Source organism: Eptatretus burgeri, chromosome 1 (assembly GCF_056783735.1).
Source record: "Eptatretus burgeri isolate ZD-2024b chromosome 1, Ebu_testis_v1, whole genome shotgun sequence".
Classification (NCBI taxonomy): Eukaryota; Metazoa; Chordata; class Myxini; order Myxiniformes; family Myxinidae; genus Eptatretus; species Eptatretus burgeri.
The window spans coordinates 16,366,368-16,467,702 of NC_140961.1; the positions used below are offsets into that span (position 1 = coordinate 16,366,368).

A 101,335-nucleotide genomic window follows, 5' to 3' on the forward strand; every position below is an offset into this window, starting at 1 on the left:
GACGAGCAATGTTTATCGATTAAAAAATTGTCATTAATGTTCATGGAAATAAACTGTACAATGTCCAGTATTTGGGTCCAAGGTTTTCCATGGGACAGCAAACAAAGGTATATATATATATATATATATATATATATATATATATATATATATATATATATATATATATATATATATATATATATATATATATATATATATATATATTGTTGCGGGGCCGGGTATCGGCTCCGAGCACGACCACCAGATGGAGCTGCAGGGTCGACTCCGCCGATCACCCGGAATGTATAGATCGTCACCCCAGATAACTCTGGAGCCAACGGGTCCCTTATCGGACAGAAGTTCGCCAATATTTCGATGGCGTGAGGTAGGGTTCACTTGTCTAACTCCAATTTACCGAAGTACTCACGCCGTCCAACTACCAGGGAAATTCACCCTCGACGATGCTTATAGGGAACGAGCCACGAGCGTACACGAACCGTGTGCGACCCCAGTGGATGGTCACCGAGCTTTCGTCGGTCCAAATGTCACTTTTACAGTGGCAACAGCCTGGCTAATTCGCAACACGCACCTGGCAACAGCCTGGCTAATTTTATTGGTTTATTGTTAAACCAATAAAAGAAACACAAAAACGAACTGATACATTTGACACATGGGTTTATTTATAATAGGTGGGGAAGGAGGGGAGCACGTAAGAAGCAGAGTTATCACGACTAATAGAAATGAAATGCAAATAATGTACAAGGCACTTAACAGTTTTACTGAGAGACGGGCCCACACACACACACACACACACACACACACACACACACACACACACACACACACACACACACACACACACACACACACACACACACACACACACACACACACACACACACACACACACACACACACACACACACACGTGGACCCCAATGGTTTTTATTGAAGTCTTCCAGCTTGAGGAAAGGGGGCTGGAGACCAGAGCCTGCACTTGGACCTGTCCACCTCGTGTGGTCTTTGACGATCCGGCTCAACGGGACTCGAACCCGCAACAGGATGCCACTCCAAGTAGCAGGGACGGAGGAAAAGCGTCGGACGCCAGGCACTGCCAAGCCGACCAGACCAGACGAGTCGATCTCCGGCACCTCAAACCTGATCACTGCCAAGCCGACCCTGACGCCCAACCCTGACGCTGACGCCCAACACTGACGCTGACGTTCACACTGACCTGCTTTCCAAGTCCTGGCGTTTCTTGTATGGCATTTCTCCTGCGGGAGGGGGTGTCATGGGAAAGATCACCGTCTGAGATGTCTCGCCTCCCATTGGTCCGGGGTTCATGAGAAAGTCGGTGTCTGAGGTGTCTCACGCCTCCCATTGGTCGAGGGCTCATGAGAAAGTCGGTCTGCAGTGTCTCACGCCTCCCATTGGTCGAGGGTTCGTGAGAAATTCGATGTCTGAGACGTCTCACCTCTCAATGGTTGCGGGGAACATTCCATCTCTCTGGGGCAGAGTCGGGGCTCTCGTGGCCGTGGAAACACCACCCACGTACGAGGACGAACGCACATAGAGAATGGCGTCAGTGTGAGGAAGCGAGGTGAAGGTGTGTTGTTGTTTTTATAAGGGGTGTAAAAAATCCTAACTGTTAAAACAACGCACAGTGCACTTACATTTAATTTCCATCAGACAAGGGAAAAGGGAGCTATCTATCCACATTTACTTATCGATATAACTGATCTATAGGACCTGTATGTTGTGTGCTCATGGCTTCCAGATAAGCAACAATATATATATATATATATATATATATATATATATATATATATATATATATATATATATATGTATATGTATGTTTATATATATATATATATATATATATATATATATATATATATATATATATGTATATGTATGTTTATATATATGTATATATACCTATCAATATACATATATGTATATATATATACCTATAAAGATACATATATATATATACATATATATACACATACCTATCAAGATACATACAGTAGACTAGGTGTAAGTTGGCAGCGTGTAACTCGTCACTTCGCCTAAGTCGGCAGCGTCAAAAAGTCCCGAATTTATCTCATGTAAAATCCCTTTGAATAAAGGGTCATCCCTCTGGAAGTCGTCATCTTTAAGTCGTCACTTCGTCTAAGTCGTCAGATGTTGTCCATTCCCATGTAATGGAAACTCAAGTAAATTACCACTCCTAACTCGTCACACGGAACTGCTGCCTCGTGAAAAGCCCGATTTCATGGAATCGTGATGCTCGCTCATTGGTTTACACCGCCAGTGATAGGCTATTTAATACTGCGTACACACGTTGATCGCACTGCAGGCAGGACAATGGCGACTAAGCGTAAGCTTACAACTAAAACCTACCAAGAAAAATACGACATTATCCAGTTTTGCGAGGCAAATCCACTGATGAAGAAAACAGACATAGCTGAGAAGTTGGACATCAAACGGCAGACATTGAACGATATCTTGAAGAATAAGGGCAAGATATTTGGACAAGTGGAGAAGATCGCGAGGCCGGTGGGAAGTGTGAAATGCGTGAAATGTGTGTCCTTTGAAGATGTCGATGACGCGCTCATCATCTGGTTTCGGCAAATGTCGGCTCAGCCAAATATTCGGTTTCGGCCGATTCGGCCGATTCGGCCAAATATTCGGCCGATACTGTGTTTCGGTGGAGGATTGCCCAGCCAACATGATGGAATACAATGACCGGTTTGAATCCTTTCCCATGCACCAGATGCCCAAGAGTTTGAGGCAGTCAAACATAACGGATTACTTCGCGAAGCAGTAAAGGATCGATCGAGCTTAGTGTTGAAGTCCGATCATGGTTTTATCTTGGCTTGTTTTGTACATTACCGCACTCACTTACACATCGGCATTGAGTGGTAATCATCACCACGATGACTGTGTGTCACGTAATTTGTCACCATACCATCACCCATGGTATACGAGTTGTCTTGCAGAGTTGTTTATAATATTTACTTTTGATAAACTAATTCATGAATTCCATCTTTGCTTGATCACTTTCCAACTCACCAACTCACCCCCACCTATGCCCCGAGGATTGTGTTTTCCTTTTGGTACAATAGCCGGCTCTCACACATATGTGTCCAGGCCACACGCGATTTCATCCTTCACCCCACAGTCATCATGAATGTTCGCATATGCGTAAGTCGTCACATTTCTAAGTCGTCACTTTTTTCTCGGTCCCGATGGTGACGACTTACGCCTAGTCTACTGTATATGTATGTTTGTATGTATATATATATATATATATATATATATATATATATATATATATATATATATATATATATATATATATATATATATATATATATATATATATATATATATATATATATATATATACATTGTTGCAGATTTCCGTCGGCGTTCGCACGACCGCTTCAGTCCAATCGCAGTTGCGCGCCCACCGAAGGCTGGAATCCAGGCGTAGCTTTCCGGACAACCCCAGAAACCAGCTACGGGTGCCTTTTAACGCACCATAAACTTGTCAATTACTTTGTCCACGCGCTACAGGGTTAATCGCCGAATTGTCGATATACCTAACTATTCGCGCGGACAGAAGTACTGAGAGTTTATACCTCGATGAGAACTTGTACGGAACGAGCCATTAGGCGTGCTCGTCCCGTGTGCGTTTTGCCGAGCGGTTTTAAATCGCCAACTTCCGTTGGACCAGATTATCACTTTTATCGGCTTTAATAGCCAGTTAATTCGCCGAATGCGTAGTGGCAGTCAATGTAAGGAAAATGACGAAATGAGCAGATCGACATTTAAACAATAGGGCATTTATTCACAATAAGCACGTAATCAATGGGGGGGATGGGGACAAGACACGAGCAAAAAGCCTACAGCTGTGGTCTATGCGATAATGTACACGCAATCATGCACTTAACCAGCAATTCTACTTAATGAGACAAGGCGCAACAGACTTCCATACAAAACCTAAGGAAAAGAAATAGGGATCGTGAGCCTTTAATGGTACTCAGAGCCGGGATGACCGAAGGACTCCAAGTGACCGGGATGGTTACCTGGTCGCCCCTTGGTGGTGACTCGAAGGTTTTCGGGTCGGCGACCCGTATCTCTGTTCCACCTGGGGCATCGTGAAACATGCCAGTCGCTTGAGCGGCTTGAGCAGCTTGGCGGATGGCTTTCCTCGGTCGCTTGGCCTTCCCCACAGCCTGGTCGATCGGGCCTGGCCGATGACACTTCAGAGGAGCGAATGGGCCTTGCTCTCTTAGAGTTGATGCTCTTTTAGGGCTCGTTCACTCCTCAGCGCCGCTCGAAGCTCTCTGGGCTGTCTGCCTGGACCACGACGCAGCTTTGATGCGCCTTTCTCTTCAGTGACTCCAAACTCCGTCCTTCTGCCATTGTGTCTCGATCCCGGCCAACTCCTGACGCCCCTCACCAACTCCACTCCAACTCCACTCCAACTCCAACTCCAACTCCAACTCCAACTGGCTCTGGCGACGCGACTCCACCCTTTTTATCGGGTGGGGGTGCCCGCCCATCGAACCTTCACCCGAGGCTGGCTCCACCTACTTTTACCTCTGCCATTTCACCCCTGGTGGAAACCCCATTTCGGATTGGGTGGCTTTTTCCGAGGCAGAGCCCATTTTGATCCGAATATGCAAATGAGCCGTTTCACGGCTGTTTGCACACGGATGTTCTGATTGGCCAGTCCTTTCCGAGGCAGAGTTCATCCTGATCCGAATATGCAAATCAGCCGCTTCGCGGCTTGTTTGCACACAGACGGTGGAATGTGGCCTCCAATGTGACGCGGCGTGTCCGTGTCAACAGCATTTTGCCGCTGTTGCTGAGGAAGGCGTGATGGTGTCACGATGTTGATGGCGGTGTTGTGGAGTTGAAAGCGTTGTTGAGATGTTGTTGAAAATAAAAGACAGAAAATGAATAACGGCTACCTCAAAGATTCACAGCCTGGCACACGAACAAGACCCGTTATACATCGGTGGGGGAATCAAACCTAAAACACGTACTTATCGAAATAACTGATCTCTGGGGAGCCTGAATGGTGTTCTGTGAATTTCCACCATCGTAACAATATACATATATATATATATATATATATATATATATATATATATATATATATATATATGTATATTGTTTTGTGTCAATAAGTATATTTATAGATATATTACATACACCACTGGTTAAAGTTTTAGAAAACCCCCATTTTTCTAGTTTTTACTGAAATTTTAGCAGTTCATGTCCAGTGAATAACCTGAAATGGTACAAAGCTAAGCAGTAAACTGCTCGAGGTTAAAAAAAAGTTTAACTCACCAAAAACTGAAAAATAATGTAAATTTCAGAGTTGTTAAAAAGGCCCTTTTCAGGGAACAAGTAATGGGTTAGCAACAGCAGCTGTTCTGCAGCAATGGAAGTAGATTAAGCCTGGAAAGTTGATGCAAACAATTCCTACAGGTGTTCCAACTTTTGTGATTAGTTACAAACCCTCTGTCTGCGTGAAAGCAGTGTTGAAACAGACTGTGTTGCTACATCCTCTGAAACATTATTTGGAGAATATTGAACATGAGAAAAAGACAATTAAGGCCTAAGTCACATTTGCTCTACGGCGAGGATACAGCGGCCGTACGCCCTCTGAATTGACAAACGTGCAGTGGCCGCAGAGTTTCTTGGGTGGCCTCAGGGTGGCCCTACGCCATATGGCTATCTTTTACAGGCCGTAGGGGTCGCCGTGGAATTATAGCGTGGAGTTATAACTTTTTTTCATTTCTACGTTCGCCGTAGAAATTCGACAAGCCGAAACAAAAGAACTGGTAAAAAAAATTTAACCCATTCGTTACCGTCCGTTTGGCTGCACGTTCCCCTTAGGGTCCCCTGCGGGCCCCTGCGGTCGCCTTGCGGGCACCTTACGTCTGCCTTGAAAATTCTATGGCCGCAGCAGGAACGCCCTAAGGTCACCGTGCGACATCAAATCAAAGACCGTATGGCACCCCCACGTTTTCGGTGTCCACAATTTATAAATACGCCGTGCGGCTACCCGAAAAATAAAAACATTTGTGACTGCTACATTGTGTGACCGTGGAAATACTGCGGCCGCCATATAATTGCTAGTGTCTGTGTCCACCGTGGCAAATGTGACTTAGGCCTTACAAAGGAAGACAGACAGACCATTATAACTCTTAAAAGTGTAGGTCTTTCCTTTCGAGAAATTGCAAAGAAGCCAAGGTGTCAGTGAGTACAGTTTCCTGCACCATCAAAAGGCACTTGGAAACTGGAGGAAACTCTGACAGGAAGAGGTCTGGCACACCCAATGCCACAAAACAATCAGAAGACAAGTTTCTGAGAGTCAACAGCTTGCATGATAGGCGGCTCATAGGACAGCAGCTTCAAGCACAGCTTAACACTGGTCGAAGTGAGGAAGTCTCAGTTTCAACTGTGAAGAGAATACTTCGAGCTGCAGGTTTGGCAAGTCGAGTGGCAGTAAGAAAGCCATTGCTAAGATGGCAAAATATAAAAAAGAGGCTTGCCTGAGCCATGAAGCATGGCCAGTGGACTACTGAAAACTGGAAGGTCTTCTGGACCGATGAATCAAAATTTGAAATCTTCAGTTCATCACGCAGGGTTTTTGTACGCCGTCGAGTCGGCGAAAGGATGATTCCTCAGTGTGCAACACCAACTGTCAAACATGGAGGAGGAAGCGTGATGATCTTTGGCTCTTTTGCTGGATCCAGAGTCGGCAACTTGCACAGAATGACTGGCACCCTGAACCAAAAGGGCGACCACAGCATTTTGCAGCGCCATGCAATACCCTCTGGTCTACGCCAAGTTAGTCAGGGTTTCATCCCACAGCAAGATAACGACCGAAAACATACCTCCAGGCTATATTAGAACTGCCTTAAAGAAAATAACAAGACGGTCGGCTTTAAATCATGGAATGGCCAGCAGAGTCTCCAGACTTCAACCCCATTGAGCTGGTTTGGTATGAACTGTTCAGAAGGGTGAAAGCAAAGCAACCTACAAGTGCAACACATTTGTGGGAACTTCTGCAACAGTGTTGGCAAGAACTTTACGAACAATATTTGATTTCCATTGCAGAAAGAATGGAGCGAGTATGTTTGGCTGTTATATCTGCAAAAGCTGGCTACTTTGAGTCAAAAATTTTGATTAAATTTTGTTCAACAAAACGATTCCATGATTTATTTTTAGATCCTCGTGGAGGATCTCTAAGTCTGACTCGCGTTGTTGTTCTTATGGAATTTTTTGTTTCACAGCCAACAGTTTTCATCGAAACTTCCTGAAACTTGGCGTACATATGTAAATATACCCTGCACAGACAGTAATGATATCCGATTTTTAAAATTCCTCCCAGAAAAAAAGTTATGACGTCAAAATATCTCCGCTAATGGAAATCGCCGAAAAAATTATCCCCGAAACTCGGCAAGCTTTTTGAATTCTGTTTGCAGGAATCGAACAGGGAATTAGCAGAGATGAATTACCGCACATATGATACATCACTATGACGTCGTATCACTTTTTATGACGTCATTCCTATTTTTTGACATTTTTTGTTTTTTGTTTAATTTGTTTCACAGCCTACAGTTTTCATTGAAACTTCCTGAAACTTGGCATATATATGTACAAATAACCTGCGCAGACAGTAACCATCTCCGATTTTGAAAATTCCTCCGATAAAAAGTTATGACGTCAAAATATCTCCGCTAATGGAAATCGCCTAAAAAATTATCTCAAACTAGGCAAGCTTTTTGAATTCTGTTTGCGGGAATCGAACAGGGCATTAGCAGAGATGAATTACCGCACATATTCACAGTGTTCACATCACATATTCACATCACTATGACGTCGTATCAATTTTTATGACGTCATTCCTATTTTTTGACTTTTTGTTTCACAACCCAGAGTTTTCATCAAATCTTCGTGAAACTTGCAATGTATATGCACAAAGCTCAAGCGCAGACAGCAACCATGTACGATTTTGAAAATTCCTCCTAGAAAAAAAAGTTATGACATCAAAATATCTCTGCTAATGGAAATCACCTAAAAAAATTATATCCGAAACTAGGCAAGCTTTTTGAATTCTATTTGCGGGAATCAAACATGGTATAAGCAGAGATTAATTACCGAACATATGATACAACACTATTACGTCATATCAATTTTTATGACATCATTCCTATTTTTTGACATTTTTTTGTTTCACAACCCAGAGTATTCATCGGATCTTCATGAAACTTGCCAGGTATATGCAGAAAGCCCATGCGCAGGCAGTAACCATCTCCAATTTTGGAAATTCTTCCTTGAAAAAAGTTGACGTCATGACATCGCCGCTAATGGAAATCGCCTATACCATTATCTCCGAAACTAGGCAAGCTGTTTGAATTTTATTTGCGGGAGTCAAGCCGGGCATTAGCATAGATAATTTTCGCAAACCTGATACATCACAATGACGTCATATTCGTTTTTATGACGTCATCATTAAGAGGATGAGGATCTTAGCTCATTTGAGCTTGTTATCTGCAATTGTTTATTTGTTCTATGCTTTAATTTCAGAGTACATTGAAACATTAAACTGCTTAAATTTAAGGAAAAAGTGGAAAAATGGTAGTCTTAAAACTTTTGACCGGTATTACATATATATATATATATATATATATATATATATATATATATATATATATATATATATATATATATGCATAAAAAAAGAGAGAAAGGTGAGGGGTGGAGGAGCGGTTACAAAAGAGAATTATATGTTATGCTTAAGGACCAAAAACACACACACACACACACACACACACACACACACACACACACACACACACACACAAACTCATGTCAGAACAACTGTACACATAATGACAAAACAGTGTTTGTAATGTAATCCACTTGCACATCTGCAAAAACTTTGATGTCCCAGTTCCATAGAATTTGTGGGAACATGAACCAAAAGTAATCACTGAAAACATGGAAGTACCGACCGCTCATTTACGAACGATTGATCCAATCGAGCATGAACATCAAAAACAAAGCATTGCATCCAGATATCACACTTAGGTACAAAAAAAATGAGAAGAAGGCCTTGCTTTTTGAGGTGTGAATTGCAGTGATTTTGGACTAAATGATGCAGAAATCAAGAAAATGACCAAACAACAAGACCTCAAGAATGAAGTGAGAAGATCCTGGAAGCTGAAGAATGCCAAAGTTGTACCAGTGATAAGCTGGACATACAGGAATGATAACAAAGAACCTCACAGAGATATTAAACATCGGGGCAATACCCCTGGGTGCTCACCTGGTAGTGGCTGGATAAGATAATCAGGCAACCACTGGAAAGCATGGATGACCCACAAAATATATAATGGAGAAGCAAGTAAATACCTATGGATGTTTTTTTTAATGCCATAAACAAACCTTGGCACATGATGGGTGATAAAGGTTGTGGTCAAGTTTCATCGAAATTGTGTTTGTGGTTTCAGAAAAGAAAGCAAATACATATTTTGGGGGGCAATCACACAGCATCACAGCATCGCCAAGCTTTACACAAAATTTGATGCAGTGGTGTTGTTGAAGTTTTTCAGCCATTTTGTCAAAAACGAAAATTCGACGGCGCTCACTTACACTTCCTCACTCATCGGCGGTCTGTCGGCGACTGACAGCTTCTGCAGGCGGGAAAATATTCACGGATACGAATTAGGATCGCCTACATATGTGCACCAAACCACGCCTCCATAGTTTCATTTGTTTATGCACGAAAAATTAAGGTTGGATACTTTTTGAACACACTTCGTATATATTGTTGTGGTTGACGAAATTCACAAACCACCATTCAGGTCCCTTAGGTGAGATATCTCGGTAAGTATATGTGTAGTTAGGCCCAAACCCGTTGTCTAGAGGGAATAAATGTCATTCACTCGGGCTGCGACTCTTCAGGATAGCCGTTTTTCTTTTACTATCTTTATTTTGGACCAGCCGCCATTACTACCACCACCAACCACGTCTCAACAGCCATCACACAACAACCACCAACCACAACGCCGCTTCACAACAACAACCACCAACCACAACGCCGCTTCACAACAACAACCACCAACCACAACGCCGCTTCACAACAACAGCCACGACCTTTACCGTCACAACTCGCCACCATCGCATCACCACCATTCTTGCGCCACTTGTGGGCACCGATACTGGACTCGTGCAGGGCACGCACCGAGCAGCGTGTTCAGAAACATCACAGACTTTCCGAGAAAAACGGATCAAAAACGACTCACGCCCACTTCTGTTCCGTCCTATCGGCGAGCTGGGGTGATTTGGCCCCGCCTCCAGGGCATTGGAGTGAGGACGCTATATGCAAATTTATGGATCAAAAAGCATTCACGCCCACTTTTCCTCGGTCCAATGGGGAGCCAGTTAGAGAGGTGAAGGGTCGGAGGCAGAGGGTCAAAGGTGAAGGAGCGAAGCCACGGGGGATATAAACGGCCGCGCTCGCCAAACAGGGGAGTTGTGAGTTCGGAGGGGAGAAGTCAAGACTGAAGAGTTGGGACGAGCCAAGAGAGGAGACGGAGAGGTTGATTAGACGGAGCTGTGGAGAGGTGGCGGCGGCGAAGGCGGACGAGGGGGTGCTCGCGTCGGTGCCGGGAGCTGCAGAGGGAGAGGCCAGCAACGCGACCGAGGTCGAGGAGGAGACGCTCGTCGCGGGACCCGAGACAGGGTGATATCCTCCATCCCCCGAGCATCAACAACCCCCTCATGTTTCCCCCCACGCTGAGATAGTGCGACAAGGGGGCCCCTTTCCTACCCCCTACCAGACACTGTCCGCGAGGCCCGCAGAGTTGAGGCACCACCGCCGCTCCGCGTCTCATCATCAGACGGGTAGGCCCGACACGGTCTCGGCCCCAGGCCTGCCTACCCCCCTCATCCTTGAGGGTGGTTCTTTTCTTTTGCTTTGGGAATATGTGTTGTCGGCGCCGTCTGTGAAGTAAAATTGTATAAGTGTTGCCGTGTGCTCGGTAGTCGGATAGCTCTGCATTGTGTTTCTCTTTTATATTTGCTTTTTGTGTAATATTGTGTTTCTTCTCCTTTTACATGTGCTTTTGGTGTAATTGTATATGTGTGCTTCCCGTTCATCGCGAAATAAATGTGAGTTATGTTGAACTGTTTTCCCGCTTCGCTTCGTCTTTTCTTTCATTGAATCTCCATCTTGCTTCACGTAAAGGGTTGGTCGTGGGCTAAAACGCCCGATAATTAATCGAACCGTCGAGGCCGACGAATAACACCGCTCGGTTATCCCGATAGTACGGAACGGGTCGCTTAAAGTGGCCCGTGTCCGAAGTCGACCTGCGGCGAGGTGCGATCGCCCGGTCTACCCTCCGTGTGGGTACTTAGGTAGGTCGAATTTGGCGAGCAACCCTATCCCACGCGGGGGCCAATTGGCACGATCGTGGTGAGACCGAAAGGTCCACCCGTGACTAGTTCCCGGCGATAGTCCGAGAGGGTCACGACTGGATTGTCCGTCCGGTGGGCGACGTGCCGCGATTCGAGTTACGTGGCCGTCCGCACGCCGGCGGGCGCGAATCTGCAACAATATACATATATATATATATATATATATATATATATATATATATATATATATATATATATATATATATATATATATATATATATATATATATATATATATATATATATATGTATGTTCGAGGTCCGTCTAAAAAGTAATGGGACTGACTTCACAGAAATTTTATTCCAAAAAATATATTGAAATCACAGCTTGTCCCCTTCAAAATAGATTCCCTCTAGTCTCACACAATTGTCCATCGTCTTCTTCCACGCTTCGATGAACCCCCGGAAAGCTTCTTCTGGAATCCTCCAGAGCTCCGTCGTCATGGCCCTTGATGGCTTCCACATCAGGAAAGCGGGTCCCCTTCATCACCCCCTTGAGCTTGAGGAATAGGAAAAAATCACAAGGGGCCAAGTCTGGCAAATGCGGGGGTTGCTCCAGAGTTGGCATGTTCCTCTCCACCAGAAACTATTGGATGTTCAGGGCACTGTGAGCAGGGGCGTTGTCATGGTGGAGCACCCAGGCGTTGTTCTCCCACAGATCCCTCCTCTTGTCCCGGATTGATCTCATGAGGCGCCGGAGGATCTCCTTGTGCACGTATTGATTCACTGTTTGACCCTGTGGTAGAAACTCGAAGTGGACAATGCCCTTGATGTCAAAAAACATGATGAGCATCACCTTGACCTTCGACTTCGACATCCTTGCTTTCTTTGGTCTTGGTGATGCCGGACTTTTCCACTGACGACTCTGCCGTTTGGTCTCGGGATCGTTTTCGAATATCCACGATTCATCGCCAGCAATGACTCCCGAGCAGGTCTGGATTGTCGAGGCGCTTGATAATGTCTTGACAGACAGTGACTCTTTGCTGTTTCCGGTCCTCGGACAACAGCTTGGGGAACATATTTGCGCACACCTTCCGCATTTCGAGATTTTCAGTGATGATGCTCCAGACAGTGTCCTTGTTTATGGAACGTTCCTCAGCAATCATCTGCACCATGAGTTAACGATCTGCGCGCACCATCTGCGTCACACGCTCGATGTTGTCCGCCGTTCTGCTCGTTGGAGGTCTTCCAGACCGTAGATCATCTTCAAACTCATCCCGTCCCTCTTTGAACCTCTTGTGCCTTTCAAATACACATGTACGTGACATCGTTTCTTCCCTGTAGACTTGCTGCAGCGTTGCGAAGGATTCAGAAGGTGTTTTGCCAAGCTTGGCAAGAAACTTCAGATTGCCTCTCTGCTCACGACTCAGCGTGATGACTCGGACTTGACAACGTGTAAAGCACGACCTGTAAAAAAATCACACAATGAGCGCAGTCAACAATCACCAATCATATATATTGCTAGAATGTTGCGAAAGACTGTGATGCAACCTATTCATTCAAGTTTTGTAAGTGGAGCACACAGCAGGCGCAGTCCCGTTAATTTTTAGATGGACCTCATATATATATATATATTATAATGGAACAGCCAACCAAAATGCGAAAACTCGACCAAACTCGCGTATATTTTGATGCAAATGGGCGAGGGCTGATGAAGTCTCAGGCGATGTTTTGTACTTAACCCAATAACTTCTTCCAAGACGAGTCCGAGTGAACAAATAGTGCATGTGGACCATCTTTTGTCTGCCGTGTGTCAATCCTCTTCTGGTCCAACACACCAATGTTTTGAGTGGTAAACAAGAAATTGTTTTTTTCTCTTTATTGCCCATGCCAGGCATTCTTGATTGATCGTCTGCTCCCTCCACATTTCCTGCGTGATCTCGTAAAATATGGATGTGCATTTTAAGTTCTTAATTTTATTGGTTATAATGATATAGATCTGAGTTGAGACTCTTCCATCCTTTGGAGCACTTTTAGACCCTTTACACCCCTTTAGAATCTAAAAGGGTTTATGGGTCCTATCATTGGACAAAAACTCATGGAACATTTGAACAATTCAGGACCCGCTAATCCTACATATTTTTTTATTGCACGAATAAAATCAAGTTATCTATCAGACCTTTCAACCCCCACAGTGCGCTAATTTTATCGAATCAACCTGAAAATAAACTTTATCCCCTAATGCGCGTCAACTACGACCACTCTCCATGGGGAGAGGGGCGTCTGTACCACTTAGGAATATTCCTAATCCCATGTGCATGCAAAGGAAAAAGTGGGGTTAAGCAATTGGTTCACTTCTGTCTGTCTGTCGCCTGTCCTTCTATCCTCACACGTCGGTGAATGATTAAGGAATAACATAATTTTTAACATTGTTATTATTATGCACCATGCCCTATACATTGCGTCAGTTCTGCTGAACCAATTTCTTTGGTGAGGGTTACGACGCTGGACAAGTCATCAGTTCTTTGCAAGACACTGACCGATGATGCAGGTATTTGTAATTTGTTCAGGATGCTGATGATAACTCACGTACTATTCACGAAGGACACCTTGGGATGTTAAATATCCATCAACTGATGTCAGCGGGTAGGACACTGAAATTACTGACCATCCGAGGGACGACATGCATTGATGAAAACTCCCATCCTTGTGCATGTGAAACACCAGGATGGGAGTTTATAGCTGGGACGGGATTCAATTCAAACACAGGCCAGACAGCTCAGAGGCTCAGAGATATATATATATATATATATATATATATATATATATATATATATATATATATATATATATATATATATATATATATATATATATATATATATATCAACGCAATATCATGATATGGTTTGTGACTTTGTGTTTGTGGTATTACACTTTATGAAATATGATGCAATCATGTAAATGAAATATACTTATTCAGGCAACAGGGATGTACACAAATTAAAGTTTATGCTCAAGATGGGACAGTGTCAAGAGTGCCTGAAACTAACCCAATTCATTGATAATCAAGTTCAAATGGTGCATTTCCCTTCATCAGCACTGCTCGAAGAACTTATTCGTTTTCAACAACTCAGCACAAGTTTACCTGTTGTGATAGGTTGTAATGTACAATATACAAGGAATACTTACTTCAAACATGTGTGACTTTAATCAACCCAACATTGTGCGCAGGGTAATAATAAGAGCTGGTGTCTTCCTATAAGCACAATCAATGTAAATGACGGACCTTGAAGAATCATTCAAAGTACACAGCATTGGCAACCCAACCACCAACCCTGTCCTCCAAATTTATTCCATAGAGAAATTACATTGCCCCATCTTGGGCAACATTCCCTGTATATTTGTATTCCCCGTGTAAGAGTATATTACATTTGGAAGGCAAAGGTTTGAAACAAAATGGAAAAGCCCAAGGCAATGTTGTTTGAAAGAGAAAAACAGAATGGAAAGCAATGCCAGCAATGTAGGAGGAAAAAGGTTTGAAAAGAAAAATATAATAAATAAAGCATACAGAAGACCTTGGGGTAGGGTGTATTAGCATCCATGATTTAGGAACTGCATGTGAAAAATGTGTCCTGCAAACCCTGCTATCGCAGCTACTTATCACAAAATTACGGCACAAAATAAATCTCCAAACCTCGGGATGGCCAGCCCGTTTGAGATCTGTAAGTTGATGGTTGTGATGTTTAAATTTGTGTCGGGGGTGGGGGAGCAGCTGGACAGAAATAACAACGATACAGTCAATTGAATGCAGTTCCTCTTTCGTCAATGGAGCAGCAGGGGTCTGAAAATGGCCATATTTGTCAAGGTACCCAAACCAGCAGTTGTACATTTTCTAATGTGATTCCTACTGAAGCCCAACCCTTACTTTATGAGAAAATGCATGATGACATTTCAGGAGGTAATTGCATTTTGAGAAAATGCTTCTTTCTACCCTCTACCTCATGGCAATTCATGTGCTGGATGATGAATATCTGATTTGGGAATATAATTCGAACTATATCAGCTAACAGCATTCATCACATTCACCCATCAGCAATAAATAATATTGAACACTACTGGTAAGTTATTAGTGTCTGTAAGCTCCAATGAGAGGGCACACTTGGCTAAATAACAGTAATTATGGTCAATTTACAAGTGCTAGTGCGTGCAATTTCTGATGCCAGTGCTTACACAATATATTTTGGAATGTTTCACTAATTTGCAAGTTTCATTTCATTTATTATTTTTCAGGTACTGTACATCAAGACATGTGTTGCACCCCAGCCGGATTGCTAAAAAGTGAACCGAATCACTACCGAGTAGCTCTCTTGGCGCTAAACAAGCAAAACAAAACCAACAACAAAAAAAACACAAGAAAAAGAGCAATCAGAGATTGCAAACCCTCACCAGGACTTCTTTTGAGTGATGTATTTTTTAGAAGTTTTCAGGTGAATCCAATATGGCTGCCAAACCATGTGTCCTATGACATCATATTACCTGGTCATGCAGTACCTCGTAATGATCCATGCAGTGTTAAGCACCGCACACATCGACCTAGTCAAAGGTGGGAACTTTGATTGACAGTCATCCTGACTCTGACAACATGTACACTAACATTCTGGAAAGAGCAAAGATTCGACAGGATGATGTCATGTTGACAAGCCTTCATGGTGTTCCAAATTGGGGACCTTGTTGCCATTGAAGCCAGAAACCTCACGAAAAAGAGGGCGTTACATCAGAAATGTGAGCCCACGGAGTGTCTCCTCAAAGGATAAGCAATCAAAACAGTTTTCTGCTTACACTAGATCAATCAAAAGATTGATTGCTGAATACCCGTCGGTTGTCACCGGTCAAAACCAAGTTCTCATAACTTAGTTTTCTTCCAATCTACTCTGAGAAACCATTTCCATGAGATCCCGTTCAATGAAGGTGTTGATAAGCCAGACTCGTATACCTCTCAGCATCTCAAAAGACAGCTTCTCAAAGAGTGGTTCAATGTAGCTTTCTTTCCACAGTCAGGTGGTACTGATTTGGTAAGACATAACATTGGGAGATGCTTTATGCAAAACAAATAAAATGAGCTTTCACAGGTGCTGAGAGAACTTGATGATGATGAGAGGCAAGCCAATGCAGATGAATCATCTACTCCATCTTTAATGACAAAGGACAACATCATTCACCAGGCTTGTCCTCCTGATCCACTCCCATCCTGCAATTAAAGCAAAAGAAGTCTACTTTCTGACAGGACATGATGGTCATGCCATCTTTGATGACATGATGGTCATGCCATCTTTGATCGACTCAACTTTGAGCAGCAGAACACCTTGTTGCCAGTTTACTGCCTGTCAGGGTGTGATGGTGTCAGCTGTTTCTATGGGCATGGAAAACGCATTGTCTTTCAGTGTCTTTTGCAGAATTCCAATCAGTTTCAGCCTCTTGGGTTTCTTGGTTCCCAGAAGTACCTCTCCAAAGAGGGAGAGATATCCACCATGACGTTTGTGGGAACAGTGAACTGTGACAAAACGTAATGTGCTTTAAGCCGGTGCTGATAATGATTCTGTAGCTTGTTTTAAATACTGTATCTGTATATGATAACCAATGGCTGGTGTTGGCTTCGTGGTTAGGGTGTTGGGCTTGGGCTCCCAGTATTCTGAGTTCAAATCCCACTTATCAATTGAATTAATACCAGGTGGGGTTGACTCTGCCTGTCATCCTTCCGAGGTCGGCAAAAATGAGTGTCAGCTTGTTGGTATCCTGTGTCGGAGTGGCGACCCGTCCAGGATTGTACCCAATAGCCAAGGAGACTGCTTAAGCAGCACCAACGCTCTGCACAGGGTATGAGCCCGATGGATGGATGTAATGAAAGGCAGGCAGCACTCCACTGAATACTCTGCATTGCGAAAAGGCAGGCAAGAATCCCCATATCGAAAGGATACAACATTCCAGGCACCCACCCGAAGGGACAGTCTTAGGTTAACCCGAGGGGACCACCGTCTGGTGGATGACACCTCAGTACCATCTCACCACACACCTCAGTGTGTTTTGCTAAATGAAGTGTTTTGTGGTGGTCAGAGTGCAAATCCTGCACCAACCTCCGAGGGAATGTAACTGACTGCAGGAGGACATCCTCAGACACAGTTGGCACGAGACATGGATGGCCGTTAACTCACATGGAGCTCCTCTGTCCTTTGGCAGGTTTTGTATTTAATCCTGTTGGGTGTCCATCTCCATACACCCCAGGGGCGGATCCAGGAATTTCAAAACGGGGTGGGGGGTACACCAGGCCATACTGTTTAAGGGGAGGTGGGGCTTGGGGTTTGGGGGTCTTTTCGCAGGAAATTTTGAGAAATTGATCGTCGGAAACGGCATTTCCTGCGTTCTTGGAAGTTTTCTGCAGTTCGTTGCATTCTTCCCTGGCCCAATAGTTCAGCAGATTTGCAATGACTAATGGGCCAAAGTGGTAAACTTTCCCAGCTGATCCTTTGTTAAAAAAGGCCTGTGCAAACCTGAAGTGTGAAATTATGATGTTGACAGTCTGTGTGCTGGGCGAAGCCCGGCACTGCCACCCGCTGAAGTTGTGAAGCTTCGGGCAAGGGTCTCCCCACAAAAGAGATCAGATAGGATGGCGGAATGTGAATTATTTTATTACTCGTAAATGATGCGATATTGGAAAAGATGTCGCTTGTGTTTCCGAATGATAATGTCACACACATCATGTGGGGATATGGAGAAGTCATGGTGTATGTTCATGAGGGCCAGAGATGCCATCCGACTTTCTCCCACGGAATCTCTTAGGTAAGTCTTCAGGCACTGCAGACAAGAAAATGAGCATTCAGCATCAAAAGAGCCCGCAGGGAGGGTGCATTCAATATGGAGTAGGACTTTGATTGATGGGAATTCGTCTCCATATTATACCATAGGAAAACAATCCTGCAGGTCTAACCTGTTGTGCCTCATCTGTGTATATTTTACAAGCCAATCCACACACGTCACACCTTGTTACTGTACAATGATTGGCACGTGCAAAAGACAAACATTCCTGGTTATACTTCAGCTGAAGGGGCCCAAACCATCCGACATCCATAGGTTGTAAGATATGGGAACAGTGTTGAGGAATAATGAACAGCACAATATTGTTTTCCTTACCCAGTTGATAAGGTCAATAGCTACGTGGCTTCTGGGACCATCACACAGGATATGTATTGTGTCTGAATCATCCGAACCTTGTACATATCTAATAAAATGGTCCTGCATGTAGTCTCACAAAACATGGGAATTTGACCATCCCGTCTGTGTCAGGATTCCATCAACGCCAACAGTTTTTCCCCTGCATCAAGTCTGGCACCATTCAGTGTCTGGGAAAAAGAAAGGAAGGTGGTATCTGATTTTCCCTGTACATAGACCACTCCACCAATGGTAACAGTCTCACTTCTTTCAGCCATTACAGCTGGTGGTTGATATTCTAGACCTGAAATAGGTGGTTTGTTTTCTGTATCGATGCCCTTCTCATCTCCATTACAAATAAGCTGTGATTTGTCCATTAGATTGCATTTTGGTTAGAAGATGGTCTCGTTCTTTGAAATAGTTTCTCACTGATTCTTCTGATGCACAACGTGCTCTAAGAGCTCAGATAAACTGGACTATTTTAGCATGCACAGCTCAGATAAACTTGATGGTTTTACCACACCCAGCTCAGATAAACTTGATGGATTTACCACACACATCTCAGATAAACTTGATGGTTTTACCACACCCAGCTCAGATAAACTTGATGGATTTACCACACACAGCTCAGATAAACTTGATGGTTTTACCATGCACAGCTCAGATAAACTTGATGGTTTTACCACACCCAGCTCAGATAAACTTGATGGTTTACCATGCACAGCTCAGAAAAACTGTATGATTTTACCACACACAGTTCAGATAAACTTGATGGTTTTACCACGAACAGCTCAAATAAACTTGATGGTTTTACCACACCCAGCTCAGATAAACTTGATGGTTTACCATGCACAGCTCATAAAAACTGGATGATTTACCACGCACAGCTCAGATAAACTTGATGGTTTTACCACACACAGCTCAGATAAACTTGATGGTTTTACCACACACAGCTCAGATAAACTTGATGGTTTTACCACGCACAGCTCAGATAAACTTGATGGTTTTACCATGCCCAGCTCAGATAAACTTGATGGATTTACCACACACAGCTCAGATAAACTTGATGGTTTTACCATGCACAGCGCAGATAAACTTGATGGTTTTACCACACCCAGCTCAGATAAACTTAATGGTTTTACCATGCACAGCTCAGATAAACTTGATGGATTTACCATGCACAGCTCAGATAAACTTGATGGTTTTACCATGCAAAGCTCAGATAAACTTGATGGTTTTACCACGCACACCTCAGATAAACTTGATGGTTTTACCACGCACAGCTCAGATAAACTCGATGGATTTACCACGCACAGCTTAGATAAACTGGATGGATGTACCACGCACAGCTCAGATAAACTTGATGGTTTTACCATGCAAAGCTCAGATAAACTTGATGGTTTTACCATGCACAGCTCAGATAAACTTGATGGCTTTACAAATGCACAGCTCAGATAAACTGGATGGATTTACCACGCACAGCTCAGAATAACTTGATGGTTTTACCACGCACAGCTCAGATAAACTCGATGGATTTACCACGCACAGCTCAGATAAACTCGATGGATTTACCACGCACAGCTCAGATAAACTGGATGGATGTACCATGCACAGCTCAGATAAACTTGATGGATTTACCATGCACAGCTCAGGTAAACTTGATGGTTTTACCATGAACAGCTCAGATAAACTTGATGGATTTACCATGCACAGCTCAGATAAACTTGATGGATTTACCATGCAAAGCTCAGAGAAACTTGATGGATTTACCATGCACAGCTCAGATAAACTTGATGGTTTTACCATGCATGTCACACAGCTCAGATCAACTTGATGGTTTTACAATGCAAAGCTCAGATAAACTTGATGGTTTTACAATGCAAAGCTCAGATAAACTTGATGGTTTTACCACACAGCTCAGATAAACTTGCTGGCTTGACGATGTCCAGCTCAGATAAACTTGATGGTTTTAACATGCCCAGCTCAGATAAACTTGATGGTTTTACCATGCACAGCTCAGATAAACTTTATGGATTTACCATGCAAAGCTCAGATAAAGTTGATGGATTTACCATGCACAGCTCAGATAAACTTGATGGTTTTACCACGTACAGCTCAGATAAACTTGATGGTTTTACCATGCAAAGCTCAGATCAACTTGATGGTTTTACCATGCAAAGCTCAGATAAACTCGATGGATTTACCATGCACAGCTCAGATAAACTGGATGGATTTACCACGCACAGCTCAGATAAACTTGAGGGATTTACCACGCACAGCTCAGATAAACTGGATGGATTTACCATGCACAGCTCAGATAAACTTGATGGTTTTAACATGCCCAGCTCAGATAAACTTCATGGATTTACCATGCACAGCTCAGATAAACTTGATGGTTTTACCATGCACAGCTCAGATAAACTTGATGGTTTTACCATGCACAGCTCAGATAAACTTGATGGTTTTACCATGCAAAGCTCGGATAAACTTGATGGTTTTGCCATGCACAGCTCAGATAAACTTGATGGTTTTACCATGCACAGCTCAGATAAACTTGATGGCTTGACTGTGTCCAGCTCAGATAAACTTGATGGTTTTAACATGCCCAGCTCAGATAAACTTGATGGATTTACCACGCACAGCTCAGATAAACTTGATGGATTTACCATGCACAGCTCAGATAAACTTGATGGTTTTAACATGCCCAGCTCAGATAAACTTCATGGATTTACCACGAACAGCTCAGATAAACTTGATGGTTTTACCACGCACAGCTCAGATAAACTTGATGGTTTTACCACGCACAGCTCAGATAAACTTGATGGCTTGACTGTGTCCAGCTCAGATAAACTTGATGGATTTACCACGCACAGCTCAGATAAACTTGATGGATTTACCATGCACAGCTCAGATAAACTTGATGGTTTTAACATGCCCAGCTCAGATAAACTTCATGGATTTACCACGAACAGCTCAGATAAACTTGATGGTTTTACCACGCACAGCTCAGATAAACTTGATGGTTTTACCATGCACAGCTCAGATAAACTTGATGGTTTTACCATTCCCAGCTCAGATAAACTTGATGGCTTGACCATGTCCAGCTCAGATAAACTTGATGGTTTTACCATGCACAGCTCAGATAAACTTGATGGCTTGACTGTGTCCAGCTCAGATAAACTTGATGGTTTTAACATGCCCAGCTCAGATAAACTTGATGGATTTACCACGCACAGCTCAGATAAACTTGATGGATTTACCATGCACAGCTCAGATAAACTTGATGGTTTTAACATGCCCAGCTCAGATAAACTTCATGGATTTACCACGAACAGCTCAGATAAACTTGATGGTTTTACCACGCACAGCTCAGATAAACTTGATGGTTTTACCACGCACAGCTCAGATAAACTTGATGGCTTGACTGTGTCCAGCTCAGATAAACTTGATGGATTTACCACGCACAGCTCAGATAAACTTGATGGATTTACCATGCACAGCTCAGATAAACTTGATGGTTTTAACATGCCCAGCTCAGATAAACTTCATGGATTTACCACGAACAGCTCAGATAAACTTGATGGTTTTACCACGCACAGCTCAGATAAACTTGATGGTTTTACCATGCACAGCTCAGATAAACTTGATGGTTTTACCATTCCCAGCTCAGATAAACTTGATGGCTTGACCATGTCCAGCTCAGATAAACTTGATGGTTTTACCACACACAGCTCAGGTCCTCTGTCCATGAAGTTGCAAAACCACTGCATGACACTTGTCATCTTTCTGACGCTTCCTGACGTGAGCAGCATGATCTGTCGCCGTGGTCAATTCCTCAGTCCTTGTGTAGCCATACCGTACTGACCGAATGCAGTAACAAATTTAGCATGTGCTGCCTTCTCAGACTCTCTCAGCTGTGATAGAATATGTTCAGGACCAGATATGGTACAATCAACAGAAACTCTACAACCATCTTGAAGGGCAGTCAATGGTGCTGCATCGTGTCTAACAGCAACACCATCTTCCATCACTACACGGGTGCGCTCTTATAAGTACAGTAGGTGAGTTCGAGCATCTTGGTACCTGTTTCGAGGATGGGGTAAACTGAAAATACAAATATAACAAACAACGGTTACATTAAATTCAGGTTTATATCGATGTGGCACTTTTGGTAATCCTCCTCTTTTTTCGGACATTCAATGACACTCACTCGTTTTGTCTTGAAGAAAAGTTAGTGATACGATGATAAAATCGAGACGATTGATCCCGACGGAGACGGTATTGACCACGTTTGGAGGCTCACCAAGCAGATCGGGTGGACGAGTCCACGAACGCGATCTACGAGGTCTACCCCCCCTCCCCCCGTTAGTGGACTCGTCCACCCGAGTGTGGAGCTCCTGATGTTGCAGCTTCTTCCTAAACACAACCAGTCAGGCTGACGCCCTGCATCAATTGAGGTACTGTATATGCTGGAAAAATGGAAATAAGAGTTGTATCGCTCCATAATTTGTGGATAACAAGCTCGAATGAGCTAAGATCCTCGTCCTCTTAATGATGACGTCATAAAAACGAATATGACGTCATTGTGATGTATCAGGTTTGCGATAAATAATTATCTGTGCTCACTGCTAATGCCCGGCTTGATTCCCGCAAACAAAATTCAAACAGCTTGCCTTGTTTCGGAGATGATGGTACAGGCGATTTCCATTAGCAGCGATATTATGACGTCAACTTATTTTCTCGGAAGAATTTCCAAAATCGGAGATGGTTACTGCCTGCGCGTGGGCTTTCTGCATATACATGGCAAGTTTCATGAAGATCCGATGAAAACTCTGGGTTGTGAAGCAAAAAATGTCAAAAAATAGAAATGGCGTCATAAAAATTGAGATGACGTCATAGTGATGTATCATATGTGCGGTAATTCATCTCTGCTAATGCCCTGTTCGATTCCCGCAAACAGAATTCAAAAAGCTTGCCAAGTTTCGGAGATAATTTTTTCGGCGATTTCCATTAGCGGAAATATTTTGACGTCATAACTTTTTTTTCTCGGAGGAATTTTCAAAATCGGAGATGGTTACTGTCTGCGCAGGGAATTTTTACACATAAATGCCAAGTTTCAGGAAGTTTCGATGAAAACTGTAGGCTGTGAAACAAAAAAGTCCACAAGAAGAAGATGAAGAACAACAACGTGAGTAAGACTTAGAGATCCTCCACGAGGAACTAAAAATTTGGAATGAAAATATCAGTTTGTGTGAAAGTGAAACCAAAACATATGCAAAGTCTGGGGGGGTCTCACCCCCTGCACCCCCCTTCTGGATCCACCCTTGCACCCTCTACACCAGCAGGACCAGGTTGGGGGAAGCCAGTTTAGTCACCATGCTGAATCATGTTGACTGTGGCATCCATGCTGAACTTCTCAAGGCTGGTGGAAATGCTGCACTCGTGTCGTTGCATGCAGTTCTGTGCTCTGCCTGGAACACAGGCATCATCCCAACTGACTGGAAGAGGGGCCTTGTTGTCCCTCTCTGGAAAGGGAAGGGTGATCGCCAAGACTGCAACAACTACCGAGGGGTGACGCTGCTCTCAGTGCAGGGTAAGGTCTTTGCTCAGATAATTCTTGATCGGGTTCGCCACCATCGGCTTAATAAGCACCAGCGTCCAGTCCAGAGAAGTCAGGCTTTACACCAAAGAGGTCAACGATTGACCGTATCCTTGCTCTTTAGGTTCTCACTGAATGCAGGAGAGTTTCAGCAGGGGCTGTTTGCAGCCTATGTTTATCTCTGTAAAGCGTTCGATTCGGTGAATCGGGATGTCCTCTGGAGGATTCTTGGTCTTCGTGGGGTGCCACCAAAACTGATCGATCTGATGTCTGAACTCTACTCTCTGGTACTCTCTACTACTCTGGTACTGAGAGTGCTGTGAAATTTGGTGGTAGCATCTCTGACTTATTTCTAGTTGCTACTGGAGTTCGTCAGGGATGTGTTCTGGCCCCCACACATTTCAGCACTTGTGTGGACTGGATTACAGGGAGGATGTCAGAGAGATCAAGCTGCAGTGCATCGTTAAGGAATGTCAAGATCTCTGACCTTGATTTCGCAGATGATGCAGTCATCTTTGCGGAGACTTTAGATATCCTTTTGGGGGCCCTCGAGGTGCTGAATGAGGAGTCGGAGCCGCTGGGATTACAGGTTTCCTGGGTCAAAACTAACATCCAGGGTTTCAATGACATCTTGGATGCTGCTATCCTGTCGGTACCTGTTTGTGGCGAGGATGTTGAGGTCACGGAGAAATTTACTTACCTTGGCAGTGATATTCATGTCTCTGCCGGCTGTGAGTCAGAGGTCAATAGACGTCTGGGTCGGGCCTGGGGAGTCATGGATTCACTGGATAATGGGGTGCGGCGCTGCTGGCACCTGTGCGGGAGGACGAAAGTCTGAGTCTTCAGGTCCTTGGTGCTTCCAGTCTTGCTCTATGGATGTGAGACTTGGACTCTGACCAGGGATCTGAGACGGAGACTTAATTCCTTTGGTACCAGTTCTCTTCAGAGAATCCTTGGCTATCGCTGGTTGGACTTTGTGTCCAACGAATGGTTGTTGAGAGAGACTGAAATGAGATTTGTTAAGTGCATAGTCCGTGAGCATCAGCTACATCTGTATGGATATGTGGCTCATTTTCCTGATGCTGATCCTGCTCACCAGATTCTCTCAGCGAGGGAGCCTCGTGAGTGGAGGAGGCGAATGGGCTGACCACGTTCCTCGTGATTGCAGCAGGTTGATCGGCATCTGAAGGAGATGGGGATGGACCAGGCATCTGCCTGGGGATGGTCAGACGGAGGCCCTTGGAGTTCTGGTGGAAAGTGGACGGATCGACTCGCTGCTCCGGTGCATGTTACGGCGCATGTTCTCATACCTGACCTGACCATACATATTCACACTGTGGTTATGATATGCATGATTTATAGCCACATGGCAAAATGTAGTACTGTTTGCTTGAGGACTGCCCTCCAGAGTGGGCCCTGCTGCTTAATTGCGTATGCAGCACAAGGCTGCGGGGTAGCATCATTGGCTGAGGGTGTGGCTGTGCCGCTGATGCACTGCCCCCTGCGGTTTAGAGCACGAACTTGGAATTTGTTTATGGTGCCGGCGATAGCTCGCCTACTCTTTGTGAAGGACATCGTAGGATCTTTAACGTCAATCAACTAATGCTGCAAGACAGGACACCAATTGAATGTCCATCCGAGGGACGTCACATACATTAATGCATCAGCCTGCATGAAACATCAGGGTTACAGTTTATAGCTGGGTCTCGATTTGAAAGCAGGAGAGACAGCTGAGTGGTGAGTGCCCTTACCTCTCGGGCCTTGGCTATCCTGCTAGCCCTTTGAATATGGTCTATTTGAGACATAAAGTGCAATTCACCCTTAAAATAATTGGAAGAGACTTTGGTCCAGAGTGATATCAGACGAAGAAAGGAAAAAAAACAGCACTCTACAGTACTTGTTGGCTATCAGCGCTATCAGCAGTATTCACTTTTATTGTAAGATAAGTGTATTACATGTCTCAAAGGCAGGGCCCACAGGCATTCTTGTGGAGATAGCTGTCTCACATGGTACACAAGCAAATCTGGAAACCTAAATTAAGGATTGCACTTCTCATAATCAAAGGAGTTTCATTTAGAAAGCAAATCATAACCAAACTCATATGCGTCATATTGAACGAACAAAGAAATAGTTGATCTTCCATGCAATGGAATCAACATGACCTTGAGCGAAGTATGAAAACCACCATGGGAAACAAGGGAAAGCTTATGTTTCTGCCATTAATTATTTGCCGACTTTTGCTCTGACGAAGGGTTGACAGTTGACACCCTGAAACGTCAGCTTCTCGCTGCATACCATGGCGGTCAGCTATACGCCCAATCAACATCTATCGTTGTACCTGTCTGCCGACGCAGATCAGCACTAACCTTCAACTCCAAGGCGAGTCTTCATTATCCTTCCAAGGCAAGCTTTACCTATAATCAAAGCTTCCAACCATAAACACTTGGGTTTGCACTTCATCAGATCGGCGAGGATGTCACTTTGTGTCAAGAGTACAGTCGCTCCTTGTTAGCAGAGTGTAGGTCTAACTGCCAGTTGCAGATATATCTATTGATACTGGCCAAGATTGTGCAATTAGAAAACGTCACTGCTCCACATTTCACTGAATTGTCTTACTTTGACACAACTCTTTGCTACTTTTACTGCTCTCCTCCCTACCCTTTGCTGCCCCCACAACCTCGCAACCAACTATCCCCCTCTCTGACACATCTTTTTGCTCCTTTCTTCCCATTCCTTCACCCATTTGCAATCACTGCCCCCACCACCACCTTCACCCCAACCATGTGCAAGATTAACCTATGCCACAGCACGCTGATTGTACATACAGTTCTCCGATGAAGGTAAGTCTGTTTGTGGTTGAGACTCGAGACACTATCAGAAGATTCAGGCCGGAACTCTCAGCGTGAGCCTTCTGATAAAATGATGTTGGTTACAACTCCATATAAATTACTCCTCAAAAGTATATTCCCACTTCCTACCTGTCCTGTATTGATTAATTCACTCATCAGTTTTGAGCTTTCATGCAAACCTCCCCCGTGTCCTTCCTTCTCAGTGTCTTCCCCCACTATCACGATCACCATCAGCAGCACATGCCACAAAGGTTATATGTCACCGCTTGGTAATCAAGACCATTGGGAGAGGAATTTGCACAGGTAAGATTGGCTGAAAAGTTAAATTTTCCTATGCTTGGTTTCCTGTACAGCTGTTGATGATCAAGGAAGGTAATCAAGAGATCCAGTTTTAAAGTGGTAATTGTAAGTTTACTCACAGCAGAAGTTTGAGTTTATATTTTATTCAATGACGATATTAAATAATGTTTCCATTCTCCATTCTAGGTCCAAGAAGTGGACAACTGTACTTCTTAAAAACCAGCGTGATCGTTGCGGAACAGACTAACGAGAGTCACCTTCCAGGTTGTTATTTGTGAAATGTATATTCATAAAGTTATCCGAGCAAAATCTGACTTCTGCTTCATGAGAAATGTTACTCTAAATATATTTGAGGGTGACGATGTGATCAGCACACACAACTTTAAATTGAAACAAGTCTGAAGACGACGATGGTTTACGAGCGGTATTTGATGATGTAGATTGTTTCAGAAGTCAAGGATGAGACAATATGACAATGTTTGACCAAGTTATAAAAATGTTCAACATGATGTGGTACGCGTGACGGGTTATTAGCTGCAAAATGTCGAAAACCCGGTTTCGTTCAACAACTTTAAAAATTTGACCTTTGCATAACCTTTAAAGGTCACAAAACAATATTGTGGACATTAAAATAAGGACACAGGATACGTGCTATAGCTTATTGGAGTTAGTTCGTCGAAGAAGGTCGAAAACCCTGTTCGATTCCCACAAATTTGAAAATTTGACCTTTGTGAACTTTAAAGGTCAAAGGTCAAGGATTATGACCTTTGGTGCAAAACTTCCTCTGGAACATTCCAGGAACAATATAACGTCATATAGGCTATATGGCATTTCACACTCCTCGGATTATCCATACTTTGATGAAATCAGCGTAAAAACAAACTTGAAGAGTGCGCCACGGGCAAGGTGTTTGAGATCGAGCAAAATGGTTTCAAGACTTTAGGTGGGGAATGACCTCAAGATTATGCATAAAAAATATTGTCATCCTAGCTCTCAAAGTTTGGGCGGTCGTATGATTTTTATGTCAAAATTCGCAATTTTCTAAGTTTGTGACCTTGTGACCTTAACCTTGGGACGAAAATGAAAAATCGAGCTCTGTGGGGCTATGCAGGTGCCATTGGGCTAACCAAATACCGAAACCCCTGCCAGATTTGACAAAGCCTTCGGAGAAGATGGATTTTTATGTCAAAATTCGCAATTTTCTAAGTTTGTGACCTTGGGACGAAAATGAAAAATCGAGCTCCGTGGGGCTATGCAGGTGCTATTGGGCTGACCAAATACCGAAACCCCATCCAGATTCGACAAACCCCTCGGAGAAGATAATTTTTTTATGTCAAAATTCACAATTTTCTAAGGGTTCCTGCTCGCCCCATTGAATATGGTCTATTTGAGACTTAAGGTGCAATTCACCCTTAAAATAATTGTTAGAGACATTGGTCCAGAGTGATGTCAGATGAAAAACAGAAAAAAAAAACAGCACTCTACAGTACTTGTTGGCTGTGAGTGTTACTGCCATCAGCGGTATTCACTTTTATTGTAAGGTAAGTGTATTACATGTCTTATCGTGACCTTGTGACCTTGACCTTGGGACGAAAATGAAAAATCGAGCGATGTGGGGCTATGCGGGTGCCATTGGGCTAACCAAATACCGAAACCCCTGCCAGATTCCACAAACCCCCTAGGAGAAGATGCAAATTGAAATTGGCTACCCCCTAAAAACACGTTTTTTGGGCATGGCTCTGACCATAATGGGCGCACCACGCCCATTTTCAGGAAAACACAACTACATCATGATATAAACCTCCCACCAAATTTTATCAGGATCGGATCAAAACCCACGGAGCTATGTTCGGGACAGACAGACATACAGACAGACAGACATACAGACAGACAGACAACAATAACGAATATAGTGGTCATTTATTTTTTTCGTGAAAATATTTTTTTCCTGAACCAATAAACAGTAAGGTGGAACTATCATTGCATCTTGCATTACATTTGAGAGGTAATCATCATGGGTGACTTTTGTAATTGAAAATGGCTGTTCACTTGTCATACCTGAACCCCTGGGTGCATGAATTTGTTAAAAGAGTAGGACCTGCTGCTCACACAGCAATCACACTACGAGATGGCGAACTACAGTAAGTATCAAGGAACATCTGAGAAGACCAGACCACTTGCTTATCCACACTTGCAGAACCATGACCACACTACACAACTGATCTTCTTATTGACGAACAATCAGGTTCCTTCCTTCCTGGTACAACAGGGAAAACAGGCATTTGGAGTAAGGAAACTTGCCCTGGTTTTATTCTGCCCAGGAATTGAACCTGGGTCCTCTCACTTGTGAGGCGTGCAAGACACAGCACAAGTATCATAAGGCTGGTGACAGAAAACCCACTCTCTTTTATTTTTTACAAACTCCACACTTATTCAAATTACTTTAAAGTTTAAGCCGATCCTTGATGACACATAAACTGCTCCAGACAGTGAAGAAGGATTGCGAAAAAGCCGGTCTCGATGTAAACCTAAAAAAAAACACTAAAATCTTCTCAAATGAGAAGATCGATGTGTTCACATTTGGAGACGATCACGAGGAAATAGTGCAAAGTTTCATCTTCCTGGGATGTAGGATTGAAGTGAGTAGAGAATGCAGAGGAAGAATTAATAGATTGTCAGCATTGGGGAGAACAGCCATGTCACGATTGACAAAGTTCTGGCAAGACAAATATTTGTCTTGGCAAGGCTCACCAACTGCCGTGCGACTTCTTCGCATCAAACTAAATCAAACTAAACTGTGCAACTGTTGAATGCGGTTGCAAGTATAAGTATTCAGCCCCTTCGGTCTGCTTGGTGGAAGCACCTTTTGCAGCAATGGCTGCTATGAGTGGTTTTGTGCCGGTCTCCACCAGGTTTGCACACTGAGATGGTGAAATTTTTTTTTTTTTTTGTATACCTTGGTCGAGGCTCGTATGAGAGCTAACACACAACTCACAGCAAGGAGGCATGAGACAAGAGGGGCGGGAGTGGAAGGGACAAAACAGTGGGGAACAGACACATTAGGTGAACTGTGGAAGGGAGAGGGATGGGGATGGGACGGGGAACATGGCGAAGAGAAGATGGACATTTCAGGGACTTTCAGGAAGGAAAGTAGGAGAAATGAAGGAAGTGGGCTTGGGTGGATTATCGGGGGTAGAAAAGATCGAGGATTTGGATGGGGGAAGATAAGAGGTGGTGGTGAACAGCTGTTTTGAAAGCCTGGAGGGAAGAATGGGAAAGAATAGAGTGAGGAAGTTTATTCCAAAGGCGGGAAAAAAGAGGAATGAAAGAGTGAAGATGAGCAGTGATTCGTGATTTTGGTAGTTTTACCAGAAGGGGGTTGTTGGCGGACCTTGAGCGCCCTGTGGAAATGTGGTGGGGACAAATCGCAGAGAGAGCAGGGGGGCAAGGCTGGAGAGGAGTCGGTAGAAGACAGAAAGACCACCGACCAACCTGCGGTGATTGAGTGAGAGGCCCAAAGACTCAGCTTCATTGCGGGAGATGCCGATGATCTTAAATGCCCTGGTTTCGACAGCGTGAAGCCGAGAAAGGTGGGAGGCAGGAGCACCAGCCCAGAGGGGAGAGCAGTACTCCATCAGGCTACGGATAAAAGCTTTGTAAGTGGTCAGGAGCTCAAGAGGGCCGAGGAAGGACTTAGCACGACGGAGGATTCCCAGTCGGCGACTGGCTTTTGAGGCGAGGTTGGAAATGTGACTTTCCCAGGAAAGGTCATGGCAGATAGTGAGACCTAGAAGCTTGAAAGAAAAGACTTCTTCCAGAGGATTGTTGAGAAAGTGGATGGGGGGGTTTTGTAAACGGTCCTTTCGAAGAGACATAGTGAGAGTGTGAGATTTGTGTGGATTGAAAGACATGTTCCACGTGTTGGACCAGTTTGTGATTTTATCCAGATCTGCAGTGAGTGAAGAAGCTGCTGCTTGCCGGTCTGAGGGATGACAGATGGTACGGCAGAGGGTGGAGTCGTCGGCAAAGAGAAATAGAGGATTTTCCAGAGAGTCCGAGAGATCATTGATGAAAACCAGAAAAAGAACAGGGCCCAGAACGCTACCTTGAGGAACTCCAGCCTGCACAGGAAGAGGGGATGAAAGAACTCCATTTAGGGCCACACGTTGACTGCGACAGGAGAGGAAATCTGCGAGCCATGAGTGGAGATGGCCTTGAATACCATGGGAAGAGAGTTTGGTGAGTAGGGCAGGGTGCCAGACTGTGTCAAAAGCACGTGATATGTCCAGGGATACGGCTCGGATTTCCTGTCTGGCATTGAGGACCTCCATCCATTGATGGGAGAGCAGAAGCAGCATATCCAGGGTAGAGTGACCTGGTCTGAAACCAAATTGATGATTGGAAATCAAGCCATTGGAGAAGAGGAAGGATTTCATATCTGAGGCGATGATGGATTCCATCACCTTGCTGATGATTGGGAGAAGGCTGATTGGTCTGTAGTTATAGGGATCTGTTTTTGCACCTTTTTTATGCAGGGCAGTGATGTTAGCAGATTTCCAAGCAGATGGCAGATGACCTTGGGCAAATGAGAGGGTGAATAGAACAGAGAGAGGGTGAGCAAGAGCAGAAGAGCAGGCTTTGAGGACACGTGGGCTGATGCCGTCTGGACCGGTTGCAGAATCTGACTCGAGGTTTGAAAGCAAGCTCTCCACCTTGTCAGGAGAAAAGGATACAGAGTCCAGGGACAGTTGGGTGCGACTGGGTAAAGTGGGTAGAGATAGTGATGGGTTTAGGACACAAGATTTAGCTGCAAACACCGAGTTCAGACATTCAGCTTTATCACGTGTGGAATCAGCAGTGCGGCCATTTGAGGTAAGGGAGGGGATGGAGGGGGAACATACACCAGAAACAGATTTGATTAAACGCCACCAGGATTTTGAGGAGGGAGAGAGGTTTGAGAGTTCAGACTTGAGATGAGAAAGATGTTGTTTTCTGGCTCTCCTGAGGGTGGATACACACTTGTTCCGAGCTTTGTGGAAAGAACTGAGATTGCCCTCAGTTGGGTTTGCTTTCCATGAGGCAAAGGCAAGTTGTTTCAGGACAACTGCCTCGCCACAAGCTTCAGTAAACCAAGGGCGGGAGGAAGGGTAAGACAACTGAACACGAGAGGGGATAAATCTGTGCATGAGGGAGAGCAAGTTTCTTTGGAAGAATTCCCAGGATGAGTTGATGTTTGAGAAAGTAGTGATAGGAGACCAGTCTGTAAGTTTGATGGCTGCTCGGAGACCCTGCCAGTCGGCTTGAGTGAAATGCCAGACTCGACGGCGGTGAGGTGGTTCTCTGATAACATCCAGAAAGATGTCCACTTTGACAAGGACGTGGTCAGAAGAACCAATTGGAGCGAAGGAAGAGCAGCAGATATTGTCAGGGAAATTTGTCAAAATCAGATCCAGAAGAGATGGAGTACCATTGGTTGAGATCCGGGTCGGGAAGTTGACCGATTGAGTCAGTCCCAATGAGTCGCAGAAAGCTTTTGCTGAGGTGCCATGGCAGGTGAGAGAGGTACCCACACCTAGCCAACTGGCGTGATGACAATTGAAGTCACCACATAAGAGGAAGAGAGAGTTTGGATGAGAAGATAGAAGATGGTCCATGTTTTCGGATAGTGAGGTGTAGATGGAGTCATCACTGTTCGGTGGACGGTACAGTACACATATAAACATGAGGTGGGAGTGGAGGGGAAGCCGAAGCCAGAGGTATTCCTGGGGGTGTGGGGGAGTGAGAGCAGTGCATGGAGAGTGAGGAATAGAGTCTTTGATGAAGAGAGCAACACCTCCACCAGGACGAGGCTCAGGTCTGTCATACCGTAAGAGGGAGTAGCCAGGGAGAGATACTTGGGAGTCAGACACGTCTTGGGAGAGGAAAGTTTCTGTTAGGCAGATAATGTCTGGTTTGTCAGTGGCAACCTGTATGGAAAGATCTGAAAGGTTTGAGCGAAGGCCCCGGATATTTGAGGTCCACACTTTTAATGAAGAGGAAGGGGAGGAGGCTTTGGGTGCAGGAGGTGGAGGGGGAGGGGAGGGTAGGACAAGGGACGAGGGGGCAGGTAAGGAGGGTTGCTGAAGGAGTGTGGGGTATTGCAGAACAGCGAGGGGAGGGGGCCGAATGAGGAGGAGAAAAGGCTCTGTGGTGCTGGGGGAGAGGGGGGACAAGAGAGGGGGAAGAAGGCAGTTGAGGATTTGAGGAGGTGGAGTGAAGAGATGGAGGTGAGAGGGCAGTGGAGGGAGGCAGGTTGGTGGATGAGAGGGGGGGCAACTTTGAGAAGGAAGAGTGAGGGGGATGAAAGGTGGGAGAAAGGTGAGGGGGGGATTTTTGAGAGAGGTGAGAGGGAGGCTTGGAGGGAGAAGAGTGGGATGGTTGCTTTGAGAGTGAGAGTGAGGGGTGAGGAGGGTGATTTGGCACTGAATTTGGAAAAAAAGAATGGTTGATGGAAAGCGAGCATCCATGGCAAACTGTGGTTTTTAAAAGTTTTAGGTCAGATATGCGATTTAACACAATTCTTGATGGGTGCAATGAAGGCGAATTCAGAGCATGGAGAGAAGAAGCGCTGTAATAGTTGGATTTTTTAGGCAAGGAATGAAGGAGAACTCGAAATGAGAGCAGTCTGTTAAAATAGCAGAAGAGTAGTGCATTGTGAAACAGTAAAGAGTACCACATGTGTGAGAGAGGAAGATGAAGCATTATAAGATCGTTTTTGTTGTTACAAATAATGTATGAGAGAGTTTAACAGATTAGGTCATGGAAGTGTAAAGAAAAAAAAATCGAGGAAGAAGACGAGGAGGAAGTTAAGAGGAAGAAGAAGAAGCAGAATCGGGAGAAGGTGAGCGTGTTGTTGTTGTTGGGTATATATATGTATATATGTATATGTATATATATATATATATATTTTTTTTTTTTTGTTAATATTAATATATGAGAGAGTTCAACAGATTATGTCATGGAAGTGTAAAAAAAAAAAAAAAAAAAAAAATCGAGGAAGAAGACGAGGAGGAAGTTAAGAGGAAGAAGAAGAAGCAGAATCGGGAGAAGGTGAGCGTGTTGTTGTTTTAGGTTTTTTTTAATTTTTTTTATTTTTTATTTTTGAGATAAGAAAGAGATTAGTTGGGAGAATGGGGGATGTTTGGAAAGTGGGGAGGATCAAAATTGAAGGTAATGGGGAGGATAGAAAATGAAGGTAATGGGGAGAAAAAAAAACAAAAAAAAAACCATCGAACACCGAGTGGAACTGGTTGGCCTCAAGCCTACGCCTAGGCCTCAAGCACAGGTAAGAACGTCGACAAAAATACTCACAAAATAGCACGATTTTTGAAACAAAACCGAACTTGCAACACACAGTAACATGTAGGTGAGAAAAGTAAACAGTTAAAACGGGACAAATAACAACCGGAAACTTAGTGAAATGAGAGCGAGAGAAGAACCTTCAGAGTTTAGGCTTTATTCCATTTGATTGGAGCCGCTTCTACGGGCACACCGGGGAATACAGGTTCAGCTAGGAGTACATAAGCAGTAACGTATACATGTGCAATTAATCACCGCAGAATAAATCCGCGTAAGCACGGAGTTCGATATAATCTCCATTCTCACCAGTCAATGAGCACCTTCAGTCAATGAGCACCAAGTGAACAGCCGATGTAAATGGCAATGCCCCGGGGACAATCACCCCGTGCCGCGGAGACCTCCCCTTATACGCGAGACGCACAACATGTGATCCCGCGTCATGTCCCTCAATTCACCTCAATTCACCACATTCTCCCCACCTTTAAAATGCAACTAGGGGCCCAACTTACGCACCATGATTGCTTTAGCACTATAGGAGTATACATTTCAAGCAACGCGGACTAATAGATCTACAGAAGCATACATGCCAAGCAGTGATTATTTTGAGTTGTAGGAGCATGGTAATGAGCATCGATATATGATATAATGAGCATATAGGAGCATGAGCAGCGAGAATGCCGATAATCCCCTTTACAGATCGAGTCGTCGAGGGGGCCTTATTCGTCGACCTCTCCAGGAGTAAATGGCAGTTTCACTTGAGGGAGGCTTCTGATCCTCTTGGTGAGCCTCGACTTGTGCCGGGGATGACTCCTCGATCGCTCTCGGGTGGAACGCGGCAGCCCCGTCGCCCGGTGGAGTTCCTGGGGGGGGAACACCTGGGGAGGGGATGTCAGAAGGAGGAGTGCCAGAAGGTGGTGTACCTGCGGGAGGAGTACCTGAGGGAGCCAAATGGCGAACCGACACAGTGGTCTCCCTGCCATCCGGGAGCCTGACATGAGCATACTCTGGATTAGTGTCAATGAGTTCGACCCCCTCCACCAGGGGTTCATACTTGCTTTGTCGTACCGGGCGTTTCATGAACACTGTTCCGGGATGGATCAGCCAGTTGGGCACCGTTTGACCGTCAACATAACGTCGCTGGTGAGTAAACATTCATTCGTGAGGAGTTGCATTGGTGGACGTGCAGAGCAAAGAGCGTATGGAATTCAGAGCGTCGGGAAGGGCAACCTCCCACCGCTCGGGGCCCAGTCCTCTTGATTTCAACGCCAGAGTTACGGCTTTCCAAATAACCCCGTTATACCGTTCCACCTGCCCGTTACCCTGTGGGTTGTAACCCGTCGTTCGACTAGTTGCTATGCCGAGCTCTAGTAGGAATTGTTTTCGCCCGGCCGACATGAAACACGGCCCTCTGTCTGAATGTATGTACGAAGGTTTCCCAAACATAGTGAAGAGGTCAGAGAGACATCTCACGACAGTGCCCGAGGTCATATCCGAGCACGGAAATGCGAAAGGGAACCTTGAATATTCATCAACAACGGTGAATATGTATCTGTTGTCTGTCTCGGTCGGCAGGGGCCCTTTGAAGTCGATGTTTAGTCTCTCGAAGGGGGAAGTGGCCTTGATCAGTCTGCCAGATGCCGCGCCATAGAATCTGGGTTTTAGTTCAGCACAAACAGGGCATGAAGCATTCATTTGTTTAATATCTTCAACAGAATAGGGAAGATTTTGTCTGCGCACGAAATGTGCCATTCTGGTTACCCCTGGGTGGCAGAGAGACACGTGTAGGTCTTGCAAAGCCTGACTGATTGTCGCCGAGCAGTAGACCCGAGAGAAGGTATCTGCAGCAGGGTTTTCCTTCCCGGGCCGGTAAACAATGTCGTAACTGTAGCAAGCTAGGTCTATCCGCCATCTATTCACCACACTTAGCTTTGAGAACGTCAGCAGGGAGCCCCAAAGGAGACCTCTCGCTGCTCAAAACCGGAACCGGAAGTGATTATTGTCCATTATTCACGTGAAAATTGCTCTAATTCTGCCACTTTTGATGGGGATCTTCGATGGAATGTAATCTTTAACTCTCACCATAAATGTTCAATTGGGTTCAAGTCAGGACTTTGACTGGGCAACTCAAGAACATTTATTTTCTTTTTATTCATGCACTCCAGTATGGCTTTAGCTTTGTGCTTCAGATCAGTCCTTACTGAAATGTGAATCTCGTACACAGTTTCAGGTTCTCGGATACGGCTGACTCGAGCAGGTTTTCATCAAGGATTCTCCTGTACTTTGCACTGTCCATTGTCCCTTCTATTCTAACAAGCTTGCCAGTCCCTGCTGATGAAAACCAAACCCATAACATGATGCTGCCACCACCATGCTCGATATTAGGGATGGTGTTGACTGGGTGATGTGTAGTGTTCGGCCTACATCAGACGTAACACTTTGAATTTAGACCAAAAATTCAATTTTTGTCTTGTCTGACCACAAAACTTTTCTTCACATGACTGCAGTATCATTAGGATGCTATTTTTTGTTTTCAAACTCCATTCAACCTTTTAGATGAGTCTTTTTCAGTAATGGCTTCGTTCTTGCCACCTTTCCACCGATTCAGATATATATATATATATATATATATATATATATATATATATATATATATATATATATATATATATATATATATATATATATAAAGAGGCGTCGTAAGAGGCGACCAGGGTTGCGTCAGGAAGGGCATCCGGCGTAAAACATGTGCCAAATCACTATGCGGATCATACGGATGATCCGCTGTGGCGACCCCGAATGGGAGCAGCCGAAAGAAGAAGAAGATATACATATATCTGAATCAAGCCCCCTAAATTGATGAGGCAGCAGGGCACAAATCCAGTACCATCACAGCATTTGCTGCACAACCTGCCAGCAACAAGTGTCAGTTTCCCATGTTTTCTCTCTGGTGATTCGGATTCATCGCAATAGTTATGGTGTTCATGGTAATGGTGGCCGAGAGGGATAAATAACCTAATTATCGTCATTAATATTAATCATCAGAATAATTTCTCTGCCATGTAAAATGATTTATTTCATGCCTCTCCAAGGTTCAAGATTCTAACTTTAATATTGGACAATATGCTCGGTATGCTTATTTCCAATCCCTGAGATGGGTTGCAATTTTTATATTCTCCTCGTTATAATTTATTTATTCTTTATATATTTTCCTCGGCATTGATACAACAGAGATGGCACAGGTGCACACCAGCCATGGGCACTGCCAACTTTTGTGACGACCCTGGGGTGTGGGTCCAGTGGAGATAGAGATTCCTCATTTTGTGTACGTAATAAATGAATAGGTCTGTATAACAATATTTTTCGTGGGAATGCAAAACTTTTTATTTTTTTTTTGCAGACACTGTTGAAGCTCATATGAGAGCAAACACACATAATGTTCAACAACGGGAGCAGGAGACAGGAGGTGGGGGAGATGGAAGGAAAAAACAGTGTGGAACAGAGATGTGAGGAGATCTCTGGAATGGAGAGGGATGGGGCGAGGCACACAGGTTAAACTAGATGGACACTACAGGGACTTTCAGGTCCTTATACAACAGGAAATTTCAGGAAGGAAAGTAGGGAATTTGAAGGAGGTGGGTTTGGGGTGGATTAGCGGGGGGGGGGTAGAAAAGATCATTTTTTTGGATGGGGGAAGATAAGAGGTGGTGGTGAACAGCTGTATTGAAGACCTGGAGGGAAAAGTGGGATTGGAGAGAATGTGGGAGTTTGTTCCAAACACAGGAAAAATGAGGAATGAAAGAGTGAAGGTGAGCAGTGATTCGTGATTTTGATAGTTTTACCAGAAGGGGATTTTTGGGTGGTGAGAGAGTAAGAGACCAAAGACTCAGCCTCATTGTGGGAGATACCAATGATCCCAAATGCCTTGGTTTCTACAGCGTGAAGCCGAGAAAGGTGAGAGACAGGAGCACCAGCCCAGAGGGGAGAGCAGTACTCCATCAGGCTGTGGATGAAAGCTTTGCATGTGGTCAGGAGCTCAGGTATGCCGAGGAAGGACTTTGCGTGACCTTGGAGGCCAGCTTGGAAATGTGGCTTTCCCAGGAAAGATAATGGCAGATAGTGAGACCCTAAAAGCTTGAATGAAAGGACTTCATCAAGAGAATTGCTTAGAAAACAGATGGGGGAGGGGGGGTTCCAGATGGTCCTTCCAGAGAGACATAGTGAGAATGTGAGATTTGTCAGGGTTGAAAGACATGTTCCACGTGTTGGACCAGTTTGTGATTTTATCCAGATCTACAATGAGTGAAAAGTCTGCTGCTTGCCGGTCTGAGGGATGACAGATGGTACGTCAGAGGGTGTAGTCAGTCATCAGCAAAGAGATAAAGAGGATTTTCCAGAGAGTCGGAGAGGTCATTGATGAAAACCAGAAAAAGAACAAGGCCCAGAACACTGCCTTGAGGAACTCCAGCCTGGACAGGAAGGAACTCCAGCCTCCAGCCTGGACTCTCTCAACAGGTGGTCCTTAATGGAGTTCTCCACCTGTTGGCTGCAACAGGAGAGGAAGTCTGTGAGCCATGAGTGGAGATGGCCTTGGATACCATCGGAAGAGAGTTTGGTGAGCAGGGCAGGATGCCAGACTGTATCAAAGGCATGCAATATCTCGAGGGAGATGGCTCTGATTTTATGTCTGGCATTGATGATCTCAATCCATTGTTGGAAGAGCAGAAGCAGCATGTCTCGGGTATAGTGACCTAGTGTAAGTATAGTGAGTCATGTCCCAAAATAAAGAACAATAGTTTGAATTGTTAAGAGTTATCAAATAGTATACAGGTACCAACAGTTATGACGATTATTCTTTTATTACACCAAGACAGGTGGGATTTTGTATTTTAATCCAGAACCACAGGGTATCACATATAACGCCATTTTTTTTTAAAGTAAAAATAAAAACAGTGTCAAAACAACATTGAGTATCGAACTCGTATATTAAACTATTTCAACATCCATTGTACATGTTTTATGTGAAGCTTTACACGAGGAGTATTCAAGTCGTTCTACGAATGAGATACAACATTTGAAGATATCTGAATGCCATTATATTTTTCAATTTACAAATAAGTATGTATAATTACTGGGAGAATATTAAAATTTTTATTATTTTATTTATTTATACTGTATATTCTCCTCGTTGTAATTCTTTTTTTTGTTTAAGATTATTGAGAGCTTCTCGTTTGTAGAACTTTTGTTTCTTAATGCTCCACAGATCATAACAACACTCAACAAAACATGCTTGTGGAAATATGATGCAAAATATCTGTGCATCTTGATTTATAAACAATTAAACATCATTCATGTTTGAATGCTTTCAAAGTTTCCTTTGTGTACCTGTTTAACAGCAAGAAGTTCAAGCACCCCAAGAAACTTGACATTTGTACTGACAAATTACCGAAGCTAATAACAAATAAATAATATTGTTTGTAAGATAAATTAAGAAACACAATCAGTGCAACAAGTTAATGCAACACATGAACTCAAAAAAGAGAAACTTAAAATAAGGAAACAAGTGAAGAAAGATAAAATAGAAGTCAGCTATCATGTGGTAGCCTGTGGCTGCTGGTCCTATCATTTTCTGGGGCTACAGCTGTCCCACTGATGCAGTAGTCCCCTCTATTTCCAGTCCACTGGTACTTATTTTGCTGACCTCAGGATGACAGGTTGAGTCAACGCCACCTGGTGTTAATTGTAAACAGCCAACAGGGGCTTGATCTCAAGATCACTAAGATCACCCTCACTGTTAAGCCAACACCAGGCTTAAAATCGAAATAATATCTCGTAACGCGAAAGTGTTACAAATTAATGAAATAAAATATTCATAGCATCTTGCATCTGTTAGATTGAAATAAAAGTCATTGTTTCAGAATTTTTCATGAAATCAATCATGTTTGTGTGATTATAGAGGTATATATGCTGTTGAGTGCTGGCAGGATAGCCAAGAGGTACACACACTCACCTCTAAGCTGTCTAGCCTGGGTTTGATTCTCAACCCAGCTATCAACTGTCATCCCAGTGTTTTACAGGCATGGCGATTCATCAGTTTGTGTTCCGGCCATTGGATATATGTTAAACTGTTCATCAGTCAGCCGGCATTAGTTAGCGGATGTTCAAGATCCCACTGTGAAGTTGAGCTCAGAGGTGAGTGTGCACACTTCTAATTGAGAGGCACAAGTTGTCTTCAACAAAAGACTACCATGCCAGCACCCTGAACATTCACCTGAACAAATTACAAATTGATTTTCCCAAATCGGCTCCAGTCAAACATTAGGCCTGACCAGCCAGTTCGGTTCATGATAGCCTGGTGCCAAAAATGTTCCCACAAGATGGTGGGAATAATTGGGACTGTTCATATAAACTAGTAGTCATACTGTAAGACTTGATGCTAATCATAATCACAAAAATATTTGTTCCAGGAACTGAATGCATGAACATGTGGCGAAACAATTAACAAAAATCTTGCACAATGCTGTATAAAGTACAATCGCTTTTAATATTTCAATTATGGAAGCAGTACAAATGGTTATTTTATGATTTATTGTCACGGCAATGAAAATTGTTTCTAATGCGATTAGATTCTCCAAAGTGATCCGATGACGTCGTTGATTCAAATACACACAAAACAGATATCACGAAATGGAAATTGTATTCCTTAGGAAAATAGATTTATTGCACGATGCATATTCTATTGCACAGGATGTGTTTATTAAAGTGATAAAAACTGTTGTGAAACATCTTACGGAACAGACTTTTTTTTTTTCAACGAATGAATCCACATAACTTTATAAACATTTAAAAACAAATTATTGCATTCTTATATTCTCATTGTTAGCTCAATACAAATCCAAAGAGAGCACATTTAGACAAAGAAGGTCAGAGATGTTACAGTCAAATCATCATGAATTGTGTGTAAAACCACAAAAATAAATCGTTAACTTAGTTTTACTGAAGTATAACTTTATGTTTGTAGAAATAAATGCAGACAGTGTTGAAATCTACTGTTTTGGTATTGCTTTTGTAAAAAACAAAAATCTTTGTATGAAGTTTTTATGATTTTTTCTTGTATGTTTAGTGTCTCCCAGGCACCACTTTCATAAATCTGCAATGGAATGAGGATGTACCACGTGACCTCCATGCGTATCTGTTTATAGCATGTCTGTCTGTCCTCTTATAGATTTGAAAACGGCTTGGCTGATCTTCACCAAATTTTGTATACTTGTTGGGGTTAACCAGGGTCAGGTTTTTGGCACAAAATTCCCCATTTCCCCTTACGATTTTCACCTGTGCACGTGGCACTGCACACATTGACTGCCCCCAACTGGAGGAAGTCACCAGCACAAAATGAATCCCCTCCCCTCCTTTTTTTTTTCAAGCTGATCCAGGTGAGAGAGGGTGTTTCTTGTATTAAAAAATAAAATAAGCGGGGTCATGTATACATGTATTTAAGAGTCACTGTTGCTGGGTCTTTCTCCTCAGGTTCTGAACAACAGGTAATTTGTGACCGTCACTCGGCACACTTATATTTCTAGTTCGGACATTCACGTAAGTATTGCCTTGATATCAACAGTGACACAATCCTCACCTTCAGGATGTGACAAATATTCCTCAAAGAATAGTGTCAAATTCATTTTTCCTGAATTATTTATTATGCTGATGTCACAATAAGAGTGCAAGGCCCTGCCTGGCTGGCTCATGGATTTCTCTTTTAAGGGGTGGTACCAATGAACTACCCTTTTACACCTGAACATTGGATGTAATCACCAGGAAAAATGAAGGTGTCGTTCGCATTGCTTGAGGTATGCTAACTGTAGGAAGCAAGGAGAAGCTGACGTTTCGGGTGTGAACCCTTCATCGGAACAAAAGAAGATTAATCCTCACAACGTCAATTTCTCCTTTCTTCCAACAGCAGTTAGCATACCTCGATCGAGGTCCTATTGATTTCAGTGATTTCTCCAGCCACCTGTCGACGCATGTCAACGCCAGCCTTCACTAGCAAGACTAATTCTTCATTTTACACTCATACATCTCAAATTATTAGAAAGAAAACCACACACTTCCTTTGTTTGTTACCTCCTAGCAGGGGTACCTGGCATTGCCTGGTGCTGCTCTAATCCTTTTGGCATTTTAAAGAAATCAAATTTTGATTTTTTTTTTCTTCCATTTTTGTGGTGGACTAAAACACTTCCCTCCACCCACTAAGGAATGGGGTTAGGAATCATTTAATGTTACCTTTCACATCACTACAAAGGCTTAGACACGATAGAGCGATTTGAAAAAAATAAAAATAAAAACCCCAAGAAAAATCACTTTGTTTTTCAAATTTGTTTGGGCCCAAAACAGTCCCTGGCACTTACTGATCCATCCATTCATTTGGACCATACTCTGTGCAGAGCGTTGGTGCTGCCGAAGCAGTCTCCTTGGCTATTGGGCACAATCCTGGATGGATCGCAACTCCGACGCAGTATACCAGCAAGTTGGCACTCATTTTGCCAATCTTGGAAGGATGACAGGCAGAGTCAACCCCACCTGGTATTAATTCAACAGTGAGTGGGGTTTGAACTCAGGATCCTGGGATCCCAAGCCCACCACCCTTAGCATTAAGCCAACACTTACTGATGAACCTCTGAAAGTTTGACGAAGATCTGTTCGACTATCTCTGAGAAAAATGGTGACACACACAGACACACAGCTCTCTTATAGTATAGATTAAATCCAAAATAATTTTTTCTTAATTTCAATTGGAGTAACCCTTCATTCACCATTTGACCTTTTATAGTATCTTTATTATTAATTCCCACAGATCAATGAATTATGTAAGAAGGGTTTTCATGAACCTACCTGATGTAGGTAATGCATAAATGTAAAAGATTTCCAAAACCTTACATGACAATGAGATGTTTATCATTGTAATGGAAAGCACTGTGCATGCTTTTAAGCCAGATTAAAGTGGTCAAAGTACAATTTAACACTCATAATAACACAATTAGGCTCCATTATAAACATTTTGGCTTGGTACAAAGAAACGTTTCATATGATTTCATAATCATTACAAAACCTGTTTGCCTATTTCTGAATGTATTGTTGTCGGTTGAATGGAATGGAAAGATAGTTGATGCAGTTATCTTCAATAGGTCCACTTTTATTCGAGAAGGGTTGAAAATTTTATTTTAACACATGTACTTTTAAATGGATTGTTGGCAGCCTTGAAAAATGAAGGTGTCGTTTCATAATCAAGTTGGGTTCTTTATTAGTTGCATATGCAAATATGGTGGAAATTTTGACCTGTGACTCCCCAACCCTCAAAACTCCCCAATGTATAGAGTGGCCACAATGTCTGGTCACCCCTTGTAAGAACTGACATTGCCTTTGTATACATAATGTTAATTGCTTCCTTTTTTTTTCAGATTTCGTGAATGTAACAATGGATGATACAAGCAATTACACCATTAAACAATGGATCGTTGTCAGTGTCTGGGCTAACCCAAGTCCACAAAAGGGAAAACAATGGAAGAGGTGAGCATCGACTTCCAACAACGATTCTGCCAACAATCCTTTCAGGGCTTCATTCAAGAGATTGTTGCACATAACAGAATTACAAAAAAAATATATAAAAAACCCCACTGATGACCTGAAAACAAGAAGTGAGACTTGCTTTTCATTGAATTGTCCCACAAATTCTCCGGAAAATTTCTCACAGAACATGGCGCAAAATTATTCTCTGTAGTGACAATGATGGAGCACAAACTGATCCACTGGACAGCTAAGGCTTGTGTCATATGCCGTAACATGTGTAATAAAGTAAAAGAGTGTATGTATGTGGAATAATCTTGTAGAACCCTTCAGTGTTATCCGCTAATATGATAAAAAGCAAGGTCACAATTTTTACAAGGGGTGATAAGACATTGCAGCCACGCTGCAGTAAATCAGGTATGTACAATCGAGTATCTTACATCTCCATGCAAAAACAATCACCAAATTATTAAAACGAAGAGCAGCCACATCCACACAGGTAATGTGAAGCAACTGTTCAGTACAAAATAAATAAAACATTATGAACAAGCAATCAACAAATATAATTTAAAGTGCATCGCCCTCTCAGGTTTTGTGTCTTTTTGCCTGAAGTTAACCTGCAATTATTACCAATGACATTTCACTGAAGGATATTTGTTACGGGACGATGAGGAGGCACGTGAGGATTCAAAAGTTTGCACTCCTCCGTAGTGCTGGGAAAAATCGCTCCGTTGTTGTGACTTGCTGCATCGTGGAAACGGCACGCGACCCTCGCTCCTTCGTTGGTGGAACAGCACAATGTCTGCATGTATGCTGAACTCACTGCGGCATTTCCATCGGAATGGGAACATCGACTAAATGAGGAAATGTCAGGACGGGTCCATGGACGCCGTTTCCTTGGATGAGCACGACATCGAATGACTTGCAAAAAAGCCCGCTTGAACTCCTGGCTTAAGCATGGGTATATGATTGGGTTGATGCAGCTGTTGAAGTATCCTAACCAGAAGACAACTTTGAACAGAACTTCTGGAGCATGTGCCTCAGGAAAGAACGCACCTGAGGTAAGGTTTTGGGACACATGAGACACAGTCAAGGTAGTCGTATTATCAGCAAAAGGAAATTAAGGGAGGCACAAAGTGCCCCTCCCTATATATGGGATGGTTTCTCTGCATGCAGCTTTAACATGGGGAATGAAAATTCGTTTCTCAGCTTCTACTGGACGGAATTGGCTGCAAATTGTAATGTACTCGATGGACAGGGAAGAAGGCTCTGAAGTGGGAACAACAGGTTTAATTCGGACATGAGCACAGCACAGCATGGAACATGGGCAGGTCACATGACTCTGCTTAATCACGCTCTGGTGGACCCATGGATACATAATCATAAACTACTGATACATCTCATCTCCCCCAGCCCCCTTTACATTTTTTTTTTTTACAAATCAAGATGCTCAGGAGGCTTACAGACATGAACTGATCTTCTAAGGGCTAGTGGAGGGCTGTCCTTGCTTGCAACTACTGTGGGCTTCTCAATAAGGGATACAGGGTCAGGAAGGAGTTCCAGTACTTTGATGGGTGTAAACTGTAAAGCCTTCATGAAGAAACACTCAGGTTCAAACGCAGGTGTTGTTAATACAGGAGTGAGTGACAACGGCACTTCAGCCGGTTCAATGTTTGCTCCCCATGATGTAACTTGAGTTGGTAAACGTGTGTACGCATGCATCTACCATCATACAGCTTCACAAGAAACATCATTTCACCAGTTATCAATAATGATGCCAGATAACCACTTGGTTCCACATCCGGAGTTCAACACGTATACAGGATCATTGACCTGGAAGGTTTCCAGGTTTCCAGGCATTTGGTCGTGAATGGTGAATGGAATGGTTTCCAGACATTTGGTCGTGATTACATTTCTGGTGACACTTGTTATTCTCGACCTCGACCATGATGTCCGGGTGCACTAATGAAAACTGTGTTGTTAATTCATGACCCATCAGAAGCTTGGCAGGTGAGCGACAAGTGGTTTGATGTGGTCTGGTGCGGTAGTTGAGCAACACACGAACTCGACGAGATTGAATGGAGCCTTCCTTGACGCGGCTTAGATCATTCTTGATGATCTGAACAACATGCTCGGCTTGACCATTACTGGCAGGTTTGTAGGGGGCAGAGGTGGAGTGCTTAATATCATTCATTTTACAAAAGTTCTGAAACTCTGAACTCGTAAATGACGATCGTTATCTGATACAATGGAGTTTGGAATACCATGTTGTGCGAACATGGTACGTAGAGCTTCAATTATTACAGCAGAGGATGAGGATGGCACCACGAGAGCTTCAATCCATTTGGAGTGGGCATCAACTATGATAAGAAAAAACTTCCCTTAAAATGGACCAGCATGGTCGATGTGTCGTCTGGACCATGATTAAGATGGCCACGACCACAAGGCCAATGGAGGCTGTGGCGGTGTCCTGGCATGGGCTTAACAAGTGTAACAATGGCGTGCACTGCACTCAATGTCACTGTCCAAACAAGGCCACCAAACATGGGCTCGGGCGATAGCCTTCATGATGACTAGGCATTTGGAGTTGCTCGTCTGAATGTTGGTACTTTGCATGGTCGAGCTGGTGAGATAGCGGAAACTTTGAGCCGCAGAAGAGTGGATGTATGCTGTGTGCAAGAAACAAGGTGGAGGGGAGGTGCTGCAAGAATGGTCATAGGTAGAAATGATAGGTAAAAATTATTTTGGAAAGGTTATGACTCTGGAACTGGTGGTGTTGGGATTATGGTGACTGAGAAGTGGGTGGAGAAGGTGTTGGAGGTTCGGAGGGTAAATGCAAGAGTTATATTCCCAAAGCTGTTGTTTGATAAGCATATATTAACAGTTGCATCAACATATGCCTCACAGATAGGATTAAGTGAGGAGAAGAAGGATGAGCTTTGGGACACACTTGTGCATGTTGTTTCAGGGATTAGTGAGAGAGAAGTTGTTGAGATCGGAGGGGATTTGAATGGACACGTTGGAGCATTGGCAGAATTGAGTTTGGGGACGCGAGATATGGTCGTCTGCAACACAATGTTTAAAAAGAGGCCAAGCGGACTGATCACTTATGAGTCAGGAGGTATAAAGAGCCAGATAGACTACTTTCTAGTTTGGATCAGCGGCATAGCCGCGTCCCAACCAATGATACAACCAGGAGAGAGAGAGAGAGAGAGAGAGAGAGAGAGAGAGAGAGAGAGAGAGAGAGAGAGAGAGAGAGAGAGAGAGAGAGAGAGAGAGAGAGAGAGAGAGAGAGAGAGAGAGAGAGAGAGAGAGAGAGAGAGAGAGAGAGAGAGAGAGAGAGAGAGAGAGAGAGAGAGAGAGAGAGAGAGAGAGAGAGAGAGAGAGAGAGAGAGAGAGAGAGAGAGAGAGAGAGAGAGAGAGAGAGAGAGAGAGAGAGAGAGAGAGAGAGAGAGAGAGAGAGAGAGAGAGAGAGAGAGAGAGAGAGAGAGAGAGAGAGAGAGAGAGAGAGAGAGAGAGAGAGAGAGAGAGAGAGAGAGAGAGAGAGAGAGAGAGAGAGAGAGAGAGAGAGAGAGAGAGAGAGAGAGAGAGAGAGAGAGAGAGAGAGAGAGAGAGAGAGAGAGAGAGAGAGAGAGAGATAGATATATATATATATATATATATATATATATATATATATATATATTGACTTCTGTTCTTGTGTGGTACAAGTACGTAATGGCGATGTTGTTTGAAGCAGAGACTCTTGCAGCAATCAAGGGAAGCACAAAGTGCCCCTCCTTTCATATGGAAAGGTTTCTCTGAATGCAACTTTAACAAAGGGACTGACAATTCCTTAGGGGGGGGGGGGGTTCATCTTCCAAAAAGAGGTATTTGCTTTCTTTTCCGAAACCACACACACAATTTTGATGAAACTTGACCACAACCTTCATCACCTATGATATTCTTGGGGAAAATTCCATGAGAATAGTAAAGACCCCTTTATATGGTATGTGCCAAGTGGCAAACAATAGAAAATAAAGGACATTCCATGGCTTGTAGAAAATGCCAGATGATAGAAAATAAGACACATTCAAAAAATGTCGTGTTCATGCTGCACTACCCTTATGGTCTGAGGAGGAACCAAGTAATGCTCGAGAAAAGTTGACACAAAGGGGTGCCCTACACATATCAGATAAAACCCATCAGTTGGTAAAGTTATTTGTTCCTTGAAAAGGAAAACACATAATTTGTTTTAATTTGTTTATAAAAAAATTGCACCCCTTTATATGAACTTTCTCCTCGAAACAGTGTCGGTTCTGCTGAAGCAGTTTCTTTGCGAGGGTTGCAATCCTGTGTGGGTCGCCCCTCCGACGCAGGAAGTGTCGGCTTCTACTGGACGAAATACCCTCCGACTCCGACACAGGAAGTCAGGGCAAGAATTTGTAATTTCCTCATGTTGCTGCCGATAGCGCGCATACTCTTCACAAAGGACACCATGGATTTTTAAAGTTCACGCACTCACATCATCACATGAGACTAATTTCCACGTGCGGGACGGCACCCCACAAAGTGTGACCACTCCTCATTTTCATAAATGCCAAGGTGAGCCGATGAAAAAAGCCAAGAATTCACAAGGTTTCGGAAAAGCGATCATAATAGAAAACCTATACGCCAAGAAAACCTAGAGAAAACCAAGATGCCAAGGTGAACAATCAATAACAATGATCCTGTGAAAAAAGCCAAGGAGTGGTCAAACTGACCCCACATTGATGAATCACCCTGCCTGTGAAACACCAGGATGACCGTTTATAGCTGGCCCAATATTCAAACCCAGGCTAGACAGACCAGAGGTAAGTGTGCATCCTTCTCGACTATCCTGCCAGCCTTGACGCTATTGTGCTACATTTTTATTTCCAAGTCGAGCCGTGGTGATGTTTGTAGAAGTAGTGAGGTATCTAGAACGTTTACATTTCAGAGATAGACAAATGCCTCTGCTCTGGCACAAGCTTGTCACCCTGATATGAAAAACGACTATGTTGTTCTTTGGAGAATGCATACACAAATGGATATTCCTTAACAGTTGTAAAATGGATGTAGGCTTGATGTTCATACAATGCATTGTCAATGCCGATGCAACCACTAGGCAAACTAGGCAGTCGCTGAGAGCGGAAAAATTTGTGGGGTGGCAACAATGAATGAATTATTCTTGAAATTACATCAGTAAACAAGCAGACATCAGAAACGGGAAATTAAATGTCTAGATCTACTGATATATGTACGTCATCGATATCTGCAGAGGAGATTACAGATGGAAATGTTGGGGCCTCTGTTTAAATAATAACTCATGTTGGAAGCATTTATATTTAATTAATATGAATGTTGGAAACATTCAGGCTCATGTTGGGGAATCCTGTGGGCAGGTTAGCTTTGGCAGGAATGGCACAAAACAGAATGCACACAGGCCAGAGGGAATGGCAGGTAAAGCAGGCAAGTGGTGGTGGTAGCGGCCGACAAGGCCGTCACAGGCCGGCAGGTAGGCGATGCAGGCCGATTATATGGCCGACAGGTTGATGATATGTAGAGGTAGGGGCCAGCAAGCAAGCAAGACAGCCGGCTTCACACTAATCTGTCCTAACCTAATCGATCTCAACACCTGATCTATCTATTCTTCAACCTACTTTGGTTCCCTCTGAGCTTGATTAACCCCTGCTTCCTCTATGAAAACAGAAAGAAGTCTTATACATATAAATGCACAATATTCATACAAAGCTGAAGATTTGCTTCGGGTGCAGAATACTCTTTCACCGACCTTGGGCATTGTCTAGCCCAGATTCTTCAAGTCAACATTTTCCCACTTGGAGAGGAAGTTAGTATGTAAATTATCCACTTCAACCAACATGAGCGTTCTTGGCACTACTTATGTGTAGAAATCTATGACATCAGCACATTTCCTCCATGATACGTTCCGTTCGTTCCAGTTTGGGGAAAAACCATATTGGTTCTGAAGGATATCTGAACAACACTGTTGGCTGGACTGTTGCAGGGTTTCAATCACTGTAAGCTAAGTTGCGATGAAGGACGCACCATGAAAGCAAAATTTCTGGAGTTGGAAATTTGCCAATAAATATTTTATTACTAGTTTCTTCCATTGATGACATTTATTTTTTTTGGTATACATAATTGAAGCTCATGGAAGAGCTAGTACTATTACAATGAATGGATCAAGATACATAAATGACAAAAGAAACAGCAGAGTTGAAGGCCAAGATAGAGGCAGACTTGGACAAACAATGGGTATGGGGAGCAATGAGGGGTCAGGAGGGGCCACATTGGGAAGACAAGATGGATTCAGAAGAAAACTCTCTGGAAGAAAACTACAAATTTGGAAGGAGGAGGGTTTGGGTTGAGGAGAGTTACCAAGGGTAGAAAAGATCATGGTTTTTAATTGTGGACGATGATCTGACATGGTGGTGAACAGCTATCTTGAAGACCTGGAGGGAATAATGAGATTGAAGAGAATGTGGAAGTTGGTACCATAGGTGGAAAAACAAGGAAGAGAAAAAGAATGAGTGGAGGTGAGCAGTGATCCTGGATTTAGGTAGTTTCACCAAAAGGGGTTGATTGTGGACCTTGTGTGCCCTGCAGAAACCTGTGGGGGACAAAACATGAAAAGAGCAGAGGGTACAAGACCAGAAAGGAGGTGGTAGGAGAAAGAGAGACCACCGACCTCTCTGTGATGGCAAAGTGATAAACCCATAGATTCAGTTTCATCGCAAGACATTCCAATAATCTTAAAGGCCTTGGCTTCCACAGCGTCAAGCGAAGCAAGATGTGAGGCAGGGGAGCCAGCCCAGAGGAGAGAGCAGTACTCCATCAAGCTGTGGATGAAAGCCTTGGAGTTGGATAGGAGTTCAGATGTGCCAAGGAAAGACTTTGTATGATGGAGGATGCCGAGTTAGCGGCTAGCTTTGGAGTACAACTTTCAAATTTATATAGTGACTTGGAATTCCGAACATTGCAATGCAACACAATGGAAAGCAATAATTCACACCAGCTGGCAGTTTAATCATCTACATTCTTAATGATCCTCTGTGTTAGAAGTTGAAGAAAACCACCATTTTCCACTTTTTTGCCTCATATTTATAGTTCTCCATTCGGATTGAAATCTCATTCCATAGAACTCAATGGTTAGGGGTTTGGTCCTCTTTTTCCTGTCTGTGGAATCAACTTCCACATTTTCTTCAATCTCATTCTTACCTTCAGGTCTTCAAAATCGGCTGTTCACCACCATCTCAGATCATCCCCCATCCAAAACCATGATATTTTATACCCTCACTATATATTTTATACCCCAAACTCACCTCCTTCAAATTCCCTGCTTTCCTTCCTGAAAGTCCAGGTAGTGTCCATCTTGTTTACTCCGTGTACTCCACCCCGTCGCTCTCCCTTCCACAGATCTCCTAATGTCTCTGTTCCACACTGTTATTGTGCTTCCCTCTCCCACACTCTTGTCTCATGCCCCCTTGCTGTGCGTTGTGTGTTAGCTCTCATACGAGCCTCGACAAAGTATACAAAGAAAGTCCACTTGAAGTGAAAACAGGAGACTTCATCATTGCCAAAATTGATGGAAAAGGAAAGACTCGTGCTATCAGAGCATTTGTTGGACAAGTGATTAAAAAGTCAGACACTCAGAAAGACAGCATGGATGTCAAATTCATGATAAAGATTTCAAAATCTTGTAAGACCAAATTCAGTTTTGCCACTGAACTGGAATATGTTGTTGATGTTGGATCAGTGGTTGAAGTACGAAAAATGCCAATGGCAACCAGTCAAGAAATTAATTTGTTCCCTGAGGAAATTGAAGTTACAGAGTGAGATGTTCATGAATGTGTCTGAGCTATAAAAGTGTGTTGCCTACTGCTTGATAAGCAAATGCAAAATATTTGTTTTCCCTGAGGAGGCATGCATTTAATATTGCATTAAGTTGAAGTTTCCTGGTGTGTGGGTGGGTATCGTAAGCTGCACCTTCTCAATGAAGTAAAGGCACTATTTTTTTTTTTTGTCTTTTCATAGTAGTTTGAAACTTTACCATGAAATTACAACGGTCTATAAAGATGATGAAAAGGTGACATCAAATTAAATACATCACTTCACGAGAAGGCCACTCGGTAGAGCGCATACCTCTGCCACGCAATGCCTGACCCATGAGAACATATCGGGCCCATTACATTTTTTTAAATATCATGCTATATATCATCGTTTTTGGCCCTCCCAATGGCCAATAATCACTTTAAAATTAAATAAATCTCATGTCCGGATCCTGCTTCGGATCTTCACCAACATTGTATCAATAAGTCTTTGTCACACACCCAACATGTCCACCAAGTTTCATCCGAATTCGTCCACAACTTTTTGAGATGTCCTGCACACAAACAGACAAACAAACAAATGAAATTGCTCGTTGAGCAAGGAATTGCCGGAATAACTTTGTCATATCTCCATGATCTCTGAAAAAACAAAAACCTGGAAATCAATTTGGTTCTTATAAGTCGATAGTGCTACTATTTAATGAGTTATAGCACTTAATTTGGTCATGATCATAACTTGGAAGTCAATCGGACTTGAAATGGCGTTTTTATCGCAATTTGAAAGTTTAGACCCGACCCCCCTGACATTCGACCCCCGACCACTAAGAAGGTTGGATGCAGTATTGGAAGATGCACATTTTGGATTTGGTTTGAAGTCGATATGACCATTTTAGTGGACGTTATTCGGTGACCTTGACCTTTGACCTGGATTCATGAAAAACGACAAGTGTCTAAGTTGGACCATGGCCGACGTCTGTACCCAGTTTGGTCATGATCGCTGAAATGGTGTGGCTGCTACAGGGTAAACAAACACACAAACAAACAGACAGACAGACACACACAGAATGACACACAACCGACCAACATAATTTCCAAAATCCGAAGGATTCCGGCAATTAACAAGAAGAAGATGTCGCGCAGAGCACAAAACTTGCAAAATTCATAAACAAATTTGACCTCAAAAATAATTGGTGGTTGAATGAAATGACCAAACATGCAACTCCTCTTCAAATTTCAAGTGAATCGGATGAAAATTGACAATTTTGGAATTTTGGCCTATGTCGACCTTTTGGCCTATGTGGACTTCCAAAATAATTGCCCTGTTGAATTCAGTGACCTGAAATATAAATCCTCTTCAAATTTCAAGTCAATCGGATGAAAATTGAGGATTTTAGAAATCCCACCGAAGTTGTTCACCTTTGGCCTATGTTGACCTTTTGACCTCAAAAACAATAGGCTTCTTTCTTATGCCAAACTCTACCATGTATGAAGTTTTGTGAAGATCGGTTTGGAATTGTTACCTGTAGGTGACAAACAGACAGACAATAACGAAATCGACTGACCAATATACTTGAAAATTCTTCGATTTTGCAAGAAACAAACAGAAAGAGAGTGATGAAAACAACCTCCTTCACCTTCGGTGGTGGAGGTAATAAAAGACAAGAACACGATTCAAAGTGAAATTGTACAAAACAGTTGTGATCCAGGATTTCATTTCATTATCTCCATACTGCACAACACCCATGGTTGTTAATTTAAATGTTCGGTTTACAAGTGTTTGATGTTGAAATTGTTGAAATTTGATGAATAAATTGTTTTGTTGAGGATTCACAAGTTCTCGTCCCCCCCCCCCCCATAAAAAAAATAGCACATGATTTGTGTATGATACTTTGTGTAACATGATAACATTTTATCACATTAAACCAAGGGGAACAAATGTCCCTAACGTAACACGTCCTTCATTAAAAGAACAAACGCCAATTAAATACGTATGGTGCAATTTTGTTTCAATGAGATTTAAAAAAAAATAAGTTCAAGTGTTCAACCTTTCTTCACACTGGATATCAAGTGGTACAACAAAAGACTTTCAGAGAATTTTGAACTTGAAAATTCGATTGAGAAAATCTGAATTTTTTGTGGTCCCATACGTAACAGGGTACATTTTATTTATCTGACTAATTTTCTCAAGGTCAAATGTCATCATTTTTACCCATGGTATTTAAACAAGGAAATCATACGCAGGTGGAGGAAATTCAGCCCATCATGCATGCGTGACAACACCAAACTAATTTATCAAAAGAAGATCCAAAGAAGAAAATGTAAAATTGATTATTATTTATTTTTTGAATTGCGATTTTTTATTTGTTTATATATTTTTTTATTTTTTTAAACTGCCGATAAATACAAGCAGGTAGGCGGCGATGGGTCGCCAGGCATGGAAACTATAAGATATAGCGCAAAATGGATGTCATATAGCGGATAGGGAATTACCTTAAGATTATGCATATCAAATCTCATCCAGTTCCATCTACTGATAACTACTCGGTATCCATTTGAATGAAAAGTACCGAAAATGCGGTTTGAAATCGGAAATCCCCAAAGTTTGAGGGGGTGCTGTGGGTGAACAAAGATCTAAATCAAAAATCCGGCTTGATCGTTTGTGCACAATGTATTCCAGACGATTAGTGTGAATTTTCATGACCATCCGACCATAACCCTAGGAGTAGCATTTGGCGTGAAGGCACCTCCAGCTCTCGCATATTATCGATGTTTGCACTAATTGACCTTTGACCCCTGACCTAAGTGAAATCGGTCAATATGTCCTTAGGCAAAGTTGTAGTACTCATTGAGTACCATGAACCTGCAAAGTTTTATTTGTATCGATGCAATCACCTGGTCGCTAGGGGGCCTTCAATTTTCGCGCATACCCTAATTGTGGGGGGCGCTGCGGGTAAAGTATTTCATATATCACAAAAACCGGAATACATTTGATAGAGCATCACCTGTAGATCATTCGTGCCAAATTGCATAACCCTACGTGGGATAATGGCTTTCGGAATTGATTTCGCGTGAACGGTACCGATTTTGAAGGTTTTTCGGTTGTTGCCAGGGAACAAAAGCGTCCCGAGCAACCATCACAATTTCCAAAGCACTAGGTCATAAGATGTACCTACCACCCGAATTTGGTCAAAATCGGCCCACGTTTACTACCAATTATGCTGATGACAAACGAACAAACAGACAGAATTACTGACAATAAGGGTCACCTATTTCGGAGACCCAATAATATGCCAATGGCATCATACAGATACCAAACATGAAGAGTAAAAACATTGAATTGATCGTCCTTTTTGATAAATTTTGAGAGGGTGAAAGTCTCTGAATGTCCCATATGTAACACGTGTGATATCTTAGACTTGCCCCAAAACTGTTGACAAGCCACAGAATGCATCGAACAAAAACTGACGGCAATGGACTCCGCTTGCCAAGAATGACCGGGGGGGGGGGGGTAGCAGTCTTATCAAAGTAGAAAGTACCAACATAACCTTACTTGGAATAGATACACATCTTCAGAACACCATTGATAAGTATTTGTGGTTTGTCCTGCACGTGTGTGAAAGAAAGTGAAACACTCCGTCATCAAAAGGGTCAAAGTCAGCAAGGCAAAGATGGGTGCAGATAACGAGAGTGCATTGCACAGGTGTGCATAGATTAAGCTAAATCACACAAGTGTGTACTTAATAGGAATATAGACGACAAACACCGTGAGACCATTGCACTGCCAATTTCTGATAGAAGCGATGCAAGTCCTACACATGCTTACCTTGGCACATCATTCCGGTAACAGAGAATCCTAGAGATCAAAGCAGGAACAGCAGGCTTTATTATACGTAGCCACTCAAGACCCAGCAATCAGTTCCAGGTATTACCAGATGCATAATATGAAGTTCACAACAAAGAACACCTGCAGAATGTGTCACCCGAACGCCAAATACCTATAGATCACTAATACTGGTGTAGTGGCAAACTTTGAGGGACTGGAGTACTGCGAAAATGTGTCGGCCGTGACGTCATCACAAAATTGACCGTCACATCAAGTTTTACCATCAGGGCAATAACCATTAGAGTCCCCAAAAACGAATGCTAAATGAAATACGCACATTTTACCATGATAAGCAAAAGATCAACACTCACACCCACTTAATCTCACAATATTTTGTTTGAGAAACCTCTTTTAAGAAAATGTCAGATCAATTTCACTTCTAATCAACGTTTTTTGACAAAACTGTATTTTTAAAAATATGTCTTTTTAAAATTATTATCTTACTAGAACACCTGCTGCTGACGGGAACGGCAGGAAGGGTCATGTTATCATCCTCTCTGGGGTATATAGATTGCAATAGATCTATGTTCGGGTCCGTTAGTCTGTGTGGTTAAGCAAGAAGCATATAACGGCTCAAGAACGTCGGGTATCCTCCATTTCAGTTTGGTGTTAAACAGCAGCAGAGAATGTTTAAAAAGGTAATCCTGTGTGTTTACGGTAGTAACATTTTTACTTCTCTTCGGGGTGCCCCACGAAACGTCAAGGTAAGCTACACGTCAAGGTCAAGGTCAACGTAAGCATCAAGGTCAAGGTAAGCCTCACATTGACACGGCATTTGTCCAAGAAGGAAAACCCCTTGGCAAGAGGATATATTATTAGTATTAATCATGTTTTATAATAACATTTAAATTATGCTACAAGCAGGGTTACCCGGCATTGCCCAGGTGGGGTAAGGGGTTTATTGAGAAGTGGGAGAAGCAGAAGAGCTGGCAGGGCTGAGAATGTCGCAGGCGGATCGGGGGCAGGAGAACCGATGAGGTGGGGGTTGCAGAGGAAACTCTGTAGGGGACAGGAAAGCCAGAACACAAGTGCGTAAAGGGGTCTTAAGGGTCTTCAAGGATTTTGGGGTCTAATGTATCTTTGAGGTCTTAAGGGTCTTACAGGTCATTGGGGTCTTAAGAGTTTTTGAAGTCTCAAATGGTATTTGGGGTTTTACAGTTCTTAAGGGTCTTCAAAGTCTTTGGGGTCTTAAGCGTCTTCAAGGTCTTTTGGCTCTAAGGGGTCTTCAAAAGACTTAATGTCTGAAAGGGTCTTCTGGTTTTAGGGGTCTTTTAGTGTCTTAAGGATCTTAACAGTCTTTGGGGTATTCGGGGTTTTAAAGGGTCTTAATGGTGTTTGGGAAATTCAATGGTCTTGGGGGGTCTTTGAGATATCAAGGGGTCTTATCTCCCAAACATGTAAAGAGTCTTCTCTCAAGCATGTAATCTAATCTCTGAAGCATGTAAAAAGTATTTATTGGGGGGCAGGGTGGGGGGCTGGATCTTCGGGGTCTTTAAAGGCTGAGGTTGTGGATGAAAATACCCTTTGGACAATACCCAGATCGGACTTCGGCTGTGTGCCAAATTTGGTGGTTTTCGGTCCAGTGGTCCTTGTAAAAAAACATGAACAGACAGACAAACAAGCAGACAGACATCCAATGACTCTTGTTTATTAGGTTACAATTAGTGTTGTTATTACTTTTGGGATTACGAATGGACTGGACATTCAACTGGGCGTTCCATCTGCTGGCATTAGTCGTTTAGTTGGTGTCATTCTTGGAGTTGACGAAAGAGTATTGAAAAAGACATTGCAGAGCAGAAAACCATGGTGTTGGCAGAGGAGATAGACATAATGTTAACATCAATAACATCATGGTTATCTGCTCTGCCAACATGAGTCCGTATCATTGATGTATTATTGGCCCAGCTTTGCTCGTACAACATGATAGCCATTCTTCACAAGACCAGCCACATTTTTAGGCTTCCAACGTTGTCCATGCCATCACGTCTTCCAGGGTGTAAATTATCTAAACAAAAGATAATTTACAAAATCTGGCTGAAGTAGAGTACGTAAGCTCGAAATCGTTCACTTTGTGATAAAAGCACCAAATTTGGTGGACTCGTAGTTTCGGTCATACCTTTTCATTTTAGCTACAGAGCCTCGAGAAGAATGATTTTGAAGCCTGAAACCCTTAACCTCCCAAAAACGTATTGATTTTACCAAAAGCAGACTTGTTTACATGGTAAAATAACCATTTTTTTCAAACTTTATTATTGAGTCATTCCATCTGAAATCACCAAATTTAAGAAAATGTTCCCCGTTGACCCCCTCAGATTTACTTTAAACTTTCATGAAATAGTTCCCAGGTATCAAAATGAAGCTGCGTAAAATTTTAGGTCCATCGATGCGGTCAACTCTGAGATATTGAGGGTTGAAAATGTGGTTGTGGCCCTATTTTTATGGTCGTTGCGAGCATCACAAAATGAACGGCTACTTTTAAACTCCCACAACTTTTTAAATATTAATGTTAGAGCCTTGAAAATTTCAGAGATTATTTGTCTATAACTGCTCTGTAAGAAACAAACATAAAACTGAGTATACCTCTATTAAATTTTATGACCTGATCAGTTTAAATCCAGAAAAAAAATGTTGGTTTTGTATGAAGACCCAAATTTGAGACCCCATATATTTTAATTGACCCATCCCAGAAGCTTGAAATTTTTTCATGTAATAACTGTATGGTAGTGGTATTCAAACACATGTTAACTTTTCTTAATCAGTCATATATAATACAGTCATGATCCCTCAAAAATTGAAATTTTTCATTTTTCCCCGAAATTCAGGTGAGGATTGCAAATATATGACAAGGTGTACCACTTCAAATTGTTCAACATTGGAAAGAGCATATTCAAGTTTACAAAAGTGTCAAATATCAAAGTGGTATATTTTTTAAAAATATATTTCTATATATTTTACCTCCCCACTGCCCCTTCTCAAAGCTGCCTTCCCCTCTTGCCACCGCATCAATTTTTGTTCCCCCACCCCACCTGCTCCCATCTCCACAATACCTCTAGCCAGTCTCATCCTTCCCCTCTCCCCACCCTTCCCTTCTCCTTCTCCCCCATGGCTGTGCCTGCTCTTATCATCTCATCCCTCACTCACAAATCAAGCGCCTCTCCCACTTCAAAGCAAACTTCCATTTTTTCCGCCTTAAAACATCCCCCTCATCTTTGTCAAAAGCTCCTTGCATACCTTTCTCCTTCAATTCTTCCCCCTCACCCTTCTTCCTCAATTCTCCCCCCTCACCCCACCCTTTCAAATCTCACCCCTCACTCCCCCTTCTCAAAGTTGCCTCCTTCCCCCAATCTCCCTCTTCCAGCTCATTCCTCTACATCCTCCAATGTTCCACTTCCCTTTGCCCCCCCTCCTTAATACTCCCCACTGCTACTTATCCCTTCACCACATAGCCCTTTGTCCTCCTCCCCATATAACCCTCTCCCATAGTTCTTCTACAATCTGTCATCAGCTATCAACAACTCTCACTACCTCCACCTCTCCTCCCTCACTCTACCCTCTCTCTTCCCTCCCCTGCACCCAAAGCCTCCTCTCCCCTCTCTCTTCCTCAACAGTTTGGACCTCAAACATCTAGGCTTCTCGGGCCTTCACTCTAACCTGACTGATCTCTCCATACAGGTTGCCACTGACAAACCAGCCAATCTGCTTAACAGAAACTTTCCTCCTTCAAGACGTCTCTGACACTTTATTTTCTCTCCAGAATTACTCCCTCCTCAGGGTATGATAGACCTGAGCCTCGTACTGGTGGCGGAGTTGATTTATTTGTGAAAAACTCTATTCCTCACTCTCCATGTTTTCACACACAAATGCCCCCCCCCCACTCCTCCACACCACCAGGAATACCTCTGGCTATGGCTTATCCTCCGCTCCCACCTCTTGTTTATCCGTGTGTTGTGCCGTCCACCACACAGCGATGACTCCACTTTCATCTCGCTCGCCGAAAACATGGACCAACTTCGATCAATTCATCCAAACTCTCTCTTCCTCGTATGCAGTGACTTATTTCAATTGCCATCATGCCAGTTGGCTGGGTGTGAGTACCTCTCTCAACTGCCATGGCACTTCATCAACGGACGCTTGCGACTCATTGGGCCTGACTCCATAATGTCAACTTCCTAACCCGGACCTCAACCAACGGTACTCCATCGCTTCTGGATTTGATTTTGACAAATTCCCCAGAAAATATCTGCTGTTCTTCTGTTCCAATTGCTTCATTTGACTATATGCTTGTTGAAGCAGTCATCTTTCTGGCTGTTATTAGAGAACCACCCAAGCATCGATGAGTCTGGCACTTCACTCAGCCCAACTGACAGGGTCTTCAAACATATATCAAACTTTTGGACTGGTCTCCCATTTCTACTTTCTCCGACATCAACTCATCCTGGGAATTCTTTCAAAGAAACTTGCGTTCTCTCATGCACAGATTTATTCTGTCTCGTCTTCAGTTGTCCGACCCTTCCTCCCACCTATGGTGCACTGAAGCTTGTGGTGAGGCAGTTGTCCTAAAACAACTTGCCTTCATCTCATTGGAAAGCAACATCGACTGAAGGCAATTTCAGTTCTTTCCACAAAGCTCAGAACAAGTGTGTGTGTACCATTGAGGAGATCCAGAAAACATATTTCTCATCTCAAGTCTGAACTCTCAAACCTGTCTCCCTCCTCCAAAAATCCTGGTGGCATCTGGTTAAATCTGTTTCAGGTGTATGTTTCCCCTCCATCCCCCCCCCCCTTTACCTCAAATGGCTGCACAGCTGAAACTGCACATGGAAAGGCTGAATGCCTAAACTCCATGTTTGCTTCTAAACCTTGTGTCCCAAACCCATTGCTTTCTGTACCCACCTTACGCCCAGTCACACCCAGCTGTTCCTGCACTGACTTTTTCTCCTGACAAGGTGGAGAGCTTGCTGTCAAACCTCGACTCTGATTCTGAAACCGGTCCAGATGCCATCAGCCCTCCTGTTCTAAAAACCTGCTATGCTGCTCTTGCTCATCCTTCCATTTTCTCAAGGTCATCTGCCATCTGCCTGGAAATCAGCAAACATTACCACTCTGCATAAAAAGGTGCACAAACTGCTCCCTGCAAAGACAGACCAATTAGCTTGCTCCCAATCATCAGCAAAGTCATGGAATCCATCATCGCTGCCGACATAAATGCTTCCTCTTTTCCAATGGCTTGCTTTCCGATCATCAATTTGGATTTAAAACAAGTTACTCAAACAGGGACATGCTACTTCTGCTTTCCCAACAATGGATGGAGATCCTAAATGCCAAACATGAGATCATAGCCATCTCCTTTGACATATTATGAGTATTCAATATGGTCTAGCATCTCACACTGCTCACCAAACTCTCTTCTTATGGTATCCAAGGTAATCTCCACTCATGGCTCGTGGACTTTCTCTCCTGTTGCAGTCAACACGTGGCCCTTGATGGAGTTCTCTTATCTCCTCCTCCTGTCCAGGCTGGAGTTCCTCAAGGCAGTGTTCTTGGCCCTGTGTTTTTTTCTGGTTTTCATCAATAATCTTTCAGATTTCTGGGAAAATCCTCCATCTCTTTGCTGATGACTCCACACTCTGCCATTGCCATCTGTCGTCCCTCTGACCAGCAAGCTGCAGCCTCTTCACTCTCTGGAGACCTGGGAAAAAATCACAAGTTGGTCAAACAATCGGAATATGTCTTTCGATCTTGACAAATCTCACACCCTCACAATGTCTCTCCAAAAGGACTGTCTGGAACCCCCCCCCCACACCATCTACTCTCTCAACAATCCCCTTGAAAACGTCCTTTTATTCAAGCTTTTGGGTATCACTATCTGCCACGATCTTTCATGGGAAAGTCGCATCTCCAAGCTGGCCTCCAAAGCCAGTCGCCAACAGTGCATCCTCTGTCATGCAAAGTCCTTCCTTGGCACACCTGAGCTCATAACCATTTACAAAGCTTTCTTCTGCAGTCTGATGGAGTCCAGCACCCCCCTCTGGGGTGGTGCTCCTGCATCACAACTAGCATGATTTCACGCTCTGGAAACCAAGGCTTTTAGGATCATTGGTTTCTCCCGCAATGAAGCAGAGACTTTTGGTCTCTAACCGGAGGCAGAGCGGTGGTCTTTCTGTCTTGTACCATGTCCTCTCCGGCCATACCTCCCTTGCTCTGCCTGTGATGTGCCACCCCTATATTTCTTCAGGGAGCTCAAGGTCTGCCAAAAAAACCGCTTCTGGTAAAACTGCTAAAATCAAAAATCACTGCTCACCTTCACTTTTTCATTCCTCTTTTTCCCCACCTCTGGAACAAACTCCCACACTCTTTTCAATCCCACTCTTCCCTCAAGGTCTTCAAAACAGTTGTTCACTACCATCACTTATCTTCCCCCATCCAAAACCACAATCTTTTCTACCCCTGCGAATCCACCCCGTTCAAATTCCCTGCTTCCCTTCCTGAAAGTCCCTGTCGTGTGAGGACCTGAAAGTCCCTGTCATGTCCATCTTGTTTACCCTGTGTACCCTGCCCCATCCCTCTCCCTTCCACAGATCTCCTCATGTCTCTGTTCCCCACTGCTTTTTTTTTCCTTCCCTCTCCCACCCCTCTTGTTTCCTGCTCCCCTTGTTGTGCGTTTCTGTGTGTTAGCTCTCATATGAACCTCGTTAGTGTGTTCAAAAAATACAAAAAAAAAGTCCCACATTCTCTTCAATCATACTCCTCCCTCCAGGTCTTCAAAACAGCTGGTCACCACAATTTCATTTCTTCCCTCAATCAAAACCTTGATCTTTTGTACCCCCTGTTAATCCACCCCAAACCCACCTCCTTCAAATTCCCTGTTTTCCTTCCTGAAAGTCCCTGTAGTACAACCTTGTTTACCCCATGTACCCCACTCCATCCCTCTCCCTTCCCTAGATATCCCATTATCTTTGTTCCCCACTATTTTGAGCTTCTCTCTTGCACCCCTAATCTCCTGCCTTGTTATATTTGTTGTGTATTAGTTCTTCCATGAGCCTCAACTTTGTACACAAAAAAGAAGAAAAACAGGCTCACAAAGCTGTATACCATAAAACGTATTGCCTAAATTTTTCTCCAGACAAGCTTCAAAAGACAGAAAAAATAGGACCACTGAACCTGTCGCTTACCTGGGCCCTGGCCAAATGTTGCACCTCAAATTTGAGAGCATTCTGACTGGTGGATGTGGAGAAGAGATTTTGAAGGAATTTAAACGATTTTCCCAAATATTTACCAACTCCGCCATTTTGACACTTTCAGTTTTGGTTCTTCTCTGTCAACTGTGGCCATTTTGAATATCTAAAGAGGTCATGTGACACACAAAAGTTTTGCTGCTGCTATTTTAATATGCTCCAATCCTTACCCTTTCTAAAAAAAAAACAAGAAAAAATATGTAGTTTGCATGGGTTTATTTGCTTTGTTTGGTCATTATTAGCCTATTTCTTAAATTGGTATTGACAGTAAGGGTCGAGGCTTTGTCGCTAAAATGAAAAAGTACGGCCGAAAGTACAGCTCCACCAAATTTGGTGCTTTTAATCACAATTTGAACGATTCTTGGCATATGGCTAGCTTGTGTACTCTTGCTATATTAAATGGTTGCTAAGTTCTTCTCGCTTCTGGACCGTGCTGTATTCAGCAATTTGTACGGTTCTGTGTTGCCTCTAACGTGTATTGTTATAATATCACTCCCGAGATGAAGTGTCCAATGTATTGACATACCCAAGTAAATACTAGCCGGGAGGCGACGATGGTTCGCGGGCATTATTGAACAATGCCACGATAGGTACAATTGAGTTAGTGGAAGCTTTTGAGGAAGCCCTACCGTAAAAACCTATCTCTTCCGTCAAAATTGACCAAATCAAAATAGGATTTTTTTTATATGTTGTACTTATGGACATTACGCACAGCTTCTAGGAAATGAAATTGCGAGAAAAAAATAAAATAAAAAGTTCAAGTGGGCGTGGCTCCGTCCACAAGGGGCATGGGATGCCCCTCATACAAAAAGACACAACTAGACCATGATATCGAGCTTGTGTCCAAGTTTCATCAAGATCGCATCAAATGTCACGGAGCTATGCTCTGGAGAGAGTCACAAACAGACAGACAAACAGACACACAGACACAACAAAAATAGTGGTCACTGCTGGCGCCCGCGAACCAAAAAGCGGATTCAGTAGTCCTCGCAAATACTACGTGGATATAAATGAGGATCTGGATGGCCTCTACGAGGCCGAATTCACTTGTGAGTGATTTTTTTTCGTTCGCGGGTGCCAGCAGTGACCACTATTTTTGTTGTGTCTGTGTGTCTGTCTGTCTGTCTGTCTGTTTGTGACTCTCTCCAGAGCATAGCTCTGTGACATTTGATGCGATCTTGATGAAACTTGGACACAAGTTAGATATCATGATCTAGTTGTGTCTTTTTGCATGAGGGGCGTCCCATGCCCCTTGTGGGTGGAGCCACGCCCACTTGAACTTATTTCTCGATTTTTTTTCTCGCAATTTCATTTCCTAGAAGCTGTGCGTAATGTCCATAAGTACAACATATAAAAAAATCCGATTTGATTTGGTCAATTTTGACGGAAGAGATAGGTTTTTACGGTAGGGCTTCCTCAAAAGCTTCCACTCACTCAATTGTACCTATCGTGACATTGTTCAATAATGCCCGCGAAGCATCGTCGCCTCCCGGTTAGTTAAAATCTAAATGGAGAAAAAAGCATGCAAGAAGTGGGTAAATAAATAATGTTGACAAATTTAAGGTTGAAAATGAGTATTTGGTTTTCACGTGGATCTTTAAAAAAATTTCTTTTTTACTGTAGTGGAGCAAAGCTCTGTTTCGGATAGATTGAGCTGCTAGAGCAGCGCTCCGGTGCATTCCAGCAGCACTACCACCCCTGGATAACTTGTTATCTGCATGTTCAGTTTTCAAAACAACCAAATATCTACAGCATCACAACAACAATGCATGTCGCACTTCATTCACTGGAAGATGTGCAAGCACTATCATGTGGAAGCTGCAAAAAAGCCATATCAACACCAGCCACAGAGTCTCATCTTGTGGGGCATGCAAGTAAACAAACATTGTGGGACATGCAAGTACACCACCATCTTATGGGACTTTCAAGTAAACCAGCATCTTGTGGGACATCCAAGTAAACCAACATCTTGTGGGACATCCAAGTAAACCAACATCTTGTGGGGCATGCAAGTAAACAAACATTGTGGGACATGCAAGTACACCACCATCTTATGGGACTTTCAAGTAAACCAGCATCTTGTGGGACATCCAAGTAAACCAACATCTTGTGGGACATCCAAGTAAACCAACATCTTGTGGGGCATGCAAGTAAACAAACATTGTGGGACATGCAAGTACACCACCATCTTATGGGACTTTCAAGTAAACCAGCATCTTGTGGGACATCCAAGTACACCAGCATGTTGTGGGACATCCAAGTAAACCAGCATGTTGTGGGACATCCAAGTACACCAGCATGTTGTGGGACATCCAAGTAAACCAGCATGTTGTGGGACATCCAAGTAAACCAGCATCTTGTGGGACATCCAAGTAAACCAACATCTTGTGGGATATCCAAGTACACCAGCATGTTGTGGGACATCCAAGTAAACCAGCATGTTGTGGGACATCCAAGTAAACCAGCATGTTGTGGGACATCCAAGTAAACCAGCATGTTGTGGGACATCCAAGTACACCAGCATGTTGTGGGACATCCAAGTAAACCAGCATGTTGTGGGACATCCAAGTAAACCAGCATCTTGTGGGACATCCAAGTAAACCAACATCTTGTGGGACATCCAAGTACACCAGCATGTTGTGGGACATCCAAGTAAACCAGCATCTTGTGGGACATCCAAGTAAACCAACATCTTGTGGGACATCCAAGTACACCAGCATCTTGTGGGACACAGATATACCACCATCTTGTTGGACAAGAATGTACACCATTCTTCCCTCCTGCTGAAGGCAGGATAGCTTGACAAATTATGTTGAGGAAAGGGTTGATATTGTAACAAGTTCTCTCTGTGGGAGTCCGGGTAACGTCCATTCATTCATCCAGTGCAACCAAGGTTTGTTCCCACTGGCCAATGGGTGAAGAGTAAGAGTACACCACCATCTTTCGGTACATCCCAGCACACCACAGTTTTTCGGATAGCGGTTTTTCGCGGATCAGACTTGAAGAACAGACTTTCAGTGGTTACCTTGAATTGTTTGTCTCAAGTGGAAAGAAAAACATGATATGCTTCAACCAGAGATTAAAATGTCACAAGAGCTAAGTCTCAAGTCTTGGAGAGCAAGTCTTAAGTCAGAACCATTTTTCCTCCTCTTCCTATCAAGGCTGGAGAACCCCAAGGCATTGTTTTCGGCCCCATTCTCTTCCTAATCTTCATCAATGATCTATCTGACTCTGTAGAAATCCTCTATCTCGTTGCTGATGACTCCACACTATGCCGTGACATCTCTCACCCTTCTGACAGACATGCAGCAGCCCCTTTCCTCTCCCCAGACCACGATAAAATCACAAACTTCTCAACCACTTGGAATATGTCTTTCAATCCTGAGAAATCCCACACACACACACACACACACACACTCTCAGAAAAGACCGTATCTCAAACCACCCATCTACTTTCTCAATAACCCTCTCAAAGAGGTTCAGTCACTCACATTTCAAAGTTGGCCTCCAAATCCAAACGCTGACTGAGTATGCTTCGTCGTGCAAAGTCCTTCCCTGGCGCATCTGAGCTCCTATTCACCGACAAAGCTTTCATCGGCATCTTGATGGAAAACTGCTTTCCCCTCTGAGCTGACTGCCCTGCCTCATATCTTACTCAGCTTGATGCCGTGGAAACCAAGGCTTTCAAGGTCATTGGAATTTCTCGTGATGAAGCTGAGTCTACGGGGCTCTTAGTTCGCCATTGCAGAGAGGTCGGTGGTCTCTCTGTCTCCTACCACCTCCTTTCTGGTCTTGCACCCTATGCTCTTTCCGTGCTTTGTCGCCCCCAGGAATCTGCAGAACGCACACGGTCCACCATCAACCCCCTCCTAGTGAAACTGACTAAATCCAGAACCACTGTTCACCTCCACTCATTTATTCCTCTTTTTTTCCCCACCTGAGGAACCACTTTCCACCCTCTTTCAATCTCATCCTTCCCTCCAGGTCTTCAGGGCAGCTGTTCACCACTACCTCAACTCATGCCCCATCCAAAACCACGATCTCTTCTACACCCGTTAAACCACCCATCACCCTCCCAAAATTTGGCTTATGTATCCATCCTGTCCCCCTTTTGCATTCTCTTCGACCCCTCATCGTGACCGGCATCCCTTGTTTCAGTCCGTCTTCCTCTACTTTCTCTCGTCACCCTGCTTTTGAAATTTCCCCTCCCTTGCTGTTCTCTTTGTTATGTTGTATCCTGATCCGTTCTGTGTCCTAGCTCTTCCACAAGCCAAGAGCATGCATTAAAAAACAATAAAAAGTTATGAGGGTAAGTCTCAAGTCATCATTACTACAACTTGCGTCAAGTCCCACATCTATTTCTAAACCTTGGAGAACAAGCTATTTATTAGGAATTAAGACACAGGTTTTCATTTATTGCAATGTATGTTCTGCAAACCTGTTTAACTCAGGTTTTACTTTGTCAATGTCATACTGTGGACATTTTTTGTGGACATTTTCTCCATACTGTGGACATTTTTGTGGACATTTTATCCATACTGTGGACATTTTTTGTGGACATTTTCTCCATACTGTAGACATTTTTTGTGGACATTTTCTCCATACTGTGGACATTTTCTCCATACTGTGGACATTTTTTGTGGACATTTTCTCCATACTGTGGACATTTTATCCATACTGTGGACATTTTTTGCTAATATCGAGTGTACCTACTTGACCATATGTACGTGAAAATAGTCACTAAACTCAGTTTGTCTTTAAAGTGTTTACACGTAGAACCAAAGCATTTAATGTGGAACGGGAAAGGAGATTTTAATAATTTACTTGCACATTTATTACTAGCGGGGTCTGCTTTCACATTATGTAAGCATACAAACCTTGCTCGCCATTGTTTCGCATCGCTCGCCTGCATTTGATTTTTCATTTATTTATTTTCATTTATTTCTATTTTCATTTACGGATGCTTTCCGACAGTTCTGTGATTTTTCCCGGCGTATCTGCTTCAATTTCCGTCGGCACGCAAAATTTCGGCTTTCTACGTCACCGGGAAAGTACCGATCTTTAATATCATTGAATGAGTCAGTCAGTGGTTAAAAAGGGCTTTATATATTAGACGAGCAAATACAACCAGTCACTTTGCTAATGGGGATATTAAGGGGGAAAGGGGGGGGCGAGAAAGAGGGAGGAGGAATGGGGGAGGGAGAGAGGAGGGAGGGGAGGTGGAGTGGGAGCAAGAGAGAGGGGGATAGGGGTGGGAGAGTGGGGGATAGGTGTGGGAGAGAGGGGTAGGGGTGGGAGAGAGGGGTAGGGGTGGGAGAGAGGGGGATAGTGGTGGGAGAGAGGGGGTAGGGGTGGGAGAGAGGGGGTAGGGGTGGGCGAGAGGGTGATAGGGGTGGGAGAGAGGGGGATAGGGGTGGGAGAGAAGGTGATAGGGGGATAGGGTGGGAGAGAGGGGGATAGGGGTGGGTGAGAGGGGGATAGGGGTGGGAGAGAGGGGGATAGGGGTGGGAGAGAGAGAGAGGGATAGGGGTGGGAGAGAGAGAGAGGGATAGGGGTGGGAGAGAGAGGAATAGGGTGGGAGAGAGAGGGATAGGGGTGGGAGAGAGAGAGAGGGATAGGGGTGGGAGAGAGAGAGGGATAGGGGTGGGAGAGAGGGGGTAGGGGTGGGAGAGAGGGGGTAGGGGTGGGCGAGAGGGTGATAGGGGTGGGAGAGAGGGGGATAGGGGGATAGGGTGGGAGAGAGGGGGATAGGGGTGGGTGAGAGGGGGATAGGGGTGGGAGAGAGGGGGTAGGGGTGGGCGAGAGGGTGATAGGGGTGGGAGAGAAGGTGATAGGGGGATAGGGTGGGAGAGAGGGGGATAGGGGTGGGTGAGAGGGGGATAGGGGTGGGAGAGAGGGGGATAGGGGTGGGAGAGAGAGAGAGAGGGATAGGGGTGGGAGAGAGAGAGAGGGATAGGGGTGGGAGAGAGAGGAATAGGGTGGGAGAGAGAGGGATAGGGGTGGGAGAGAGAGAGAGAGGGATAGGGGTGGGAGAGAGAGAGGGATAGGGGTGGGAGAGAGGGGGTAGGGGTGGGAGAGAGGGGGTAGGGGTGGGCGAGAGGGTGATAGGGGTGGGAGAGAGGGGGATAGGGGTGGGAGAGAAGGTGATAGGGGGATAGGGTGGGAGAGAGGGGGATAGGGGTGGGTGAGAGGGGGATAGGGGTGGGAGAGAGGGGGATAGGGGTGGGAGAGAGAGAGAGGGATAGGGGTGGGAGAGAGAGAGAGGGATAGGGGTGGGAGAGAGAGGAATAGGGTGGGAGAGAGAGGGATAGGGGTGGGAGAGAGAGAGAGGGATAGGGGTGGGAGAGAGAGAGGGATAGGGGTGGGAGAGAGAGGAATAGGTGTGGGAGAGAGGGGGATAGGGGTGGGAGAGAGAGGGATAGGGGTAGGAGAGTCAGAGAGGTGAGTGAGGAAGAGGGGAAAGAGAGAGGAGGGTAGAGAGGGAGGGGAGGGGAAGGGAGAGAGGGGAATGGAGAGTGTGGAGGGGTAGTGGGGGAGAGGGGATACTGGCAGATGTGACACCCATTTTCCCGTCTATCCAAGAGACGTCACACACATTGATCAATCACGCTGCCTGTGAAACACCAGGATGACAATTTATAGCTGGGTTCGGATTCAAACCCAGCGAGACAGCTCAGAGCGAGTGTTCGTACCTCTCGGCCACACGACTATTATGGTTAACCGTGTTGGAGTTGCCACTCTTTCCGTTCAATGCTGAAAACGTTTAAAGGCTATTTGAATGACAGATTTCACACTGGCATCGGTAGGTTGAAAGTGCCCGTCAAGCCAAACCGAGCGGGTGCAAACACACAAACAGCGCGTGCGTAAAAGGCCTCACTCAGCATTCATACGTCATTTTGAAAGTTCTTGGCCAAGATTTCGGTGATTTCGGTGATTTCGGTAATAATGATAATAATAATGATGATACAAGCCGGTAGGCGGCCATGGGTCGCCGAGCATCCGATGACCTTTGACCCCCTGATCTGAGTTAATCTAGTACTAAGTACTAACGAAATTGCAATCGAATCGGTTAACCTGTGTATGAGCAAGGGGGCTTTGAATGGTTTTTCGCCCGAACAATGCACTCATTGACCTTTGACCCCTGACCTAAGCGAAATCGGTCAATATGTCCTGAGGCAAAGTTGTAGTACCCATTGAGTACCATGAACCTGCAAAGTGTCATTCGTATTGATGCACTCACCTGGTCGCTAGGGCGTGAACAGTACCGATTTTGAAGGTTTTTCGGTTGTTGCTAGGGAACCAAAGCGTCCCTAGCAACCATCACAATTTCCAAAGCACTGGGTCATAAGATGTACCTACCACCCGAGTTTGGTCAAAATCCGCCCACGTTTACGACCAATTATGCTGATGACAAACGAACATCCAAACAAACAGACAGAATTACTGACAATAAGGTCACCTATTTCGGCGACCCAATAACCGAGAATGAAGAATGCAACGAATCAATCGAACAAGGAACAGAAATTTGGTGTCATTTGTCATTGGGCAGCAATGTTTATCAAGGAATACATTGTGTTATTTGGGAAGCATTTAATCATTTCCGTTAAAAATTGGTCGGGGAGGCAATCTCACATCGGCGCTCCTGTATGCGCCGGAGCTTTATAATAATGCTATCCAACCCATCCCAAGCAGTGTTTCTCTTCCACCTATTTATACATTTCCTTTCTTATCGTGAAGAAAAAGACAAACAGCGATAATAGTCACAATAAAACACTTGATATGAATTAATCACGTGTCCAGTGCCCAGGTGGGAGCTGTCGCGGGTAAATTTGTCACTTTATTTGCCACTAAATTTGCCACAAATTTGCTAACACTTGAAGTAAGCGCACCACTTTATCCTGGGTTTGAATTAATGGTGAAGAAAGTGACTCCAAATGGCTTTTCTGCACAAAATTGCTTCATTATTTCCAGGACAAAATATGTACGACCGTCTTTGGATGGTAAAAAAAACAAAAACATGATTGCAGTGGAATTGTTTTATGAAATATACATAACAAGGAACTTCAACGCGGGAGGGGAGTATTAGGCCAGACAAAGCATATGCAACGGTTGCCAACCTATCGTTGTTCGTCCCTGATCTATCCTTTTTAAATGCTGAGCATCAAGCAAGGAAGCAACACGTACCATTACTAACGTCTTCGGTATCCAACCATTATGCCTACATCTCTACCTTGGACTCCTGCAAACAATGGCTTGACAAAGAAACGTATTCATCTCGGAAGATTTACAGTGTGCTTCACTTTTCACTCAATGGGATTATTACTCCAATGTCTGGAAATCTCAAAGCCATCCTTTGCTCGTACCTCGTCCTGGCTACTTCGATCAGGATCGTTTGTACCAAGTGGATAATTCGGGTAGTTATATTGTCCATTTGGACAAGCAATCGGAGGAGGTCAAACGCTATCGCCTATTATTCTTTACATTGATCCGAGGCTTATTATATAGTGGAGCTTATACATATCACATGCAGGACAAATACTGTACAAGAGGAGACACCAAGGTGTATTTTTACATGAATTACAAGTACACCATGAGGTAATGGATCCATACTCTGTGCAGAGCGTCGGTATTGCCGAAGCAGTCTCCTGGGCTATTAGGTACAATCCTGGACGGGTCACCACTCCGACGCAGGATACTCAAAAGGCTCAATCATCCCAGCAAGCAGGTACTCATTTTGCCGACCTCGGAAGGATGAGAGGGTGAATCAACCCCACCTGGTATTAATTCAACAGCCAAGCAGGATTTGAACTTCGGATGCTAGGATGCCAAGTCTACCACCCTGACCATTAAGCCAACACCAGGTATAGGTAATGGATGTGATGATGGTGTGAGTCGTCGCTTTCGACGAATCTCTCTCCTTTGTTGTGGTGCTCACTAAAGCATTGTGTGTTGTGCGATGGCTGTGTAGTCCAATGCGGGACCCACAGAGTCAAATTGCAGGTACAGGCTGTTCCTTGCGGAGGTGGACGTTGGTAGGTTTTCCTTTCTTGCCTCCGCTGTCTCTTCATAGCAAGTCTCCGACATTCAAAGTGTTCCAGGCCTTTGCAGCAAATGTTACGCCAAGCCGACCTGTTTGTGGCCGCTTTCGGGATTCTATGATCTTCCAGATGTGTGAGGTGTCCTGACCAGTGAAGCTGGGCTTGAATCAGGAAATTCTCAATTAATTGGATGAGACAGCGGTCTAGGATTGAGATGTTCGGTATTTTGTCTCGCCAGGTGATGCCAAGAATATTATGAAGGCATCGCATGTGGAATTGATCAAGGTGTTTGATATGACGATGATAGGGTGTCCAAGATTTGCATCTGTACAGAAGTGTTAATAGGACAACAGCACAATATACACTAATGTTGGTGTCCAGGTGAACGCCACATTCATGTCAGAGGCGACACATCAATCTTCCAAATAAAATATGCTTTCCCGAGTCCTGAGGTTACTTCTTCGGCGATCATTGCATTCCCCATACCGCCCCCCAAGTCTTTCACCAACTAGCTGGCAAGGATTGACGTTCAACTCAGTGGTTAGGATAGGAACTTGGAATTAATTAATCAGGGTGCCGGCAATAGCTCACCGAAGAACACTGTGAGATCCTCAACGTCCACCAACCAATGCCGGCAGATGGGACACCCAGTTTAACATCCAGCCGAGGGATGATACACACATTGATGAATCACCCTGACTGTGAAACACTCCCTGCAAAAATTGTACTATTATGTATTGTAGAACTACTGAGTTCCCAGAAGTTGTACATATTATCCCAGAAGTTCTAAAGACATTTTTCGCAGGGCTAGGATGACAGTTTATAGCATGGCCAACATTGAAACCCAGGCAAGACAGCTTCGAGGTGGGTGTGCGATCTCTTGGCCATCCTGCCGGCTCGTGAGCCTGAGATAGTTAGATCAATGTAAAGACAAATTGTCATTAAATTTTGATTCACCTCGGTGCTGTAATGGTTAGAACTCTCTGCTCCAAGTCTGGGAGATTGGTTTGATTGAACCGAGTCAAACCAAAAAGACTTCAAAAATGGTATGTGTTACTTCCTCGCTTCACGCTCAACATTTGTGAAGGATAGAGCACGGACAAACAACCATAGTTTGCTGATAATAGAGCAGGCTGTGATGAACGTCATGTCTCCTCTTGCATCGAAGTTCCATGTAAAGGAGTCAACTGTTAGACCAAGTCCTGCAGGTGGAGTCATCAGAAGGAACCCGAAGAACGAAAGAGCAAAGGTGGAGTCATCAGGAGGATCCTGTCGATAGGATTCGGGTTTCAGCCGCTACTCCACTCCTCTCAAACCCATCCAGGCACAGCCAAGTGAGCCTTACAGAAAAGATTATGCAAGAATACACTTCTCCTTAGAGAGATAGATAAAGAAAGAGAAATAGAGAGTTAAAGAGATAAAAACAAAATAAAAAATATCAAGAATTAGAATGGATAAAGAGAAACGTGAAAAAGTAGGAAGTTTATGTGACAAAAAAAACAAAGTAAAAAAGTAGAAATAACTCTTATTGTCATAAAACAACAGCAAAGTTTTTATGACATCATTGCTCCAAAGGTGGACTCTTAATAACAACAAACTAGGAGACTTTTTTTTTACCTTTAGTAGGAGAGCACTCTACTCATCATGGAGCCTTTTTACCTTCATCATGGAGCCCTCTACTCCTATTTCAGTTTGAGAGGGGGAGAGGGTGAAAGGGAGAGAGGAAGAGAGGGGGAGAGGGGGAGACACTACCAAATAAGGTCTCCTGCCACCGTGTGTCTGTTAAATCTTTGCCATGGTCATTGGATATGAAAGATTATAATCTGCTCAAAGATGCATCTCCGACTTTGCCAAGGCATTTTTTATTCCACAACATTTTAAATCACGACGATGTGCAACTCACAATGTACGTGGCGTGTGTGCACACCAGGTGTCTGCAGCATCCAAAGAAAGGCCGTTCGCGTGAAACACTCAAACTAATTCGTCAATTCGTTTGTAGTGCGGAATCTGCTGCCAGGACATCAACCACACAGACACAGCAAGCAGTTTAACCTGGTGTGGAGGAACCACCAAGAAAACCAGACTGTTCGCTACCCGCAGTCCAGGCAGGGATTTGTGTTCTGTTTATGGTGCCTGCGACAACCCGTGTTGTCTACTCTCAAATTCCAAAAGGTGTTCTGAAATTTCAATGTAGTAGCCTGAACCTGCCCTTTGTTTACTTTCGCCACCGAAGGTGGACGGAGGTTATGTTTTCATCCCTGTCTGTCTGTGAGAAGCATGTCTCAAAACGTTGTGGACGGATTTGGACAAAACTTGGTGCACGGGTTCGGTGTGTGACATGGACTAATTGATTCGATTTTGGTGAAGATCTGGATCCGAGAATAAATAAGTGATCCTTCACCATTGAAAGATTGGGCGATAGTGTTGCGAATTTGGAAGCTTACTGCACACAACATACAGGTCCTATAGATCAATTATATCGGTATGTGTTTCTAGGTAGGGTCCCGTCCTATGTTTAATGGGTGATTAATTGTACGTGCGCTTCAAAGTTATTTTATAGTTAGGATTTTTACACCACCAACAACAACGGCAACAACGCCCATCTTCGCTTCTTCACCACCAACAACTACAGCTACTACTACTACTACTACTACATCCAATACAACAATGCCACCTTCCCGCACTCGACCAGTCGCCATTACGCACGTGTTTTTGGCTGCGGATGTGGGTGGAGCTTTCATCATCTCGGGTCGAAGCTCTGCTCCGAGGAGGGGAGGAGAGCGTTTCCTCCAGCCAATGAGCGGAGGGCGAGCACTACACACACGGCCGAGCCAATCGGGAGCCTGCCACGAGTCGCCTGACAACCCACCGGCCAATCCGGAGGCGAGTTGCGTCGGGGGGGGGGTGAAGAGAAGAGCGGGTGTGCGCGAGGAGGTCTGTCTGTTTCCCTTGAGTCTATCCCGCAGAGGATCGCCTGCCTGCAAGTCTGTCAGAACGAGAATAGCTTGCCTGTCTCCTCTGCTGGCGCTCGCTGTCTCGTCGCGTGCTGGAGCCCGACGCTGCACTCCGTACCTGGTGCTTGCAGCGGCATCGAGTTTCGGGTTCGAGTCCCGCCGAGCCGGATCATCAAGGGCCGCACGAGGCAGGAAGGTCCAAGCTAGCATCCTTACCTCCAGCTCATCTTCCCTCCAAGCTGGGGGTATCAATAAAGGCCACGGCCATCATTTCTTTTGAGGGGTGTGTGTCTGTGTGTGGGCCCGCCTTCAAGTAGAATTGTGTAAGTGCTTTATTTTGCTCATTGTACATTACATTTCTTATTCGGATAACTCTGCTCTTTGTGTGCTTCCCTTCCCCCCCATTGTAAATAAATCCCCTCTTGTTGAATGTCCCAGCTCGTCCTTGTCCTTCCTATCATTGGTTTGCCGCGCTGTGAACGGGAATTAGGAGGCCTCATTGTGGCCGTAATCGTGCAATTGGCCGGCAGGGTTCTGGTACTCTCCGCTCGGGGTAAGACTCGGATCCGGCTCAGTAATGGCCCGGATCGCGCAGATCCTGCCGAGGGTGAATTTCCCCGGTAGTTTGATGACATGGGTATTTAGGTATATTGAAATTGGCAATTGACCCTACCCCACATGGTCGACCTATTGGCGATCTGCGGTCCGATAAGGGACCCGTGACCTTTTGGATTTATCTGAAAGGTATGACCTAATTTCTGAGTGTTCGGTGGAGCCAACTCTACTGCTCCCCCTAGCGGTCGTGCTCGCCACAGCAATATAGAGTATTATGTCTCAAAAAGTTGTGGACGAGTTACGACAAAACTTGGTGGATGAGTTGGGAAGGTGACAAGAACAAGCAGATTAGATTGTGATTAAGGTCTCGATCCAGATCTGACCTATAAGTGGGATACAAAATGCTAAATGGTCTGTCCGGTGGAGTTTATCTACTCCACTGAGTGTTGTTCTAGTTCCTGGATTGAACAATCTTTCAGAAAAATAAAAATAGTGTGATTGTAGGTACATTGTGTTAGAAAATCTTTAAATGGCAAGTCTCTGGATTTCAATTCCATTGACATATTCCTAGTGTGTGCGTGTGTGCACAAGTTGCTGATGTTGGCTGCTATCTCCACATGTGAGGATGTTTCAGGAGATGGAACGGAGACCTATCAAGTCTCGTATCCAACTACGTGTGTGTGTGTGTGTGTGTGTGTGTGTGTGTGTGTGTGTGTGTGTGTGTGTGTGTGTGTGTGTGTGTGTGTGTGTGCAGCTCGAGTCAATGCTTGTTTAAATTGCAGTCGTGCATGACCTGTGGCCAAAAACCACAAAGCTATTGTGACTCGCTCTGCACTGCAGATGGCATCGCTGAACGCCTCATTTCCCCTCGCTATCCATGGACTGACATGCTCCACGAGTTCATTAAAGAGTGTTGGATGCATCCTCTGGAAGTTTGCATAACAACACTCATATTCTGCAGTAAGTTCCACGAGCAAGTTCGTTGAACGCTCCCTGAGTCGCCCCTCTCCGTCCAGAGCTTTACTTAAAGCTTGCTTCTTTCTCTTGGCACGACGCCTGCAACGAACCAGCACTCATGCCAAAGCTGCAAATGCTCAGAGATTTCACCATTCTCATCCTGCCCCTGCATTTCTTTTTCATCGCCATTTTGTTTCCTGAAAATAGTGACATGGACAATCGTGTAGTGGGAATCTTGTGTGTGGCAGCCTCTGACAAAACAAGACTGCACAAGAATCATCGCCGAAAATGATGCAGCTTTGCATCGGTGAACATCGGCTACATCTCGTTTAACGTCGATCTGAAGGATAGGATACACATTGTTGTGAAACACCACGATGACAGTTTGTAGCCGACTCGACATTCAAACCCAGGCTAGATAGCGCCGAAGCGAGTGCACGTACCTCTCCACTATCCTGCAGCCCTACAGGTGATAATACAACAAACACGAGAACGGCTCTTGGTAGAACGTATACCTCCACCAGGCAGAACACTTTACGGCTTGTATCCCACTGATTGGCCAGATCTACATCCAGACATGAACCAAAATCGAATTGGCTTGTTCTCGTCATCTACCCAACTCATCCACCAAGTTTTTGAAATTTCTTGCCATCCATCGTTTTTGGCCCCATCTCTTAATGGGGACGAATCACTTTAAAAAAAATTTAAAATTTTTTAAAGCATCGTAATCGGATCTGGATCTTCACCAAAATTGAATCAATTTGTCCTCGTCACACACCCAACCTGTCTACCAAGTTTCGTCCGAATCTGTCCATAACTTTTGAGATATCCTGCTGACAGACAGACAGACAGACAGACAGACAAGCCGGTAGGTGACATGGGTGGTCGCTACATACAGTAATTGCATACTAGTCATACAGTTTTTGATGGATCGGGCTGAAAATTTTTAACAAAGAGGTTGATTATAATGCGCATAATTGCCTGGAAGCCGATTTTTTATTTTAGAAAAAATAATTTTTTTTAGGATTTTTCAAAAAATTTCAAAGTCTCGTTGCTAGGCAACGGTGGCATCCATAGCAACGGTGCTCAAAAGCATACAACTAGATCCTGGTATGAACCAACTGTCAAGTTTCATCAAAATCAGTGGACTCCTCTGGCCTCCAAAGCTCTCGATTACATACAAACATACAGACAAGCCGGTAGGTGATATGGGTGGTGGCTACATAATTGCATACTCGTCATACAGTTTTTGACGGATCGGGCTGAATTTTTTTTTTTAACAAAGAGGTTGATTATAGTGCGCATAAAAGCCTGGAAGCCGATTTTTTATTTTAGAAAAAATAATTTTTTTTAGGATTTTTCAAAAATTTCAAAGTCCCGTTGCTAGGCAACGGTGGCGTCCATAGCAACGGTGCTGAAAAGCATAGAACTAGATCCTGTTATGAACCTACCTGTCGAGTTTCATCAAAATTGGTTGACTCCCCTGGCCTCCAGAGCTGTCCATTACATACAAACATACAGACAGATGGAAAAATTGAAAATAAGGGTACTCCAGCGACCACCCAACAAACATACAAACATACAAACATGCAGACAGACGGAAAAACTGAGAATAAGGGTAGTCTAGCGACCACCCAACAGACAGACAGACAGACAGGGTTGAAAACATAACCTCCATTCCCCTTTCCCCTTCTGTGGTGGAGGCAAAACAACCTTTTTATCTGTCAGTTTATTTTTCCTGAATTAAATAAAGCTGCTTATCGGTAAGCTATTTAACGAACACTGCTCCTACCTCCTTCGACCCCTGATGATTAATCTTGCAGAAAGGAAAAGAAAATTGTCAGAGGTCATCTATTTATTACATAAGCATAAGGGAACAATCCTGTTTGTGATGTTGAAGAAAAGGCGGAGGGCATTGGACAAAGTATGGAGTGTATGGGACGATGGATTATATACGGAGAAAAGGGAAAGGATGAGGTATTTATAGGGGAGGGTAGAGGTAGGGGGGAGAGAGCAGAGAAGGATGGTCCAAGGTATCACCTCTCTGCAACCCCATCGCAAGAACGGCCGAGTAGTCACGCCTCTTGCAAGCATGCACACCAAATTTAGCAAAACGGTACCAAACCCTAAGCCTTGTGTTGGCTTAACTGTTCAGGACGCTGGCTTAAGATCTTAGGGTCCTGAGTTTGAGACCCCTGTTGAGCCGTCAGGTGGGGCTCGACAGGTGGGTTGACTTAGCATGTCATCCTTCCGAGGTTGACAAAATGAGTTCCAGCTTACAAAGAAGAATGAGCCATTTGAGTATCCTGTGTCCGAGAGGAGACCCGCGCATGACTGTGACCCCTACTATAGCCAATGGAAAAAATGGCAGCCCAATGTGTCTGAAGACATGAAAAAAGTGCTTCTTCTTCTTCTTTTTCTTACAACAAACCTATGGAGGTGGACAACTGTAAAGGGCACGCGGGAATGAATGTGCCAAAGACCAAGATCAAAACTGGTTTTACAAAAAATAAAATCTGGGTTTATTATAAACAATGTCAGAGCATTAAAAACATAACCATGTGCACCACCCAATGTAAAATTACCTTACAATTACTGAACATGCAAAGATAATCAAACGGCCAAGAGGGGGTTCTTCAATTTAAACACAAGCTTAAAATAACTCAGTTAACTATTCACTCATCTCAGAGCTCAATAAAACAAGTTTAAATTCTAGGAATTTCAAATCTTGTTTTTTTTTTCTCTTCTGAACAGTAAAACAATGAAAGCCAAATAAAAAAAAAACAGGAGATTGAGATGGAGGTTAAAAATTTTCTGGGCTTGAAACACTCAGGGACACGAAGGAAAGGGGACAGGTGGGAATGTGGGGGGCTGGAGAGAGGATGGCAGGATGAGAAAGTTAGAGTGGAGGGAGAAGGAGGGAAGGCTGGGAGAAGAAGGGAAAGGGGAGGCTGGGTGGAGGGAAAGGGAAGGGAAGGGGAAGGCTGGGTGGAGGGAAAGGGAATGCTGGGTGGAGGGAAAGGGAAGGGAAAGGGAAGGCTGGGTGGAGGGAAAGGGAAGGGAAAGGGAAGGCTGGGTGGAGGGAAAGGGAAGGGAAAGGGAAGGCTGGGTGGAGGGAAAGGGAAGGGAAAGGGAATGCTGGGTGGAGGGAAAGGGGAGGCTGGGTGGAGGGAAAGGGAAGGGAAAGGGAAGGCTGGGTGGAGGGAAAGGGAAGGGAAGGGGAAGGCTGGGAGAAGAAGGGAAAGGGCAGGCTGGGTGGAGGGAAAGGGAAGGGAAGGGGAAGGCTGGGTGGAGGGAAGGGGAAGGCTAGGTGGAGGGAAGGGGAATGCTGGGTGGAGGGAAAGGGGAGGCTGGGTGGAGGAAAAGGGAAGGCTGGGTAGAGGGAAAGGGAAGGCTGGGTGGAGGGAAAGGGAAGGGAAAGGGAAGGCTGGCTGGAGGGAAAGGGAAGGGAAAGGGAATGCTGGGTGGAGGGAAAGGGGAGGCTGGGTGGGGGAAAAGGGGAGGCTGGGTGGAGGGAAAGGGAAGGCAAAGGGAAGGCTGGGTGGAGGGAAAGGGAAAGCGAGGTGGACGGAAAGGGAAGGCTGTGTGGAGGGAAAAGGAAGCGTGGGTGGAGGGAAAGGGAAGGCTGGGTGGAGGGAAAGGGAAGGCTGGGTGGAGGGAAAGGGAAGGCTGTGTGGAGGGAAAGGGAAGGCCAGGATGTAGGGAATGCCTGGAGATGGAGGAGGCCACAGGCTGGGGTCTGGGTGGAAGGGGAGAAGCCAAGGTTGGGGAAAATGGAGAGAAGGAAGAGAAAGGTGAGAGTTGGAATAATAATAATAATCTCTCGTAATAAATGTCAATATGTGTCTGTCTGTCAGTCTGTCCATCTCATCCATAACTCCAAAACCATGAAACCTCGTGGCCCCAAACTTTACATGCATACTAAGGGAACTCCAAGGTGGTCCAGGAATGAAAATTTGGTGTTTGGGTAAATTTAAACACCACTTTTGAAGATAATTTAGGGGGTGCTCATCATGAAAAACCAAAATAAGCCTTACCAAGATGGTGAGGCGGCATTTTGGTCAGCCCTCTGTCAGCTCACAAGAGTCTCAAGCCGCCATTTTTGTTGGCCTGCTCAACAATGCCTTGGCTTGGAACAGGCCACAATGATTTCTAAACTATAGTTTTTCACTTTGCTCACATATCATCGAAAGGCTGTTCATCATAGCTACAAATTGCCGAGTACATTGCAATGCACAGAAATGCATGGAGATGCCAGCGTTCATGGCTATATTTAATTTCCATACATGCCATGAGCTCAGAAATCTCTTAAATAAAACCGGAATTCAAAATTTAACCTCCATAAATGAACTTAGCAGCCGTTCCGACTGCTGAAAAGTATTAATTTGTGCAATTCGGACAAAGTTTCACATTTCGGGCATCTCCAGGAGGTGTTCAATACAACAGAAAAGGTGATCGCTCATCGCTTGCCAAGCCAGCTGTTCCTTATCAACCATTTTGTTGGAGTGCTTGCTTGAGTGTTTGAGCCATGTGGCAAGCGCTCTACAATATTCGCACTGTCACTGAATACTGCATATTGACCGACTTTAACAAAGTTCAGGGGCTACTCGTCTGCATCGGCCCCGCATTGTTCTGCGGTGCGTCGGACAGTAGCTGGTTTCCTGAAAATGTGCAATTATATTTTACAACACGTTTTCCCTTTTTGTACGATCTCCTTTCATTATACAACCCATCACTTCAGCATAGATAAATACATATGAAAAAACTAGAAGGGCACTTGGTCGAGCGCATATCTCCACAATGTAATTCCTGATCCACGAGAACATATCGGGCCCAATACATTTTTGAAATATCATGCTATACAGCACTATATCACTTTTGGCCCTATCTCTCAATGGTGAGGAATTCTCGTAGTCAGATCTGGATCCGGATCTTCACCAAAATCGAATCAATTCTTCCTTGTTCCCCACGAGGGATTCCCCATGCGGGACAACGTGCACCGTTAACCCGAAGCCCACGCCGCGAGGTCCGGGCCGATGACGTCCCTCGCGCACCGAACCTACGCGGTTTCCCGTGCAGGTCCCGGAAACCCGCTCCGCGAACAGAACACGCGGCATGCAGCATGTGGAGCCCTCTGTTCCAAATTCAAACACTCGCCTATATTTTCGCCGTCCACGGGGCCAGCTCGTATCCAATGTGGAACGTTTCCGGGCCAGATCGCGAAGACGCGCGCGTACAGGCCGTGCGCGAAATGCGCCATGGACCTCGTACGAGCCGTCACTCGAACCCGGCGCAGAAGCCAAATTTACCCTTTGTGGCCTATCTAGCTCGCCACTCGTGTCTCCCTTCTGGATCGGTCCATGTACCATTTCCATGCACGCACACCATGTTACTCACATCATACTTACCTTCTGACACACTCGCACCACTCACACTCTTAACCACACACACCGGGACATTAATATCGGGGATTCGTGCTACCACAAGCAATCTTGGGGTTTCCATACCCCCAAGCTCTGCGTGTACCTGTTCACATCAGACATCCCCTCAACCTCGCACGGCTCGACCAGATTCACCTCGTCGCGATCTGCTTCAAGGGAGCATACCATCTCCCTTTGTTCCTTAAGGAGGCCATCCTGATGCTCGCACTGGGTCGCGAAACATTCCCCCAGCTAAACCCCATTGTCCCCTCAAAGCTCTACCTGTGTGTGCTCGTCTGTAGTTTCTTCCGATTCACCCTCTATCTCCTCTATCTCCCGTGTCTCCATTTTCATTTCAGTTGTCTCTTAATTTTTCCATCTCTCCCCCAATTATCGTGATGTCGCTCGTCCCCTCGACCTTACCTGTCTCCATCGCGGGCCGGACACAATGCACACTCCGTGTTGGTTCGGTCGCTCCGCCACGTGGTGCCGCCATTATGCCTCTTACGCCCGTCCTCATTGCCTCTTGCCCCACCTGGAGACTGAACCCCATGCTCTGAATCTCACCCTGCTGTGTTCACGTCTCAGTCTTCATCTCATCCCTTATGTTTTGTACGCTCGCTCTTATTCAGTTTTGCATTCCCTGCATTTCTTCTTTCATTTCTTGTGCTACTTGCGCATTTGCGTCCATTTTGTTTCCCATCCTGTTTTCCATCGCATGCATGTTTGCATCCATGCAGTTCTGCATCTGTGCCAGCATCTCCATCAAGCGGCCCATGTCAAAGGAACTCAGCGCAGCCGATCCGCCATGATGGTGTACGGAACCGGCCGGGATCGGGGAGGAAATTTGACGGAGGGGGGGGATGTCATACGCTGCCCCTGTCACTCCTACTACCCTTTCTGGGTTTGGCTGCGGGGAAAGTTCTTGCATGGGGGTGTCCTGCATGGTGGTGTCTTGGACCATGGGTTCCTCTACACTACTACTACTACTACCCACCTGCTTCAGCTCGTCTTGGTTCGACATGTTGCTGGTTGGGAATAAAATTTCACACGCTCGCAATTTGGAGGGAATGGGAGGGGGGGTCGCTCCGTACACCCCTGATTCGACCCATAAATTTCTCTCTGGAGCCGGAAGGGTTTGAATCCCACTCCTGACACCAATTTGTTGTGGGCCGGGTATCAGCTGTGAGCACGACCGCAAGGTGGAGCAGTAGGGTCGACTCTACCGAACACCCGTAATCTCGCCCGTACCTTTTGGAAAACTCTGAGGGTACGGGTCCCTTACAGGACCATGAATCGTCAATAAATCAACCACGTGGTACAGGGTTATTTGCCAAACTTCAAAATACCGAGAGGTCCACATGGTGAACTACCGAGTATTCACACCCTCGACGGAACTCGAACGGGACGAGTCATTTCCATGCTCGACCCGTGCGTAACCCGAGCGGATGGTCACCGAGGTCCCGTCGATCCAAATGCACACCACTACGGCAACAACAGCCTTCTTTAATTCCCCAACACGCACCGTCTTAAACCAATGAGGAAAACACAAAAACGAGCTGATACATTTAACATGGGATTTATTTACAATGGGGAAAAGGGGAAACACAGAGCAGAATTAACACCGAATATAGTCATGCAATGTACAACAAGCAAGCACTTAACGATTTCTACTTACAGCTGGGCACACACACAAACACACACACACACACACACACACACACACACACACACACACACACACACACACACACACACACACACCCAGAAGGACATGGACCTTCCCGCCTCGTGCGGTTTGGCTGAGACGAGCGAACCAGACCAGCGGCGAGATGCAGTCAGAAGAACCAGGCGCCAGCGAGATGCGATCAGCGTCGAGAGATGCGTTCAGCGCTCGAGCAGACCAAACGCAATTATCCTTCTTCTTCTCGCACTCGTCCCGACAACCAAAACTCTCCCCCTGTCCAATCGCGCCGCAACCTTATTCACACTTGTCCAGGGAGGAGGGGACGCCTCCTCGCTACCCGCTCTCCCGCACTGGATGGTTTTGGCACGCCAAATGTGCTCGTCACCCCTGTCATTGGCCAAAACGGGCGTCAAGTCCATTGATTGGACCGGGGGGGGCGTGACGGCCGTCGCGGCGGACCGCCCTCCCAAACAGGCAGAGGAATATTATTCTGCATGGGCTGTGCTCATTGGACGACCACCGGGGAACTCGCTCACATCTCCCTGATTGGGCGAGAGCGACGTCAAGTCCTCATGAACTCCACCCACGTACGTGCTGACACGCACGTAGGCAATGGCGTCGGTGTGAGCAAGCGAGGTGAAGGCGTGTTGTTGTAGTTATAAGGGGTGTAAAAATGTAAAAGAAAACTAACTATCAAAATAACTCCACAGCGCATGAACATTTAATTACCCATGAAACAAAGGACGGGACCCTAACTAGAAACACACACTTACCGATATAACTGAGCTATAGGCGGACGGCTGTCTGTCTGTGTGCACAAGGCTTCCAAATTCGTAACAGTATTTGCTTGTAATAACAATAATAATCATAATGGTAATAATAATAACTTCAACTATGAGTGGTGTTTTTGGCTTCCAAGCAGTCCAAATCTGTCACTCACACGAACCCCATTCGTACATTTACTGAGAAAATGGAGCACAAATCCATCATCAGCATGAAAAAATAATATATTGTATTACTTTTGTAGCCCATTCAGCATCACCTGGCCAAACTATAAATGCAGTAAGCTACTGTAGTCAAATTTCAGTGTTTTGTGATCATGCAACATTTTCATCCATGAAGGAGCTTCCAGAGTCTTTAAAGCATAAGCTTCAATACCAGCTTTTTTATTTGTTTTTTGATGGACCATGCTCTTACACAGAGTGTTGGTGCTGCCGAAGCAGTTTCTTAGCCACAATTATACCGAGTGGTTTGCCATTGCCTTCCCAGCATTGTTTATTCTTGCTCTATCGACTATAAATGTATGAGGTGTGTGTATGTGTGTGTGTGTGTGTGTGTGTGTGTGTGTGTGTGTGTGTGTGTGTGTGTGTGTGTGTGTGTGTGTGTGTGTGTGTGTGTGTGTGTGTGTGTGTGTGTGGCATGTTTTTTTTGTGGAGTTCTACCTGAGGATTCTGATATGGAATGTGAAAGACAAAAATGATCGTCATGACCTCGTAAGTTGATTAGACTAATTAACTAAAAAAAATCCAGAAGAATTCTGATGTTTTTAAGGCATGCCGCATTAAGGTGTGTCGAGCAGCTTAATACGTCCTTCCACCACAGCATGGCATTCTAATTACAAAATATATAACAAAAACAATGATAACATTGCATAAAAAGCACATATTAATGAACACAAATAATACAAGCCAGGAGGCGATAATGGTTCGCGGGCATTATTGAACAATGCCACGATAGGTACAATTGAGTTAGTGGAAGCTTTTGAGGAAGCCCTTCCATAAAAACCTATCTCCTCCGTCAAAATTGACCAAATCAAATCGGAGTTTTTATATGTTGTACTTATGGACATTATGCACAGCTTCTAGGAAATGAAATTGCGAGAAAAAAAATCGAGAAAAAAAATGAATATAAAGTTCAAGTGGGTGTGGCTCCGCCCACAAGGGGCGTGGGACGCCCCTCATACAAAAAGACACAACTAGATCATGATATCTAGCTTGTGTCCAAGTTTCATCAATATCGCATCAAACGTCACGGAGCTATGCTCTCGAGAGAGTCACAAACAGTCAGACAGACAGACAGACAGACAGACAGACAGACAGACAGACACAACGAAAATAGTGGTCACTGCTGGTGCCCGCAAACCAATTTACAACAATAATAAGAATAGTAGTATCATATGGCAATAATAATAACGAACATATAATCTCCACACTGACCCCAAGCACATCTGGGCTTCCTGAAAGGCAAGCTATGCTGAAGCAGTACAGCAGGCGGGTATGCAACAAGGGTGCGAAGCCCAATTAAAATTTGGTCAATCATACCAACGGGCCCACTATTCCTTTTAAATGCGGAGCTTCCAGCAAGAAAGTAGCACGTACAATTATTTTCAAGTTTTTGGTATGACTCGGTCGGGGTTCGAACCACCGACCTCCCAGACTCAGCGGATGCTCAAACCATTACACCGAGTCTGGTACATACTGGGTAGGGGGTGCTTAAGCTGTCTGCTAAATTTAGTGGCAATCGGTTTAGCAGTTCTGGAGAAGAAGATCGTTATATGTTTCGGAAATAATTGAAGATGGACAACGATCCAGGGCAAAATAGTTTGAAAAACAAAATGCATTTGGATCAAGTTATAAGGATATGCTGTTAACATGTGCAGATTGGCATAGCCACCTGCAAGTTTTTTCAAAAGTCGTTTCACAAAAATAGGACCGCGTGTCCTGAAGCTCACCTGGATCAGAAGCAATAGTCACTCAAACCTCCCACCCCCCTCCCCCTTATATATACCCCTTTAGCACCTGATGTTTTTTAATGCCATGAACAAACTTTGGTACATCATGGGTGATGAAGGTTGTGGGCACGTTTCATCGAAATCGTGTGTGTACTGTAGTTTTGGAGAAGAGAGTAAATACCTATTTTGGGGGTCAAAAACCCTCCTGTAGACCTCTCCAATAAACGCAGATTTTAATGCGGTCAATACATTTTGGTACATTATGGGTGATGAAGGTTGTGGTCAAGTTTCATCAAAATTGTGTGTGAAGTTCTGAGAAGAGAGGAAATACCTAGTTTTTGGGGAGGTCAAACCCCCACCCATAAACCTCCTTAATGAGTGCAGATTTTGATGCAGTCAATAAACCTTCGTTTGGCATCAGATATGAAGCTTGTTACCAAGCTTCATCAAAATTGTGTGTTTGGTTCATTTGATTAATGAAGTGTTTTCATACTGACTGACCGACCGACTCACTCACCTACGGACACTGCTCAATCGCATACGCTCACCTGACAAAAGTCCAGGTGAGCTAATACTAGTAATGAATAGTCTCAAGTGGGACAGAGGCTTGTCTCCCGATGGACAGCTGTCATCGTTGGGATACGTTCGGTGATAAAGTTGATTTTCAGGTAAATTCGATGGAAAACTATCACAACCCACCCTTATGGGAGATCTTGTTACAAGCATGCAACATGTTATTCTGACACATCCCTTTATTTGGGCAGCGTATTGGCAACAGAAACCTGCATCAAACGCTCCCAAAAATAAAAATAAATAAAACTCGGGTTACGTGCATGAAGCAAAAATATGCGTTCTGCTGATGTGTATACATAATATATTATAGTTATATAGCTCGGATCATTCCAATTGCACTGGCCCAGAGCTGACACCACTGGCTGACACCAAAGGCCTGAAGCCTCATGCCTTGGTATACTGTCAAGGCCTGTGACGTCAAACAGCTCCAACCGTTTATTTGATGATGCTCTCAACATTTGTTTTGGATGTTTTACACTGAACGAAAAACTTAGAGGGACGGCATGGCGATTGTGAATATGAGACGTCTGAAGATGTCTTTGGCTTACTCGAGCCGCAAAATGGCGGACGTATGATTATTTTACTGGTTACAAATTGTGGGGGGGGGGGGGGGTTTAAGTCAGCTGTCCAATCATTGGGTTTAGAGTGGACATTCATACATACAAACACCACACCTGCTCCATTATATGTAGATTGTACATGATATTCATGTAATTACATTTTAAGTTAATTATCGCATCACCTAGATGGAAATTGAAAAAAGGGCTCCATTAGTTTTTGCTCATCGACGTTAGGAATCATCATGCCTAGTTTCAAAACAATTGTTGAGCTGCCTCAGAGTAGGGAAAAAAAACGAAAAATTTTAATGGACCCACTAACTGCTTGACTGATTGATGGAAGGACATCATTATGGTGTTAAGAGCTTGCTAAGTCCATCGTTGGGCCAGTGCAATTGGAATTCTCTGAATGACTGTGTGAATGATAATAATAATAATCATCATAATAACTACAAGCCGGTAGGCGACATGGTTGCTCGCTCTAGATGGAAAGTTGGCCGACGCGACTAGCCGATATTCATGTACATGCTATCAATCAATTTAGCATAATAAATATGATTATCACAGCCCTCTTAGTTTGCGCCCAGAAACCCGCCTTGTGAAATTTCAGGCACGTTTCCAAAGAGATTTGAACAAATGGCAGCCCTGGTAATTCCATTTATCTATTCGCTAAAGATTGTATTTTTTTATATGATGCTGTAAGACATTCTCCTTGGGCACAAAAAAAAACAGGTCCCTCAGAGGTCCAGTTTCGGAGGTATTGATTTTTTTTTGTACAGTCCACAATAAGTGTACGATGTACGATAAAGTATTTTAGCTGTTGCTAAGCAACGGAGGTGTGCATAGCAACCATTCATTTTTGTGTACATGCTCGCCACATTGTACACATTGCACCCAAGTTTCATCAAAATCAGACTCTTTCTCTTGGAGATATTCGCAATTCACCGTTTCTGAAATGTTCGACATGTACTCGCCCAAAACCTATCTCCTCCCACAAATATTTTTTGTTAGGGCTGCAAATTGGCATGAAGGGATCTAGATAGATTGCGCACAGAACTCTAAGCTTCGATTTTTCGATTTTCTTTTTGATTTTTTCGATATTTCTGACCACTTTAAAGGGCCGTTGCTATGCCGTTGCTAGGGCCCGGGGTCCCATATTCGAAAGCACACGATTCCCAGAAATATTGGTCCTACCTACCAAATTTCATTGGAATCGGTTGAGTGGTTTAGCCCTGAGGCTTGACCAAAGTTTCACGGACAGACAGACAGATGGAAATGTCCAGAATAAGGGTGCTCTAAGAGCAGCCAACAACTGCCACTATATAACTACTGGCAGTGATGACCCGGTACCAATATGTCTGGCTTTGATACAACACAGAATTGACGAGTTATGGACCAAGTAACACGTGCTGCATTCAATCAATTTATTTTGTACGCAGTTAGCCCTTTTTCCTGGGGGCATCGTCTGTATCAATTGATTCATTGTTTAAATAGCCTGAACAGGAAGTAATAAATGTTGACACCATGGGTGCAGAGGGTAAACCGGGACTCACCTGAGTCTATCGTGGCCCGACACATCTCTCCATGATGTGGGATTTACAAGTTGTGGACCTTGTAACAGGCCACATTACATCTATTACATACGCAGGTGACCCTTTTTCGTGGGGCCATTGGCAGCATCAATTGAATTGATACTCCTCTACCCTCAAAACCATCCAGGCACAGTCAAGTGAGCCTTATTCAAAAAACAATAAAATAAAGTTCTCGGATTCAAACAATTAAATAATTCTGGTTGCCAGACCATGTGGCCGATCGGGTTGAAATTTAAAATGTAGATTCTAAATGTCTGTGAGATCATAATTGTGACGTTTTACATTGATTGATGAAGCGGTTCCAGAGAAACCATGATTTAATATTTTCTTTCAATCCAATATGTCTGCCAAACCATGTGGCGAATCGGGTTGAAATTTAAAATATATGTTCCGCTTCTCCACTAGATCATAATTCTGAAGTTTCACTTTGATTGAAGAAGCGGTTCAAGAGAAAACATTATTTAATATTTGTCTTCAATCCAATATGGCTGCCAAACCATGTGATCCATCAATTATTCATTTCCAAACTTGTATCCCCACGGCTTTTGGAACATCGTGTAAAGTTTTGCCTCAATCTGTCCAGCCGTTCCGAAGAAAAAAAACAAAAATTCCAAACAATACGGCTGCTGAACCACGTGACCTATGATGTCTTTTTTTTGGTCCAGTAAGTTGTTGCATAGTTGATGCTTGAGAAATTTCAAATCTTTCTGAAACAGTGTTGTACTCGACAAATGATGTCATAATAAAGGCACCGATGATCTAACAGTTAAAAACAGTTCTGCCCTTCCAGAGATATTGACAATGAGCCACGTTTCAATATTTTCCAGCAAGCGGTTCCAGAGAAGAAGACGTTCAAGGTTTTTCGGTTATAATTAAAAAATTCTGCATGAGTCGTCGCACCGATGGTTAAAATTTCGTGTCAATCGGACAAGTTGTTGCTGAGAAAATACATGTTTAAGGAAATAATCGAGCAAAAACAAAAAAGAAGGCCCAAAATGAGAATAATAATAACAAGTCTGAAGACGACGATGGTTCACGAGCGGTATTTGACGATGTATATTGTTTCAGAAGTCAAGGATAAGACAATGTGATAATTTTTGACCAAGTTATAAAAATGATCAACATGATGTGGAACGGGTGACAGGTTATTAGCTGCAAAATGTCGAAAACCCGGTTTCGTTCAACAACTTTCAAAATTTGACCTTTGCATAACCTTTAAAGACTGTCACAAAGCTGTCACAAACAAAGCTGTCACAAAAACAATGCTGTGGACATTAAAATAAGGAAACAGGATACGTGCTATAGCTTATTGGAGTTAGTTTGTCGAAGAAGGTCGAAAACCCGGTTCGATTCCCACAACTTTGAAAATTTGACCTTTGTGAACTTTAAAGGTCAAAGGTCAAGGATTATGACCTTTGGTGCAAAACTTCCTCTGGAACATTCCAGGAACAATATAACGTCATATAGGCTATATGGCATTTTGCACTCCTCGGATTATCCATACTTTGATGAAATCAGCGTAAAAACAACCTTGAAGGGGGCGCCACGGGCAAGGTGTTCGAGATAGAGCAAAATGGTTTTAAGACTTTAGGTGGGGAATGACCTCAAGATTATGCATAAAAAATATTGTCATCCTAGCTCTCAAAGTTTGAGCGGTCGTATGATTTTTATGTCAAAATTCGCAATTTTCTACGTTTTTGACCTTGTGACCTTGACTTCGGAGGAAAATGAAAAATCGAGCCCCATGGGGCTATGCAGGTGGCATTGGGCTGACCAAATACCGAAACCCCTGCCAGATTCGACAAACCCCCTCGGAGAAGATGCAACTTGAAATCGGCTACCCCCTAAAAACACATGTTTTTTGGGCGTGGCTCCGCCCATAATGGGCCCAGTACGCCATTCTCAGAAAAACACAACTAGATCATGATATAAACCTCCCACCCAAATTTTATCAGGATCGGATCAAAACCCACGGAGCTATGCTCGGGACAGACACACACACACACACATACACACACACACACACACACACACACACACACACACACACACACACACACACACACACACACACACACACACACACACACACTCACACAACGAATATAGTGGTCACTTACTGACTCGTGAACCAATAACAAATATTAAAAACAACAAATAAACTGAACAGAAACAAAAGGGTACTATTAGCCTTCTTAATAAGTACAAGGGCACTCGGTAGAGCGTATACCTCCGCCGGATCCAGATCCGGATCCAGATCTACACTAAAATCGGATCAATTTGTCCTTGTCCCACATGCAACCTGTCCACCAATTTTCTTCCGAATCCATCTACAACCTTTTGAAATGACGTTATATGTATTGTTTTCGAACCGATCTCTCAATGGTGAAGAATCACTTCAAAGAATTCGAGTGTCCGGATCCGCTGGACATATTTGGTGTGTCCATCCATTGGAACCATACTCTGCACAGAGCGTCGGTGCTGCCGAAGCAGTTTCCTTGGCCATTGGGCGCAATCCTGGACGGGTCGTCACTCCGACGCAGGATACTCGAATGACTCGATGTTCCCCAGCAAGCTGGTACTCATTTTGCCGACCTCGGAAGGATGGCAGACTGAGTCAACCCCCTGGTGAAGTTCGCTCATCTTTTCGGCGCACTGGCTTGAGCCGACACCGCGTGCTGTATATCACGAAGGGCCCGTGCAGGGACGATCCGAGGATCTCACCAAACCGTCCGATCGGTAGTTCAGATGGGTGGTGTGTACAAAGGGCAGGCAGGGACAAAATATCCGAGTGTGCACCAGCACTCCTTATGTTGGGAAGGAGCGGAAAAAAAAGTTGGTCCCACCCGCTATATACAAAACAAAAGTTGGAGTGTCTTCTCGAAAAAGTCACAGGCTGCATGTGAGAGCCCACCTGGTCTATTCACCTAATTGGATGTATGGATGTATGTATGTTCGCTCTTCACCTAATGGTTGGATCGCTGACCCCCGACGTCACCCACAATCCACAATGCATACTTTTAACCTGATATACTTTACCAAAAGTACCCAGAGGAACCAAAAGACCTTGAGGACCCAAATGACCCTGAAGACCCAAAAGATCCAGAGGACCCAAAAGACCCCAATGATCCTGAACACCCAAAAGACGAAGGAGATCCAAAAGACCTTGAGGACCCAAATGACCCTGAAGACCCAAAAGATCCAGAGGACCCAAAAGACCCCAATGATCCTGAACACCCAAAAGACCAAGGGGATCCAAAAGACCTCGAGGACACAAAAGACTGAAAAGACTCCGAAGACCCAATGGATCCAAAATTCCCCCAATGACTGAAAACACCCGGAAGCCCCAAAAGACCCCAAAGAACCTTAAAGACCCAGAAGATGTTTATATATCCAAAAGACCCCAAAATACTCCATATGAAGACCCATAAATACCAAAAAGACACCAGACTCCGAAGACCCAAAATACCCCAAGGATACAAAAGACCCCAAAGCCCTAAAATACCCAAATAACCCCAAGGACCCAAAAGAACCCAAAGACTCAAAAGATCCCGAGGATACAAAAGACCTCAAAGACCTAAAAGACCCAAAGAACCCCAAAGACCCAGAGCACCCAAAAGACGCATTGGATCCAAATGACCCCAAGGACCCAAAAGACCCCAAGGAACCAAACACCCAAAAGACCCAGGAGATCCAAAAGACCTTGAGGGTCCAAAAGACCCCAATGAACCTTACATACCTTAACGACTCTGTCAGAAGACCCAAAATACCCCAAAGACCGAAAAGATGCCGAACACCAAAAATACCGTGAAGATCCAAAACACACAGAAGATATCCAAATATCCAAATGGTGCCTCCTTCAAGGGACAAGCTGGTGCAAATCGATAACTTGAGGTCCTTATCAAGTAGATCAGATCACCCTTCATGAGGCTTTCAGGTGAGATGAGGCCATTTTTATATCTTTTTCTGGGCTGCCAATCAGAAGCTCGAGTAAGCACACCTGCAATTGGTGTTATATTGTTGGCAGGTAGTTTATTACGCATTTCATTCATGTCAGATTTGTCATCATCATTACCACCAGGTAATGTTTGCAAGTGATGAATGTACTCTTGTAAGATCCGTATTTAAAAGCATTGTAAGACTGAAAACAGAACACCTTTATACGAGATCACCAACAATAATTGTTCCAAAACAATGGGTTCCCTCTATCCCTTTAAAGGAGCTGGAAGAAACAAAACAGTAGATCGTCAGCAAAAACGTGCATAAAGGTGCTGCGTTATATATTATTTAGCGCTGGTAGGATAACCTAGAGGTACACACACCTGCCTCTGACTTGTCGAGCCTCGATCAAAATTTTGACCCAGCAATAAACTCCCACCCTGGTATTTTGCATGTTGGGCGATTCATCATTACCTCCACAACCCAAAGTGCACAGAGGTAATGCTTTCAGTCCTGCCTGTCTTTTTGTTTGTCTATCTCTCTGTCAGCAGGATATTTCAAAAAGTTCTGGATGGATTTGGACGGAACTTGGTGGACTGGTTGAGTGTGTGACAAGGACGAATTGATTTGATTTTGGTGGAGATACGGATACAGATCCGGCCAATCAGTGGGATACAAAACGTAAACCGTTCAGCCTAGTGAAGGAATGTGCTCTACAGAGTGCTGTTTTAGCTGTCCCTCGTATGGATGTCAAATTGTGTATTCCTTCTGCCAGCATTAGTTAGTGGATGTTAAATATTCCCATGGTGTCCTTCATGAAGAGTAGGTGAGCAAAGTTTCGAATTCCTGCCTTGACTGCCTGCTGGGAAACAATGGTAAACCACCCAGCACAACCCATTCCAGGAAGCAACCCCAACACTCTGTAAGGAGTATGATCCATCAAAATCATATATCACGATGTTCCAAAAAGACCTGGGCAAATTTGGTCAACATATTTAGTATCACATAGGAAACAATGACATACTGTTTTATATGATACAGAAACTCCGAAAGTTTTCTTTATTTTTACGTCTGGTGGTTTAATGCAAAAGAAAATGGCGACTCAACGGGAGAAAGCTCAGTGCGTCGAATGATTCAGACGAGATCCGACACGCAAGTTCAGTACAAGGTATGGAAGGACTCCACCATCGCGGATTAGTATCAGAGTGGTACAAGAGGTTTAAGGAGAATGGAGGTCGTCAGAAACAGAAAAGCACCGGTCAACGGAGCACAAGTGCAGCAGATGTTGAACGAGTGCGTGGATCATTTCAACAAAGTCACAGAAAATCAGTCTGACATGCATCCAGAGAACTGTGACTACCAACCACCACTGTACACAGGATGATTTTGCATAAAAGACTGAAGCGTTATGCTGATAAGGTGCAGGTTCTGCAGGAAGTCAAACCAAATGACAGACCCAAATGCAAGGCCTTTGCCTTGGAAATGCTCAGTCGCATAGAGGATGATGAAGATTTTACTGAAAAAGGGCATGTTCACAGAACAAGCTTGCTTTCATGTATCGGGGAAGGTTCAACCAGCACGATGTGGGATCTCGGGCTCTGAAAACCCCCACGTGGTCATTGAACAGATATGCGATGGTCAAAAGGTCAATGTGTGGTGTGGCTTTCTCCATGACCGCTTGGTGGGTCCGTTTTTCTTTGAGCCAGATATAGTGACCTCAACAATTTACATGAACATGTAGGAAGGATTCGCCTTCCCACAGATTGAAGACCTGCAACTTGACATCATTTTTCAACAAGACGACGCTCCCCCTCATTGGACCTTTGTCGTTCAAGCAGTCTTGAATGAAAAATGTTCAGGTCGGTGGATTGGCTGAGACCGACCAACCGCCTGACCCCCCATGATCACCAGACATAACCGTGCTTGATATTTTTTTCTGTGGGGGTTTGTAAAAGATGTTGTTCACAACACCAAGGTTGCAAACCCACAGGATCTTCGTTCTCGGATCACAGCTGCATGCGCACTGGTGGACACAAACATGTTGAGCCAAACAAAGCAAGAACTCGTGTCCCACCTTGATGTCCTGCGCGCGACAAACAGAGCTCACCTTGAAGTGTATCAATGGTGTGCACAAAACTTTATGAGTTTCTGCATCATATAACCCAAAGGGTATCGTATCATTTATGGTTCTAAATATATTAACAACCAAAGTTGTCCAGGTCTTTTTGGAACACTCTGTACTGTATTATCCATTGCACCAACTGTACCAATTGTTATCATATCTGATCTATCGTTGGAGGTTCAGCAAAAAAAAAAGGTAGATGTAGACCAGGCCTGGGTGTGCTGTTAAGGAACCAAAATGAACAACTTGCATTGAACCTCTTTCAAACGATACACCTGACCAAGGAGAAATGCGAAGTTTCAGAAAGCAATGAAGTAACAAGGAACTTCAACACAGGAGGCCTTTATGCCTATGAAATGGTTGCCAACATATGGTTATTGGTCTGTGCTGCATCTGTTTTAAATGCTGTCAAGCAAGGAAGCAGCACACGACATTTATAAAGTCTTTGGTACTACTTGGACAGGGTTCGAACCCACTGACTTCCCCAAATCAGAGTGGACATTCTAACCATGACACCACCGAGTGTGGTTAAAATAAATGAGTTACCTTACGAGGAACTTCAACGCAGGAGGCCATTAGCCCCAATGAAGCCTGTGGAATGGTTGACAACCTCTGGTCATTTGTTTGGGCTCTATCCTTTTTTAAATACTGAGCATCAAGCGAGGAAGCAGCACGTACCAGCACGTACTTTGGTCCGACCCGGCAGGGGTTTGAACTTTGAACCAACGACCTCCCAGACTCAAATCAGACTCTCCAAGCATTACAGCACACCCAGGGACTGGTTAATAAAGTTGATACATTATTGACGGAGTGCAGATCAGGTCAGCTCCGGTAGCCGAAGTATATTTGATGTAAACTCACCGATGGGCAGAGTGATGAAAAAAGGAAGCCAGCAGAGGATGAAACCCCCCACTACGATTCCTAGAGTTTTCGCGGCTTTCTTCTCCCGGGATAACTTATGGAATCTCATAGACAGTGAGCTCCTAAAATGATTGCCAATGCCTCCTTTATTGCTGTATTGACCCTGATCGTTGGCGATCGAAGACCGATCTGTGGCCCTCTCCTCAGCCCGCGGTCGCAGTGTACTGTGTCCTCTGTGGACCCGCAAGGTGCACCCGTCGTCTTGTTGGCTGCAGCACTGCAACTTGATGCCTTCCTCGAGGATTTTGGTCTGGCGCTGTGCAACCACATACACGTGGCAATACATGATCAGAATGATGCACAGTGGTATGTAAAAAGAACCGACAGCCGAAAACAGCGTGTATCCTGGAACTTCAGTAATGAGACACACAGTCAAGTCCTTTGGAGCGGGTTCCTTCCACCCAAGTAGAGGGCCGATCGAGATGACAGCAGAGAAGATCCAAACTGCCAGGAGTACCAACAACACCCGACGTCTCGTGACGATGGTGGGATATCGCAGCGGAAAGCTCACTCCGATGTACCGATCGATGGAGATGGCACAAAGACTCATTATGGACGCGGTGCAACAGAGGACGTCCAGCGCAGCCCAAACGTCGCAGAATATCCGCCCGAAGACCCAATACCCGAGAACCTCCAGCGTGGCCGAAAAAGGCAGCACGGCCGAGGCTAGGAGAAGATCTGCACAGGCCAGGTTGATGATAAAGAGATTGGTGACTGTACGGATTTGTCTATTGCATGCCACCGCAAGCACCACCAGAACATTTCCCATAATAGCGAATGAGATAAAAACTCCGAGAAGGACCGCAAGCGAAATGGATCTCTTGGCGTCGCGCTCCGTGGCGGTGTCATTCGGAACCAGGACGCTTGTTGATCCCAAAGCAACGACAGTGACATTCGACTCGACGAGCCCCATCGGTTCAGGCATTGGTTTGGAGATCAAGGTCTCTGCTCCTCCTGGAGCCCCTTCACGATGCGCCGCCCCGCTCTCTGTCCTGCCTCGAACCCACTCGGACGGCCAGACAGCCCTGCCCAGGATAATTTATGGACAGTCAGCTGAGATGAAGTACAGAGGAGGGGAGTATATTTTAAACACACAAATCCTCTCCCTTCCCGCAACCCCCCTTTTCCAGCTCACTCGTGGAAGCATTTAAACTCGAGGTGAATGGATCTTAAACTGCAAAACCGCGCATAAGGTCACTCCAAAGGTGGGTGCAGCTCCCCTGGAATCCCTCCCAATAAACTACATTGATGCTACCGAAAATCGGTGTTCACGGCCAAGCGGTAATTACCTCATGCGCCAACTCAGGTGAAGTTTGTACATACAGGTGTTGAAGCATTAATACCCCTCGATCTTCAATGCAAACAACTAGCTTCCCCACCAGGGAGACGACTGACAATTTGCATACAAGAAGGGAAACGTTGTTGGTGGACCTTAACAATGCGGTGGACCTTTAGCTTGATAGTAACGGCATACGAATTGATCATCAACCGAGCAACAGCGCAAAGATGTACAAGTGATCACGCGCAGGATCGACGAGCGACCATCAGTTCAATCATCCCGGTTACCTTGTATTTCCACTCGGATGGAAACGGGGGCAAGAGGTATGCGCACTCTCCTCCGAGCAGTCGAGCCAAGGTTTGAATCCTGACAGCTATAAATGATCATCCTGGCGGTTTGCAAGCAGTACGATGTTAAGCTGCGTGTCCCGTCTGCAGCATGAGTTGGTGGACGTTTAAGATCTCATGATGTCTTTCGAGAAGAGTTGGTGAGTTGTTATCACCGGCACCCTGAACAGATTCCAAAATTCCTGCTCGAACTCAGAGAGAGCACTGCTCTCTCAGCAATGATGCAAGCAGGAGGCAAAAGATGCTCGCCAGTACAAAATGAAATGAACTGACGGAATGTGCGAGACAAACCGTTGGAGGTTCAGCAGCTTCATCTTGCTGCTTCATCTTCCAAGACTCTGTGGGTTTTTCTCGTTTTGTGACGGCACACAGTGAACACAGTGAGCAGGATAACGCATGATGCAGCAGCACAAAACTATGACCCAAGACTGAAGATAAATCCAGGAATGAAAAGCTTCATCGATGTAACTGATCCAGCCATCATGTCCTTCACACCAAGAGGAGGAAATTGCTCCCGAGCCCTTTCCTATTCATGCATAAAGCTGAGCCTTCTCAGCTGGGCATACCAACACCATGTGGCATTCATATCCCCGCAGAAGTGTTTCTGGGTCCATTATATCGCAAATACATTTGTGCGTGCTCTTGTGGCAAACAGTGGACAATTCACTTCTTGCAATTTCGGGGAACATAAACGATTAACACCTTGCTGGATTCTCCGAACACTGGTGCGAAGTATCTGAAATTGACATCTCAAGGCTGTTGCACACAAGAACTGACCATGAGCAGGGAATATCAGCATCGTCTTCTTGTTCCATATAGAGCACGCGGTTTAATGTCCGTCCGATGGATGGCACACACAGATACTGATGAATTGTCCTGCATGTAAAACTCTAGGATGACAGGTTACAGCTGGGTCGAGATTCAAACCCGGGCTAGACAGATCCGAGGTGAGTATGCGTATTTCTAGGTCTGGCCATCCTGCCAGCCCAATGAGAGAATCAAAAACCGGACACTCCAAATAGTGATATTAATGCACATCCTTTACCAGGGAATACAATGGGTGGTTTGCCATGACTTTGCTAGTAAGGGCAGGGAATTTGGATTTTAGTCCAGGAGTGCTGTTATTCAGTGCATTACTATTTTTGAGAGGTAACACAAAAGTCTTTAACATCCATCGGCCAAGTACTAGCAGGAAGGGATTTCTTGCTTAATAAAAAGAGAGTACACTCTAGGATGTGGTGGTGAGATCCTGATGGGAATCGAACAAGGAGACCTCGAGGTCCTCTGCCAGAACCCAACGTGTGATCAAAAATACACAAACACAGTACGCTGTGTTCATTTGCATTTTGATTTCTCTTGTTCTCATCTCCTTTTATCTTTGCATAAGGTCATATACGCAATATTGTCAATTACATTAACATAAGGACGTCTCCAAAATGATGAGAACATTAATTTTAGTTACTTCTGCCACCAAAGGTGGATGGGGGTTATGTTTTCACCTCTGCTTGTCTGTCTGTTTGCAGGCAGGATATCTCAAAAGGTTACGGACGGAACTGGACAAAACCTGGTGGACAAGTTGGGTGTGTCACAAGGACATTAATTTATTTGAGTTTGATGAAGATCTGGATGTGGATCTGAGAAATTTTTTTAATGTCCAAATGATTTTTCACCATTTAAGGGATGGGGCCAAAAATGACATACAGGTACAGATATTTCAAAAACTTTGTGGACGGATTATGACAAACTTGGTGGATGAGTTGGATAGGTGACGAGAACAAGCCGATTCGATTTTGATTCAGGACAAGATCCAGATCTGGCTTATCAGTCGGATACAAAATGTAAACTGTTCAGCCTGGCAGAGGTAGGTGCTCGACCGAGTGCCGTTCTTGTTACCTCCGCCACCGAAGCTGTATGAAGGTTATGTTTTCACCCCTGTCTGTTTGTCTGTCTGTCTGTCTGTCTGTGAGCATGATATCTCAAAATGTGATGAACGGATTCAGACGAAACTTGGTGGAGATTTTGTGTCTGTGACAAAAATGAATTGATGAGATTTTTTTGAAGATCTGGAACTGAGAATATTTAGGTGATTCTTCACCATTGAGAGATAGGGTCACGACATCTCAAAAAAGTTGTGTACGGATTTGGCCGAAACTTGGTGGACAGGTTTGGTGTGTAACAAGGAAGAATGGATTTGATTTTGGTTCAAGTCCGGATTCAGATCCAGACTATCAGTGGGATAGAAACGTAAACTGTAAAGCCTGGTGGAGGTATGCGCTCTACCGAGGCTAGTCTAGTTCAGTCTGTTTCATTGAGCTTCATGTTAACCAATTTGTTCCGCTGATGAATCTATTCAATAAAAGCAGTGCTAACCAGGATAGGCATTCATGCAAATTTGTGAAAACCGAGGTGAACAGAATCCAGGTGCCTCTTTTGGGTGGTGGTCCATGGTAATGCCCCCATGGAGCTCACTCATCATGTATCCATCAGTGCTCTTTTAAGATGAAGTTAACAAAGCAACCCCAAAAAAGTTTCAAATGTTCAGGTTGGAACTGGTACTGCTGGACTCGTTGGATGAATAGTGAATGAATTATTTTGGACTTTTGGGGGTCATCAGTATGATTCAGGGTGCCGGTGACCAATGTCCGTTGGTCTGAACATAGGACAAATAAAGAGCTCTATTATGGTTCCCTTCCAAGGCCGTCGGTTAAAATTAGAAGAAAACATCTCAGGATTGATGGGCACTGCTACCGCCGCAAAAACAAATTGTGTACTCTGGATGCCTAAACACGGAAGGCCAGCTCTCAACTACATCAACATGTTGAAGGAGGATCCGTGCCTGGAGACAGAATAACTGCACATAGCAATGCTTGATCGAGAGGACTGGAAGCTGAGGATCAAGTGTCATCTGAGCTCGGCCTGAAGAAGAAGAAAAAGTATGCATTTGCAATTTAATTGTTTTATTCCACAATAGTTCATGAAACCTTCAATGCATCGTCATTCATGCAAATGGACGACAAAATGCAATGTGAACCATTATTGACGACGATTGGAACGTTATCGCATAACACTTCGTCCACAAAGTACTTCACGGTGCTTCATTTAAAAGGACACAGAGCTGGCTATCTCCGGTAGTCCTGATTACAGAAATACGAGAGCATCAGATCAGATACAAATCAACATGGTGCTCATCATCATCATCATCCTGTTTTCAGTGCACTGCAGGACAAGACCTCCCTCAACTCACTTTGGGTATATCGGTGTACTCACCACACCTGCCAGGTGGTGGTTTGTGAGTGAATGAGTTTTGGCAGGCGGTTGTAATGTGTTCAGGGTGCTGGTGATCGCTCACCTACTCTTTAGGAAATGTCATGTAAAGGACAGAAGAATCCATCCATCGGGACTA

At 44.2% G+C, this 101,335-nt stretch overlaps 3 protein-coding genes and 1 long non-coding RNA gene across 8 annotated transcripts in view; 1 reads left to right on the forward strand and 3 right to left on the reverse strand.

The window, feature by feature from the left end:
- Positions 1–11,784: 11,784 nt before the first annotated feature.
- Positions 11,785–26,763, reverse strand: LOC147033936 (uncharacterized). The gene is made up of 2 exons (XR_015056175.1): positions 26,614–26,763; positions 11,785–12,909 (listed from the first exon to the last, which is right to left on the reverse strand). It is a non-coding gene; the product is annotated as an uncharacterized LOC147033936 (long non-coding RNA).
- LOC147033937 (uncharacterized) lies at positions 26,758–44,593 on the forward strand. 4 transcript variants are annotated; one of them, XR_015056173.1, is made up of 6 exons: positions 26,758–27,087; positions 27,300–27,399; positions 27,583–27,660; positions 40,799–40,923; positions 43,173–43,325; positions 44,187–44,593. XR_015056173.1 is itself a non-coding variant. In XM_085873638.1 (5 exons), the coding sequence occupies exons 1-4, from the start codon at positions 27,046–27,048 to the stop codon at positions 40,879–40,881; spliced, it is 303 nt and encodes a 100-aa protein (XP_085729764.1). In that variant the 5' UTR covers positions 26,758–27,045; the 3' UTR covers positions 40,882–40,923; positions 44,187–44,593. The 4 variants fall into 4 exon arrangements, 3 of the variants coding, with proteins under 3 accessions (XP_085729764.1, XP_085729741.1, XP_085729750.1); XM_085873638.1 differs by lacking the exon at positions 43,173–43,325; XM_085873615.1 differs by lacking the exon at positions 40,799–40,923.
- Positions 44,594–44,737: 144 nt separating this feature from the next.
- On the reverse strand, positions 44,738–97,321 carry LOC147033938 (alpha-1A adrenergic receptor-like). 2 transcript variants are annotated; one of them, XR_015056167.1, is made up of 3 exons: positions 96,247–97,321; positions 61,423–61,714; positions 45,222–45,348 (listed from the first exon to the last, which is right to left on the reverse strand). XR_015056167.1 is itself a non-coding variant. In XM_085873568.1 (2 exons), exons 1-2 carry the CDS (start codon positions 97,229–97,231, stop codon positions 44,933–44,935), a joined length of 1,401 nt encoding a protein of 466 aa, XP_085729694.1. In that variant the 5' UTR covers positions 97,232–97,321; the 3' UTR covers positions 44,738–44,932. The 2 variants fall into 2 exon arrangements, 1 of the variants encoding a protein (XP_085729694.1); XM_085873568.1 differs by lacking the exon at positions 61,423–61,714 and having other exon boundaries at positions 44,738–45,348.
- Positions 97,322–100,865: 3,544 nt separating this feature from the next.
- The window catches only part of LOC147033939 (uncharacterized), a 55,759-nt gene continuing 55,289 nt past the window's right edge, over positions 100,866–101,335 (reverse strand). Inside the window, exon 5 of the mRNA XM_085873600.1 lies at positions 100,866–101,335. This exon is cut by the window's right edge and continues 587 nt beyond it. The gene's annotated coding sequence lies outside the window, so the exon portion shown is untranslated.

Bases quoted from the DNA above. Each gene is read 5' to 3' on its own strand.
- LOC147033937 (XM_085873615.1), top strand. From the start codon at position 27,046: ATGCCACAGCACGCTGATTGTACATACAGTTCTCCGATGAAG. The intron at 27,088-27,299 runs GTAAGTCTGTTT...CTTCCTTCTCAG, and splicing joins CATACAGTTCTCCGATGAAG to TGTCTTCCCCCACTATCACG. The intron at 27,400-27,582 runs GTAAGATTGGCT...TCTCCATTCTAG, and splicing joins TGGGAGAGGAATTTGCACAG to GTCCAAGAAGTGGACAACTG.
- LOC147033938 (XM_085873568.1), bottom strand. From the start codon at position 97,231: ATGCCTGAACCGATGGGGCTCGTCGAGTCGAATGTCACTGTCGTTGCT. The intron at 45,349-96,246 runs GTGAGTTTACAT...ACCTTACCTCAG, and splicing joins TTTCATCACTCTGCCCATCG to GTGCGTTCTTTCCTGAGGCA.